Genomic DNA, 122,461 nt, shown 5'->3' with positions numbered 1-122,461 from the left:
GAGGGGGGAGGGGTGAAATGGAGGGAGCGGGGGAGAGGGGCTGGTAGGGTGGACAACAAGTAAACTGTGTTGTTCTTCCTCTGTCTGCTTCCCATACTGACTCATCTTCCGTTTAGCATATTTAGAGCGATCGAGCTACCCCCTGGTTACCAACCAACAGCACCCGTTTCCGTCTTCATCATTCTACAAGAAACCAATAATAGCCACGTGCCTCCTCCAAACTTCATTTTCAACTAGTAGATTCCCTTTGAGATGTGTACAAACAATTGCTATCCCGCACGATCAAATTAAGTCAAGTTTAGTTCATATCAAAGATTGCACTTTCCAGCCCTCCTTCATGTTACTGTGGTTAGCATCTGATGCGTCGTTACCCCCTCTTCATCCTCAGTTACGTAAATGATTGACGTTCACTGCAAAAAGATGATTTATTTTTATCAAAATATGAAGGGAACTACATGTATGAACAACAATTCCTGCTCAAAATAGTAATTCTTACAATACCCCCTTACTTAATGCCTTGATTTGAAAAGGGTAACAAATTCTTGCACCCTCCTTCGATCCTCTAACATCTGTCTCAACCCCTTATTTTCATTTTGCTTGCTCTGAAGTAAGCACCCTTTGGGTAAGCATACACATGTCAGGTGTTTGGCAGAATGGCACAGTTCTTGTCTTTTTATATGATTTAATTCAATTTTTCATTCGTTTTTCAAGATTAAAAGTTCACCTATGTTCAAAATGTCCTTTTTCGATAACATAATCTAGATAAATTCCTCAACTTTTTGGGGAATAATATACTCTCTGACTTACTTCCTCCTCATTTTCATTTCGATTGATTTCACTTTCTTTCAATTCTACTACTTTTCTTTCTTCACGATCTTCACAAAATTTATGTAGCAGCCAATACTTGTTCTCATCTTCTTCTTTTTTACCAGCTATCTGAAAAGTTTATGTATCCTTATACCTAAATTAACTTACTGTTAAAAAAAAATCCCCTTCATATTTTTGTTGTTGTTGGGGGTCTCATTCTCTTTTCTATTCTCTCCTTCTCTCTCTCTACTTCGTATTTGTCTATCTGCCGAATATTCCCCTCTCCTTGCTCCAGATTATTCCTTTAATCTCTTTTCTCTACCCTTCCTTCCCGCTCTTCTCCACCACACCTCAGATATCCCCGAAGGTCTTTACCCTGAATGTAAGTTCAAGTACGAACATCCTTCATCGCACCCAAACCAGACATATCACATGCTATTATTACGATCATTATCAAGGGGCGTAGACAATATCCCTCCCGCTATTTCAACCAGGGGCGAGCTAAACCCCCACCTATTCTATTTATGTTGCCTCATCATGGGCGAACCAATCTTAACCATTTCTGTTTCTTAAACATTTCATACTAGAAAGGAATATATATCTTTAATGACAAGATTCAATTTGTAAGATTCAAATGTTATTGTCCATGTAATGTACGAAATTTGTTTTCCATTGGTGTTACGTACAATGTAAACGTAGACAAAGCAACGTCATGACATTGTATGCTGAGCGCCAGAAGGGCGTTAATACTACAAGATTTTATGGGTAAACAAGATTAACAATAAAATAATGATTCTGAGTCACATAATGGATGCATTCGTAAAACAAAATAAAACAGTGAACTGGAACAGATAACAGACCACGATTCCGTAAAGCCGAAAGTAGATTGAACAATATTATTATCAACACATTGCAAAAAGGCTAATCAGTATTTAATAACGTATGATAAAAGTGATCTTATGATGTGGTTTTGTTTAAGTCTTTGCTGTTTATTTCTTTCTCATTTGACAATAATTTGTAACGAAAATGATGCTTCAAAGCCGATTTAGAACTAACAAATATTCTTTGTTAATTTCAACTTTCAGGAAATGAGCGATTATGTTGATTTAGATGAAGTAAAGTCTGGAACGTGAGCTTGTCATGTTAATTAAACCAAAGAGATACACGTCACCCAGCACCCCTGTAAGGAGTCTATTAAAAATGTTTAACTTAAAACATGCCAGCTATTTCCTACAAAGTTAATTTTTTAAAGAAACATTTGCTTAGCAATTACTTTGAAGGTAATATAGTCGCTTCGATGTCCATTTCCAAGACTCTCGGGGGGGGGGGGGGGGGGGGGAGAAAGGCAACAAGTTTGAGTTTTTGACAAGTAAAACAGAAAGAAAAACAAAAAAGAAAGAAACAAGTTCTTCCCATTTTCAGGTACCTTTTGGTGGCTTAAGTACCTCTCGAGAGATGGGGGCGGTGTATAAATGGGGGCACATTTTCTTTTAACGGGATATTCCAAACTAGATTTGATTAGATTTGGCAGGGCACGTGCCCCTTCTCTGAAACCCCTGGATCCACCACTAATTATCATCATCAAAATGGAAAGTAACTTTATATTTTTTCATTTTATTTTTCTTTGAACAGTGATCACATGCTGAGCTGATCACGTCATTTGGAGGTTACATCAGTAGTACAAGTTGACAAGTTCATCTCATCAAGATATCCGAGGGGGGGGGGGGGCACAACAAGTTTAAGTTTTTGACAAGTAAAACAGAAGGAAAAACAAAAAAGAAAGAGAATGAGGTCTTCCCATTTTCAGGTGCCTTTTGGTGGCTGAAGTAGCTCTCGAGAGGGGGCACATTTTCGTTTAAACGTGATATTCCAAACTAGATTTGACCGGGGGGGGGGCAGGGCACGTGCCCCTTCTCTGAAACCCCTGGATCCGCCACTAATTATCATAATCACAAATGGAAAGTAACTTTATATTTGTTTCATTTTGTTTTCTTGGAACAGCGATCACATGCTGAGCTGATCACGTCATCTGGAGGTTACATCAGTAGTACAAGTTGGCAAGTTCATCTCATCAAGATATCCCGTGCTCTTTGTTTAATACAAAGTCCATGATACGAGACCACAATCATTATAACTATGGTTTGGCAGATTACATAAGGCTACATAACCATAGGCTTACCACTCCTTTCATGACATGGATCGGGTCCAGTTATAGATTTGCCAACTCAATCGTATTCTCAGGTTATATATCAGCTTATGGTACGGTATAGGTATACACTTAGACTGTCCAAACAACTGTTGCTGACTCTTTTCTGGGTTTGCCAATCAACTCTATTCGATGTTAAGAATGTATTGGTTTTAGTTCAATAGTTTGTCATTATTATGACAAATTCCCCGTATAATTCAAACTTTATATTGCAAAACTATTTTAAGGACAGCGGATATACCAAGTAACAAAAAAGTCCTGTTTTTTTTAATTCTTTGATTAATTAATTTTAATTTTAACTAATTTCATGAGTGATTTATATGGTGTTTCAGTGCTGGGGCAAAAGGGGGATATTTTCCATTGTATTTTTTTCTTAGATATATACCGCTAAGGCATCCAGAATACGTGATAATTTGTGTGTATTTCTCGTAGTCAATGATGGTAAAACCTAATTTTTGTATTTTTTAAAATCTCCAAACAGCTTCTTTTTGTTTATGAAAATATTGCGAGAATATGGGGGAAAACAGAAAATGAAGCATATAGTTGACAATTTATCACATTTCCTGTCATTGTTAATTCAACGTTTGCCCCCCTCCCACCCCCCCCCCCCCCCGTTCTAAATTCATTTTCTTAGCTTATATCAGTGATCTAGACAATATAAATCCTTAGGCGCTGTATTAACTGATTACACGACGTCTGACGACTGCGTATCAGACATTTAGATTTCATTAATGTTCCATTTGATTAAAAGGATGACAAAACTCTTCTATTTGTACTGCAGTATAGTGTGCTCGTTATTTGAGATTCTAGACCACTCAATAAGACAAACTTAATCGGTAGAGAGCTTAGAGGCCTAATAGATTTAATATAATCACAGACAAACATAAACACACAGAAAATAGAAGAAACAAAGAAAGAGAGAAGAACAAGAAGACATAAAGATAACGGAAACAAAGAAAGAGGTATTTAAATAAACGCATCCTTCGTTGAGTTAACAATACATGTCAATGCAATGCAGAGATTAACAAACTTAGATCAAGGAAATTTGATGTTGATTAATATAAAAGGATGGTTTACTTCCTGTTTTAAATCTTTAAAACCTAAATACTGCGGGTAGGGAAAGGAGAGCATCAAGAAGAGTAAAATGTCATAAATATGATTATGAATATTTAATTCAACCAAATATTAAGCGCACGATTTCCTTTCTTAAAATGAGAATGAAGAGTGAAACTTAAAAAAGAGTGAAGTTGATAAGTGTTTTAACTTGACATAAAGTTAGGAAGATATTGTAACAATGATTTAAGATATCATTCAGAAATTAATATGACAGGAAGTTAGAGATTATGAGCACGTGATCAATGTATTAAACATTATTGCTACTAGCAGGATGTCATAACCGAAACAGCTGTCTGTCGTGTCGGGAGTGTCAAGGACTTCATTATTGTTATCGAAGAAGAGATTTTAAGATGACAATATGAAGGAGGAAGAGACAATGCTGATTAAGTCGTTGCGAATTAACTGTGGCTTAATGCCCCCCTCTTCATCATAAAGAAGAGCAGGGTATATTAGGTTTGGGCCCCAGATCTACACATTTCTGACACAAAAAGTCAAAATATATCTATTCGCTGAACCTTTACTCGTTTACATGTGTCGAGAATCTATGTGAAGCAAGTAAACAAATGAATCTGAATGTTACAAAATATATATTTTACGTATTTATTATGGAGGGTGGTAGGAGGGGTGCTTATTTCGTAAACCACGAGGGCAATTGCCTCAAGCGCCACCTACCTTCACCCCTGAGAAAGAAGCACGGTAATTTCCTGCCAGTTATTTCAAAATCAAATCATTTGTGACCTCTTACATTCATAATTTGAATTTTTGTGAATTCAGTTCACAATATTTGCAGAGTCTACTAATAGATGTAGGCTTTATAGAAAGAAAAAACTATATAATAGAATACACAGTCCTTATTACTCAAAATATTTGAATCGTCAACATCATCATAACCGCTACCACCACCAACACCATCACCATAATCATCACGATCACCGCCATCATCATCATCATCAACAACATCATCATCACCCCCACCTCCAAAACCATAATTATCATCACCATCATCACCACCACCACCGCCACCATCATTATTATTATCATCATCACCACAACCACCAACATCATTATCATCATCTTCACCCCACCTCCAACACCATTATTATCATCACTATCATCACCACCATCACCATCACCACCATTATCACGATCATCATCACCACAACCAGCAACATCATTATCATCATAATCATTACCATCACCACAACCATCATCATCACCAGACACCATCATCATTACCAGACACCATCATCATCACCATCATCATCATCATCATCACCACCACCACCGCCACCACCACCACCACCACCACCACCACCACCATCATCATCATCATCATCACCATCATCATTATCATCACCGTCACCATCATCATCATCATCATCATCATCATTTTCATCATCATCATCATCATCATTACCATCGTCATTATCATCATCAGAACCATCAAAAAAATAATCTCTCCATCGTTATATATCCGCTAATGTATAACTATATCTACACATAATATTCTCTCCCTCAATTTATCTATATCTAAACTTCTTTTTCTCCCTCTCTCCCTATCTCTCAACCTTTATATCTATATCAATATATGAACAATGTATTTATCTATTAATCTATAATTAATCTTCAGAAATGTCGACAGTCAATATTACAGGACCCATGTTTCTGCGCACAATGACGACGTATTTAATCAGCAATTCTTAATGAAGTGGTCAAGAGGAGCTGTTATCAGTTTCCTCGCATCAAAGTCTACTTATTTCCCTCTTCCCATTGAAGTTTCCTTGATAACCACTACACTTTGGAATCAGTTCTAAAACGGTTCGCGGTAATATCGCAATTAAGTCGTTTAATCTAATTAGATGAGTTCATTTCGCTTTTAGTGAAGTTAAACGATGTAACGTTTAGACATCATTTCCTGGAGAATAAGGTAACTTACTTTTGAATACACAGATATTGTATATTTAACTATGTGTATCATTATTCCAAGTTGTATATAACACGCTAATATGCTGGCTGATTTGGAATCTAAGTACCCGGACAGCCAATAAAATCAGGTTAATGCAGAAATTAATAATGTCCATATAATTATACAGCGCAAAATACACGCTTGATAATTATGAGCGCTATAAACTTGTTAAACGAATTGTTAAGAACATAAATGATTAACATAATCAGAATATGGACGAGTGATGTTATTTACAAAGACAGAAGCACATGAGTGACATATGAGTGAAGAGCTGATATTGTGCCATGAATGAAATGAAATGCTGATATTGTGCCACTGAGTTTAGTTAACAATTATTTTCATAAGTAGATAGATTTGATGTGCGCTCTTGAGAGTATCGAGAGGTTGAGGATCATAGATGATGATGATGATGGCGTGATTGTTTTAAAGAGTAATTGTTTCCTTATTATTCTCTAGTAAACGTTAATGATTCATTAATTTCTGCGTTATGACGATTTGAGGTCCTTCAGTCAAGCGCGTAGCCAGGATTTCATTTTAGGGGGGGGGGGCGGTAGTGAGCAAACGAAGCGTGCGAATCACTTACAGAGCGCGCATAGCGCGCTCCCTAGGGGGGTGGGTGCAGGAAGGGGGGACTCCTCCCCCCCCTCCCGCGCGAAGCGCGAAAGCTTTGACGTTTCATTGCATTATTAGAGACAGAAGACGATTCGTTGGACCGTTCTCGACTCTTAATCCTTATCTAATTCAGTTTCTTTTGACGTTTCATTAGAGAAAGAAGACGATTCGTTGTACCGTCCTCGACTCTTAATCCTTGTTTAAAACAAGTTCCCCTTCCTTTCTTCTTTTTTTTTCTCTCTTTTTTTTTTGGCCGGCGTTTTTTTTTTTTTTTAGGGGGGGGGGGGCGACCGCCCCCACCGCCTCCCTGGCTACGCGCCTGCCTTCAGTTAATACCACCAATCTGTGTCTTAGGGTTATCCCTTAAAGAACATGACTTTATGTGTTAAATATTGTTTCCCTGGGACCATCCTCTACGTGGTGTAAATAATTATGAGTGGCATGGGAAAAACACCAAATTACACAACGCTAACAAAAACAAACAAAATAAATGACCTTGTGCGAATGAGAAGAATGAGCCTGTATGCTTCTCATTAACCCGACTTTGCTATAAAATGAAGTAGTTTCTAGATGTCATTAAAACATGAAACCAGGAGAATCTCTATTACTCTTAAGGGAGATATAATAGCTAAAAGACTGATCAAGTTTACTATCGCCAGGGAGATGGGAGGGCATTCATTAAAATAATGTTCGGCACAGATAATTGAATTAGTGAGCATTGTTTCAGTTATGAAATCTCAACACTCAAAGAAGACGTTGGTAAATGAGACCACAATTACTTACCTATTACAATTATTGTGTTAGTGGCTTTATGTGTTTTGTATATTAGTTGATTTGGAACCGAGACGACATCAATTAATTATCGCCAAGGCCTGACTGATTATAGTTATAATCATTCAAACGACCCCCGACTAAACTTAGGACGGGTGCATGTAGGTATGTTATCATAGTCAGATTAAAGAAGACGGTAGTGTTGTTATTATAAAGAATGTTTAAAAAGTGTAGGTCGAAAGAATCGTTATAATTGAATAAATCGTCATTATAGTTTATCTAGCCCGCCAATGCAAGCAACGAAGTACAGCTTCCTGGTCGAGGAGAAACCTCTTTTTACAGCTACATCTCAAATTCAGTCAATAATAATTGTCGAGTGCTTTTAAAAGGGCCATCGAATCGGTTAACAGGGCGGATTGTAAGCCTGACATAATTATCTCATTCAATAATTTCTGAGTAAAATGAAGCTCACAGATTACTTTAGAGTGGAGCCCGGTACAGTATGGAAGACTACAGTATCACAAAGTTTGCGGAAGAGGAAGTAGAGAAATAGCCTAGCGATTCTACACACTGTGCATACATGCATGCAGTAACGTCACTTGAGTGGGTTTATGACAGCCTGTATCATGATCTTCGTGCACCAGATCAGAATGACTTCGCAAGATGTTCCTCTTACGAAATTTCCAACAAATTACCTATAAAAAGGTAATGAACTTTACTTCGAAAGTTGGTAGCTCCAAATGTGCTTCATCAGGGAGATGACTATGTATTCTGGATATATAATCTGTATTAGAAGCTTGATATTTGTTCGATACGTAGAAGCCGGGAGGTGAGCTGAAATCCAGCGATGTATATGTATATCCGTGGCCGAGGCTCCGGCTGTGCCCTGGGTCTGCAACTGCCCTGCTCCCGTAGCTCTTCGGGCATCAGTGATGGGCAAGGTGGTTGTGAAAGATGGAAGATTTTTGGAAAGATTTCTCTTCGAGATGGAAGTGTACCTCAAGTGGATATGGAACGTACCACTGTTAGGAATGGGAGGAAGGTGAAGGATGTCGTAGAAGCTTCAATCACGGGTCTAGAGTCTGCTGTCTGGTTCAAGGTAAATCATGGCCGTTAAAAAACAAACAAACACCTGTTGTGCCCTTTCTAGGTTAACCAGTAGAGATTGTAGTGTTGTGTATTTTGGGGATCAAGTGCATATGCATGACAATGATAGCTGTTACAAAACTTGTCTTTCAAATCAAACTTTGGTTAAAGTAAAATGAAATATTGAAGGTAAAAATGGTGATGACACTGATGAAGTGATCATGACCATGATAGGGTTGGGTGGGGGAGGGTAGTCCCCCAATTGAATGTACATGGAGGGAGAGAGAAATAGAGATAAAAGAGAGAGAGAGAGAGAGATAGAAGAGAGAGAGAGAGAGAGAAAGAGAGAGAGAGAGAGAGAGAGAGAGAGAGAGAGAGAGAGAGAGAGAGAGAGAGAGAGAGAGAGAGAGAGGGGGGGGGGGGGGGGAGGGAGGAAGGAAAAATAGAAAAAATAGATACTTCAACTCTCTCTCCCACCACCTGCCCCCAACCGATGACCTTGTTAGTGCACATTTCTTCCAACTAGTAAGACCAGTGCCCTCCCTCGCCTTGATCATGTGCCCCCTCTCATGATACCAGTGTCCTTTCAGTGGCTGAGCCTTATCAACGCCTAGCCACACCAAGACACTAGTAAAAGTGGCAAATTACATTGATGTTGAAGTTGGTGATAAATGTGATATAGAAACTAGAAAGCAGATTATCTTTTCAAAGCAATCATTACTTACTGTATACAATAATCATAAAGTATTTAGGCATGAAGTATACAGTCTAATGTTAACTAAACAGCTTGATCCAAAAATCTATTATAAAACAATACAATATGTATAAAACAGATCTACAATGTAAGTGTCATTCTGGCTTCACTAAATGCTTAAAAGGCCTATTTTAGGCCTATTGTTGTACACAGTGTTGTACACAACCAGACAGAACTGTCACAATCTGATAAGATATACTTTTGCTTGCTCTAGCCTCCTGTTAGCTGACATGAAATATTTGATCTAACCCAAAATAGTTATTGTGTATGAAGCTAAATTGCATTAATGCATAGCATTAATAAATAACCTGAGAAACTTTTAACAGAAATTGTGATTCTTTAAATTTTTTTTAAACATGTCATTAGAGTACTTTTTGCATATTCTCAAGTAAAATCTTAGATTTATTATTTTCCTAATTTGCAAGTTATATTTTCGCATATGATTTTTCTTTGCCACTCTTTATCTGTCTTGCAGTATGTATTTGTCCTCTTTTTCTATCATCTTATTTTAGGGCAACTATTACAATGAAATACTATCAAAGTATTTATGCACAATTTACTATACCCTCAACATACCCGTGTTAAAGCCAAAATACCCATGTAGAGCCATGGACCTATTACTAAAGTGGACATTAAGTGTGTGATGTTGATGATATCAAACATTGTTGTAGCATAGAATCCTAAATGTTCAACCTTAAACCTTCTGAAGTACAAACTCATTGTTTGAATGCAGCTGCTTTGAATAAGCTACAGAAGTGCAGTGACTCATTGATCAAATAAAAATGAGTTAATTCTTTTTAGAACCCCTCAAAGGCTTCATTGTAACATTATTTAGATTTATAGCCTAGTTTTCAGACTTTAAAATAGTGGTATTCACGTAATCATCTCCTTTTTCTTCTTTTTGAACTGACATCAAAAGTACTTTTTTCCAGAGCATACCAGTTACATTCTAACTGGTTGATTTGTGAATTTTGTCAAAGCATGTGTACTACTGAGTATGACTCTACTAAAATGTAATTATATCATGATACTGAAAATCCATCTGAAAAGAACTTTTTTTTCACACTCATACATATATAATGGGTTATGATCCATATTGCCTCCAAACTTCAGTTACTAAAAATACTTATTTTGTCTCGAGTTACTTTTGACCTCCCTGCTTTTCCCCTGTCAGTCTCAGACTGTTTTCTCTGCACCAAGAAGATAAGCATTTACCCCTGTCTTAAGACACAGATACATGTAGCAAAGTATAATTAGAAGGAGTCAGGAAAGGAGTTATACAACCTTTAGGTTCAAGCCAGTTTAAAGAGCAAAAGCTCTGTAAGGGTGTCAATTATCTTACCTCGCTGCTTTGTTAGACAATCCTCAAATAAGAGTTGGTCACTATGTGTAAATATGAGAGTTGTGGTTTTTATTGAAGTTGATTTCCAGCAAGTTTGTGTGAGTTTGTTTTTATTTTACTGGTTTAAACAATCAATCTACTGCAGGATTGCCATGTTCTCTCGACATCTGATTCACATACCAGAGCTCAAGATTAGCCTTAATGTGCAAGCCTATAAGTATATTTTGGGTCTTCAACAATTCAAATTATTTTGAAATTATTGTCTACTTCTGAGTAAACAGTTACATTTTTAAAAAATCTATAAAAATTTAATTAGTTCTGCTCATTATCACAAAGCCATGCTAAATGAACCAATGAGATGAATGATATAAAAAAGGTGTTTGTTCACATAGAGCTCTTAATACGCTACATCTAGCATAGATTAATTAGTGGGGGAGTCCCATTTACAAATGTGTTAGAATGAGTGTGGGAGAACACATGTATGTAGTCTACTCCTATAGGTTCGATAAAACACATGTTGAAAACATACGCCCTAGGTAAAACAAATCAGTAAACATTGATGAATACACTTGAAGCATTGGCAAAGGAATTATCATTTCAAGTATTTTTGATTAAATGAAACAATTTTTACAGCATATTCAGTTCAATTTGATTGTAGTCGTATTTACATATTTATCTGAATCATTCATCTTGAAGTCTCTAAAGCCACTGTCCTGATGAACATTTGGAAGAACATGTCAAAAATAGTGTAAAGGGCATATATTATTAGCAATTATCACTTGAGGTTTAATATTGATTGTCATGTACAACTTCAGGTGATCCAACAGTTAAAATTTACCCCAAGCTTTATTTTGTCCTTGAAGCCCAAAGGTAAAAGGGTTTGAACATGGCCTATGAAACGTTAAGGTTAGGTTTAGGGCTACATGTAGGACTCTTGGTCCAGGATTGGATTTAGAAATTTATGTGACTAGTGTTCAAACTTTGACGTAGGAGCATTTTTGCTGACCTCATGATGATTAACTGTCTATACATGGGAAAGGGAATCATTCAAAATCTTTCTTCAGCATTGTGTAATCTTTCTCCAGCATTGTGTAATATCCTTGTGATCAGAATATATGACTTTCTACTAGTAGAGCTCACGTACATGTAGTACCAAATCTATTGATCAGTTGGATTAAGGCATTGTTCACAAATGACGTGTTTTAACGCTGCTGGTGAACCAAATCTGTTAAATCTGATAATGATTAAGACTGTGTGCATGGTTAAACCTATGAAGCTCACATACATGTAGATTAGAGCAGTGTTCACATATAGTTAACAGCTAAATTACCGGTAATCATCATACCCTTACCAAGTTTTGTAAGTTTTAAGCATGTGTGAAATTGATTTGTCCCAATTTATGATTCATGAGAATGTGACATTAAAACTTACATCTTAAAGTATTTAATAAAGGCCCTTATTCTACCAGTTCACCTTTCATTCTTGAGTTACAAAACACACACAAAACCCCCCACATCAAATCTAAAATGGGTTTGAATAGATTAGTTGTTGTATGTTTGATATAACTTATGATTTTGATTTAGTTAGTGCTATGTACTCCAAATTCCCTAGTCCCTACCTCTGAATATTTAAATGAATTGATGAGTTGTAATTGATATGGTGCCATTTTTGCTGTCCTCTCGCACTTCAAGTGTCAAAGTATTGAGGACATAAATTGGGATCCTGTTTTAGAGTAGACCTACCTGCACGTGTCAAAAATCCCTTTATAATTTATCCACATTATTAAAATCCCCCAAATTTGACATGATTCTAAATATAAAGGGAAGGAATAGTCACCAAGATCATCTTAGATGGTGAGGAGTTATCTGAATTAAGTTGTCTTTTGCAAAGAAACACACTTTATACTGCTGTGGATAATGATACATATCACTTCTGTTTTATATTCTGTATGAATGAGTGAAATGGGAGATTTTTTGTTAAAGATACAAACTTGATTTAGTTACATTGTATGACTTGGTTTATATTGTCCATCTACCGTATAGGTTACTTTAGCTACCAGATTGTTTAATTAAAACAAATTAAAAAAATAGAATTTATTTTGGAATATATTTCTTACCATTTCGATTTCTTTTAGAGAAGTGTTAGGAAACTTGTACTTCCAGATAATAGCACATGAAATGAAAGAATTAATGAAGCCTCTCTATTTTCACAAGTTTAATCAACAATTAGATGAACCTTACTTATTTAACTTTGGATTCCTGAATTCTCTCATTTTCATAGGTGTAACCCACTTCCAATAAGCAATGGGTTCTATACAAACAGTACCAGTAGTACATGGTGAAAGAGAAGAGTATAAGGAAATAAGTTGATCATGATTTTGACAGTTCTCTGTTAATAGGACATTAAAGTGATTAAACCCACGAGGTGCTAATTAAGTCAGCCCCCAGATTCAATTAAGTGCCAGCCGTGCTTGGGACATTTACAATCAGAGAGCAACGATTGCAGTTGCCTCTAATGGATTCCAATCCACAGGAAGTTTTAACTGCTAAAATCTGGCTCGTATTTGGTTGAATGATTGAACATTTAATGACATAACGAGGGGCACAATGGGGATAAGTCAGGCCTGCTGTAATTGATGAACAATGAAGGTCAAGTCAGGCAAATGGAAAGACACAGTAATCTTGGCATGGTAGACGTTTTGGCAGCGTAATTTCCAATGTGTGGGGTCAGTCAATTGTAAGTGCTCTAGAGATTGCTGTAAATTACATGATGTGTTCCTGAATGTAATTTACAGCAATGGAAAGTATGGAATCAATATCATGATGACTACACAGTGGCAGTTTCAGATTCTTTAGCTGGGGGGGGGGGGGGGTGCACATTTTGCAGAAATAAAATAACAATAATAATGAAAAAAAATAAGAACAAGAACAAACAAAAAACAGTAACAACAATGTTGCCAGTAAGGGAGGGGTACATACATGTCATTTTATTCAAATGTGAAGTTGGGTTTATTAAATGCATGATATAGTTTTGCCAATGGAGATGGGCTGGGGCACATACCCCCTCTTCCCCCTGAGTCTTTCATTTTTATTCAAAAGTCAAAACTAGTTTATAATATCTGTCACAAGTCATGGTCACAGTTGGTCCTCTTAAAATCTTTTACCGCTCAATTATAATCTGAGAGGGTCATTTATTTGAATATTTATTGCCTATAATTACAATTTAAAGTACAACACAGGCCATAAAACTTGTCCAATGTGTAGTTTCAGTTTGTAATAACTGTAGGAATGAACTTTGAGATATGTCATAAGCGTACACTTTAAATATTTGTATTCTTTCAGGACAATAGATTTCTTATGGATGTAAAAAGGGGTTTTATGGCAATTTATGTCAAAAGATCAAAAATTAGTGCAATGTTATTTGTCATATGGGGCCAGTCACCACGAAATGAGTCCAGTGTCGCATTAGGCTCAATCGTAGTAATAGCGATGTATAGTGTGTATGTACTGAAAATTGACCCACCTACCACATTTAAGATTTTTCCAAAAATCGACTTATTATTTCTTTGTTTGTTGAAAGTTTCATTGAAATCAAATGATGGGAAGTGTGTTGTTGCTATGTTGTTGTTGACCAGACTATAATATGTTACGCATCATTAACTTTACACCTAATTATCTCAAAACTGGGTAATCCCATTGTTATAAAGTCCAATTAGGTTTTTGTTCATATTTCTGGATATAATTTATCAATTTTAATGTGTGACCCCTTAATTTAAAGCTTACTTAATGTAGATTCATATAATACTTAAAAACAGGAATAAAATTTTTGACCAACTGGACTCATTTCGTGGTGACAGGCCCCATATGCTGCCCTGTGAACTTGATATTTCGAAAATATCTTCTGAAATGCAAATACTCAAAATTCTTTTCAAACCTTACTGACTGATATAAAACGTTGCCAAACCCTAGCTTCAAAATTCCCCCTAACATTGCTTTTACAAGCTTTGAAGATATTCTCATTTTGAAGATGTTGATGAACCAAGCAGTTGTTTACACTATTTTCACTATTGTTGAGGAAGTAATGTGGCCTGCAAAGGGGAAGTCCCAGCTGGAGAGAGTAAACACTTATCATGTGATTCTATACATTTGATTCCTATACACCCAATGTTACCGTATAAAACTTGTAGACCTGTTTGATTTTCCGCTGCAAAGGGTGTCATTTCCAAAGTTGGCAATGTATATTTTGCAAATAATGATTCTACCTTTTTACAGGATATTTTTGCATTCTGGCCCCTGTTCAATCATGGATCCTAGACTACTAGTACCCTCATTTGATTTAGGGTTTTTATTTAGATTGCTCATGATGATAAACTCTGACATCACCCTTCGACGGCCTGTCAGAGCTACTTTTAAACCATTCTAATCTATTTTAAGTTGTATGTTTCATATATTGGAGTTGCTTTCACCTGATTTTCTTGAGGGACCAGGATATTAGAATTACACTTCCCTAGATCGGAAAGGGGCTGCAGTGGATCGCTCTAAGCTTCCGTCGAGCCCTGTGTTTCAGAAACAGGAATTTGGCACAGATTTAGGTTTAAAGGGGATTTGAAGAGGTAGTTAATTCCAGGAAAATGAGCATTTTAGAGGCTGTATTAAATTCAGTTCGATGGAAGAAGACCTTTTCTGATATCAATTTCCCGTTTTAAAGATGGATCTCTAAATAAACACAGTCATTGTATTGATTACTAGGGTGATTCTAATTTCCATACTTTGTGTATATACATTTTTATTAAAAAAAAGAAAGAATAACAAAGAAATAAAAGAGAGATATTAAGAAGTTCTTTAATAGTTTTGGGTGGTTTGTCTTTGCATTCTATACATCATATAAATAGATATAAAACATGTGAGCTTGCCTAGCTTTGTGTAACCTGTTTCTAATCACATTTATAAATAGGCCTTTCTGTATTGGTTTCACTACATTTTTAAACTCTGCTACACCTTTTCTCCCTCCACAGAGGCAGTATAGTTTGTATCCTTGTTGATATACATGTAAGGCATGGCAAACTGTGAAATATAGTTTGAAATAAATTTTCAGTCAGTAAAATATAATGAAATTGACTCTTAACCTTTCATTGCCTTTGCATGTTTGATATTCATTCTAGTATTCCAGTACCAAGAAGAAACTCATTTTCGTCTCAAAATCCAAAAGAGGCACATGAATAATAGGAAGTTTAATGTAATATATCACTCATTAGATAAAGATAGAAAGTAGAAACTAACTACAAGTTTAAACATGTCTTATGTTCATGATTCTATTTAGGCCTTTCACAAGCTGCATTTACAAGCAAAAATCATTTAGTTTTTCTCACATTCAGGTGTTTTTTTAAAATCTGCTAGGCAACTGCCGGTATAAATTCTGCCTCTGGGGTTGGTTTTTTTAAAACACCGGCGGAAGTTTCACAGATTTTTGCAGTGTAAATGCTCCCTCTCAAAACATAGAAGTATGATTCGGGTTTTTGGTCACTTGACATTTCTTGCTTTTCTGCAATCGCATGCAGAGCAGCGTCAAGTCGCCCGCCCCGCCCCCAGAATGAGCAAACACCAACAGTTTTTATGGGTTTATTTTATTCAGATGTGTAACGGCAGTAAAAAAAGAAGAAGATGGTTTTGGGGCTGTGTACTTGGCCCTAACAGTACATGAGATAATGAAAATTATCTCTCATTTATTAGATTCTTACTACATAATTGAAAGTGCACCTTTCACTGTATGAACACGTGGTTGACCACATTACTGGTTGATTCAGGATTTACTTGAATAATATCAATTCTATTGTCATTGATGACTTCCTGCTTGTATGGGATCAAAGTGCATGATTCTTATTCACTATTATGGTCATCAATCACTACTACTAACGTACGATTGTAATAATGGCTGTTAATTTGTTTAAAGTAAAGTGTATTTACTGTTTTATAATAAAATTTACTCGATGCATTTGATGTGAAATCTTATAGGATAAGGGCTAAGAAAGCCCAGATTCGTAAGGCCTACGTAAGTTATGACAAGTTGGTTTACCAAGCCACTGATTTGACTCAGAATGAATGAGGCGATAGCTTGCGTGATATTCTTGAATCTAGCGCTGTGATACATTTGGATTTGGAATGATACCTCTTATGTTATTATGGACAGAATACTGTGTTAAGTCAAAGCTAAGACTTGGTATGCACATGTTTAGATTAAAGTGATCATGTTTAAGCGCTGGTGTATGAGCATTCTGAAATCAGAGCTTAAACCCAGCTGCCTTCTTACACACTGATCATACCAAGCTCCGATTTAAGCCCAAGATTAGTTCTCAAATGATCTTTACGTTTATGTCATTCATTTTACAGCTTGACCTGAAAAAAATATGACAATTTTTTTTTCTGGCCCCAAAACTCTCAAATGGAACTAGACCCCCCCCCCCCCCCAGTTCAAAATTTAAAGAGACACTACATATATGTACCTGCATTTGAGTTCTACTCAGGCTTGAGTTATTCACTGTAGACTAGTAGTAAACCAGCGTGCATGCACAAAACAAATATTACCTTCTAAATCTACTATCTACATACATTCATATATACCAAAGAAAAACAAACAAGAAGTGACTCAGTGCTTAGTATTTTGTTTAGTTGATATTTTCAGGTAAAACCAAATCCTTGGGAATATTCATTTTCACACCTCTCTCTCTCAATTTTTACTAGAAGGAGACATATGAGAAGTTGATTTTCTTGAGAGAAAAAATATTCACCCCTTTGCCAGATTCTATCTTTCTGCAATTTCACCCAATTTGAATGAGTGTCTGTCTGGTCTAGACTGAAGATAAGGACCATGTCCCTAGATATCATCCTGATGGAGGGGAGCTAGAGCTTCCTCATGCTGAGTGAAAGAGTTATTTTGAGATGTATGAACAGATCAGATATAAACCATGCACACTGTGCTGACCTTGTATGGAAAATATTCTAAAGGTTGTTATAAAGCCAAGACATTCTTTCCTATGTCTGTATTGTATGAAAGAATTGGTTTCTAGAATGTAGGATTTAATTTGTTTGCTTTTTAAAGTTGAAGAAAGTTCCCTTTTGTTGGCATGTATGTGATGGCACCTGATGGGGTGAGAGGGGGGGGGGGGGGTGTTGTGAAAAAGAGGAGCATATGATATATGGTGAAAGAATGAGATGATCTGTACATTAACTCCTTAGAATACCCTTAAGGTGCAAAAATGAAAGATTTCTAGATATTTTGTTTGTTTCAAAAAACACAAAGTTTAGTGAAGCATTTATATTTGGTAAATTGACAGCATATTGTATGTGAATAGCCAGTGATAGAGTATGTCTTGATTAACTACAACTGTTGTGGTTAAAGAGATACTCAAATCCATGTCATGTCGATAATGAATGGTGTGAGTCAGTCATGTTACCCTCATTCACCTGTTCTTTTCTAAGGCCATGCCATGGCAATAAGATTAAATCCATTGTCAGTTATAGTACTTGTAATAGGTAGTGAATACAAACACATGGTACTCTAGCCAGATATGTAACAAGTTGATTGTGTAGTGACTTTTGAGGTAATCCTCCTGTCTGACAACAAGCTCAAAATGAAAATATGAATTTAATTAAAAATGGTAAATTGTTGCAATATTTGCAAGCAGCTCAAATGCATGAGGTTGCAATCACAAACTTCTGGGTCCACACTAGCACCCCTATGTAATTCTATACCCCCATAATTTTGAAATCCATACATATGAGGCACATGCATAGAGACCTCCTGTGGGCTTGGCTTCATTGATCTTGGAAAAATCTTTTGAAAAAATCCAAAGTAGAATAATAATTAGTTTTTGCAAAAATCCAGACAAAGCAATCACTAATACATGTACCTCATAAAGATGAAATTTATTTGACTTTTAACAGTCCCTTTTTGGATATAGCTGCAATGTAGGTTTGAGGAAAAAAATGTATAAGTTTGTTTCACCCATAAAGTGAATGCAGGGATTTCCCCTTTTCGTTTTATGCAATATTTTGTAACCCATTTCAAATCTCTATTTATGATAGTATTAATTTTTCTAGTAAAGTGCTTTAAGAATCTTTGTATCCTGAATTTCAACGAGATCAATTTTGTTTTACTTCCCCATTCTGTGGATACATGTAATAATTTCATGATTAATATTTGATGAAAATGCACTCTGGTCACTCGCTAATTTCAAACAAAGTTCACATTTCTCTTCCTATATAAATTCAATGCCTTTTCACAGTTTGAGGAATTACTTAGTTTACATTACTGCCACATAATCCATATATTGTTGGCCTATCAAGTATCAACTGTATTTGTAGCAAGAATAGAAAAAGGATGTATTTCACATTTTGTAGGATATTTTCTACATAGCCTACCATATTAATAAAATAAACAATAATAAATCAGGAACTCTATACACCCCTGTAGGAATACCCCTCCAAAATACAAAAAACAGAAAATATCTCTTTAATAATAACCCCTGTACTTGTCACTTTTTTGTATAGTGTTCTTCCCTTACCACTATTCGACTACGGTACCCTTTTTAAAAATTATTTACTAGAAATTTATTTTGGACTATAATGCAGTATTGTCAAATACCTATCTTGTGATTCTGTGTAATTACTGCTAATGACTTTGTTTGTGTGACATATTTATATAATAATTAGTACAGTCACACAGATGTGCATGAGCAGACTCATGTTTGTCTTTGTATTTCTGAATGATTCATACCATGTTGCCTGTGAGTGACTGCCAAACACAATAGGAACGTATTAAAGGTATAGGTTACAATATGCATTTTCAACTCAAAAATTAAAGTGATGCACTGACAGTTTGTCTTTGTATTTCTGAATGATTCATACCATGTTGCCTGTGAGTGACTGCCAAACACAATAGGAACGTATTAAAGGTATAGGTTACAATATGCATTTTCAACTCAAAAATTAAAGTGATGCACTGACAGCTGTAATAAGTACGAAGGAAAAGGTGAAGAGGCACAACAGCATAGGTCTGCATGAAGAAATAAGACATATTTAGGATTTAAGTCAGTATATTTTCTCGAGCTGTGATTTTGTCAAATCATGTATAACATGAAACTATCTTGAGATACTCTTGTTATTGTGAAAGTATTATAGAATGTTACAAGCAAAAAGATTGTATTCTAACATATCAAAGAGCAATATTTATATTTTTCTTATTGCCCAATTCACTTTGATATACACTTTTGGGGGAATTTACGGAAGTTTATTATTTTACTGGCAGGTCCAATCTATTTTGTCCCATACATGTACATGTAAGTTTCGATATATTGGATAGTGCTGATAGCCCCACTAATGCTTGAATCAGACAGAACATGATTAAAATTATATGAGAATATCTCACTTGTTCTTTTGGATGTTTGTATGTAGGCCTATATCTTGAAAACCCTCTCATCATCAAATGCGTACTGGGAAATTCTAGAAAAAATACGTATTGTTCAGTTTCTATGAACTTTTACAAACCACAAGAGAATATACCTGTACCAATATGATAAAAATCATGATTTGAAATTCACAAATGCAAAGTCCAGTCTGCTTCTGAACGTTGTACCCTAAATAAAAACACAATAGCTGACAGCCTTGTCATTGTTTCAAGTGAAACAATTAAATTGTTTATAAAAGTGAAACTATCAGTTTTATGATATGCCCAAACACAGTAAGCATGATCATTTTTGTATTAAAGCCAGAAGATGAGTTTTATACAGTAGACCTACAGGGTATTACAAAATACTGTGGTCTTTACAGTACATACAAATACCTTATTAAGTTGAGAAGGAGTATTTTATTTCATGAAGTATTGGCTCTTACATGTACCTTCCATGTATTTGACAAAGGTCTAATTCATTTCAACATTCTATTCAGACAAGCTACAAAATCATCACGAGATCATCAGATTCAGAATTATCTTCCTTTTAAGGTTATTGATGAGTCAATGGCTATGTGTCCATTGTTTACATGCAGGTGAAGTTACTTAGACTTTGTACTATACTGTCCCAATATTATATTTTCAGTGTCGCTCCCTCTCAGTATCTCACATGCACTTGTAAGTTTGTGCTTCAGTGTATACATGTATTTGGGAGGTCATAATTTGTTGATGGACATGATTTAAGGCAACAGGTGATCAGGAACTAGATCTAGAATCCTCCAGAGGGACGATCCCGGTCTGACCCATACCGGTTACTATGGTAACTGATAGCACAGGAAGTCACTTCAACAATTTCTGGTCATTGGACCTTCCATGTGCATCCTGGGAACGTGACAATTGAGTCGTCTTTCTTCTTATTAATCTCATTAATCTCTCTTTAATCTTCATTTCTCTGTAAGCGTGACTGTCCCATCAACGTGTGTATGATGTACTAGTAGTTTAAATTTCAAAGTGAGTTACAAACTTGTGTTCTAAAATATTTATAGAATAGGGGCCATTTGGTTGTGGGGAACGTCAAGTCTCTATGTTTTTGTGTGTTTGGATGAAATGAGATCACTTTGATTAAGTTAGACAATTTTATTTTTTATCTTTTTAATAGAAAGGTATGTGCACTGTTGGGTGGGGGGGGGGGGGGAGTGACCCTCGCTGCTCTTACTAAGACAGCACAAACACAAGGACAAATGTGCTCCCTGTAATTTTGTTTTTACAACTCTTTACAAAAATGTGACAACAGGTACTAACCCATGCACAAAATTGTGCCCCCTTTTAGGATTTCCTTGGTCCATCACTGATTACATAATTGCTAATTTTTATTACTTATCAATTAAAAGTAAAGAAATAAATTTAATCGCTGTTAATAAAATTGAAAACAGTCATATGGTGTAAGTGAAATGTACTTTTAATCCAAATTGACAGATCTGCATCAATATGTCTTCAAATCCCAACATTCTCATTCAAATCCCATGCCTGCTGAATATTATGACATAAATCTAATTAGATTTATCCATCAAAATGTCTCTGTACAACCCTGCAGTAGATGAATATGTGCATTATAAAACCAAATTCAAATATGATTTGTTGGATGAAGCAAGACAAGAGAGGTCTCTCTTTCACTACACCATAAATCCAACATGAAGCCGTTGGATTGTAGCCCAAGAGAAACCCCCTCCCCTTCCCCTTCCTCAGCGCTCGCTCAGTGTATGACATCATGCTGTTGTGAGTGTGAGCTCAACATCTCTACTTATTGGCCTACATGTAATACCCTAGCTTATGTGCATGAGCTGTATGTGAGTGTGTCATAATGTAATACCGAGTCACACTACCATGCCAACTGCAAACTGACCAATAAGACTACATCTTAAGGTATTGTGGATTCATTGTTTGTCTCAACACCCCCTCAAACAAAATAGATAAACACAACTTAAAGAGGTAAAATGTTAGCGAGAATTCTTTTTTCTTCTTCTTAAAGAGAGTTGTTTCAATGGATGGAGTTAAATCATCAACCCAAAGAAGAAGAAGAAAAATACTGAAAGAAACTTATGATGCAGACGGATGAAGATAGAATTTAGATTAGTTAATTTTATCGAACAGGACTGACAATAGCTCATGTTCAACTCATAAACAGTTTACCTCATGACAGTTAACCTGCTGACTTCTAAATTCTCTCATGCCCATATAGGCTTTATACAGAAGCCAACCGGTTCCAGCAGGGAATGGGTTAACAACATCCTTCTGACTCTCAAAAAGTCACCATCCTTACTCACTTGTCTCAAAAGGAAGATGTGATTCCACTCTTTCATAAATCAGAATACATTGGAATGGTTGACATGTAATACTTCCTGTCAATTAATTATGTAATTGGCATGGAGCTATAGAGGATTGAAGTCAATAGATATGTAATATAATTGTCTCTATGTTGATTCTGTAATGATATTTTTAAGATTAAGCCAAAGATATATCTGGATTAAAGCCATGGTCAATGCATGTTGAATTCAAATGAAATAAAACGTTGACTGAAAATAAAATATTTATACATCATTTAATTTTGCAGACAAGAAATCTGAAGATGGATATATCCTTATGAATGAAACTATCAAAAACTGTCATAGGTATTTCACATGTATAGTATGTACATGCACAGTAAATTGTCAATATTTTCCAGTCCATTACCAGGCAGAAATACTGCTTTAACCCTGTTTCTTATTGCTGTGAATGGAGAACACAGACAAAGGCCAGTTTCACATAAAGCTCCATCAAAAGCAGTAGAGGGCAGTATTGAACTAAGTTTTAGAGTTTGTAAACCTTGTAAGAATGACTCAACGTTTGACGCCTTCTTTCCCAAGTGTTTTCTACCCCCTTATTTTGTGTGCGTAGGAGTTATGACACTGTTTTACCCCTTCACTCAGTCAGTGCCGATTGTATTATTTTAAACAACCAAATGGCTCCCATATACTTTTGTCAGGAAATAAGATTTAAAAATTTGAAATAGATCTTACTGAGATGTGAACTTATTTATAGCTCTTTTATATTTACAAGATTTATTTATGTGTTTACATTCCTTGATAACATTTATATGTAAGGAATTATTTATGCTCTGAAATCATGAAGCACAACTAACTTCTGGATTACAACTTGGCAGAGTCTGTAGTGCCAAACTAGAAACCAGAAGGTAGCTGATTTTTGAAAGTTGTTATTTCAATGATCTCTGAAATGCTAATTACATTTTAAGAAGAAAATTACTTATTTAACAAAGCGGACCTGAGTCAGGTCCATATTACACTGTACTTTATTGCATTTTTATAAAAACTTAATCATTCAAAATAGATTGAATGAACCCTAAGCTGAAACCTTCATTTAAAAAAGAAATTCATTAAGGGTGAATGAATGTATGATCTGTTTCATTGAAACCTGCTTATAGCAACCACCTGTAAAGAAACTAAGAAAGACAACTTTTTTATAGACCACATGTTTATTTCACTTGAGCAGTTTTTATACAAAGTTCACTGTGTAAGAAATGTTTGTATTTGGAATTATGTGCTATTTAGGAAATGTACCTTGAAACATGTGGCTCCTCATGTTAAACGTAATACAAGTAAATTCATTAACAGAATGAGAGTGATAACACACCTGATCATATAAGAGTGTTTCCTAATAATTTAAGCCGGTGTGAGCCTCTTTCTGGCTTTTCTTGACCAGAGGGTAAAAGACTGGTCATCAATGACCACTGGCCACAAGATGTACCACAGAACATTGGTTAGCATAAGAATGAACGTGTCTGTATGAGGAAATGAATCATTGACATGGTAATTGGGATCAAGTAAAGCGTGATCTATAATCTGCTGACTGACCGTGGTGCCCCCGCTGACCATTTATCCCATTTACCGGTCAAACTGGGGCGATTTGTTGATAATGTTAAGACACATTTTGACCTTATATTTGTTATTATTTGTAAGTAACAGTAAGTTCTATAATATTAGTATTTTGTGAACTGTACTCCATGAAATACTTGAGGAGAGTAATTTTTACACTGTTTGTTTATAAAAAAAAAAATTGTTAGGGTGAAGATACATTTATTAAACAGGCAAAATTGTTTGAAGAATGCTTGCTCATGTTCTCTAGAATTCAAAGACTTTGTCTTTCAGAAAATTGATTGATGAAACAAAACAAATAAAAGAAATCCTTTCCTGCTACATAGTGTACACCAATCAATAGAGCTAAGTAAAATTGACATGAACAGGTAGAAAGTGGAACAGATGTCAACATTTTGACAAGAAAAGGAAATGATTTCATACCAATTGTCTGAGTGAATGACATAGCATGTGATTGAATCTGATCTGCGTTTCTTTAAGTTCTTTTTCCTAGAATGCCAGGTGTGTGCATGACATACATGTACTTTAATCTTGATGTTTAATGGCACTCGTTGTACACTTCCTCAGTTCACATTTAGGGGTTATTATTATTATTATTATTTTTTTTATATTTTTTTGTTAGGGGGGGGGGGGGGATACAGTGATTGGAGATAGACATTGCATGTTACAAGCCTATATCAGTTAATTTAAAATATTTGTCAGAGTGGCTGTCCCCTGTACAACAGGTTGCTGCAACTGTTATTAAATCATTTTTCTTTGTTATTAATTCAACATTTCCTTGGATTTTTTCTTTTTTGTTATTAATAGAATGATAATGATTATTAGACCCCAATAGAGGCCTATCTCAAAACCATGTCACTGTTTAGACAACTTGTCATTGATTTAGTTCCGTTGGTTTGGACAAGATGTAAGGAAGTGGTTTGTTATTTATTTCTAGCAAATAAAAGTGCTCCATGACAGGTGCAGGCGATTTTTCTACAGTGATAATTTTTCTGACATTATACTGTATGTATAATTAACTTCATATACATTTTTGTTTGTTTGAAAATCTAATTTCCATAATCCCACAAAAAGGAACAAAGGAGAGGCAATATTATATGGGCAAGCTCTTCAATGATTTTAACAAATTACATTATGCAAATGATTCATTGTCATGGGAATGCAGGACTCTCTCAACATGGCGTTTAGCAGTTCCAAATTGAATGATATGCTAGATTGTTTTCAGTGTGACATTATTATGCAAGTGCCTTTATATGTATCACTAGTTTTTATTTTCATTAAGACCATTATGGATGCTTTTAATTTCATAGTCGACAAAATAATTAGTCTTTCATTTCTTTTAATAATGATGGAATGTACTATTTATATCTTCTTTAGTAGTTGAAAAACAAAATTATCACTAAGAAGTAATGGTTCCAGATGCTTGTATCCTTATTTTATTTTTTATAATTTTGTATCCATATTCTATTTTTCATTATCCCTCAAATTATGTAAGCTTTTGGGAAAATGAAAGTAAGGAAATTAGGAAACCTTCATGTACATTGAATTCTGATGACGATGATAGTGATGAGATTCTCATGGGAATGTTAAGTTGGATAGTGTAGGTCCATTGCATTTTATTTTGAAAACATCCTTATTTGTGTGTGATTGGAAACCGGTATCATCTTTGAAGGTTAATGGATTTAATTGCGCATGAACTAGATCATAATGTCATCAGACAAGGATTAGGGATACAAATTTTTGTTGAGGAACATTTCATGAACTTCAGAAGTTGGAAGTGGTCGTAATTGTCCCTCGATCTTACCAAGAAACTTAGAAAGGGGAATCTGTTAACACCTCATGATATCCATGATCCTATTTGATCCACAAAAACCGCACTGTTGTCAGTGAGTAGATGATGGTATCATCTCTGTGTTAGAACTAGATCATGGATTGATAGAGAGGAATTCATCCACCCCTCCCTCCCTCCTAAAGGATGATATGGCACTTCTGATGCTGTGAAAGAATGACAAGTTTTGTCTTTCAATTTTCATATTAGTGTAATTACATTTCCGTCATAAATAATTCATGTTTCTGTGAAATGGCAAATTGGTAAAAAGTGTTCTTGTCCAAAAGCTGTGTTTCTGAAGAGATTATGCATTTCTGAATAGAGGTAAAGAGGACAAAGACAGAGACAGACAGAGAGAGAGAGAGAGAGAGAGAGAGAGAGAGAGAGAGAGAGATAGAGAGAGAGAGAGAGAGAAGGAGAGACAGACGAGGAGAGAGAGTTGAGAAAAAAATTGATCACAGAATTCAAAAACAGATCCTCAGTCATTTTGTTTACAACATTTATTTCAATTCAGTAATTTTGTTGTTCATGAAAATAATATTTGCATACATCTGATTTATTCAAAGTCACATTTAAGTCACATTAGTAAATTCAAAACTTGCTTGTGAAAGTTTCTCTAAACTTTTGCCCCCTCATATCTGTCACTTAAGTTAACCAAAGTCCCTTGAAATCAGGGCTCATACTGTGGTCACACAAAGGTAGCCAAGGGGACAATGCTTGATCTAAATGAGGGTCTCACCTTTCATGCCTGTGGTGTCCTATCTTGATGGGAGCAGACAAAGAAGTGTCATACTTGTCATGGAACAGACATCTAAAGACTTGTGTGAAATGTCAAGTAAGGTGTGTTTCCACTATCCCCAAATAAGCCAGTACAACTCATCTTTGACGAATCCTGCTCCCTCGTACAAAACTGCAGAGCTTAGGTTGTCACTTGTCTGAAAAAGCTCTGATCACAAACAGATTTCTTCTGTAGATATTGATAATGTTTTTCAGTTCAATACTTACTTCATGTTTGATTCAAATATAAGCAGTGAAATTCAATAAAAAGGTTCCTAATCATTTGAGAAAAAAAATATGAAGGATCGTTCTTGAGGATTATTAGACAAATCGGCAACACTATGTTTCCCTGTGCATGTTGCCTTCCACTTTTTGTAATAATAATAATAATCCGTTTTTTTTATATAGCGCTCAATACACCCATCCAACGATGTGCCTTAGCGCTTTACAGATATATTATTACCCCGGTCATCGGATTCAGGCTTACCTGCACACAATGTGTGCACATTTCCCACTCCCAGGGGAGCATTCCAGCCTGTCGCCATTTTACAAGCGCACGCTTGCTCGTCCAACCACATGAACGTTCGCATCCTACCGGTTACCCATTTAACACCTGGGTGGAGAGTAGCAAATGCAGGTAAATATCTTGCCAAAGGATATTAGTGCCATGTCGGGATTCGAACCCTCGACCTTCGCATCTACAGTCAAGCGCCTTAAACCACTCGACCACGACACTCCCACTTTTGTACCCCAAAAGTTACAAAATATTTCTCGAAGATTGAATCTTTATGTTATTAAGAACATGATACAGACTCTCTTCTATTTGAAGAATCTATACACCCCTCTTCAGCATCAAAGTACCAAAAATGTAGATGATCATAGAAATCATAGAATTTTCTAATGTGTTTGATGATGTTCAAGAGTTAGAAAATGTATAAATGTCTTGTTCTTTAGATAATTTCTTGTGGAAATTTTTGAAACATTTAAAACTTCTCATAGATCAACCCATCTAGACTCGTACTTGTCTTCATGAGAGTGATAATGAGAATACACCCAAAGAGCGTCTGCTAAGAGTCCTTCATTGCCATTAAGATAATTATCAACCTGCGTAAGAGACCCATCCTAATCATCTCGTGGGACAAAGGAGTGGGTGGGGCCGGAGTAAAGCAGAGGTGGTTGGACTCAAATTAGCTGTCGATATTCTCTGTGAAATGATGGAAATTTGGGTCTTATTGTTCTCCTTGGTGAGGCATAGGTTGTGGTCAGACTCGGTAATCAGGTCCCTGGGTGTAGGTCTAGCAGAAGAACAGTATCGGTCAGAAAGATGCCGATGCATTCAACACTACAAATCTGCTTCAGGAAGACAGTCGATATCTCCTTGTAGTAGATTATCTATATTCATGTTTAAATGATATGAATTTACATTTACTTATTAAGTTAATTGTGCTCAATAGATCCTTTGACTTCAGTAACCAGGGGGCTCATATCTGAAGCCTAAAGGAATAAAACATGTATGTAGTCAGTAGGTTAATCTGCTATTAGTATATCCCAGCAATTCGTAAGTCTACAGACCTTGATCAACTGTAGCCCAGGGAGGTGGTTAAGACAGTTTCATAACTTTGAAATCCCAACTGAAAAAAAAAATTGATTACGCAGATTGCTTTCAGAAAGGTCTATTTTAAGATCATAACTGACGTAGATACACGACTTACCTTGGGTTTGTTCCAGCCCAATAAAAAAAAAAACTCTCAAATTTCTATGATAACTGAGAGTAATTGTCAAAGGAACATCTTTCCTTTTGGCCTGGGATTCTCTCTGTCGTCAATGGCATTACTGAAGTACGTAAGACCTAGGGCTGTAGAAGGCCCAGTCATCTGGATGCGAGGCTGAATCAGTAATTTGAACAAAATGGGAGTCATTGTCAATTAACCTGCTTAAATCGCTTTCATTACTACGTTGATTGCAATCTCTCTCTTCCTACGTCATTGGCAGCCATCTTGATTTGGACCAGGTCGTTATAGGCTTAGTTCATAAACTCTTTTGTCCTCATCAGGTAGATCGAGTGTGGTGTAGGTAACCCCTTCCACTCAGGTGAGCTATTCCCCAACGGCTCTCCATTGTAGCCTAGGAGACGGGATGTGACTACCGGTAGTAGGGAATTGATTAACGATAGAACAAAGGTGCTCAAAATGATGTTATAAATAGTTTTATCATGTGTAACATAATTTGAAACATTTATAGAGATTCCCAAATCACAATCATGAGGTAATTGCAAATTCCCCATGGAACATTTGTAAACAATTACAAGACTGCAATGTCCATACATTAATTTAAATCATACCTTTGGAGTAGAGTTGCAATTTATGCATAATCAGCGGATTGTTAATAGTGACACAAATTTTCTTGCAATAAATCCTATTATTGTTCAAGAACAAAAGGACTATCGACAAGATTTGTTTTGCTTTGAGTTCAATAATTTGAATCCTGTCACCTCAATCAATTTCTATCCTGAAGTTGAATATTTAGAATAAAAAATATAGTACTTGTCTTGAACATGTCCTTGGTTAAGGATAAGATTCTACACTTTGATTACCTTGATAGAGACTAATTCAGTGCAACCTGTCAGCCTGCCTGCGTGGTTGCTAGGAAGATGCGAGTAATGACGATTTCCCCTTGGCAACGAGCCTCAGCTCCAAGACCTGTGATGACTCACAAAGACTAGGGGGTCCTAACGCAAGTTGGAAACATCAATTACGTTGCGTTGTCATGGACATGGCTCCTAGAATAGCTTGTCAGACCGGGTCTCTCCCTCCGCGGCAATGGTTCAACAGCAGCGAGTCCTGTTAATCGCTGATCCTTTGTCATTATCCCTTCCAGTAGCTGCACAGTAGCTGGCTACGTCTGAAGTTAAAGAGGTTCCCTCACTCTCTACCTAGCCGTTATCACAGTCCCAAACGGGAAGTGATACGTACTGTGCACACAGACGGGGATCGGTCCAACAATAAACTCACATCTTTCTATTCTTAACTTCTTAAAAGTTCATCGGACAACTGTACATGTTGTGGAATAACAACAATCTGGATTTCACTGTTTATGTCTCATCATTTCAATACTCGGGTTTGAAGACGAGAAATACATGCCTTTGAAGGAATATTGCCCAACCTTCTCTGAGGCTGTATGTGATTAAATCTTCAGATCCTCCTCGTGCTACCATCGTGTTGTTGTTTACGTCGATTTGTTTTGGATACATTGGATATCTGACCATGTGCAGGAGTGGTATACCTTACAAGGAGTGTCAGCAGGCCCTCAAATTTTCATCTTCATGATCAGTAAGTTTAATAGAGAGTTATGTTGTACTTAGAAAACAATCTTGAAGAAGTCTTCAACTATATTATTGTTACTGATCAAAACTAATTAAATGATTCTCTTTTCGCTCATTGAGCCTTGTATACATTCAGTTTCATATGGAATTGTAAGATGTAAGTGGACAATTCCTTGAATTGAAAAATGTCACAAAGGGATCTATGGATATACTGAACATTTGAAAATGTATAGAATTTCTTAAATGAAACAATGGACATTTTTAAGGTATAAGTCTGCTTTTTATACCTAGAAAGTATTAATCCCTATATCTTACAACACAATTTATGCAAAATTTGACCACTAAAGATTAGTTTTGTTTATCATTTAGGAAATGAATGTTAGTCTAAAGGTAAAGAGCTACTTACATCAAGTATATCTCTGTCAATCATAACAAAACATGAGGGACCATTGTTTCCGGAAATGAAGATAAATGAAGCAATTAATCCTCTTCAATTATTTTACTACCAACAATGTACATGTACATGTTCATACAGAAAGTACCTGTATGAAAGGGATGGCATGACAGAAAACAATTGTCAGGGGTTGATGACAGTTGCCAGCTGTTTGAGATCCTCTCCTCTACCTCGTTTCCACCCTACATGCCCCATGAATATGTCTGTCATAGAACAGAGGATTATTCTGCTTCTAGAGTTGTTATACCCTGTGTCTGAGGCTGTGATTGGATATTGTTTTATTTTAATATTAAAATGAGTTGTAAAAATTAAATTCCCAAGGTAATGATCATATTGGCTTCTTGTATACTGCTCATATCCATTTTACATAGCCATTTAGGTGCACATTGGCTTGATCTCATCTATCGATTATGTGCCTATACTTTAATATGATAACTTGTATCCTAATGTGTATAGGAACAAATCCTTGCCAGTGCCACGCATGCAAGAACTAAGCTATTTTGGTTGTATTATAGTCCCGGAATATATATCTATGCCTGTCTGTCATATTTCACACAATACTTGTCAATCCTGCATACTTCATAAAATGCCCTTGGAAGCTATTGATAGTCTCTATTCCTGACTTCCTGTCACTCAATACATGGGGGCTCGAATCGAAGTAGCCCCCGAAATGCCAAAAGAACCCCTAAAAGTCATAAAAGAGCCCCCAAATATTTGCATGAAGTTCAATGCAAAACAAAATAAAGAGTGTTATTTTTATGCAAGCAAGTTTGAAAAGTAGCCCAAAAAATCTTTTAAATACTTTTTTCCCTGCTAGTATAGCTTGCACTAAACTTTCTTTATTTGTGTTAATTCATCATAGCCAAAGGTCTCATCTCTAGACTAGTAAGGAGTAGACATGGCACCATTCAGCAGTGAAACAATTAGATTTGATATCTTGAGCACAATGTGTGAAGCACATTGTAGTCAGTATTGAGTAAATTAGCCAGGGTAGTTCGCACAGGAAATTTAATCCCTAGATAGCACCGTAGAGGTATGATGAACCCAATTAGTATTCAGTCATTGCCGGGTGACCTGGTACTTCACGCTCAACCGCCCCTCTCTTCTTTACCCCCTCCCTTCCTGTCCCAGTAGAGTAAGAAGAAGTTTGAAATGCATCTTGTGTTTCAGAACAGAATTGTACAAAGCATTTGGGTATTTTCATTTCAATTACTGTTAAAGTTTTACTTGCTTAGACTTGATCAGAGTTATTTCTGGCACTGCTTTGTAAGAGGTTAAAGAAATCAAATGATACCTTTCAATAATTGTTGGGATGTACTACGTATATGTAGATCTTACATACTTAAATAATAAATTAGAGACCTAACTTTATATTATTGTTGGTATTCCTTTAAAATTATTACTTTCTAAGTCATAAGACATTACATGGCAATTGGTTACCTTATTAAAGATCTGTAATGTAATACCATAAAAAGATGCATAATCTTGACCCAAATTATTGACAATCTTTCAGCCTTTGTATACTGCTTGACCATCATTGAGACATTTCTTGTATTTAAAGGTATGATGTACAAAAAACAAACTTTTATTTAGTAAAATGTCATATAAAGCTTAAAGGTAAAGACCAGTATTGGAAACGCCCCAATTTCAAAAAATGAAATGGAAGCTCTTATTACCAATCATGTGAAAGAATATGTTTTGACTAATATCTGCTGATAAAATTTTTGCCGGGAAACCGCCTACTAATTGATATATTTGGTAAATTAGTTTATCTACATGGTCTGTGAGAGATAAACGCACGTGTCGCACACGTGTGTGTATAGTCCCATATACATCTTTCTGTGTACAGTGCTTGTAACTTTACGAAGACTGGGCCATATATAATCATTTTGATGATTTCAGAACCTTGCAGTACACACCAATACTTATATGCTAGATGATCAACCTTTTCTGATCGATTTCACAACGTTTCTTTCACAATGCAATCGCATGACCATAACTGGTCTTTACCTTTAACAAGTTGCCTAAAAATATCCATTGCACCCCTTTCCTTAATTTACTTGAACTTCACATCTTCTCGAAGTAACCCATGCAGATGTACAGTTGACACACTGGCATGCTGTGTTGAGCATTTATAAGGTTCTGTCTAAGAGGGATGTGCTAACTGTATTCATGTGATTTATGTTAGAGTATGGTCTTCACAGGAAATATGACTTTACAATTGGTAAGTGATTGAGAATTGGAGCTAATTATTTCACCGTAGGAGGCCAATCACAGTTATTACTTACTGAACGTGTCTTGATTAGGTTCATCAGCACGTACTTTGTAATGGGAATCATATTTCTTTCAGTAAGCCTGATTAATCATGAGAACTTGATACAGCTACATTGACCTTGTATTACGGTGAATAAAAAGTTTGTATTTCCGAGGTATTGCTCAGTCACTACATATGTTTAGGTTTCTTAGAGTATTTCCCATACACTTTGCTGCATTATTACTGGAATACAAGAACTGAAATATGAAACTCATTACACTGGATAATTATGAATCAACATTTGTCTGTGCCATAGGCTGAAAAGCCATTTATAAAATGTCAAACCCATAAACTTGCCTTTACGGCCAAAATGAGAATGTTCCAAACTTCTAACATGCTATAATGCAGAGAGTAAATAATGTGCCAATATGTTTTAGTGTTGAAACGTGCCAACCTGCTGCAATTAATGAGATATGATTGTATTTCTTTCAATTGAATTCTGTTAGAGAAATTAAAATTGTTTCTGTATGACTCGTGTTGATATTATAGGACTTTAATTTACTAGTTTTTGTCTGTGTGATTAGTAATAAATTATCTAATAATGTTGTGTTACTTGTATTCACTATTCAGTATTTTCTTCTCATTATTACATTTCTTCAGTTTAGTTTGTATGCACTAATTTCCTCTGATTTATTTGTATTCATTATTTTTTTATTTATTATATATTTATTTGTTGTTGTTGTTGGCAAGGGGGGGGGGGGTGTAATTGCATAAATGATGCTTATTGATTACTACTACAAACATGAAGAATAATTGTATGATAAATACATTTTGAATCTGAAATCATAATGCAAAATATCACAGTTTTATTTGCAACTTTTAAAATAAGTAGTTTTTTCTGTTTGATTTATATTTAGTAATTTTGTCTATGTTTGATTTGTATTCATTATTTTGTGTAACTTTTATTATATTTTTCTAGGCCTTGTTGATCGATACAGTGTGCTTAAATCTTGAGACAAAATGCATCCAATGGACCAATTGTAACATCACAGAGTGTAAAGAGAGGAGACAGAGTCATACACCTTATCACCCATGTAAACATTCTCATGAATGTAAGTATCATATTTATTTATTTATTTATTCATTTATTTCTAATCTTTTGTCAGGGTAGCCCATTCACCAATAAGTAGTGGTCTTCCATGGGGCCCTGAATAAATATGAACATACCGTATTTACATCAAAAAGCAAAACGTTTATACAGAACAGTTAAAATAAAATTCCATATCATTTATTGAGAGCCGCAAAGACATTTGCATATACTGTTGTACAGAGTTAACATCATTCTGAATAAAAAAATTCTTTGGAAAACAAAACAAAAACAACAACATCATTCTGGCTCTAAACATGTAAATATATTTTAAGGATTTGAAGGTACACGTTACCATCTCAAATCTCACAATGAAAGTGCTTGGAATAGGCTATAAACCTCCCCTATGCTTAAAAAGTGATGCAGATTAACAGTCCTTGAGTTAAAAGCAAAAGTAATCTTCTTGAATTTTGTGAAAGCATATATGAAATGAAACAACCAAAATGGCAGTACTTATGTATATAGTTTGTTCTGTAAAAGAGATGTTTGTTTTTCATGCCATTTGATAGACTTTGGGTTTATTTGCTACTCATATTAATGTGGTCTGGAAAAATAAATTTAAAAATGGCGAATGAGGACACAATCTCTCTTACAAGCTACTCCTGGAGGGGAAAAAAAAAGAAATATTGTGAGAAAGGTGTTTATTCAAAACCCTTTGAAAACAATATGCACATTGTGGAAAACAAGTACAATATATTAGTAAATATTAAAGCTCTTTGTCTTAATCACTGAAAAAAAAACAATTGGAGCAAATCCCTTTGACACCTTACATACTGTGTAGCCTTAGTCTGGCTCATTACATAGGAACAAACCACCAGATCCTCTATTTCATTTGCCAATTAAGTCTTTAATCTCATCATGATGATTGACGATGGTAGGTTTTTTCTTTGATTAAAACTAATTACCTACCGCCCATAGCAGGTGCTGTAAGATGGTGGATGTACAGTAAGCTGGGTTCTCACTTCTCCCTATAGCTAATTAAGTTCAAGAAAAGGAAGTTCCAGAATATAAACTTGTTTTAGAAGACATTCAATTCGATCAGAGTGCTCCTGTTGATATCTCAGTGAAAGTATTAATTTTCCTGGGGACTGTTTAAAGATAAATTATTGTAGAATGAAGACAAAATTCAGGAAATTTGATCAAGAATTATGTATTTAAACCTTTTTATTCCAGGTCAGCGTTTATTCTATGGATATACTACTGTCTAACACTGCCATTAGCATATCCATGTCTATACTAAGTAATTTAAATCTCAGCTATGTCAATGTAAATAGCTATTCTTTGGTTTGGCATATTTCAACTTGTTGTAGATCAATAGGAATCACAATTTTTTTGCATTTATCTTTCAGGGGAAATATAGATACTGTAACTATAAATTGTAGAATGTGAGTAAAGCTGGTGTTAGCAAGCATGCTTAGAATGATGCAAGAAACATGAACTTAATCGCTAGTGTAGAATCTATCACTGCGGTCTCAAAGAATTTGATTAGTATAGTGGGAGTGGTTTCTTAGTAGAAGTCATTGCTTTGGTACTTTGGTGGTTGGACACAAACCAATATTGACAAATGTGTGATGTGACAGAAATTAGTAGGGTAATTGATCAAAGTGACCACCAACACTCCAAATAATTAAGGGTTTACTTTCTGATTTTTTAAGGCTGACCTTAATCATTAAATGATGCTTATCAGAGCAATTAAATTAACACTATTTGCATCATCTATTTGGCAACCTTTTAGTATCCAATTCTTTGTTGGGGTCTGACAGTTATAACTGGCATCCGCTATTTATGCTCAACTCGATTTGTGCTCTACTTTTCTTTGGAGCAGTATAAAAGGAGAGATTGAGAAATAAAATCTGGGGGGGGGGGGGGGGTATACAATGGTTCATAGACCCTAGAGTATAGAGTGAGAAACCTGTCCAAATAAGCATTGACAAAATGGACATGGGATTGTTCCATTTTCTGTGCTTTGCATCGTATCATTTGTCACAATATTGCTCAGTGTCACATGCTTCCTGTCTGGCTGACTTTCCTATAGATCTGGAGGCTGATAGTACACCTGTACAGGTCGACTTTATAGACCTCTCGCTATACCCTCTTCTCTATACCCATAAAGCTAATGTAGATAAAATGCATGATTAACTTTGTGCAGGTAGGCTAGGACCATGTTGCTTCAATAGAGATTCCTATGGACAAGTTGATTTTGGACCGGGTTCTTGATGAAGGATTGGAGATAACATGGGGTATGATATGTATGTTTTTAATTGATGTTTATAAATTATAGACCAAGGCTTACCTAATAGCTCATACAGACTTGGTGAAATGGCTTCATTCATTGAGGGTAATGAGCACTATATGTGTAGTAGATGCATCAAGATTGTTTTTATTCTCAGGGTATTTGCACCAACAGAAGGTCAATGTGGCTACTTGATTTTTTGATAACTGGAGAGCATTTGAAGAGATTCTGGAGAGTGGAGATGGTTTTGATTTGGATTTTGGAGGCTTCTAGCTCGATCTTCTCTGTATCTTAATCACATAGAAAATACCTTGTTCTGTTATTTCCCATTGCAGGGTGTTTGCAAGGGTCAACACTCTTGCCAGACAGATGGACAGTTTTCAAGAGACTCTGAAGATTGGTGTTGTGCTGGAAGTTCCTTGAATCCTCATGCTTCTTGCTGTCTTTATCCAAAATAAAAGAGAATTAAGAGACAGTTCTGTTTTTCAATTTACAGGGTATTTGGAACAACAGAAGGACAACATGACTGCCGGGAGAGACCTTGAGAAAGGTCTAGAGATAGCCAGGAGTATCCTCAACGGAAGCAACGATAACGAGCATCAGAATGTGCTGCTTCTGCTTCATGTCTACATACTACCTATCATCAGACTTCATGCCAGTGATAGGAAACATGTCAGTTCAGCCTTGGTGGACCAGGTAAGAAACGCCTTCTGAGCTTGTTAGAAGATTAGTGGAAGATATCTGGGGGTGTTGCATAAAGACTAAGATCGACTTTAAGTTGGACTTAACTATGACAGTCCCTTTATGCCACTGTTTGCTCTCACCATTAACTGGCATTGGTCTCTCAAAGGACGTACAAATCATGGTCACAAATCTACAGAATTTACATTTTTTGATAATTCATTATTGAAGAAAAATATGATATCTAAAGATTATAATGGTGAGAACAAACAGTGGCATGAACGGCCTGTCATATAGTTAAGTCCAACTTAGAGTCAATCTTAGTCTTTGTGAAACACCCCCAGGTTTCTGTTTATTTCAGTCTTGGTTTTATACTCAGACGCTATCTTTCATTTCTGTTATACAAAACCATTATATATAGTCACGAACCAGTCTAATACCATACACAAAGCAAGTATGAAAATGTATTAGCTTGTGATTTAATGTAAAGTGATCTAAGTAATATTTGTGTTTTGCTAATAAAGCTTCATATCCTTCTTGGCACTGATTATATAAACCTCAGTAAAAACATGTACCGGTATATATTTTTTTTACCACAAAAAGATTTAGCTGGAATAACTTTCTTTTGTCAAACTTGTATCCGGGAAGTGATCAAGGATGTGTTAGTGCAAGTTGATGTACATACTGAATGTACTAAAGTGTGTTGACATCGATTTAGATGAACGACTACAGAGAATACAGACTTGGCTTTTCATAATATTATTATAATTATGCTACAGGTGGAATATATGTATTGTCAGTAGCCTCTGGTCATCCTATCCTAGTCATTGATGTACATATCAATGACAGATATGAAGACAGGTCAAGACTGCTATACAGTGTTAATTAACTTTAATTATCACCAGCTGGTTTGATCAAGTCTGTGTGTGAATCATATCTATATGAAGCTACGGGACAAGTCACGTGTAGAATCATATTGGCAGAGTAAATGCCCTTGCTGCCCAAACAAAGGATATTTTGTATTGTTGACTAATAAAGGGTTGCACACTTCATTGTCTATATGCCTTAATTAGAGATCAGTTTTATTCTATACATTATCATAATTAGTGTTTAAATCATATAGTAGAAATTAAAAAGATTTAGCTTTAAAAATGTGATAATAGTTGGTCAATTGTTTCTCTTGACAAGCTGTCATACTTTAGCAACATCCTGTATTATACATCTGAAGAAACTTTTGTCTATTGGAGCCAGAAGGATGCTATACTGCATGTAAAATTGCATGATTTAATATCTTTCAGGCTCCAAACAAGAGTTTAGTGATTTACATTTGTGATAGTTGGGTGAAATATCATTGAGGAATACTGCCTTTAAGCTTCATTGTAAGTATTTATTACAAAGTGAAGTTTAAAGAGGGGACGAATTGCCATGACCTAATGCTTGCATTATTTTAAGTAAAACTGCATTATTCTTACCTGGTTTAATCCCTCTAAAAACCCAGGGACATATGATGACTGATCTGGTGCCAAATCAATGTCAAAATATGATAAGTTTAGATTAATACTATTTTTAGTTTGTGTGAAAAGGGGGCTTCAAGGTTCATTTACAACTTTCATGAAAGAAATAGAACCTTTTTAAAAACAGTTTGATACCTTTTAAAAAAAACCTGTATAGGTGAGCTGCCATATAACATGCGGCCATATAACATGCGGTTTATATTGAAATTATGCAAACTGTACCGGTATAGAGATTGTTCAAGGAAACAAGATAAATAGTCATAGCCAGGTGGTCTTTATTTTATGAGTTCCTTTCATAGATGAATATCAAGAAACACTACTCAGAAATGAGATTTTTGTAATGGATAAGTGGTCTATATATAGAAGGTATGTTTATATGTACAGGTTCCAACATTACATTGTTCAACGAAAAAATGTTTGAAAAATTTAGTCTCTATATTCAGGAAGTTCTTTTTTTATTCAGGTTAAAACAGGTTTCACTATAATTAAATTGCTCTGAAGTACCTTCAATGTTTATTTCTTGCTTTTTTAAAAAAATACCAGATTCAAGTTCTTTCAGACCTGGATATTGCTATAGACAAGATGACAAATGAAAGACACGACATCAAAAAGACTATGAAGGACTGGAGACAAGATATCTGCAGTGAGCTGAAAGATGTAAGAACATTTGTTCCTTTTAATAATCAGGATCTATTGAATATATGGGTGAAGAGGTGATAGCAACATGGTCTAATTCCTTAGACTCTAAAACTATCACTAACTCTAAACCTAATCCTAAACATAACCTGAAACCTTGATACAGTCCTATCTCTGACTCTAGACTTTTGTTGAAATGTAGCCTGTTGCAAATGCTCTGGAAAAAATATGTTGAATCACGGATGAAACAATTGCTCCATCAACATTAGCTGTTTTTCTTGTTAAAGCTAATTAAGAGCCTTAGTAATACTTCAAGTTAGTTTTAGGGTCAATGTTTGGGATTGTTAAGATGTTTTGTAAGTTCCGGAGTTACAGGGTTGAAGTTAGGAATTTGAAAAATATTTCCTTTGAGCATAATGTTATACAAACCCTCTAAGATATTAAGATTGATAGAGTTATCACTTTGAATGAAAATCTACTTCGTGTATCCCATTTTTGTTTGTTTACTTTTGCTTATTTCTAATTTAAATCTATTCTTCACCAGAATAAAAATAGCCTATACCCATACTTTAATCTACTTTCACGTGAATGCTATTTATAGGTGTTATCACAGAATGATAGTAATCACGTCCCCTCAACTTTGGTGTACCATTACCCCTGTATCCCCTCCTGTGGTTATGGGCTGCTTAGCCACAGCTAAAAGTACAGTTGGAACACGATCATCATCACTGTCAGGATATATATTCTCTACAAAATATATTCGATGCAATGCGTAGCCCCTTTTTGTGAAGGACTATAGGGCTCGTCTACATTAGAGTTAATGTAACAAGTTTCAATTTGCAAGAAACAGTATTATGTCTATGTTGTAATGGTAATGTGAACACCCCCACAGCTCAATAGTGAAGTAGAGTATGTTCACACTTGTAGAAAATGTAGCTTGTATCAATCTACTAAGAATGGCATATAATGCTGTATTGATGGTTATGTGAACAGAGCTCTGCAATATAAGCTTCCAAACCCTCGCTGATCCTCTGACTATATACACCCAACTTTCTTAGAGAGTGTATTACTCAAAGTATAGACAAACAGAGAGAAAATAATTTACTCTGAAATATTAATTACTTAATCCTGATATGACCCCCTACTTCCTTTCCTATTAATTGGTGGGGCATGCATTCACTACCCATATAAGGATTCATTTTGACAGTATACAAAGTGGGATACATACATAGGATATGCAGCTGCTTTGTTGTTATCGTGTGTTTGAATTGCAAGTTTGACACTCACAATTTGGGATGTGAATTCTGCCTGTCACATGGGAAGCATTTGGAATGATTGATATTGGAATACACTATATTTGGTTTACACTTTGGTTTATTGTATTGGTATGTAATCTAGACAAGTTTTTCCTTATTAAAAAAAAAGTTATATGCATTGGATAGTACCTTTTCACAAACTTTTTAGTAGAAGTCTTTCTTATGACCTTTAATCTTTGTGTTTAAGGTTCAAGGTTTCCTTAAAATATTATTTACATAATACTATTTTGTCTTCAAAAGGGACACTTTTTTGGTGGGGGCGCCACACCCACCACTTAGAACATGCCAGATGGTCAATTTTTTATGTGGAGCTATGCAATCTTTACATCTGTGCACATTAAAATTGGTTTCTCTCCCAGCTAGGTTAACCCCCACTGGCTCCCGGTCTAGGACCCCCCAGGAAATGAAGGAGGGGTCTGAAAATTTGGACCCCATCATTTTTGGTCAATTGGGACCCTTTTGAAGCCAAAACAGCAAAAAAAATTAACTTTGGCACAAAAATCCTACGGGAGCTGTTTCAGTGACATACTGTACCACACTATGAAGGTATATAGGGCAGTTCCATAATGTTTGTGGCTCGCTTCACAAATGTACTTCATAAAAACACTCTTGCTGATGTGGGCCCCATCTTAGTAATAGTTGTGATTATCGTAACTTATTTGTGATTGGTATCGATCAAAAGGGATAGGGGACTGCAAACTTGCGATTGATTGGAGAACTTGTGATTGATTTGGATCAGTTGAAACTCTTTATAAGACAGGGCCCACATACATGTCTCTACTATAGGATTTTAACATAACTTAACATTGTAGTTTTGTATATTACACACACACAAAAAAAAAACAAAAGAAATAATCAGAAATAGACCTTGATTCAGCGTGACTGTAATAGTACTTTTTGTGGTTCAATAGGATATTAGTTGTTGTTTAGCCTCCCTTGAGTAGACACAAACAAATAGAGCATAAAATATATAGGCTAACTTTAGCAAAATAAAAACTGAAAACAGTAGGTCAGTATAATGTCTGCTGTTCAATATATTGGAGTGTATATTGGAGGAGTCATTGTGAAATTGGAATATATACTGTAGCTGCCTTTTAGATATTCTCTGATGAATTATGAAGGGATTCTAGTAGTGGCAAATATCAAAGTACCAAAGTAGATAATGTATTGCTGATGTGATCTCTTCTGCAGGAAAAGGCCATAGCAAACTGCAATGTACAATTCTTGAAGCTTTTGACCCAACATCTTCATGACGATCTCAGGAATGCTTATGTAGAGGTGAGTCATTTCTTTCTGTTTTTAAAAAAAATAATCACTAATAGAAGTTAATTATTGTAGTGCTATTTTTATTTCTAAATATCAATTTGATTATTGCTTAATGAAAGATTTAAAAATTTTATGTTTTTATTTCTTTAATGACCATTGGCATAATCTGATAATTAAAGCCTGTGGCCAAAGTAAACAAATTCACCGGAAAACAGTTCCATTTATTACAAGAAAAGATCATATAAAACCACAATAGTTTTGCTTCAATAAAGTTGTGATCTATTTTTGTATCACAACTTTATCAAAAATAATATGAACCAACAACATAAAAGTAAAAGAGAAACGGAGGGATAGTGAAAGATGGATAGAAGGATAAAAAATAAAGAGAAGAGGAGAATTTAAGAGAGGGAAAGAAGAGAAAAGATAGAGAGAGAAGAAAATGTAAAGAGGGGGAAGAAAATAAAGAGGGAGAGAAGGGAAGAAGAGAAAAGAGAAATGAAGGGAAAGGAAGAGAGAAAGACAGAATAATATAGTATGTGTTAGAGAGAAAGAGAGAGAGAGGGACAGAAAGAGAGAGAAAGAGAGAGAGAGGGAGAGAAAGAGAGAGAGAGAGAGAGAGAGAGAGAGGAGCAGATAAAATAAGAAGGAAGAAAGAGAGACAGAGTGGGAAGAGATGGTTGTGAAACAAAGCTCAATGCAGCTGCCCATGTTGTCGAGTCATGTTGGCAGTAAACAGAAAGGAAATGAATAGTAGACGAGATCTTATTAATCATAAAACCACAAATATCTCTAGTCCTAGCTAGCCTTCTCCTCCATGCATGGCGAGTTGGCGACAATATGCTTTGAATTAATGATCAAACACTGACCTAATCAATTACATCATGTCTAGTATATCGTCCCTATTTTCACGAAGTGACGGTAGTGAGGAAAATCGTAACGCAAAGTGAATGCAATTTTTTTTCACTACCGTCACTTCGTGAAAACGGCGACGATATGTGTCATCTTTGATTAGACAAGGATAATGAAGAAGGGGAAAGAGAAAGAATTGATCAAATAGTTTTATGCCTTGTAAAACCAATAACTAGTAACTAAAGGATACCTTAGGGAGGAACGAAAAGAGAAATGGTATATTAACGTAGAAGGAAAAATTGTTACAAAAAGATGTACTGTATTGAAGAATGAGTTAAAAACAGTGTGTTATGTCCAAATGTATGAAATTATTTCTCATATATTCTCAAGAATAATAAAATCTTATTAAAACTTAATATAGATGTACGGTACAATGTAGTTCTTTTTTCTTTTTTCAAATTTATTTTTCAAATTTATTTTTCAAATTTGATTGTTTTTACAAATATCAATTTATCATTTAAAAAAGAAATGACAACAATATCTATATTGTGCAAACATGCTCTTTGCAACCAATTGATATGCTGTACTTGTACACATATTTCTAAACATCTGAACTGCTTTGCATGAAAATAGGTGCATAAGGGTAGAAGAGATCCATGAATTCCATCAATCAAAGTGCAAACATCTGTCATGTGAGCAGGCCTGATAAAGTCTACCTTGATGAATACCTCCATCCTCATTGGCTGTGTTTATCACTTACGTTGCCGTGGAAATGACACAAAACATTCTACGATACGCTGGTTGGCAGATTAACAAGATGGCTGGGTTTTTTTTTCTGCACGATCTCGCCCATGGGTGATAGGTCTACAGTGTTTCGGACATGAATTTACCCCTCCATTCCTGACCATAAGAGCCGACTCAGTTATCCCCAAAGTTCCTTATATTGTTATCTTGGGTTCCTCAAATTTACATAAATGTAGTATGGTTGAAGGCAATTTATTGACTGGGGGGGGGGGGGCATCAGTTGGTTCTAGCCCTTCATGGAACTTTAAAAAAGTATAGACCAGTCAGAGAATATATGGAGCAATTTTTTTTTTTTTCAGGGGGGGGGGGGGGTGCTTGATCCCCAAAGCTCTTTTCAAATGGTTCTTGTCTTTTAGGAATTATAATAAGGTTGTATAAAGATTGTTTTTTCTTTCTGTTCTTTGTTTTAGTTGGATAGTTGTCAGGAGACAGTAGACCAATGCAAGGGAAGTCTTACCAAGAAGAGAGGGAGTCAATATATCAGTGATCTTGTGGAGTAAGTAGAATATTTACTTCTTACTTCTTACCAATCTATCATGATCATAATATATCTCATGTACAATTCATAATTTTGCCTTCAATATTTTGTTTCTCCACAAATAAGGCCACTTACTCAATTTCCATATCATTCTATGTCGTTGAATGGAAAATACATGTACACAATACATGCCTCACCCTTTGTAAGTCATCTTAAAAGCATGCACATAATTAATAATGCAAATATATATATTGAAATGTTTCAAATTTGTAAATACTTGAAGAGTCCTTGATTGTATGACGTGTTATTATGTGAAACTGATATGAAATGATGACTAAATCAGATGTTTAGAGTCAGAGACAGATATATGATAGGAAACATTTGTCAGATGTTCAAGCAGAGCGATCCTTCTATACCTCTTAGGAAAACCACAAAATATAGGATGTTTGTAGGGTTGAGCTAGGGGCAGTCTGATGGAAAGGGGAAACAAATCTTCTCATCCTGTCTGTAAATCAAAACCTAAATTTCTCTTTCTATTTTCAAGATGAATATGGGTCATCAGCTATCAAACGTGGTCTCAGAATATTATCCCATGAATATAAACGAGGCAATTTCATCGTCGTAAATTTAATTTCAGTATCTGTCTTTTAATGTCAGATTGATGGAAGACATTTATTTTTGTTTGATATATTAGGTACACACCCTAAGCAATATAGTATTCAATAAATAGCAGTTTCTCTTTCTAATAGTCATGACATTGTGTGATGTTAGATACATGTTAGATAGAATCGATGCTTTGATGCTAATTAAACTATTGCCTATTGCTCAGTGCTCATCTGGATGTCTTGAACCAGAAATGTTAAAATCAAAAGTCTTATGTTATGTATTGCAATTCTAGTTTTCTGATTTTAGTTTGTACTTCCAATGTGTGGGGGATGTTTTTAAAAATTTAAATTTCATCCCTTTGGAGCACTGTGCATAACTTCCACTCCTACTTCTTCTTTTTTCTGTCTCCTTTTCTATGCTGTCTATTATTGGAATGATGGTATTAATGAACATGAATTATTGATTATCCATCTCCAATAATGACCTAAAATAGAAAGAGGGACAGCTTATAGCCTTTCAACAGAGAGACCTAGCCGAGTTTGATGAAAAACATGTTGTTTTTAATATAGTTGAAGTATCATGTGACGTCTAATATTAGTATATGATGTAATAAGTTTCTCATATCATCATGTATTAGTATTAGTTTGACGATTGGTCGATGAGACGTGTTAGGGGCAGGAAGTTGTGGATTGGTTCCAAATATCATTAATAATATCCTGGACTGATTTCCGGTGACATAGTTTGTCCAGACACAGGATAGGAATGTTGAGCTTGAATAAAATCTATGAAAATTGTACACTCTGACTCCATCTCTTACATCGATTACTCTTTATTATTAATTCTTTATAAAAATCTTTTTTTCTCTCTTGTTTTAATACATTCATTGAGCTCTGGCTTTGATAGAATCAGTGCTTTTAAAATGATCAATATTTTCATTTATCAAAGTTTCCAAAGTTTCTGCTTGTCCAAAGTCAGATTTGTTGCCCGAAATGAGATAGTATACTTTTCGATCTTTTTGGTGTGGTTCTTATCTTTGTCTCTTGGTCAGTGTCAACACATACATGTCTATCTCCTCAGTCTCTTCTTCATTTTATTGAATTCACACTAGCCGAGGTTTTCAGAGACTCTGTCTGTCTGTACTCTATCTTCTCGTTCTTTCTTTCCTGGTCAAAAAAATATATCAAACATACTTTATCCTTTTCATGTCTTCCTTTGACCATAATTCTCTCTTTGAACTTTCCTTTGTTTGTAGATTTACAATAAACTACTGCAAAAGCTGATTGGCATGCACACACTATACTCCTTGCCAAGACTATCTTAGTTCATTAGTTCAATCACTTGATACAATGCCAGAGAAATAGCTGATGAGGATTTCCTGTGACAAAATATAAATGTCTGAAAGAAGATAATTCAGGTTAAATAAGAAATGGAAGTTGATAATTCAAATTAGATCCCCCCTTTATGTTCAACATCATCCATTGTGAAGTATTGGCTTGAAAGACATTGTGTTGGGTCTGTATATAAATCTAATGGTATTTCACATGTTTGGGAGTTCAGAGGATTGTAATACAATGTCATGAATGATATGTATTCTATTGTTAAGGATGATTTAATAGGCATATATCATTCGCACATCATCATTCTTTCTTATATATCACATTCCATCTGAGAAGAATGTACATTATTAATGTGCATCCTTACAAGCTCATACTGCAGTTCTCATAACATTTATGAAAGCACTATCCTGTCTTTGGGATGTATTAATAGCATCTCTTGAAACGGACGTAGCTTCCGCGCTGGGACCTGATGAACGATAAGCCAGCTTTTCACCCGTTTTCTTTTGCTTAATGCTGTGAGGTATGTCTCGGGGAGCAGGAAGGCCGATAATTTGATCCAGGGCAAGAGGAATAAGAGCGTTGTATGGAATGCGAGTTCAGGGAGGAATGCAAGGCCTTGCAGAAGTCTTTTGTTTCTATCAGGAAACTTGAATTATTTGAATAATTGATACTATCATCATCGTGATAATTCCATAAAGAAGGCTCTGGCTGAGATAGGATTAGGTATGGGTATCATTCTAATCCAACATAAACTTCAATCTGTCATTTTGATAATCATATAGATCAGTTAGATAGGTCATTCACTCAATGACAATGAACCCACAAAGTTATAAATAGAAACCAATAAGATCATATTTCTGACCTGTTGCCTAAAAATAGAGGTGCTAGTGAATTGATAGCAAAAATTTATCATTAACTTCAGAGGAAGTTAGCCATAATCAAACCAAACTTTTCAGAGCAGTTACAAGCTGAAGAATGGATTTACATTATATGTTCTCTCCTTCACCTTTTCTCAGGAGATATAGAAGAGAAAGCCCGTGAGTATGATTCCATTCTGCTCTCTTGCACAAATCACAGAGCACCGTCTATTACTTAATTCACCCCCACCCCAGCACATGCTGTAGGAAATATAAATGGGAGGGGGCAGTGGGAGGGGGCAGTGGGGGTGGGGTATTCTCCATCCAGGAACTTATACAGATATAGTAAATTTAAGTAAATCACTTCAAGCACATCCAGCGACCGAATACAAGATTATAAGCTGCACAGTCAATATCATATTGCCTCCCTTGAGCTTCGTATAAGTACCCACCTATGTCAAAACCACCCAAATATCTTTTAGCAAGTATGCTCCATTACAATGTACGCCCAAATACACAATGTCAGTTTTTCATCCAAAACGCACACAAAAACTGATCAATTTTTCTTTCTGTATTGGTCTTGAATCCTTTCTTAAGCAAAATAAATGATAACAAAATAGGTTTGAACCATTTTGATAAGAAAATGATTTGGCTTATGTAGTTTGCATATTTCAACTCATGCCCTTGCAATCTTGAAAAAATGACATTTTTTCAGCATTGAAAAAAATAATTTAATTTGTTTTTTAATCATTAGGTCAAAATTACAAGCATTCTATCATGCAATACACAATGCAATCCTATTCTAAAGGACAAGCTCAGTAGAGCTTTCCTAAAAATAGCCAACAATAACAGAAGCAAAATCTTGTTTCAAATCATGTTTCGATACGTGTGTAAACGGTACAAGTATGATGCAGTAATCTCACATAACTGCTCTTCCTTTCCTAAACTACAGTGAAACAGATTTCTTTCTACATTTGATACCTGATATCTCTTTGTGAGATCTAGTAGCTATTTTTAGTGAAGTAAAATTAAGCACGATGCTCTTTCTTTTACACAAATCAACATTTATTGAATCTGTAGCTCATAGCAGAATCTTTTTGTTTTTCACTGATTGAGAATGTACCTGAGCTTGTACTTCCTGTTTTGAAATTCAATACAGATACATTTTTCAAATGAAACATAAATGTGTTGTTTGGAATGGTTTCAAGAAATATCTCACAATGTTTCCAGTTTTTTCTGGCTTATAAAATAGTTTTATCCTTTGTATATCTTTACTTTTTAGCTGGTTGATTTATCTTCTTTTGATTGTATATTTTGATTGATACTTTGGAACCAAAATATGTTTCTTTTTAATTATCTTATGTTTCATTGAAAATAAAATGATTAAATATTGGATTTCCTTTCTGTATGGGATTTCAAGGACATTCTCCAAAGGGAGGAATTTCACTTTCGTGACAGCACATCAATTCAACGATGCTTCCTCTATATTTGCTTGGTTTTCTTTCTTAGACAACTTTGATATTGTCTGTTCCAAGTCACATGGGCGTTAATTCTGTGTTAGAGTATATAAGATAATGCCCCTGTAGCTCCAGATAATATGTACATCACTAATCACTATCCACCAAAATGTACGGACCAGAACACTTTAGTGGTAGAACCATGGGCCTACTAGATAGAGATTGATCATATGCCACATTTGGAAGTGTGAAATCAGTGAAATAATTAATTAGATGGATGAAGATGGATTGATGGACAACTAGACCTTTGCTGTTTTTCATGCTGCTTGAGAAATCAAGTGGACCATGTGGCACATTACATTGCAACTGTCAAGGCTTAAAAAAACCTGGTTGGATATAATTATAAAGCCTTTTCATGTATGGTCATATAATTTATTTATCTTTGTATAGCATATATACTGTAGACAGGAATAGGAAAGTGCTCAAAATATGAAGATTTAATTCCAACGACCATAGTCCTAATACTGTGATTTGTATCAAACTTTTGACATTGAAATATGAAATTCCAGCATATTTGCACTCCTACAAATCTCTTTTATTTTTTTTTCAGAGCTCGTAAATCTCGAGACAGGGTGGCAGACTACATCAACAAGTCACTGTTTGTAATGGAGGAAGTGAATCTGATCCTCAGTATTAAAACTATACCAGCGAGTAATGAGGTGGGTTTACATTATAAGCAATATGGAATAGTGGTTTTCATGCCTTCAGGACTCTTAAATCATGAGGTTTAGGGTTCAAATCCAATGACAGTGTTTTATGCCCAGAGGCAAGGTGTTTCATTGATACTTTTATCCCCTGATCCCAGTATAGTAATTTTTTGTAGCATTTTTTTCTCTCATTTCTATGGGAACTGGGTTGAATCATGAAGGTGGTATAGATGTTATTGCAATTTAATTGATATTTTCAAAACTGATGAATCATCTTGATTGTTTTTTTCTTCAAGCCACAATGTTTATTTTGTTGAGTGGGCAGTGTTTTGGTATTTCCCTACATTACATTGACATATTTAGTAAGATGTGTTTTGACTGAGGAAGTAGTCCAATGTTATGTTATAAGCATTGTCAGCCATTTACACGAACTGGAAAAGAAAAATCTGCTAACCTCCTTATGATATGGAATTAAACCACCGATACAGATGTCTTGTGAACTACAAGAGAAATTGTATATTTTGATTTTATAGCTTAGTGTCATACTCAGTCTCTATTACTCTTGGTATTAAAGAAAGTGAGCATATACTGCCCAGAGTTGAGAGTTTTTTTTACCCTATGAAGGGGTTGTGAAATGTTCTTTAAAGATTGAATAGAATACTATATTGTTACCCCATGGAAGGAATACTGATCAAGCCTGACAATACAAAGTGATGCTTTAATGAGAGCCCCACAGCTATCATTATAATTTCTATTTCAGAAATGTTTGATTTGTTATTCATGTGCTTCATTCATACAAATCTGGAAATATACTTGGTGTATCCATAAGCAAATATTAAGTTCACAAGACTTTAAAAAAGTTATATGTGCAATGTATTTGTAACCTGATTGACAATGGAAGTGAAAATAATGAACTCCAATCCAATCTATCTCTTGTGCTTTTCTTTCATGATGTGCAGTTATCCGACCAGCATCGAGCATACATCCGTATCCAAGATGAATGCAAGAGACACAGCAAAGAGCTCCATGATCTACAGAGAAAAAAGGTAAGTCAAAGCTAGATGGCAGTGTTTCTTTTTGTTCACTGAAAACTAGAAATTAGTTGCATATATCCCTTTAATACAAAACTAATCTCTTTCTGGCTCTTAACGTTGTTGAAGTAGAGACTTGATTGAGACTTGATCTGAAGAAAAGGGCGAGAAAAATAGATCAGGAGCAGAAATTAAGGATATAGATATCAACTTAGTTGAAGTAGAGACTTAATTGAGAAGTGGCATGAACTACAATTGTAGACTAGATCTGAAGAAAAGGGCGAGATAAATTGACAAGGAGCAGAAATTAAGGATATACAAAGAATCTCAAATACCTATTTGATTAGTTTGAATTATGTTCAGTAGACAAGTATTTAAGCATTAGAATGAAGGAAAGGGAAACTGCACACCCTAAAGAATGTTATACACACCACCATGCAAATCTTAATCTTTAATAACCTCCAAAGAAAAATGAATTGTCTTTTATAGATAATATGTTAACAAGAGATATCTTATTCAAACAATAATAATAATAATAAAAACGTTACTTATAAAGCGCTTACCACCGAAGTCTCTAAGCGCTATAACAAACAAAAATAGACTGATAAACAATGCTTTCTTGTCAGTAATTTATACATATTTTCAAACCATTCAAATAATCTTTCATAAATTGTTTTCCTTGTGTAGCTTTTAGCAACAAGCGTGCGAGAAGCCCTGGTGTCAACCGAGAGTGAATTGAAGCAGGGAAGAGAGACAACAGGAATAGATATCTCATCAGATGGTCTTATACGATCTACAGATGGTACGAACATGTTCCCATTTATATCATAATCAAATCTATTCCAATGTCTTTTCCCTAACAGGCTTGATTCTAGTCAATCTCCATGACAGCATGCGTGTAATCACCACAATGTATATAGTTAAAACATTGTCTCTTGTCACGTTTAAAAAACTGAGGAAATGCCATATATGTCAACAGATGGTTTTATATGATATATGGATATAACACCTATACTTTTTTAAACGATCCTCCTACAACATCTGTTAGCTGATTTTTGCTTCCATCATTATGCAAGTAATACAATTATCTTGTTTCTTTTCTTTTTAGTTCTTGGACCAAGCAAGCTCCCAGAGGCTTGGCAGACACTCCCTAGTAAAGTATCTGAGGTATGTATGGACTAGAGATTATGATTTTTTTAAATGATGTCGCAGATTAAGATATAAGAATGAATGAAATTAATGGGTGTTGTTGCTATTTAAATTTGTTTATGAAAGTTTCCTTACTCTCCCGGCAGTATATCTATTAAGTGGCATCCTATTACAAACAATTTGTATGATCTGGTTGTGGTTGTGGTGTCATTCATTCATTCATTCATATGAATATCCTGTTCAAATGAAGCAAAGTTGCCAAGTAAAGCAAAGCAATGTTTTGATTGCAATGAATTACAAGTACTGTACTTAAGGAAATCCTGTACCTTCAGAATTGGCAAACAGGCTGGCTCTCCTGTTTCGCATGAACTTTAAAATTTTTATTTTTATTTTAGCATGCACCATGGAAGTGATATGAGTCAGTAGAGACTTCTGGATTTATTGGAAAATGATGTTAAAGCCCCTCCTATTTTGTGCACTATTCATGAAGGTTTCCTTTACATTTAGAAAATTACATTTTTATAGATTATCCCTCTTCTTAACACTTTTTTCAAATTGTGATTTAAGAAAAACATGAGATTTCTTGTAATTAATGCCAGTTTTCATGTATTTGTTTTATTTTTGTTTAGGCTTTGGAGAAGAACAAGACATTGAATGATCTCCATCATGATTTCAGTAAAGAAATAGTGAATCAGTGTCGTGAAGAGATCAAAGGTCAACCAACCATCAAGAGATTCAGACAGAAACTTGATGTCAGTAACTCATGGAAGGTAATTTATAACTTTCTTGACTTTTTAAAGTGAATGTATATTCTCTGAATTTCATTATTAGGATGGTCATTAATTTAGATAAATTTCTGGTATCATAACCAGCACTATATGAATTTGGACATCAGTAATGAAGATGATAATGATGTGTTGTTGTTGATGAAGATGATAATGATTGATAATGTGATCGTTGTTGATGGTAATATTGATAATAAGGATGTTGGTAAAGACTTTGTAGTTACAATCTTTAGCTATAACTATCATACTAATTTGCTCATATATCACTCTAGAAGCTAGCCAAGAAGCACAGTGGAGTTAGCATCAATCATGAAAGTGATAAGATGAGGAGGAATACACGACATAGTCTCATTGAGAAGAGACCAACGGCTCACTACCAAGCTGTTACTCAGAGACTCAAGACAGATGTCAATATGCATTTCCAAGAGGTGAGTTTTTCAAATGCCATCCCACAAAATATATAGATTTGCATTGTCCTTTTTATTCTTTCTGTGCACAGTTTGTGAATAAAATGAGTTTGAGCTTGATTTTGAAGTTGCGTAAACAACAAGTGTTAGGCAAGGAATGGAATGGTTTGATATTGATATTTTGGGACCATTTTATGTCAAATAGGCCGTTTTCAGGAGTGCGGAAAACAAAAATTGATGTTGACTCTACTTCTTAGGAGAGGTTAAGTGTGACCTATTGAGGTATAAATTTAGGCTGTACTTCATCAAAATTAAATGTTTGAGCAAGAACTGTAACTGTTTCATTTATGTGATATGAATATAAGTAGTTTGATTTGTTATGCATTTCATTTTTACATGTAAATCATGATTTTTGTTTACCTTGACTACATGTAGGTAACAACAAGGTTAGCAAGTCATCTGAATCTACCATTTTACTACAGCCGAGCTGATCTTTGGACATGCTATGAGAGGGCCTTCTTTCCTGGCAAGATCTCAGAGTTCCTGAAGATCTATGTGGTAAGTGATAATGAGTTTGATTAGACAGAGCATTTAGGCTGCAGCATACATAATTGTTGTGGTGTGATGTTTAGTCTAATCTTTATCAATATCATCTTTATCATCATCATCATCAATATCATCATCATCATCATCATCATCATCATCATCATCAATATCATCATTATCGTCATCATCATCATCATCATCATCATCATCTTCACCTTCATCATCGTCATCATCATCATCATCAATATCATCATTATCATCATCAATATCATCATCATCATCATCAATATCATCATTATCGTTATCATCATCATCATCATCATCATCATCATCATCATCATCAATATCATCATTATCATCATCATCATCATCATCATCATCATCATCATCAATATCATCATCATTATCATCATCATCATCATCATCATCATCATCATCATCATCATCATCATCAATATCATCATTATCGTCATCATCATCATCATCATCATCATCATCATCATCATCATCATCATCAATATCATCATTATCGTTATCATCATCATCATCATCATCATCATCATCATCATCATTATTGCCATCATCATCATCATCATCATCATCATCATCATCATCATCATTGCGATCATTATCATCATTATCATCATCTTCACATTGATATTATGACACTGACTATCGTCATACTCAAACTGCACCTCGTCTTTCTCATGAATTTGAACCCAAAATGCAATTCATTCCACACCTTTTATCTCGCCCTTAATTACGCCATCTTCTTTTCATTTTTCTGCAGTATGCCTATCAGGCTGAGATAGCAGATCTTCAGAAGATCCTGCCTACCTCCAACCTTCAAGACATGCAACTAGACGATGAATGGATTCTCAACATCCTCGGACTCTATGCTCCTATTTTCAACATCCATGATGACATTGAGATCGGTGAGGATGTCACAGAACAGGTCATAGAACCTGAGAAGCAGTCTGAGAAGCAGGATCATGATGACAGACTAACAGACATTGCATCAGTGTCAGGGTTGGGTGACTTTGTCAAACACAGACTTCATATAGACGAAGACATTCGAGGGAGGTTAGAATCGGGGGTGGATGTTGATCTCCCCGAGGAGAGATTACGACGCCATGCAAGCCCTCATAGGCAAGGTGAATCGAGGCAATCATGGCGTAACACACAGATCATAGACTGTAAGTGGGTGACGGTGCCGATCAACATTGAAAGTGCGCAGTCGGAACCCTGTATCGTCCAGAAGCAGTTGAGGCAAAAGAGTGTGAAGCTCAGAGACCATGAGATAGCAGCAAGACATGCCTCGCTACCTGAAATCAAGCAATTGAAACATATAGCCGTTGAACAGTACTCCCCGCATAGCCTATTCCTAAATAAGGTATTGGACAAACCACATCCTCTGCTCAAGAAAGAGTCTAGCCACTTAGACGATCACATTGGTGATGATTCGGGTGTATTCAATGATCACCATGACGATGACAGACACAGTCAGAAAGGTGATCATAATTCCAATCTCAATAGAACAGATAGCTCAAGGACTGCTATGAGCGTGGAATCCAATGTATCACAACCTCTCAGTGCATCTGATCTATGTAGCTCCAACCCATCAATGGACGCATCCACCTTCCCGCAGGTAGTAATATCCTCAGACGCTGCGTCAGACGTTGAGAAGATGTCAATCACATCTAGCAGCCATGATCCTGTCAATGACATGGATGTGAACATCATGATCCAAGGAGTGGATGGAGAGATCAAACTAGACAGAGAGCTCTCAAGACGATGCAGGGAGAAGCCAGCTATCTCAGAGTTCTTGAAACGCTTCAGCCAGGCCTATCACTACTTCAGAGTGGTCTTAGAGGAGAGTGTTCCATGCTCCAAGCTTCAATGGTTGCTTCGATGTCTCAAGGAAGTCAACTCTGTGGCTGAGAAACAAGCATCTCTTATATCATGTAAGTATCTCACAGCATGCAAAACTAGTATTAGAATCATTTGCTTATTATGCAAATGTATCGACTAATTCTTAAACAGCACCTTGTGATTCTGTTATTGTAATGTTAACATAATCACAAATTGACAATAGAAATGGGCGATGGTCTTTCAGATATCCGACTGTTTTGCCAATTAAAAGTAAAGGATATTCCACTTACTCCTGCAGTATCCTGTATGAAATTATATGATTATGTTTATCTGTATTATGTGCATTAAATGAATCCAATGTGAAAATATCATTGTTTTGATTGCATCAACAACTAGTCTTGCATTGAATTGAGCAGAGTGGTGATCATTTCTCATATCTCTCTCTCCATACATCCAGGTGGTAAGCAGCGCATGTTGAGTGGTGATGACCTGCTTACATCTCTGATTCTCTTCCTGATACATGGTGACCCTGGAGAGGTCACGGCTTTCTACCCACAACTCCGATTCTTAGAGGATTTCCTTCCTGACTTCCTGGACAAAGGAGAGATTGGATTTGCCGTCATACAGTTTGAATCTGCATACTCCTACATTCTGAGAGTGGAGAGGAAAAAGAGAGAGAGTGCTCAGTAAACATAACTCTCTAATGAGTAGTGCCGTTTCCAAGCCTCGCTCAATGAAAAGTTATTCAACATTGTATCACAGCAGTTTATCATCATACTCGGCAAAGCGCAGTGTAAAGGAAGAAGAGGAAAGCAGAGGATTCGTTGGATGTAAGGTTTGACCAAAGAAACAGACAAGTCCTTAAAGGCCCCCTGCACTACTTGTAGCTACTTGCGCCCTCTATATAACAAACAATGCCTAATCAGTGACCATTGGTCCCCCATTATCCTCTCAGATAAGCTTTAAGAGAGCTGTGCAAAGTTGCCTTTAATAGGCAGAATAGCCCGGAGAAAATTTGTTGATGGGGTTTCTCATGAGTCAGGGACTTCCCTCTGTCAGTGGATTCAATTACATAACTGCATACTTTCAGTGCACACAGTAAAATGAGAACCTTATGTAACTTATGAAACTTTGCAATTTGCAATTACAAGAACTATTATGAATTGCAAATATTGTGTTTCAGTAATTTTCAGCATGAAGCGCTTGAAATTTAGACTATTTATAAACTTGACATGTGGCTCCATTCATGAGTAAGTTTCTGTTTGTACAGTAGTCGCTATTTTACAGGTATAACAAATTTAACTAGTCATTTTATCTTACTGGATAATCATTTATTTGGCGTGGTATAGTGACAAAATATATACATGATGGATTGGTTATGAGGAAATCATTTTATGGCAAACTTTTCAACTAAAGGACTTCTACCATATTGATCATTTACATTGAACAATGGGCCCTGTTCACTTTCACTTTCAATTTACTCTTTTTATCAATAGGCAATTGAGGCAAATATTATGAAGTCCCTCAACCACTGACCATAAAAACAAGATCGTAAATCATTGTATTATTACAGAAACGGTAGTGAAATATCATTGTTATATTTTCTTTTTCATTATCTATCAACTTCTGTATGGTAAAATTAGTGAGTTTACCAAGTTGTGTATTGCTTTATAATGTTGAATGCTGTTTGAACCTCCATAAGTTTTATACAGTGACCAACTGGTTCATGTAGGCAGCGGGTAAATTTTCGTTTTGATTTTGATTTTTGATCATTTGCAATTATATGAACCAAAGAATGCTCCTTCTAGGATATCATCCCAGTGCCTTTAGATGAAATTGGTAGAACACAGTATCACTTTTAAGTGCCACCTGAAGAAGGTTATTGCAGTTGCATTATGAACTCCCATTATTGATACATTTGCTGCTTCTCATAGCAAAAAAGGGAAATATTTGACATAACTTGCTGCTACATGTGCATGAATATCTTGTGCAATGTAGTTAGTAATATCATAGTACAGTATTTTGTATGAATATATTTTTGCAGTATATTTTAATATTTTATTGATAAAAAGTACATGTGTGCCTACCTGAAGTTCTATATTTGGGCTGTTTAGTGACCATACTCAAGAATAGGCACTATGTTTGTACATTTGGAATATTTCATGGAAAATTGGAAGTTGTAAATTATTTGTATGGCAGGACTAAACTGAGATGATTACTAGTGGTCTATCTATATTCATGAAAGTGGTATAACCAGGTTACAACCTGGGGTCCCATTGCATAAAACTTACCATTGATGGTAACATTGCTATCATTAATAAATACCATGGCGATATCACGCAACAGCCAATCAAATGAAGGCTTCCATGGCAGTTACTATAGATGCCAAAGGTATCATCAATGGTATGTTTTGTGCAACATGGTCCAGATTGAGATAAAAACTAAGTCAATACTTTTGCCAGTCATGAATACAAATTATGAATTAAACTTCGAACAATATCACAAACGAAATGCCCAAAATTAGTTTATTCTAAGACTTTTGCTGTATGCCTTTGGAAATTATGGTTCAGTGAGTTTTATGGGCATGGTGGTTAGTTCATATTCACTTGTGTGTGATGCTATGTAAATTTCTTGTAAACTCTGATATGTATATCAGTATATATGTATATACATGTAGGTCTAAGTAGCATGCACTCTATTAGAATACGATTCTTGTACAAATTGAGCCTACGTTTTGTATGCCATGTGCTCAGAGCTATTTTTTGTATATACTTGAAATCTGCAAAATATTTTTATATAAAACACCCCATATTTTATGCAATGAAAAAGAAAGGTTTGCATGATTTAGTGTCATCTCATTGATAGCCTATACACAGCTTGAAGTATCTTTATTTTGATACAAATAATGTACATCTCATATACCCAGTATGTTAAGGAATTTGCTACTTTTAAAAATAATGTGCCTTCAGTTATAGATAAACTGTACAGGTAAAATGAACATGTAAGGGTTTTATGTGACATTAACTGCTTTTATCATGCTCTTGTTAAATACTAATATAGTAGTAGGTGATGTTTGAACAACTCTTTGAATCTGCTCTAAATACTGAATTGATGTTTTCAAATATGTGGACTTTAAACTTGAAAGTTATGAGGTGAGTTAAAGCACTTAATACAGGTCCTAATACAGATTTGGTGAAGAGAATCATTTCAAGTTATTGTAGACATGAGGACATTTCATGATGTGGCAATTAAAAACAAAAATCTTTCTTTTAATGTCTTTCAAAGAAGCAGTATTCTTACTCAACATATGATATACTTTTTAATAAGATTTAGAGCCGGTACTCTTTACCACAATGTGGAAATATCTTGTAATGGCTTTAGATTGTTATGATAACTCTAGAGCATACATAAAAACTCAATGCATTTGGTAATGGACTTTTTAAATTATTGATTGCAACATTAACTCACAAAGATGTATTTAATAGAAGTGTCTTTATCATGAGAGATTTATGTAAACTGTTTGATATCTCAAAATGAAATGGTGATAATGATAATTTTTAAACTGTGTCAAAAAGGGAAAGCTGTAAATACACTGGCTGATTCATCTGATTTTGTTTTCTTTTGAGCAATGTTTTTAGATTACTTAGACAAAGGGGAAAAACAACTGATTCCATGGACTTTCAAAAATTGGCTCATGTTTACTGATTGCTAAGCTTAGAATCCGCAGAAAATGGCTAAGGTTTTTGGTATGTGAACTCCCTATTATTGCATTACAAGATATTGTATGCTTAAACTATTTCATGGAATGCTGTATGAACTACATAGAGTATGTTGCAGCATAGAAATCACGAGTTTCATGATAAAACCAAAGACATTTTTACACTTCTTATTGGCTACTCAGTAATGGACAAGTATCTGTCTTGTTAAAATGTAATATCAACTCTTTCTACACAGATCTGTAAAACATGTATGATTAATCCATTTCCTTAGGAGTTATATGTGCGTTTTCTGCAATAAAAAATGGTTAAAACTATCTTTCAAGCCCTCATGGCTTTCAGCGCATAATCTTCACTCTTATTCACTCTGTATGCTACGTGAGAATGTGTAGCTTGAAAGTCGCTTTATATTTTTATCATATCAAAACAATATTTTTAGGTATGCTTTTTTAAATAAAATGGAGTACTGCCATGAAAAGCAGTGAGATGCAAAGATTCAATCTGGTAGTGTCATTGTAATTTCTAGATTTGAGAACTCAGCATGGGAATTTCTTGAGAAAATGATGGTTCGCCTTTTATAAGGAGTTGGGGTATATGTATATGATTCTCATAACATGTACCTCACAACTCTAGTACATTGGTGTATATTGTCTTTTTTTGTGAAATTTCTTTGAAAAACTGAAGAGACACCGGTGTAGAGAGGGGCAATAGAGAATGAAACAAGACAGGTAATAAAATAGAGACAGAAGCTAACATAATTTGGAGATAATTCAGAAAGCGATATATAGAAGCAGAAAATATTAAAGAAAGAGAGAGAGGGAGAGACTCAGAGGGAGGGAGGGGAAAAGAAAGAGGGCGGGAGGAAGGGAGAGAGAGAGAGAGAGAGAGAGAGAGAGAGAAAAAGAGAGCGATGGAAAATCATTTTTGATAAAAAATTGCCATGACATTTGAAAGGATGGAAAGAGATCAAAGAAATGTTATAACACTAAAAAACATGTAAAAAATAATAGCATAGAACTACTGTCGGGAAAAGAAGCAGGGGTTATATATGACAAGGTCTTTAATCCGTGCTTATACATTGGAAAAAGTAAAATATCCCATTCCTGTTTGAAACGCATAAATGGAAAGAAATTGGCTTTCTATTGACCTTTCAAAAGAAGCGCTACATCATCATCAGATACCTCACAGTCCTCACCTTCTTCCATAGGGCATGATTCCTCGGCCTTGTTAGTGAAGATAAACCATCTCTCCTATCCTTTCATTGGGAAGTCGTCAATTATCTTGTGGTTAATCACGTGTGAGACATGATGGCTTTGTGGTTTACATGATACTCATAGCCTTCAGTTCATCTTATAGATCCTCTTCAAAAACCTTTCATTCCTTCCTCTTACACCCCTTCCTCATCGCATCCTCCATCCATCCAACTCTACTGAAAACGTTAAAGCCTTAAGAATATGTCGCCGTCGTACATACATTTTGTAGTTCAAATCATGGATACAGTTAAGGACGTGAATAGTCATGAAAACCCAGAGCATAACTACTTGAAGAGAATGAGACTTTTCGGGGAAAACATAATCTTAATAATCTTATTGAAACCTTATCATTCTCTATGCCCCTTCCATCTTTTATGTTTCATTCATCTTACTTTCTTGAAATGTTTTAAAGGTAAGAAGTATGTTGCACCCGTACATGGCGTTTCTATACTTTATTCATGCCTGCAATTATAACCTCAATTGTCACATAAACTGATAGGGTATATTCTATGTGAAGAAAGAATGTGACCCCCCCCCCCCCCCCAAAAAAAAAAAAAAAAAAAAAAAAAAATGTGTACTGTATATCATCTGCCGAAACCCAGAGGGGCATTTAGTGAACAAATCTTTCATCCTAAAGTCAACACCCTTTTGGCTTAATATATCTCAGCAGATGATGATATCTGAAAAGAAAACCTATTTTGATACAATTACCTCAGTCTCTATATAGTCACGTAATTCAGTATGTTTTAGATGGCCACTTTTTCAATGTTCCTGTCGGTTAAGTGAACATTAAGGAGTTAATAGTAGATGCATGCTTGCCAGATCTTCCCTAAAAAACTGTTTTGCGATCACATTACAAAATATTTCCCATCGCTGTCCTCTCTCCCACCTATACGTATACATACATCCTCTTCATCTCCCCTTCCCCTCTTTAAATCATCTATCGTCTATCCTTTTCTCTCTTCTTCCTCTCTTCTGTTCTAGCTTTTTCCTCTCTTTAGTGTTATAGGTCTCCAACTCTCAGTCAATATTTTTCTTTCTCAATCTCTTTTCCTCTACATCCCTCCTTTCTTTGGTCAGGAATATCTGTCATGAAGAGGACTGCCACTTCACTCAACCTCTTTACAGGCCCTAAATGATCTAACTATGACACAATTTCAATTTTGGGAGAAACACAAATTAGCATGTGGTTTGCAAGATGACCATGGTCAAATCTAATATTGAGGTTGACTGGTCAAGTGAGTCAATGCATATTTTGATTTTAAAAAATTAAAAAATTGCCAAATCAATTCCAAATTTGGTAATTTAACAGACCAAACCCATGTGTCCCTGATATGTCTAATCAGGTCCTTACTCTCTCTGGGAAGGCTTACAATATCCCACTATTTCAGATTTGATTTTAGAATTTACATGTGGAAGGTGGAAGGAAAATTTCTAATATTTTATACCCTAAATGCAACTCTCTTCTCCAAAATGTGGTCACAGTTGATTTATAGATATGGGACAACAATAAACTGGTACATATACATGTACTGTAGCATCTATTGTACCAGCCCAGGAATCTAGTACGTGTACATCCATATACAAAATCATATCCCATTTATACAACAAGTATGAGATGGACAATGGGTTACTTTCCTTTTTTAAATTCTTTTATTATTTTGTATTGCTTTCTTCATATATAAAATACAGTTCTCAGACAATGTTAATATATAAACATAAAATAAATCTTCAGTATTTTGAATAGCTTTAAATGGAAAGGACGGAAATTTGAGTAAAGACATATCGGTAATGTGATGATAAATTTCTGAACTGCTGATAAAGTTAAAACAGTTTTCATTTTAATATATTTAGAGCTATTACACTGACTTGTGCTTCCATATGATCTACATATGTACTAAACAGCAAGCCATGTGTATTCATTTCAAGAGAGCTCATTGGTGATAGAATCATATGATTTTTTTAAAAATATCATATTATTGTATCAATCGTTTGAATATTATGTCCTGCACAATAGTACTGTAATTCTTAAAGTGGGTGGAGAGTATAATTCATGAAATGATGAGGAAAAATACTTCAAACTGCAGCAGAAAAGGAATGTTTAAGAATCTTCCCTTAATATAGCCTTCTCATTCAAGACTTTCTTACATTCCAAGCTCCTGCTTCCATGCTCCAAAGCATGTACTAAACAGGAAACTCAGAATTCTCTTTTCTTCATCATGGAATCAGCATTATTGCTCAAGTGATGACATGAAGAGCAGTAAACTTTGTCTTGAATGAGAGTAAGTTGTATTAAAACAGTACAGAAACGGCTTTTCTAAATATTGTTACTTACATAACAATTGTACTTTGCAAATATGAAATCCTACTCACAATCAACCAAGAGTATGGAAGAAGGTATTTATAACACTCAATTTGCTTTGATCTTACTTAGATCATATTTGTACTGAGAAGAAAATGAAACAAGAAACACTTATATACACATTATTACTAGATGAATACTCTTCTATAATTTGACCTCCACACCTCAAAAGTTAACCATAACTTGTCTTTTCTTCACTTTGTTACAATGTTGGAATCCTCCAGCAGAAATGCTTCGGTTGGTTTGTAGAGCTTTCAATTCAGGCAACATGCACTTCATTACAATACACGTACACCGATCTCAAGTAAATCATATCCTTGTCCAGTTTTGATAAGATGAGTTCTGTGTATGGTTTTTGAAACCCTGCGCTTACAACCAGATAGCCAGGGTACAAATAAAAATTGCCAGGAAAATGGGATGAGTGTTTTTGTGATTGATGGATTTCTTTATGATGCAGTCTCTTCTGGCTTAGCATCCCCTTCCCCTTCTGCAGCAGCCAGGGCTTCCCCTCCTTCAGTGACGGGGACTTCCCCCTCCATAGCTCCTGCCTCTCCACCTTCCGCTGCAGGTGCATCTGGGAAACAGGTTAAGGGCGATTATTTGTATGTAGTTTGCAATATATCACACATGTATAAACATTTGTAACAATATGCAACAATAATAATACACATATGTCTTGTTTACCCAGGGTAGCCTCATCTGTATTAATACTGTTTATTCCCCGAGGGGCCTGCAGTCGTATTATTATCCTGGCTTTAGCCGAGCTTTTATTAAGAACGTCTTCAATTTGAACTTGGATTCAATTAGTGTATACATGATTCATGTACGTTTACATCACACAAGTAAATTACAAATTGCCGATTCTGTCATTAATGATAAATATTGGACATGTCACCTGCTTGGAGCCAAAAGGACATTATCTCAGCGATATAGGTTTCTGGTTCTGAACAGATGAAGTGCAACTTTACATCCAATATCAGTGAGTAATATGTAGACAGTCAGCAATATATCAATTCTTATTCAATTTATACATCATTCTTTTGATCTATCCCTCTATCCATAATATTTAACCACACCTTCCTTTCCACTTTCCTCCATTCCTGTCTACCATCTTACCTTGTGTCTGTTCTTCTTTCTTCTCCTCTCCTTCCTGAGTCTCCTCTGCAGCAGGTGCTTGCTCCGCTGCTGCTTCTAAAATAAAATAATAGAATATACCATCAATATACCATCAATGTACCATCAATATACCATCAATACCATTAAGATGAAGCCTGCTCCAAACATACTCTAATCATTGCCAGTTCAAATATTAATTCTTACCTCATTTTATTAAAAAAATAATTTAAAAAAAAATGAATTTTTCATGAATATAATTCCATTTTACTTCTTCATTTTCATCTAAACTACATTTCATGACATCTAAGTGTTTAATCTAACAGGTTTTTTTTTTACTACCAAAAGTCCCAACATTTTTTTCAATTTTGCCTTGACATACAGCTCCCCAAAATGCCATGTGATTAATACAGTCCATGACAATAAAAAGCAATGTGCTTATAGGCCTAAGTGACGACTCATAGTCGAAATGCTTTGAATGCAAATTCTGAGCTTATGGATGAGAAACGCAATAGTAATTCAGATGGTTTAGAATCCGAGGACTGACTTCAATATTTTAAAAGAAGTATGGTTTCATAACATGTAGGTCACATCTTCAATGTATGCAATTGAATAAATGAAATGCATATGGTATGATGCAAACTGAAACATATGATTGGATAAGTGAGTCGATTAAACTAGTCATGAAATTTAAATGAATGGACTCTGTGAGAGACCAATGGCAGTTAGTTTGTATGCTCGGTTAGTATGGATGGAAGGAATGAGAAGACAAAGGATTAATTAGGATTATGAGTGATTTCTACTCCCAAGTCCTTCAAAATGACCTTCATTATGATGAAGGGTACTTATGATGAAAATAAAAGTTATGATGAATTTTAAATTCTGTCATTCAATGATTACTCCACCTGAATTAGAAAGATGTCCATTATCAAACTAAAACAACAGGCATGATATTCATTGCATAATGTTGCTCTTACTAGTATGAAGTTAAATATGTGTTAGCAATGAAAAGTAGCTAGAGAGGGGGAAAAAGGTGGGGGAACTTCTATTATAGAGGAGAAAATTAAAGGTATGGAACAAAGTTGAACCTGAGTGGGAACAAGAAAAAAATGGTTAAACAAAAAATGGAATGAAATGAAATGATTCTGAGATGAAGTTAATATGATGCATAAGCTCTTGTTTTGTTCACGGTAGTTGAAAAACAGACCATGAATTAATCATTGAGGACAGATGAAATGGGCTCAGTATCTGGTGAAGATAAATGCAGACATTCATGCTATAAGTGATGCATTACATTTCGTCCCTACTTTCATGAAGTGACGGTAGTGAATGATAATCCCATACAATTTGCGGGCGGATTTTCCTCACTACCGTCACTTCGTGAAAACAGGAACGATTTGATGAATAGACATTAAACCAATGAATAATCATTAGTCTGATGAATATAAATTAGAACGGATAAATAATCAGTATTAGTTGATGGCATTTAAGATGATGAATAAGCCTTAGTTGATGAAAAATTAGTAAGTCTGATGAACAACAGGTAGGGCTGATGAATAAACATGGACCTGCTGAATACAAATTAATCTGATGAATAAAAATTAGGGTTTATGAATAAACATTAGTGTGATGAATAAATATTAGGGTTAATGAATAAACATTAGTATGATGAATAAACATGATGTCTATTCTCACCCTCTGAGGCAGGAGCAGCTTCTTCAGCAGGCTTCTCTTCTTCACCTAAACATAATCCATAAGATTAGAAATACTTATAATCAACTATTCAGAATCATACTTTACATATTGATATATAGTATACAGTGAATTTACACATCCTCACTGATCTACAATCAGCATCTGTTTACATATAGGCCTAACACTGTTTTTGACATTTTCACTCATAGACAACATTTCTGTGCTTTATATATTCTGAACGTTGTGATACACAACTGGAAGTATGTGAGTTAAGTGTGTAAGATTTCTGAATAACTAATTTATGTAAAGTATACAAACTATCTAAGGTGGTAATGTGGATAAATATGTGATTGCCATTATAAGTTATATCCAACAAGTAACTACAAAAAGGGTAACTATGTGTGTGTGAGTGCAATCATATATGAATGTGTTCTGCTGTATGGTATACACTTTCTAAGCATCTAGATAGATAAGATACAATATAATGCAGTTATTTAACTTCTTTAGAGAGCGTTTTACATAAAATGTAGAAAATGTTGTTCTTTTATTGTTGATATTTCATATTACTTCAAAATATGACCCACAATCCAAAATAAACTAAATGATAATTTTTCTTTCTCCAAAATTCCCCCCATCTAAAGAAATGTGTTAAATATAATAAAAATATAAGAATTCTGTTTTGCTTTTTATTGGAATAATTTTAAAGATATAGAGAAGGGGCTTACAATGAAATAAAGTGTCTCAAGCAGATAGATGCATACTTATTATATGAAATAATCAGACTGGAAGTAAAAAAACCATGGTAATGACCACTTTGCAGTAAATTAATGATTACATTATGCATCACATACCCTCTTGTGTCTGTTCAGTTTGTTCAGCTGCGGGTGCCTCGCCTATAGATAATCAATATAATATCTCATTATCTGAATTACATCATTCAGGCTTTTACCATCCTATGAAAATAGAGAACCCTCTTTAATGCAATTTAGCACGATGTCTTTTGATATACCGGTAACATTGTGCCGACCCCAAATTACACAGCATCTTTTGAGCACAATTGCAGAATGACAACTGTTGCATAAGTCCTTTATTTCTATTTGTGATGTAAAGTACAGGTCACACTGTAATATGGGGATATTTACTGAAATACATGAATTAAAATCCAATCTGTCAATACATACCTATATTGTACCAGACATGCAAAGTAAGATCTCCCCCGTAAGTCAGCTTGTTATATATTGCTCCAAAGATCGATATTAATTCATTCAACTATCTTCCAGATACTTTAGACATTTAGTCAGAAGAATGTAGCAATCATCCTACTCTACCAAGAAAACAACTTCATTGAGGATAAAAAGGAAGGTGGACATGAAGAAGAACTGTTAATTTCTGGCTTTATCAGAAGAAATGACATCACATAAAACTATTTACTAAAAGTTGATAATAGTAGCATTCTTAGATAGTTTTTGAAAAAAATCAAGTGTGCCAGAACTACTAAACTTGAAAAAAATACTTGAGTCAAGAACAGAAGGAAAAAATATCAGCAAACAAAGAAAGATCTGATGTTTGCTGGTGCTAGTCTCTAGAGAGAATGAGTGATTAAATGTAGATCAGCGGAACATACCCTCTTGTGTTTGTTGAGTTTCACCTTCTTCAGCTGGTTTCTCACCTGTTTGCAAGGAATCATCAGGAAATACATCACTCACAACAAATAGCAATCAAACTTCTAGATTAGGATGAAGTTTACTTGATGTTGACCTTTTATATTGTTCAGTAAATTTTTGAGGTATTTCTAAGGCCCAAATCCTAAATGAAACCGACAATTAGTGACATTTTGAACCATGAACAAAGACCTGCAAAGTAAATTAATTGACTAGAAGGTTTTCAAAAGGTATTTCAGGGTACGGCTGATAGAAAGATGGCTAAAAAGGAGACCAATTATAGGGTTTATGTAGCTTGTGTAATCTTTTCATGAAAGAAAATCATTTTAAGGAACAAATTATGAATCTAAAGACAAAGATATATTAAGAACACTTTGTTGAAGAAAATAAAAATGATATAGAAACAAGAGTATGAAAGAAGCAGAAAAAAGATGAAAAAAAAAAAATTATGATTGTCAAAGAATCCCACCCCCCATAGAACAAAGGGATAAAATGATCGCTGAAATGGAATACATTAGATTATGAAACATCCTAAAAAATGAAACAATTCAAACCAATTATTACAATTGAATTGAAATTATACAGAAGAAAGCTGAATAATACAAACAAATTGTCACAAAATACTTTCAACAGGAGTATTATGTAATTCAAAGATGACTGAATGAAGGATATATGAATGTAGCTGGATGCAATGAAAGATTGTCAAGACTCAATCAAAGAGAAATAATGATTATCTTGTTAAAAAGTAACACAGATGCAAATGTCATGTTAGTAATAATGGAACAAAAAGCAAAACAGAAAGGAGGAAAGTATCATGAATGCTATATTGAAGCTGGAGAGAGAATGCATGCAGAAGACTTCCTGGACACCAAGCTTGGCTAGGTACCTTCATCGCCCCCTTCTTTCTGCTCCTTCTCCTCCCCACCTCCCTGGGGTTGATCCCCATCAGCCTGTCCCTCTTGGGCATCAGTGGGTGGGGCCTCCTCATCCACTGCCTTCTCCTCCTCTGCAGCCTCTTCTCCAGTCTTCCCATCTTCCACTTGCTGCTCAGCCTGCGCTTCCTGGGTTTGACCATCCTCCTGGGTTTGACCATCTTCCGTTGGACCATCCTCCTTAGGACCATCCTCCACCTGCTGGGTCTCACTACCATCTCCTTCTCTGACCTCTGCTTGTTGCTCTGTCTCTCCACCCTCTTCTCTTTGTTGTGCCGCTTCTTCTTTATATTCAGTGCAAGTTAGAGTGACACAAAGGGTGCAATACAGAGACACATGCATTTGGTTACAAAACAAAACAAAAAAAACATGCACATGTGTTTCACACACATAACTTATGTAGAGATTTGGAAACAAGCAATGTTTACTGTCTTCTGAAGTACTGTCATAATAGAATATTACATGCATCATGCACATTTCTTGAACATGCCTTGCAATCGCAATTATTGAGAAATAATTAATTATTCATTAAAAATCATGGTTATCAAGTGTCTGTTGCACTTGTTAGACAGAATGTAAACTTGTCTGAGGTGGCCAACATATACTTCATAACAACTACAAACAAACATACAAAACAAAAACAGAACAAAACTAAAAACACTTGATGAAGTAAAACAAACAAATAAACAAAGAATTTTCATTGGAGCAGAGACATTACCTCCTTCAGCAGGTGGCTGTTCTGCTTGCTGCTCAGCCCCCTCTGTAGCTGCCTCTCCTCCCTCTGCTTGTTGTTCACCTGATTCACCTGCAGGCTGTTCCGCTTGTTGCTCTTCACCTTCTCCTGCTGGCTGCTCTGTCTGTTGCTCTCCTCCCTCTGTAAGTGTTTGGGAAATAAAACAAGCAACATAACCACATCATAAGGAAGAGTGAATCATCATCCTTCATATAAATCAATGTTCATTTCTTCTCTTTTCTTTAATGAATTTTAAATGACAACTAACTTTCCCTTTACATTATTTTGAATTGAATTGAAATTCTGATTTACAATTCAACCATTGTGTGTTCCTTCTGCTGTAAATCTGAGACTTGTTTAAGTGTGCTTTTGTTGCATGTTGAACGTACCTTACTGCATTTAAAGAAAATAGTACATATTCCTTATAAATATCAACACCAGTGCCCTCCCCATTCCTATCATCACAATCATCCTTGAAGCAGTACAAAATGAGTGCCTTGCTATTGAATGCCATGCTAGATATTGAACAAGAACAAATAATCTCTAGTCCATGGAACACTTTTCTCCACAAAACAATTACAATTTTACAGAATAACATGATCTTTACATTCTGCTGTACTCTAAGTATGAATAAAAAATGGCAGGTTCACAAAATTGTTAAGTAATTTGTTAAGTAATTTGAAAACACAACGAAAATCACCTTCTCCTTCTTCTCCTTTCACTAGAAGTTTGAAAAATGAAAGAAAAAGTAGAAAAATGATCAGTATCTATTAATGAACGTTTCAAAAATAAATATTATAAACCTAATAAATAAATATATATAAGCCATTATCAGCCATGAAGCAGTAATAACAAAATAAATGCTCAATTTAAACTTCAAAGAACTTTAAAGTTGTGCAAAGCAACAAAATAGGTTTATTCTTGTATTAATACTAACAATTGGTTAAAACAACAAAAAAGAATGACAGTACCTAGTACACTGATTCAAAAATATGTATATCTATGTATCCAACTCCTTGATTTGGTGTAAGTGAAGATCACTAATTACATATAAATTACTCTAAATCTTGAAATTATGAGAATTTATAAGAAATGTTGATTCCGTTGGCTACAATGAATTTGACATTTACACAACAAGTTCTTTTTCGTGATACGATCAAGAGATAGAAAAGTAATATGATGAAGAAAAAGAAGAAGAAAAAAAAGAAGAAAAAAGAAAACAGAAAGAAAGCACAAGCTTATACTGGTATTGGGGTTCAGCATGCACATCAGAAGAGTAATAATATATGAATTAAAAAAAACAAGATGAGCTGAAGAATCTCTCTGTACTTTAGCAACAAATAGAGAAAGAGTGGGAGGAAGGGAGGGAGGAAGAAAGGGATGGAGAGAGAGAGAGAGAGAGAGAGAGAGAGAGACAGATCGACAAAAAACAATAATTTCGAAGGGAAAATGTAATACTTGTGGCATTATCACACAGGTTAACAAAAATGACAAACATCCAAAAGAATCAAACAGCCAAAATAATCAGCTAAACATATAGGAGAATGTTCAAGAAGACTAAAAAATAAAGCTTTAAATTCAGCATGCAAACTAACACAAAAAGCTAATGAAAAATTTCTAAGCAAAAAAGATGGCATAGAAAATGGAAAGTCTGTGAAGGCAATGAACACTGAATTTGACTGAATATAGTGTCGTATGGAAGTATATGTATCTCACCGTGAGATTGCTCCATTGAGATACTTGTTAAGGAGTCTAGTACAAGTATAAGAAAAATGTTGCTTACAATGTATACCAACTCAGGGGAACTAACTGTAAATCTACTCCAGCATGCATTTATATGTACTATATTTGCTCCCATTTTGATCTATATTTAAGTCATTTTAAAAAGAGCATTTGTACCATTGCTTCTATATTCCAATGGAGAAAAAAAAGGATTGATATAATGATAGTTCCCTGAAAATGAACGGACAGCAATCATCATGTTAAATCAATTCTAGATAATCTCATCTCAAAGATAATCATATGAATGAAGTAAACAACTTAACCATCATCCCTCAAAAAGCATGGCCCCCCCCCCCCCAAAAAAAAATAGAAGAAGATCTGATTAGCAGCTGCAATTGTTTTTATTCAGTCAGCAAATGATTTATTCAGCAGATCCAATAGAGAACTGCTACTGATACATGTAACTTGTAAGGCACATATATATACTGTCACTGTCTCCTTCTGTAGAGAAAGGGAAACAAAGGGAAAGCAATTCACTGATATCAATGAGAAAGGTGCATGTTTCCAGGTTTCTTAAACATATCTGAGATGCATTTTGCAAAGCCTAAAATTGAGGGCACTGCATCAAAATAGATAATGATGTCTAGATGACAACCTTTGACCTCATGCACTCACCTTTGACCTCTCCCCCAGGTAGTACTTCCACATCAGGGAAGAGTCTCTCAATCCTCGTCTTGGCTTCCTCTGGGTTAGAGCTGCCATGGACAGCGTTCTGCATGACGTCCTTACCCAACAGTGCCCTCAATGACTCCGGAGCATGCTCCCTGGCGTAGTCAGGGTCTGTAGGTCCCATCAGGGTTCTCCAGCCGTCAACAGCATCCTCGCGGGATAACACCATCACCATTGATAGACCACTGCATCATCACAGCAGTAAGTGAAAAAGAAATCAGCTATGACATTTGGGAATTACTTCCTTCTCAGATATGTGTAGAATGGAATTTCTCAGTTAAAATCACCAACAGGTAGTCTGATTATTTTCAATATATGTATACTGAAAATGAATACATGCCATTGCCTATTAAAAAGTACTCAGTGGGCAACAGGCACAGAACTAGGACAATTTAAAAAATACCAAATATTAAAATACAGCTGTGATTGAGGTAAACACTCTATTAGAATAAACTATCCATAAGTGATGTGTCTACATACAAATTGAGGAAGATGAATATATGGTTGCACAAGACCTAGAACAAGAACCATTAATAATAATACTAATAGGCATTTCTGTAGCGCAGTCTATCTAGATAATTCTATTCCGAGGCGCATTTATCATTACCCCGGCTTTAGCCTAGCTGCCGTTTATACAGCACTCCAGCATTTCAAGGAATTAATTCCTACCAGGTACCCATTTACATCACCTGGGTTGAGTGTGGCAAATGTAGATCAATGTCTTGCCAAAGGACATTAGTGCCGCAAACAAAAGGTTCTCTGGATGTCTTCAGGAAGCGTTTGCATGAGTTCAAAGTCAAAAATCAAATAAGCTAGGTAAATTTTGATGTTTTCATGCTTTAAAGCAGAGAACTTCTTCAAGAAATCTTCAGAAATCACTGGATGTACCTTGACATGTGTTCAATGAGGTTCTCATAGAATTCCTTGCCCTCATGCTCCATGTAGAGCTTAGATGCCAGCTCCTTGTTCAGCTCAACATCTCGCTGAAGACTGATGTTAAATCCTGCCTCTTTGATCTTCTCAATGATGGCCTCTGTAAGGTGTAACAAAAATGTGATACCGGTCAAAACTGAATGCAGCATATACACCACACAACAAAACAAATTTAAACAGATTCACTTACAACTTTAAATGTTTGACTAGAAAATATGGAAACAACTACAATATCTGTCAAGATTTGACTATTGCAAGTACAAAATATTCCAGGGAGAATTCAAAATTTGTTACTTGTCATGTAGCTACAGCCTTGCTACATAACAATTATACACAAACAGCTCCCATCTTGTTGTCAGTACATAGTCATACTTAAAGAATATTAAGTTGACAATTAAGGGAAAAGTAATTATACATCTCTGTCTGAGATACAGACATATTCCTCCTGATACAGTATGGGTTAATAAGTCTTCATTGCTAGCTAACACTACGAAAAATATGTCTGCTCAAGATAAACAAATTCTTTATTTTAAAAAAGTGAGAGAAAGGACAAATTTGTTAACAAAAAGACAATCTCACCTTTATGTTCTCCAGCTGCATCAGGTTTAATGACAGCTAATGTGCTCTGTTTGGGGAAGAAGAACCCGAGTTCTTTCTCTGCATTATCTACAGAGTCACTACCATGGACTACATTCACTTGAGTATCTGGGACTGAGTACTGAGCTCGTAAACTGCAATAAAAAACACAGACACCATTTATTAGCATCAATATCACTCTCATTATCATAATAGACTTTGTTATGTTTGTATTCAATTATCATTTGAACAATGCTATATGTGGCTACCGACCTAGCTACACGGAATGTCTTGTACACTGTAATCATGAGGGCACCATATTATTATTGACATTAAAGGGGGTGTAGCATGGCAAATACTGGTTAACGCCATCTAAGACTTCTTTTGGACAACTGCACGAAAACGAATGGACTTGATTAACGGTCGGCGCGCTATAGCGTTTCCGAAACAGGCCAAAGTTCTCCTCCCACATTAGTTTCACGTATGTGGCACGCACATAAATATATACTGCGGTCCGTAGTCGTATTATACCCAGAGCTGCCAACCTCCAGAACCGAAAATCAGTAATCACAAGGCTCAAAATCAGTAATTTTGGGTATAAATCAGTAATTTCCTATGCGGCGCTATGACTCTAATAAAAACGGCACGCCAACATTGCACAGACACATGATTATCTGACATTTTTGGTGATTTTACTCACACAAAGTTGTTAAATAATGAGTTTCATATCATCAAAACACAGTCTTCCAGGAAAAATGGGGGGAAAAAAAATATATATAAAAAAAAAAAAAAAAAAAAAAAATCATTTTTTTTATTTTTTTTTAATTTTTTTTTTAAATCCGTAATTTTAAACAACATTCCGTAATGGTCGTTAATTTCCGTACCAATTACGGGAAATCCGTACTAGTTGGCAGCTCTGTATACCCGATTGGCCCCCAGTCAAGCCACTGGAAAGACACGTAGTCTCATCATGCTACATCAATCTCCTTTAATATCACCCCAATAATATAGACTTTATGTTATTTTTGTATTCAATAATTCTTTGAATAACGCTACATATGGCTGCAGATCTCATATCACAAGTGATATTGATATGGATTATTGTAGAGTAAGTGATTATTTTAGAGTGCATGATTTCACCTTTCAGGAGCCTTCTCCTTGGCCTCATCAATGATGGTAGGTCCAATGAAATCTCTCCAGGATTGAATGGCAGACTCTTTGGCAAGACCTAGAGCAAGAACCTCACCACTGATGACAAACAGAGAGGTATAGAGACATGGAGAAAAGAAACAATAATTAGGTTGCAGAGTGAATCAAACAGGGATGCCATTTGGAATTGATCAGAAGGCCTGAAAATCACCTAGAATGAGCTATTTTGTACACAAAAAAGTTATGGCCTGAAATAAATCGCCACGGCCTGAATTCAGGCTTTTGCCTGAAAACTGGCATCCCTGATCAAAACAACAACTGAAGTAAGAATTTTCCTTCTTTTATGTTCATGAGCCATCAGTCATTTTCAATTAAAATCATCTTCTATTCTCAGATATCTTTCATTGCATTATTACATGTACATGATACTCATCATACTATGTGGATGTAATACGCACCATTCCTTTCCAAATACTCACATCTTCTACAACAAAAGCTCCCCATTAGTACACTCATTTTGAGCTAAATTAATGTCCATATATGGTGAATAAAGCAGTCCTACCTTACATCCAACTGGGTGAACACAATTCCAACATAACAATATCTTACTAAAAGATGTTCTTTCTACAGCTGTGCTCCATGGATTTTCATGTTTGGCAACATATCCACTTGACCATCCAATCTCTTCTCATTCAATACCAACTATTTAATTATTTTTGGATAAATAAAGATACCATATCTCTAAATTATAAGTGAATAAATTTAGATATCTGCAACAGAAGTGGCATACCTTGTCATCTCCCTGATGAGATCTTCAAAGTGTGCGGTACCTTCTTGCTCTTTATAGAAATCTTTAGCTTGTTCCTCTGTTAGCTGAACCATCTTCTGAAGGCATACCTCAAACCCAGCCTCTTGAATCTTCTGCAGCATTTCATCTGTATCATAACAAATGTAATCATCATTATCATTATCATTATCGTCGTCGTCATCATCATTATCATCATAATCATCATCTTCATCATCATCTAACATCATCATCATCATCATCATCATCATCATCATCATCATCATCATCATCATCATCATCATCATCATCATCATCATCATCATCATCATCATCATCATCATCATCATCATCATCATCATCATCATCATCATCATCATCATCATCATCATCATCATCATCTGCTTCCTGTTGTATATAGCACATTGAAACTTCATCTCTATGCACTTCCAAAGTAATTCTGCCTTTATCCGGATACTAATTTTTAAAATTCAAAATCATGAAAGCGGACCAAGATATGATGAATGAGTCATAATTCATTCCGTATGATATTCTGTTAATTTTGAAAAGGACTGAAATAGTGAAGTCAAAATACTTGAAAACTGATATCCTAGCATTTTCTCAATCCCTTATAGCGCATATTGCATTGACTATGTCTTCTTACAAAATTCTGACAAAAGCCATCTACATTGTATATGAAAAATACACAGGTTACATTCTTGTTATTTAAATGAATCCCAAAATACCGCTAAAGAGGATATTTCAAATTAGGTATTCATTTTAAAAGGGAAGAAAGAAAGGAAAGTGTGAAGATGAATAAATTAGAGACTTGATACCTTTATGGTCCTTGAGTGCGCTTGGTCTGATAAGAGCCAAGGTTTTCTCAACGATTGGTGGAGGACCAGTCCCTGGTACGAGGGGAATGCTGAAGTTAGGAAGAAGGAATGCTAGCTCTCTGTAAGGTAACAAATAAATACATTACATAATAAACAGCGAGGTATAATGCAGTGATCATTGATTAGATGATAAATAGTAAGAGAGAAAAAAATGATAAAATAAAACCTTAAGGGGAAAAAAGGCAAAGAGAGGAGGAATGAAAGAGGAGGAAGAGAGAGTGTATCATAAAAAAGTAGTGATACAAATAAGCATGATAATAAATAGATTGATTTAACACCTGCTCCATAAAATATAAGGATATGATGAGGAAAACTAGAAAAAATAGTGTAAAAACTAGAAGCAAGAGAACTTAAACAAAGGGAACATTCAAACATTTCACTTCTTCAAAACCATTTTGATTACAGTATGGGTAAAGTAAAAGCTTTTTAGATTTTGTTGTTGACACACGACATACCTTGCAGCTGTTTCTGACGAGTCTGCTCCATGCATCGCATTCATTTTCTTATCTGTACCAAACTGAGCTCGTAAACTTAAAGAGAAGATAGACAAGAAAGACATTTTGTATTAAGCAAAATTTCAATCTTGAGGAAATCGCAATTATTACATTCAAAAATGAATATTGAAGTCTACTGCTTATTTGAATTTGAACAATTAAATTGCTAGTACAAACTACCGGTACAGGAATAAGATTCTAGTAGCCTTATTCCTCTGATTACTCATGATGCTTCAAACACATTTTACCTATGCAAATGGAATGTATAGTTTGAAATAATCAAACAAGGGACTTACAAGGGACTCGCTAAGGTCACTGGCTGTAGGTCACTGTCGGCCCACTTACAAAAATCAAATGTAAATCATGCTGATTTCCTAACTAATGTATAATTTTTGATGTATAGTTACTCAATGACCCATGACCTCTAAGTGAATTACCCTAATCCAAACCATTCATGTTTGCTGTGAAGGCATCCATGCACATTACTATCAAATTGGGATTTCGTTTATTTTATCAATTGCTGGTCTTGAGATATTGCTGAAAAGAAAAAGTTGTGTTACTCAAACATAACCAGGGGTGATAGTGAGCACCAAAAAAAAAAAAAAAAAAAGGGTTTTTAAAAAGGGATTCGGGGGGGGGGGGGGGGGAATGGTATCTATAACATTCTCCCCCTTTTGAGTAGTAAATAGGAAAAAATCTGGAAAATAGGGGAAAATCAGGAAAATGGGGGAAAATCAGGAAAATGGGGGAAAACTCTGGGTAAAATCCAGGTAAAATCGGGAGGAAAAAAAATGGCATCTAAAACATTCTCCCCTTTTGAGTAAGTAAATAGGGAAAAATCTGAAAAATGAGGGAAAATCAGGAAAAAATAGCTACCTTTCAGGTGCTTGCTCCTTGGCAACTTCAATATCCTTGGGTCCTAGCAGATTCCTGATATCCGACACGACCCCTTCACCCGTGTTACCTCGGGTCAAGACAAGAATTTTGCTAGGACCACTAGCCATGAAGGTGACCAGCTCCTCAAAGTGATCTTCTTCTTGATGCTGTTTGTAGAACTCTCTGGCTTCTTCTTCAGTCAGAGTCTTATCTTCTGTAGCCAGGATCTCAAAACCATGCTCCTCAATCTAGGACAATAGATAATAATAATAATAATAATAGGCATTTCTATAGCGCCGTCTATCTAGAAATTCTATTCCGAGGCGCCATTACAGCGCTCTAGCATTTCAAGGAATTAATTCCTGCCAGGTACCCATTTACCTCACCTGGGTCGAGTGTGGCAAATGAAGATTAATGCCTTGCCAAAGGACATTAGTGCTGTGTCTGGGATCGAACCACGACCTTTGAATTTCAAGTCAAGTGCTTAAACCACTAGACTACGACACTTCTACATAGATATATCAGTGAAGAGTTACCATTATTCTCATCCTTATTACAACCATCACAATTATTATTACAGAAATAAAACTCCCAATTCAACTTCCAAAAGAGTAGTAATTTTGTGTTACATGATGAATTTGAAAAAGCTGATGCTATATCCTCAATAAAAAAAAATGAAATAAAACACAAGCACTTGTAGATCCAGGATTTGAAAAAGAGGGGGTGCCCACATAAAATTATACATTCACTATTTGGAAGATGACCTGGCTCCCTCCCCCAATTTACCACTGTATAATTGAAAAAAGAAAAACAAAATTACAGGGGAAAAGTATTATCGCGCTACTACACGTAGCTACTACCCCGTATAAAATATTTTGGCTAAAATCAGCATGTCTATGTTTGGAATAAAGATCCGTAAATGGAAAATCCTGTCGTTCTGAAATTTGTTGTTGTTGTGGTTTACTTGTTTGAATAGACTCTAGAGAATGAATTCACTTCACATGATACAACCATCCAGTAGAAAATTCTTAAAAAAGCAATTACTAACCTTAGCAATGATATCATCCACGTGGCCACTAGCAACAGCGTCCGGTTTGATGAGAACAACTGTGACTTCTTTAGGAAGAGGCTCTGTAGAATGCATTATCACAACAGTATTAAATATAATTTCATACTCACATTTTCTCAAGATTTACACATAAACTATGCCTTTGTCTTTATATTTGGCTAAATATCTAAACATCTTTATTGATACAAGAATATTTACTTTAAAGATACTATGTCCCTTTTGCAGCCAACATCAAATTTTGTAGAACTTTGCAGGAATTATGAATATGTCATATATGTCCTATCTGTGAAATTTAAACGTTAGCAGTGTCCTAATATTCAAATTATGAAAGGAAACCTGTTTACTTGCTAGACTTCACTGTCAGACACTATTGAGTGACTGACTGGCTTTTTTCTTCTTTGGTAATAACATACATAAAATGAGCTGTAAACGGTACATGAGCATTTGTCTACATCACCCACTTCTTGTAATGGCCAAAATTAAACTGATTGAATCTTTGCGCAGCATGAAACGTATGACCATTCGGTACAATGGTCTGAAAATCAGACTATTACTTACTGGCTCTATAGCTTTAAGTCGAATCAACAACTAATAGTCATTATTTTCCCACTTAAGACATTTTCAAGCCCCCCCCCCCTTTTTTTAGGGAAGTTCTAAATTAGTATTATCTTTCAAATGCCATTGGAATTTAACCTTTTCATTTTTTTGGCCTGCAAATGGGACATAGTACCTTTAATATATTTATCAAATGTGTGGAAAATACCAATCACCATTGAGTGTTTGCAGGAAAAATTTGTGCATAAATTTCATTTTCATAATAACCTTGAAATGAAAAGAAAAACAACATTTTTGCATTTAGTCTGAGAATTTGTTCACTTTGATTCATATATATGAAGATAGTTTGCTTCACAATGACTATTAGGGATTTATTTTTGCTGAATTTTTTGGTAAATTTTTTAAAAGCATAGAGTATATATATAGGTGATATATATGTGCTCACATTTAAATACATGCACATCTATCAGTTACTACAGAACACTTCATCAATGTACGAAACATAAAACTGCCATTGTATATCAAAGAGTTGTTAATTTCTATTCTAATGGCTGTTAATTTACAGTTAATAAAATTAATACTGTTGTTAGGTTTGATAAGTTGAGTGAGATATAAATATTTGTGCTAAATAAAGATATGAAAAATGGCATAGTGATTTTGAAGTGATGAACATTTAAAAGCAGATTGAAAGCATAATTGCAGAATAGAGAAAGAAGGATTGGAAGCATAAAATATGAAGATATTAAGCTGGTTATTTGTTTGGCTTTCCTTGTGCTATTTACATAGAAACACCAGCAAATAAAGTATGAACATTTACAAAAGAGATTGGGTATGGGGTACTTATACAAATAGTATTTCCACTTGCTATAACAGCTATCTAACCATACAGTTCTTAAGTGATGATATCATTAGTTTTCAATAGAGCATAAAGCAAAATATTGGGAATACATGTTTAAATGAACTTCAAAATCATTACTGATTTTACTTTGTATTCTCAACATCAATTACTATCTAAAGATAATATATGTGCTACATACAAGTACATGTATTTGATTCACAAGTTGTATATCAATATTCCATGTAACTGTGTGACTTTGTGCAGAACACAGGCACAGTAGATATTTGACATGAATTTTCTGGTGAAAGTTATATATATAGTCTATTGACATTGTGAATCCATTATTGTCACAACATTCAAACTGTGAATAAACAGCTCTAAATCATTCTGAATGATACTCTATACTAAATACACTGAGCTATAAATAATATACATTAAATGCACTGAGTACATGTTGTTGTTCTTAATATGTGCACTTACTGGATACTGAGTACTGAATTATAAATGAGCCATAATTTGATTGATATATACTGACATGGATGTGTACTTCAATCTTTACATCACACTTAACTATTAACAACTGACATTGCAACCATCACTGTAATTTATTCTATGTACTGTGTGATATATGTGAAGGGCATGAATGCCCTTGTAGTTGTGAGTTATTTGAGTACCTGTCCAGGTACTGAGTGAGTGAGAGAAGGGCATTACACTAATTGATATAATATAATGCCCTTGTAATTGAATACCTGTCTGTGTACTGAGTGAGTGAAAAAAGGGCATTAAACTAATTGATACAATGCCCTTGTAATTGAATACCTGTCTGTGTACTGAGTGAGTGAGAGAAGGACATTACACTAATTGATATGACGCCTTTATAGTTGAATACCTGTCTTTGATCCATCTTGTCTGTCATGCATCAAGGTGTCTACTGTACCCTGACTTACTGGTCTCACGCTAACCTCTCCTTCATCACCTAATTCTTTTATTTCCTTGACTAGAGACGCAGAGAAAGGTCAGGTTAGTAAATTGGAAAGGACAAAAACTACACTATCAGAATACTATTCATTTATGCTCTGACTAACTTATTAGATATCGGACTAAATGAATACTGCTTTGATGCATCTGCTGCATATGGTCCATGTAGCCATAATGGGTCAATGCCAATAAGTACAGAAGAATGAAATAACTCCAGACTTCTAGCATCTGGTCAAAGGAGATGCAAGTGATCTGCAATTGAAAGCTGATGAGAAGTTGAAATGAACTGAAAATGAATGATTGTGAAAAATGAATGATGGCACACAGCAAAATATGAAAGAGATTGAGGTATTAGCAAATACAAAGGGAGATTAGCATAGCACAAAGTTACTGAAAGCAGATTTACTGAAGAAATATGCTAATTAATGAGGGGGAAAAAGTGAAGTGAATTAATGTTGTTATAATAAAGATATCATGACATTATATTCCATGAGTCTACACCAGGAGTGTTTTCATCCATTTAGCTGAATGATCTCTAAGAACTTGATTAATTTCACAGCAAAAGCAATTAATCATTAGAATTATCTTTTTAAAAATAAATATCAGTAAGCAAGAAATTCATTTCAAATGAAAGGCCACCTAATGCTATGAATGTGAGATAACAATCATGTAACAAACAAGATACATTCAACTGATCATGTTCTTTGAAACATTTAGTAGTCTTAGTTGACATTTTGATATTAAGGTTGGCCTATGTGATCATATTTTATGTCAACATTCAGACATAAAAAATGAGCAAATAATGGAAAGAAAGATCAAATGTTAGAAAGCTATGACTCGATCTTCTTTGATCTGAACATGATTGAATGATAGAAGATATGGAGTGAGGTATAATGCCTTGCCTTTCTATCTTCACTCCACAATAGTGAAAGGAATAAGAGATGGAATGATGAATGGAATGAAAGCAGAAATGATACATAGTATGACTTACTCCTTGCATCCTCCTCCTGTTTCTTCTTCTCAACTTCTTCTGCCTGTGCTGCCTGATGTTCTTCAGCCTCAAAGGCTGCTAACAAGGGATCCTTGATCTAAACAAAGATATAGTCACCACATTTAGTTGGACAAATCAAATTGCTATACCAAAGTCACACATGTATACAGACAAAACATTGTAAGTAGCATGGCACCGGATAAACAAAGGGGTAAAAAGTATCATACATTTATTAAACCTATAAGAGGCCAAGGATCCACTCAGACAGACCCTTCCTACAATTGGTCACTAATGTGCCCCCTCAACTCAATACCCTGATTAAAAGGGTTGGAAACCTTCATCTCAAATAATACATTCAACAGCAGCTTTTCACAAATTTTAACCATTAATATTATTGAATACTTACCACTACTCGTTCTACTCCTTCCTCTAGAACCTTGTGTTCCTGTTTCAGCTCTCGTTCTACGTCCTTGAGGAGTTTAGGAGCGTTGGCCCCCCTCACCACGTTGACCAGTTGACCACTCCCATACATAAGGAACGAAGGCTCACATTTTCCACGGTACCTCTCAAGGCTTTCGATGCTATCTGCTTCAGCCTAAGTAATACCCAAAATATACACATGTATATATCATTAGACTATTTGATGAGAATCAAAGTTTATTCTCTCATTTACAAGTACAAAGAAAACTTCCCCCTTTTCAAGAAAATAATCAAGGTACATAGAAGAATGCCTGCAAAGAATCAACTCTAGACAAATAATACTTTTGTGGCCTGAGAAATCAAACAGCTTGCCAAGGCTTACTTGACAAAGCTCAATATACGCAAGTTAGCAGAGGTTCTGGTTTAAGAATCATTAATGGATTTACCACAATCTAAAACTAATCCATAATTATTATTTAAAAAGAAATGTGCACTCACCACAGCAAATCTGAGCAGATCATCTCCGACCTCATTCCTGAGCCTCTTGAAGAGACTTAGTACTGCAGCACACGGTCCACACCATTTCTGATATACATCAATAACTGAACATAACAAGAACAAAAATACACAAATCATCTTTCTTCATGACAGATAATATAACAAAGCATTCATGATTTTCTGTGATCAAATCAAGATGGTAAAAACACATTCCAGACAGTGCAGACCTTTCTCTCAGTAATCTATTTTTGAATACGATGAGGAAATTGCGGGTCTATTACTATTAGTATTAGGCATTTTGTAAACAAAATTCTTTATTCCTTTCTCAAAGTTCTGAGGGTGTTCTTTTATTTCATTGTAAAATCCAAGAATTTAAGGATCACATTCTTTGTTGAGTAAACAAATTACTCCCAGTTTAAATGTAAAAAAGGTCAATACAATTAAACAGAAAAAAGGAGACCTTTAATAAGCTAAGAAAAAATAATTGAGATCAGACATTTTATCACGATAGGATTTACATGTATTTCCATAGATGTCTATTACCTGTCAGTCCTTCAAGACTCAATAATTCATCCCACATCTCCTGGTTCAGAATCTCCTTCTGGAGAGAAATTGTCTCCTTTTTGGCAGGCATGATGATTTAGCTGCACAGAGTCGCTTTCAAGTCATGCAGTCACTCACCACTGAGACTTTTTTCCCTATAGATTGAAAACAAAAATTGTATTAATTGTTATAAGATTAAGAACACCTTTCACTAAAATTGGGAATTATCGTTAGCGATAAGAAAAAATATTATTTCGGCGCTAAAAGTAAAACATTGTGCAAGCAAGAATCCTTGGCTTGGGATGTAAAACTTCAAAGTAGGGAGGCCAATGCCCGGGCGTAAGGCTTCTACACCTACGATTTGTGCGCTCGTCGCCCACTTCAAAAAATTAGCAAAGGGAAAAAAATGATGTAAAAATAAAAATTGAAGAAAATATGAAAAGAAAATACAATTATACATTTCACAACATACCTATAATCACGGATCTGTAACAGTCTTTCACCATTTGTTGACAATCTTGCAGATTTTGACGTTTTTTAATCCAATAACTGTGGTTGCAGACGACCTTGACGCACTCGCACCACCGACTAAGAAAATCCTAGAGGGCGTAGAGGTTTGCTCACTAAAAACCTTCTCATTGGCAGAAGGTAGACCCTAAAAATATGGGATCCGTTTTGAGTAAAGAACTTTTGATAGAGATCAACATTTCAGATGTTCACAATTGCCACTTCTAACAACTAGAAAATATAAAGAAAAAAGATTATATCTTTTTAAATACAGATTTTTACAAACTGAACATTCGAAAGTAGATAGAGTACGATGTTTCTGTCAATCTTGCGTTGGTTTGAGCCCTATAGCTACATCCATCTCAAAATGAGAAGGAAAACAGTGAACAGTGACGTCATTGTTCGCGCCAAAAATAAAGGGTATTGCGACATAATCTGAGCTCCGGTCAGATCGTGCGGAAAGCGTAGTCTTATTTATAGACCCTAGTACCTTATTCTCACAGCACTAGATACGAGTGTCGTGCAGTAATGTATGAGAAGTGTTAAAAAAGATATTTCAGTAAAAAAAAAGTCTACGTGAGCAGTCCATACTCCAATTGAGAATTGAAATGAAAGCCATGATTTGAAGGTGTGTATACATGGTTAGTGAGTGTGTATGTTACGTATAGCGAAAGGGAGAGAGAGAGAGAGAGAGTGAGAGAAATATTAGTACACGTACGTTGCATGCATGCATGGATGTGCGCTATGATTGTGTTCGCTGCAAGATGGATTTTAATTGGACCTCGTAACTTCTCGATCGTTGATAATAAGGAATACTCATGAGGAAATCAAATTATTGGAATACACATCTAAGGTAAATATCAATGAATTATATATATTTCTTTCCTTTTTTGAACCATCGTCTTCGGCTCGTAGTAGTAGAAGATGTAATCGTTCGCACATTGATGGCTGGACTTCAGCCTGCATCGGGGCTTGCCTGTGTCGGTGGAGGGATCAACTAAGAAGAAGAAGGTGTGTACGTGTGCGACCGATTCAAGGCTAGCCGCTGTTGAGTGATTGCACTTTCGCGCGAAGTTTTAAACTTCATCATGAACTTTGTCCCTCGGGCCTGTCTAATTATGAACGTAACTTTGCGACATGAAATATAATTGTTTCAAGGCTCTTACGTACGGAAAGGCGTAGAAGGAAATGGCTACAAACCAGCTGGATATCTCCTATTTGATGGAACCTATGGAGTCGGCAGATGGGTTGATTTTCTTAGTGAAAGTAAATGCTTTCTTTTAATCTTAGTTTTAGTATAAACAAATTAGTAATTAAAAAGTTAGATTTGGGCATTGGCCTCCCTATTCAAACAAAGGATCCACCTAGAAAGAAAAACTAAAGATTCATTTGACTGGATTTTGGGAAGGGTAGACCTAGAGGTCTAGATCTAGTGAGTGTTTTACCAAGTAATATGGCCACTCCCGATCAGACTCAGAGTCAGAAATCAAATTTGAAATGTCAATGAACAGCAACCCTCCAGACAGGCAACAGTTCTAACTTTAGATAGAGTCTAGATCTAGATCTATTTTGACTTTAAATCTAACATCTGACAAACTCTCTCCCTCTTTACAGGTATTTTATTGAGTCACTATATATACACCTGCACAGAACCTACATAAGTAAGAAAACACACCCGACGGTGCAGTGGCTTGTAATTTAATAATAATAGCGAAGAAGAAAAATATACATCATCACACAATACACAAAAAAACATTAGTGGGACTGTAATATATTCACACATCAACTCACACTCTTTGTACGCGCTCTTTTATTCGTCTTTAGTCTACAATATATAAACCTTTGGAGATATGATACAAAACAAATATGATTATTTTCAGAGTTTTAAAAATATGAGTGTCAATACAATCACAGAGAATAATGTAATAACCATAATTGTCTTACGTGAATTTAGGTTTCCGGACAACAGAAATATAACTTAGAAGCGTTCGGTTGCCTAGATGATATCACGTGACCAAACGAAAGATCGATTCGATAATTGGGGTTCGAGAAATGTAATTATCATGGCATTATAACATTGAGAAATTCCAGTTCCAAATTTATATATTAATCATATACGAAATTTGAAAATACATTTTTTTTTTTTCAAATGTCAAAGTCATTTTCGTTTTATTAAATTCCGACAAAATAAGTCTTTTAAATTACATCATAAATTATAGATCTTTCTCCCCTATGTATAATGAACGAATCCAAAGTAAGTTGATCCGTTTCTGATATGGTTCGTATGTATATGCGATGTTGTAGTAGCGACCGACCCAAAAATCTTGAAATCTAGCTAGCTACAGTCGGCTTTTAATTTTTGTTTGTTTTTTTGTTACCGTTTTTTAGATTTAAAAAAATATTAAAGCATCAAACTGAGAAATATCTGCCCAAAGAGGGAGAAAAAAAGAAAAAAAAAGGTTTAAAAAGAAAAAACATTTCCGACCGACCGACCCATGTTTTGGCACCTAAACTAAGCTAGGCAAATACAACATCTTTTTGTTAGGCCTCAGCTGTCAGATCAGCTAGCCTGGGCCCACTGAACTGGAATATGTGGCCCGGTCCTGAAATAACAGTTTTTGATATATTCCCGTCCATCATTATTATAATTTTTTTCTCATTTTGCTTAAATAGTTACCACTTGGAAGGGGGGGGGGGGGCGGTCCGGTTAATTAACTTGAACAAAATAGTGCTTTTGCCCGGAAAAGTTTCTTTTATAAAAATCTCTCTTTCAAATTTTCAATAATCATATCTGATTGATACACGTCTGTAAAAACCCAATACACACACACACACACACACACACACACACACATTGAGAATCTTTTGTACTTAATAAAACAACTATCATTCTCCCAATGACAATGTCTTGGACGGTTGCAATTCACACTGACAATATGTTATTTTGCATTTATTGTGTTTGGAGTTCTCAAGTGCAAGACTAGGCGAACTGTAATAAATATGCAAATTAAGAAACATATTCCATATTTCCCCCCCCCCCCCTTCCCACACACCCTCTCTCTGTCTCTCTCACATCTCTCTCTTTCTTCCAGTGTCTCTTTCAATCCCCCTCTACTTGGTCCGGCTAAAGAACCTACCCCTTCTCTATTCCTTCATAATAGCAATAGCAGTACTTATGTAAGCTCGCTTCTCTGGCTTTGATATAATTAGACTTAACATCCCTGATATAAACCTTGAGCATACAGTTCATTATTGATTACATTTATAGAAAATGAGGCTTTCATATACTTATTACTTCATTGATGTATACTAGTGATACAAAATATAAAAACATGATATGTTAGTATTTTACACACTGATGCTTCCTTGAGATCAAATTTGCCTCCTTTAAAGGCATTTCTGAAATTCCTCCCTTACAATGAAATTGTGAATCAGTCTTTGTCTCGATGCTAAACACAATATTTCAGAAGTGTATCTATAGGGACTTTTTTTGATGAACTAGAAATATTGTATGATTCTACTGAATTACCATAGAAAACTTGTCTACAAGTTAGACCCTATTTTGACACCAAAACAAAATGCAATGGAGACTGGAGTCCCTAGCTTTATCAGTCATTTGTTGTGTCTACCTGTATGTCTTCTTCCAAGAGGGATATATGAAGTTGTTCACTTCTTGAAAAAACAACATATATATTATTGATACAAAATTTAGGATTTTTACCACCGTCTTTAGTTTCCTCCATTTGTTCATATAAAGTCTATAATGGAGGTATGTGAGTGTGTGTGTGTGGGGGGGGGGGGGGGTTGATGATGACTTTTGGTGTATATAGAAGAAAATAGAAGCTGGTTCAACAACAAATTTATGACATTTCAACTTATATTTGATGAGAATATTTAAAATGTAAAAACACAGCATTTCAAGTAGGATGGTTGGTACACACGAATACATGTACATGATTACAGTATCAAACATCATAAAAAGCATACGACCATGCCAGTCACATAGCTCAAATCTCTTGATCATTATTAAAAGAAATATTTGTCACTATTATTGAGGAAAGAATCCTACCTGGGATTTAAAAACCAAGTGTGACTGATAAATATGCATTCACTTTGCACATGTGCATGTGAATGTAGCTTCCTAGGGAGAGGAGATGGTGCACATATTGTGTTCAGACTTGAACTCAAAGTGAACAACATTAAATTCGGATCCAAGCCCGGCACTCATGCCCTTTGGCAAGTTGTTAATCTATACTTACCACTCTCCACCCAGCTATTAAATAGGTACCCGGTAGGATGCGAACGTTAAAGTGACTCGGTAACATTGTTGAAGGTTGATGAAAAAAAATGTGTAATTTTCGCATGAAATGTTACTTATTATATTTCTTCTACTGTACTAACCCTTTAACATGCAAACAATCCTGAAAATAATCTCAAACCACAAAGATATTTATGGTTTTCTTTGAAGGCGTCACTGTGCGACACCCTCTAACAGTAAATTCTCCCAACCATTTTTCCATGAAAATAAGATATAAGACGGGCTTTAAAAAATCTTAACACTTAAATGTCTGGAATGGTATATAGAGCCGATTCATTGCTTTGTGAAGATTTACATTCACCTAAAATGTAATTAAATTGTAATAATATAGTTGGAAGAATTAAGGAATTGATCAGGTCAGTTTTCCCCAATTTGTATCATTAATATGGTCTGTTTTCACTCAAACTTGTACATCCAGCATTAAAGTCACTACCTTATTTGGAATGTGGATACTATTAATAATAATGATGATAACAATAGCAATTAAAAAAACATCTGAGACAACAAAAAAAAAATTATGAGCTTTAAACTGAGATGGGAATATATTTCAGCCCAACAAAAAGCTGGGGATGACATTTGACAATGCACAAGTTTGCACATGGAAATGCTTATTCAGTCTAACAAATAATGCAGGGTCTGATCTACAAAGGCTGTAGACTACCTTGTCGATAAGCCCCGTACTCCAGCCGTTCCGCATCCACTGTCAAGTTGGTTTAAGCTTGGCTCAGGTCACAATCACTTTTGATCAAGTATCAAAATAAAGTCTTTCCTTGCAGAGGTATAGCGTAATATAGAAGGCAGCCACAGACTATTATATTTCACAAAACTGCCGAGTTCCAAATAAGAGTATTCAAGACTCCAATGACAGTGTGACAGCACCAACGTTCAGAGTTTCCACATTTTTTTATGAAGTCACTGAAGATGAACTAATCCTCTCTAGTAAATTTGTTCAAATTTTCCTATCACAAAAGCAATGCACTATCGCCCTCTCCTTCCTCGACTTCTTCCTGAAAAGGCTCCTCTGTTGGAGGGCATATGACCCCTCCCTCCTCGGATAGCTTGGTGGGGGAATCCCCCAGGTGGGGGCGTGGGAGGACGTTGATGTTGTTGATCCATATTTCCAGAAGGAGGAACACCACTGTTCCCCATCCTAACACCTATAAAAAAGAAGAAAAAAAGTAAAATAAGGGAAAAAAGACTTGGCAAGAGGGGCCACTGATAATTGTCTGCTTGTGAATACAGAACAAAATCTTATGCTATGGTCACAAACCCCAAAAGCAGCCTGCTCGGCGGCCGAGCGGCGAGTTTTTAACCAATTCTGCCGGCGGCTGCCCGGCCACCGAGCGGCGGCCGCCCAGGCACCGCTCGTTTTTAGGGCATCGCTCGGTCGCCGCTGAAGTTTTAGCGCAGAGTTAAAATTTGGGCGGCGCCTGCTCACTTTTCACTCACCGCCAAAATACGCTCGGTGCCTGGGCGGTTGCCGCCCGGGCACCGACCTAATCGCTGGGCGATGCCTAATTCCAGCAGCGACCGAGCAGGCTACTGATCGGTCGCTGTTCTGATTTGTGACCATAGCTTTAGTGATACAGTAGGCTAGGCCTACATCCTGTTTTTCACATGAATCAAATAGGGAAACTTAATAAAAAAATGAAATGAAAATGAACTATGGACATTCCTGATTTCTTCTGTAAGGGAGGTAATATTGGTAATAGCAAAACAAAACAAAATTGGAGCATAAAAACAGAACCAGTAAACATACCTACAATTCTTATAAATCTTGTTGAACCTGTGCTCTGTGAACATATAAAGACACTCATGGATATGACTTACCATTACTTGGCTTATTAGGTGCCTGCTGGGCTAGTCCTTGATTATTTCCTGTAGGCGAGTTGCTTCTACCATCTTGCAAATTCTAAAGAAGAAAAAACAACAAAAAACAGTCAATCTGTTAATTCAAGAAATCATATGTCTGGCATTTACTTCTTGTTTTAAAGGAGAAGTAATCATTTTTTTTTGACAACCTATTTTTATTCTCACAAGAGTATCTGTTTTTGTGAATCAAATAAAAGTGATTGTGACCTGAGTCAACTACTGAAACAATGGTTGTATTTAATAGAGTCATAGAGCAGTCTAGAGCCCTTCCCCTCCTCCAAGTCAGAGCATTCATTGTGTGTTATGATTGACACACAACCCTAAACTCTATCCCCTTCCTACTTCCATCCGCTATTCCATACCCCCTCCCAAAATCTTCTCTTATGGTAGGCCAAATCTCAATTTTGATTTATAACACCCCCCCCCCCCCCTACAATTGACAATTCTCCACTAGACATCCTTATAGCCCTCAAATGTTACATCTTGATGATGACTTTGTAGACTAAAAATTGTGACTCCAGATACAAAATATTATCCCTACTATACTGTAGAGAAAGGTACGTTTCAAAAGTTCTTTCCAAGCTACCCTTAATTGCAACTAAGTAGGCTACGTTTTTCACCTTAAAAAAGAAAAAAATCACAATGAAACATGAAGACTCACTATTTTAGATTGAGCAATGAATTCTGGATTCGGTTCACTCAGGTTGGGGGTCTCTGAGAATATCATACAGTACCTGTCACAAGAATAAGAGATAGCAGGGAGAAAATACGAAAATGAACAATCAAAGCTATTATACGTAAAACATGTATTAAAATTTACATTCTATTAATGATATTTGGATATGATGTTGACTATTGTAAGTGATTTATTTTGCTTTTAAATATTACATTTCTAAAAGTATATCTCACTCTTGTTGATTTATAGCTTATTTTGTAAAATCTATATAAAAAAATCTTTTATCTTCAATTTCTTTGAGTCCATAGAAATGTTTGCATAATGAAATTTGTAGAAATAAACTTGAATTGAATTGAAATTGTATAAATGCTAAAGGATATTATCATAATGCTTTTTGGTTATGCCTTTCTGAAATTGCTTAATTTTCATTTCTCAGAGATTTTGTTTTAACACGCCAGCAATAAGGTACTCACTCTCCAACTTTTTGAAGTTTTCCAGCCTGCCCACTATAGAGAGTCAAATGATTCCTGTACATTGAAGAATACCTGTTAAAATACAATGGATCATAATTATGTGTACAACATGATATATATTATGTCATTTTTAAAATATAGTTCCAGTTAATGGACAACATTCTACTTCATTTCCATAAATTTTTACCTCTCTCCTATCTCTGTTTACCCAAAAATTAAACTGACATAAAATAGGCATATCTTTGTATTTGTCCATGTAGTGAATAGGTCTTTTAATAAGTTCTGAAAAGATATCTGCCTTTTGATGAACCGCTGTTTAATGTCCGCATTTATAAATAGTTCAGAAAGGCATCAGCAGAAGTTTAGCAACCCATCCTCAAGTGGACATTTTTTTATTCTGTGAAATTAAAATTCATCATCACAATTAAATTTGAGAATACTACTTCTGTTTGACTACTTACCCTTTAGTCAATCTGATAATATCACCACTCTGAACGATTTCTCCCAGCTCATCCCATAATGACATATTGATGCATCCTGTTTTATCAGCCACTTTACAAGACCTCACCTCGTGCCCATCTTTAGTCTTGGTTGGCTTATCTGAAATTGCAGAATTATATTTAGAAGTGTTTGATCAAAATTCTTTTTCGAATTGAATACCAATAAAATGTAACAGTTACTAAATGAGACAAACTGTAATATAAACAAATACATATTAATAATTGATCTTTTATCAAACAAATCTATTCAAGTGAAATGTGAAATAATATTGTGCATTCACATCATTAAATCTATTTACACTGTCAACAAGATTGTAGCTTAGAAAATTACAGGGCAAATTCTAATCTGATTCATTGCTCATAATTAAAACTGTTTACGGAACATAAATACAAAAATCAATGAAAATATAACAAATTCCTGTTAATCAATTGGCTAACAACAGTGCCTGATATTTCTAAGGATCTGATTTGGAATGAAAATTTGAAGCAAAAGAATACACAAGCCCCCTTACCTATATCAAGGACGATGAATATGATTTGAAGATTCTTCATTCCTGGTCGCAATTCTTTGATTAAAGTCATTTTTTGTTCTCTTTCATTGGCCATTTCATCAGCTCTCTTAATCTGATAAGATGAAGGTAAGATGAAGCCAAGACCACCAACTGATACCAACTTGTTGAAGAAGAAAAAATATTACTCAGATACCCTGACGACTCTACCTAAAAGTCATTAAAAAAAAAAACATTATTCGAGATTACTATAAAATGAATTGAAATTTGAAAATAATATATTTAGGTTGTTGCTCTCTGATGAAGTCTTCTGTAGTATCAAACATGTTCAAACAAAGTGTATATGATTTGTTCATGTAGGAAATTGGATTTATACATGTTTTTCTTATGCAAATGACTTTGTATAATTTGCATAAAACTGCTGTTTAAAAATACGGTGAATGAAATGTAGTTCCTCGATTTATAAGTTTGTTTTGGTATCTTGAGGAAGAATTGACATATTTTAAGTCTATGTAAAAAAGGAATAAGATTGCTTATAATGTGTAATAACTAATTTTTACTTCATTCAAAAGGTGTTTGTACAAAAATAGCAAAAAGAGGAAGGATATTTTGTTTATAGAATTGTGATAGGTCTTTGTATTTGGGCGCGGGAATCTGCCTGACATAGCAGATACATGGGTACACATTGCATCTTGTCATGGGCGAAGGAGGTTATGCGTGTGTCGGGCCGTCTGTTTAACGTGCAACGCCCTTGTTTCTTTTTACACCTTTGAAAGAAGTAAGTTGTTTTCTTAAATGTCACTTTGATAGTAAAGATTGTAAGCTTTGATACGTGTCTATGAAATGTTTTTATGTCCTTCAGGAGAGGAAAATAAGGATTATTTTGGAAGGAGAATGTATTTGATTTTGTACTTGACAACTTCCGTTAGTCAGAATAGCGTGTCTTCATAGGGATATGGTATCTAGTTAATCAAATTACATTGATCGTTTAAATAAATGTTATTACATTTATTCTATATGATGTTTAGATAAATTGTCATTTAAATGGTTAGTGGTTAACGCCTACCTGTATTTAGTGCGTGAATTATTGATTGTAATGATTTCGCCGTTGAGGGCGAATGATGTTAATATTGTGATAAAGATGGCGGCGCCCATGGAATCTTTGTATGATAATTTAATTGATGAGTTACTTTATGTAATATGTTATTAGTATACTATAAGGATGTTTTAATGATTTGTTATAGATGACATGCTAGCGAGGTTTGCTGGAAGCTGTAATATTGTGGTCTGGGACTGTGTTGTCTTTTGGGAGCCGGGAGCTGCTCCTGCTTGTATCTTCAGAGACCTTGGGTAGGAATTATAATACGTTATGATAATAATACATACATTGTTTAATTGGTGTAATGTTGTTTATTAATGCATTTTGAATATGTACTTTCATATAATATGTGTTAATTAAAGACAATGATATTGTCTTAATTATTATATTGTCATTGATGCATGATGCCACAGTTAAAACCAACAGTGTGATAATTTACTGTCTGTTTACCTCGCCCACATTGTTGTATACTATCAGATATATGTTGATAAGAATCTATACTTGTCTTGTATTTATGTTTGGCACATCTCATTGATTTGCAGGGTTTTCTTCATGCTGATGTACATGTGTTACTGATGATCAACAAATAAATGGGCTCATCACCCAACCTACAATCAAGCTGCATATGGTTGAGTTCTTTGTGCCTACCCCCGTATTACGACATTCATAACGTGAATTTTTCATTCTAAAATCAATTTCAAATATTGTTTGTAATTGTATCAGAGAATGACATGTCAAAATCTCTGTGGTGTGACGTAATATTACATATTGACATTGCCATTAAACTTAAGTTGAGCTTAACACAAAGAACTTTGCGCATATTGTTTGTAATTGAGTGCTGTACAGTGAGTTTACACGCTTTCATTGGCCGATCCGCTGGAGTGGCTTCAAATTTAAGTGAGAGAGGGCCTACTTAACTAAAGCGCAAAACAAATGGAAGATTGAACTCACGGAGCAAGATTGGAGACTAAATGAAAGAAGATAGTCAAGTAACCAGTAACAACAAAGAGAAAGAAGATATTCTGAGCAAATATTTTGAAAAAACATTCACAAATGAGGACAAAGAACATATTCCCACTCTAGACAGCAGATACCAAGGAGAACTAGTAGAGACTGGGGAGGTCGAAGAGAGTCATCTGATTTTCTTCCCTGGGCCCCGGGTCCTGACCACAATATAATTCTAACTAACCTCTACCCCCAACAAAGAACTTTGCCCATTGATCGGTGTACAGCGAGTTTACACGCTCCCATTGGCCGTTCCACTCGAGTCGCTTCGAGTTTAAGTGAGAGAGGGCCTACTCAACTTAAGCACATAGAACTTTAGCTTACGTAAGTTGGAATGACTTCGGGCAGGATTCCGAAAGAATGATTCCTGAAATAAACATACATTTTTAAAGTAATAGATTTTACCCTCATAATCACGAGTACCACTCCAGCAAAGCATAGAGAGTCAATGCTAATGCGTATTGACCTCTAGCACTGCACTACCGTACGTGTTAATAGGCAGCATTTGAATACATGAATAGTCAAGACATTACACTCACAACAGACAAATGCACACAATCATGCCGACGCGTGATGCGGCTGATCGGCAAGTTTGACAGTAGCCTCACAATTTGAATATGTATTGTAATTATTCTTTCTATTATATTCTAATATCGGAAAAAAATTGTATTTTATTGCTATTTAGGTGTCATCAATTGTCACTAAAGTACGACTAAACTAAAGTACCGATTTTTAGTGAAATCAGTCAACAGTGGTGTTTGACTTTGAAATGTTGAGAATCAATAGCACAGCTTTTATTAATACCCAGCCAGGATAGTAATGCACCTATGGGTGCACGAGTACCAAATTCCATTGCGTTGCGCCAGCTACAGCAATCAGCGAGTTTATGACCTCTTCAGTCAGGCCGCAGCGCGGCTCGCCCTGATAGAGAAAGCACGCGAACGCCAATGGAACTGCACAAAACATAACACTACGACAAATCAAGTATATGGGCCAGGTGTAAAGTATTCATTGTTTTACTTTTGGTTTTAAACATTGAAAATAAGTCTAAATACAAACAAGCTCCAAAAATTTACATAAAAATCGCCAGAATATCTCGCAAAAAGTATTGTTAACAAAAATATAACTTACAACAGCAAGTAATATGTGTTAGATTTGTGACTCCCGTATCTGTTTCTCAGAATGAAGCGTATGGAACGCTACTTTCGAAAATCTTCAACGACCTCCCTTCTTTAAAACTTATAGTCTCGTTTTGCGTTTCTTTTTCGATATCATTACTGGAATGGTAGTAATAACTATGGCATTTTCAAACATTTTTTAATTGAACAATGTCTGCAGGCACGGATCCGACGGGGGGGGGGGGGCGACGAGCCTGGCAAAAAACAGGTTAGAAAAACGTTAATTTTTACCTTTTTTAGACACAAATTGAAACCCCCCCCCCCCCCCCCCCCCCTCTAGCAAAAAGAAGAAAAAAAAAAGGAGTGTCCGCCCCCCTTTCGAGACAACAAAATAGTGCTCCCCCCTCACTGAGCGAAATATCGGTCGGCGCAATTTTCACATTTCCGGGGACAAACAAATAAGTACTTCCTCCTCCCCCTCGATCCCATGAGCGAAATGCAGATGAGGGGCCCTCCGTTTTGCAAGCTCTGAAATGAAGGCTTCTAAAAAAGCATGTTTTTTTTGCCTGACTGTTAATTTGTGAATTTGCAACAAACTAATATTTTACAAAAGAAATTGAGAAAAAATCCCGGAAAATCAACATTTCGGCAACATTTGTAAATCCCTGGTATCACGTTTGAATTTTATTTAGGGGAAAACTACCCCCCCCCCCCCCACCATGAGTACGCCAGTGTTCAGGGGCTCATATCTTCTCACCCCTATAATAAAAAACACACACGCTTTCCCATTATCTCACAATATTTCCACGATATGCGCGTATCGCTATATAATTAAAACCTCCATTGATAAATATAGGGGAATGCGGAATGTTTAGGAAATTTAATTCCTATTAACTTTCCTTTTCTTTGAATGGAACATAATTCTTTATGTGATTCAATACATGTTCTAATATTTTTTTTTTTTTTTTTTGCGGGGGGGGGGGGGGGGCGAAAATGATTTTTGGCCCCTAGTTTTTTCGGCGCCTATGCTATGGGGCGTATCCTTATCTTTACAGGACGTATGGGTCACCGTGGGATTATAACGCTGAGTTATAACTGTTTTTCATTTCTAGGTTCGCCGTACGCGATTAGACGCCGTAGCCATACCGTAGAGCGGTTCCACTGGCGATCGTACCTCGCTCGGGCGTACGGTGGCCTTGCGTGTTATACTCCAGAGGTGAAGCGGTAGCATCAGTCAGGCCGCGCGGTCGCCGTGTGGTCTCCCTCCGATCACCTTGCGGGCACTTTGCGGCTACCTTGCGTCTGCCTTCGTATTTGTCAAGAAGCTACGGCCGCCGCAGGGACGCCCTAAGGCGACCGTGCGTCATCACTTTAAAGTCCGTACGGCAGCCGCAGATGTTCTGTCTCCACAAATTCAAAATACGCATTGCGGCTACCCTAACATAAGTGACCGCTATCATAATGTGACCGTGTGAATGCTAGCTGCGGCGGTTCTAAAATTGCTTTTGGCCGTTAATATTTTAGACCGCACGACCGCCGCGGCAAATGTGACATAATTATACTCCATATACCTTTCTCAGACTGCATGGAATAGAAAATATTTTTGTCGAGATACTGTCTTCATCTTTAATCGAAAGTAAATGTGGTTTCAGCAGTGTTTATATAGATAAGTGATGTATTGAATCCAGGCGCGTACGCAGGGGGGGGGGGGGGGGGGGGGGGTTAAACCCCCTTTATGTGTATGTTTTGTGTATATTTTTTGGGAAACCCCCCCCCCTTTTGAGTTTTTTTAAAAATTTATTTAAAAAAAAAAAAAAAAAAACGGCTGACCTAATTAAGGTGACCTTAACCCCCCCCCCCAACGGAAGAAAATGTCAATTTTTCAAATTTCGAGACCAAAAAAAAGTGTCCTCTTACCCCCCCCCCCCCCCCCCCCCCCCCGCTTATTCAGCGGCTGGCTGAGTCGTTAAGAAATTTTTTGGCCCGATTTTACCCCCCCCCCCCCCCCCCCTTGAAAAAATCCTGCGTACGCCAGTGATTGAATCTATAACAACCAACATAAAGTAGGCTACTTAGTTGGTGAAAATTTCCCTTACTATAATTGTCGGAAACTAGTTATCAAAGTATTTCTGCTAATCACCACCTGTTTTCCTCACAGAGACATTCCCGTCCACTAGTTCGATTTATAGTTTGATCAAGGGTTGAATTCCAACAGTTTCTGTCGCTTTCAGACAACCTTTTGTGACAATTTTTTGAAAAAAAAATTAATACTCCTCACTGGATTTGGAATAGGGTCGAGTTGTGGGGATCATCTCGTGAGGAGGGGTTGGTAATCATAATACATGTATATTGTCTTACTATCATGTGTATTTTGTCCCTTTTTAATTTGAAAAGAAAAGGGGAAAAGATTGTATAAAGTATTACGAATAATATAATTTATTTTCATCCCTGTATTATATTTCAGGTGTGACATGCAGTGACATTCCTGATGGAATCCTGGTTATTGTTACACTCATTTATCTATGCTGCACTATAACTTTGAAATTTGTTATCCAACGCATACACAAATTGAGAATGATCCTAATGACCCTATACATTTGGATTGAAATCAATAAAAGTTTGAATTTGAATTTAAAAAAAAAAAAAAAAAAAAAAAGAAGTATCAATCAGATATGATTATTGACGTCTGGGACCGCGACTGCGACCTTTATCGTCACCATCCTAACTACTCGACGCGACTCAGTTTCGAGCCGGAGCCGTCTGAGCCAGTTTGTAGGCATATATAGAGAGCTGACCAAGTGAACGTGACGCTAGTCTTATGCTACGTTTACACTATGTTCCCGGCGGCCACGGCAACCACGTTTCAGGCCACCGTGGACGAAACGGGATGAACGTGAGACAACGTGGGGGACCGTATGGGCAAACGTGACAAGCCGTGATTGCCGTGGATGCCGGGCCATATTTAGGAATGAGAAACCTAGTAGGCCGTAGGTAAACGGGGTGAGCGCAACAAAACGTGACAGAACGTAACAGGCCGTAACAAAACTTTGAGGTGGTCCGTAGTGGGACGGTTTAAGCGCCCGGCACGTTACGGCGCGTTGCGTTCTACTACGGTCTGACACAACACGAGGTCTCAGGATACCATGATTGCTATTGCTTGGGAGACCTTCTTTTTATACCGCCGGCACAAACGTGCTCCAAAGCTGCCCTGCCTCCACGTTTCATCCGTACAAAGCCTTGACAGAACGTGAAAAACGTGTCAGACCTTGATCAGAACGTGAGAAACGTGAGGGACCCCAACAGAACGTGACGGACCGGGAGGGAACGTACGTACTGGCGTCCGTGTTAGACCGCGGGCCGAACCGTAGTGCGCCTTGCAGCCTCCGGGACAGCAGCCCCTTTCCCTTTCACGGCCCGTCACGGAAACCGTGATAGACCGTGAGGAAACTTGGCAAGACGTAACTAAACTTGAATACAGAAAAGAAAATGGCCAAAATACCACGGCGCACTACGTTTCGGTCAAACGGGGCTGCCGTGGCCGCCGGGAACATAGTGTAAACGTAGCATTATTATGACCATGACAGACAAGGAAAGCGGACAAAATATACAGTTCCTCAGATAGACAAAGGAACTTCCCTTCACTGCTATTATGTAAAAAGGTGAATATGCATGTGACACCTGTTCTACACGTTTTTAAATAAAAGCAGTGAAGGGATGTTCCTTTGTCTACCTGAGGAACTGTTTATTTTGTCCGCTTTCTTTGTCAGTCATATTCATAGTGTCTAGACCAACCTACATGTACATCTCCTTCCATGTTATCCTTTTAGTTTTAAGCTTTTAATTGTTAGTTTTTGTTTTTGTTATTGTTGTTGTTCTTGCCGCTGTTCTTGTTGTTGGACACTTGATACATCCGAAAGTATAATTTCAAATAGGCAGTGAAAGAAAGGGCAGAGCCAAAGACAGATCTTCAAATGAAAACTAAAATAAGCTTTTAAACGTCATACACCATACAAGGATTCTACTCATAACAATTTAGGAATAAATTACGATATGTCGGCCCTAATTTGCCGACAAGTGTAAAATTGATTGGTAGATTTTCAAATTTGCTGATGAAGGTTACAAGCTTTCAAACAAGCAAATTGAAAAAAATAAACAAGTACAAACAAAAAGTATAACAGTTCAAGATTGGCCGTCAACGGTCTTTAAATTATAAATTTGTTGACAAAATTTATGAAAGGGGTGATTTTTGTCATAGCGAACAATGTTTTAAAAAATCATGAGTATGTGATTAAGATAATGTAATGTGAACATTGAGTCCATGACACGTCCAACCAGTGAAAACACGGAACAAACCATCCTTATAGCCCCACGTCTCTGGAACAAACTCCACTAGTTCTTAAGAAACAGTATATACTAGATTTCTTCAAAAAAACAACTGAAAACTTACTTGTACAACTCCACTTAAATTGTTGATAGTCTAAGAGACAGCGCCTTGTATCCTTTGGAAAAGGCGCTATATAAATCAAATTATTATTATTATTATAATGACGTCGACTTGACACCCACACACAGTATTCTCACTCACAGATCTTTAAGAAATATGCGGAGTGGATTTATCTGCAGAAGATAGTTTTCCTGTATTTATTGAGTGACAAAGATCAGGATTTTTTTCTTCTCTTAATCGAGTTTTGCGAAAAGACGAAGTATCATCTCATCAAACGTCTCAATGAAAGAAAAAAAAATCAACTCTCATCTTCCTATAAATTATATAATATATGAAATACGAAGAAACCAGACATTTTCCAATTATATTGTTAGGATTTTTTGTCTTTATTAATGGAATTTATTTATCAGAACTCCACTTCTTATTCGTATATAACATAGAAACAAAGCATTTTCCATAGTCCTAGTTTATACAAACTGAAACATAATTATAACAAACATTTTATCATTTGATAAACGAATTCATTGTTCATAATTTCACAATGCATATGACTAACATATAGCACAATTACTTAACAGGGAAATCATTACCGCGCTTCGCAGTTATTTCATTCCCCCAAGCTAGAACAAGCAGTGCTTATTTATTTTTCAGAATAAACTGAATACTCTTAAATGTTTGATTCTCATATTATTTTCTCAACATAAAATCATTTAAATTATGAGTTTTTCCTTTATTAAAACACACAATCTACCTCTAAGGCCTCTCTCTCCCTTACCACTTCTCTAAATCTCTAAATTCTTATAAATCCTTGAACCTAACCCGCTTTCCCTTCTCCTCACTTCTACTTGTGTGGATAGAAAATGCATTTTGGGACAGGTTTTTTTTACCATATCGAAATGACATACGTTGTTGCCTTCGTTCCACCTCACCTCGCTCTCTCTAAAAATTTGAAGTTTTTCCCATTTTCTCAGATGCAGGGGAAATTTATTTGTTATAAATGCCAAATTAATTTCCTCCAATTCATCTTAATCTTTGGAAACTGCGTTTAATTTCCTCCACAGTTATAGATGAAGTACATTCTCTTCCCATGCAAATCAAATACTTTACGAGAATTACATTTTGTTTCATTGCTCCTTTCCTTGATCAATTATTGTTATTCCAAAAATATCTCTTGTTATATTATTCGCAATGACCAATAAGATTTAAATTTATGGATCGATTATATCACACATCAGATGTAGTGTAGTGTTATGTGGAACAACGTTTCATAAAACTTGTTATCAATAATAAGTTACAATAGTTCTTACAATCTACTTAAATCGTTGCATTTGATAGATGAAATCAAATTTATCATAGAATTTTAGCATTCGTTGTTGATATCAAGCTTTATGAAACAAGGCTTGTGTTAGAACACAAATGTTAACCTGGAAAAGTACAAAAATATATGATGCACTATATATAAGAAAATGAATACAAGTTTCGCTCGCAGAAAACAGGCTTCGGTAAAAACTTGTCTATTGAAAAGGAAGAAATGCCATGCTTGGTCTTTAACAGGGAGTTTGTTATGAGTAGATTGCATGAACTGTGACTTTATCATACCAAAGCCATTCTAAGTCATAATGTAGATTTCACAAACTAAGACTTGAAGAGGTATAGTATCAGTCGGTACTTCAGTCTCTGGTTTCAGTCTCTTTATATTGGGAAGGACGGTAAGTTTCGGTCTTGTTTTGTTACTAACTTGATGATGGGAAGGAAGTTGTATTTTGGTCTTTTTATGTAACGAACTTGATGATGGGAAAAAATTTAAACTTGAATAATCTTGGCAGGGAAGAAAAGATGGTTTCGGCATTTACTGAAAGTTTATTATATGTATGTGTTAAGATCTGGATGCTGGTACGACAGATACCTGGATGTAAGCAAAACTGTGGATTGTTCTAAGTATTCATCAGTTCTGAAATTATTTTCATAAGTAGAGGTAGCATCTTTTGGAGTAACCTTATTTCATGATTCATCGCTGATTATGTAAGTACTTTGATTATTTGTCTGCCTTCTTTCTTTTTAGTAATAATTAATACCGTATAAAAATTCTCTTGTTCTGTCTTTAAAATTGGAAAGATTTGTTTATGTTCATTATGAGTTTTAAGGGCAATATGTTAAACAATTAATTTTTTACTTCTAATCTTAATTATTTGTTCCCTGTCAATTTGTGCAAATGTATAGGATTATTTTATATGATTTTGAAAAGTGCAGCGACATGTATGTAATCTATGTACCTGTCGCTCATAAAGGTGGAATATTTTAGTTTTACCACAATTTATGGAATTATTTTAAAAATAATTTAAAAATAATAGATGTAGATAATAGTATACATTCTCAGATTTTATTGAATAATAATTTGCCAATGTGTGTTTTGCGGGACTGCTAAAGCATGTGTATGCTACTATGCTCATTAACTAGGGGACCTACGCCCTCAAGTCATAAATGACAGTAATGAGGATTAATGCCCCACAAAAGGGCCCTAATATAGCACATCGACACGGTTTTGATCCTGGGGCCTCACAGTTACGAGGCCATTGTTTTGTCACTGAACCATGACTGTACGCAGCGGGGGCTAGGGTTGGGGGCAGTTTCCATAAATTAAAAAAAAAACAGGAAATGCAATAAATTTTCAATAATTTATTGCATTTTACCCCGGTCCCCAACATTAAAAAATCCTCTGGACGGCCATGCATTATAGCTCAAGGCATGGGCAGCCCCCGCTGCGTACAGTCATGGTTCAGTGACAAAGCAATGGCCTCGTAACTGTGAGGCCCCAGGATCAAAACCGTGTCGATGTGCTATATTAGTGCCCTTTTGTGGGGCATTAATCCTCATTACTGTCATTTATGACTTAAGGACGTAGGTCTCCTAGTTGATGAGCATAGTATCATACACATGCTTTAGCAGTCACGCAAAAAACACATTGGCAAATTATTATTCAATAAAATCTGAGAATGTATACTATTATCTAGATCTGTTATTTTTAAATAATTTTTAAAATAATTCCATAAATTGGGGTAAAAAAAAAATAATTCCACCTTTATGAGCGACAGTGTACGTATATCAGTCTGTGAATTATTTGTTTTACAAGGAATTTTCTTTCTAAACCGAAATGAATGATAAATGAATGAATGTGCATTAGCTAATTGTGTTAGAAATATGCACAAACTTGCTTAAAGAAGAAAATGAATGTATGACTCGGGAAGAAAGCTATTACGGAACGCCATAGATTATTTTGTAGATGTCACACATAATTATTATTCATAAAAACGTGTTATTTGGTATAGGAATAACAGTTCTCGGAAGAAATAAATATTCAAGACTTTTTTTTGTTGGTAATTTATTAACAAAATATAAAATGAAACCAATAATAGCTGGGGTAATACAATTTATACAATTTGTTCAAATATATTCAAGATTCGAGACGCCAGTATAATTTTTTTTGTTTGTTTTAAGATTTTAAAAAAAAAAATCAAAAAAAAAAATCAATAAATAATATTAAAAAAATACATATATATCACATTTTAACTATATCCAATTGCGTTAGCTTGTACAGCCCAAACCGATAATGATATGGGTAAGAGCTATCAAGTAGTCCCAAAAACGAATAGCATCAAATAGCATCAAAAATATTTGTCATACCTTTTGCCTTCCAATTGATATTTAAAGTTTTTTTAAATCAATCAACTTTATTTTGAAATTCGTTTTTGTTTACAACTATTCCAAATCATTACGAGGAATGAACGTGGAGAAGCTGTATCCATTACAGGTAGTGAAAGGGGGCGGGGTGTGGATGGGGGGGGGGGGGGGCACATGTCCCGGGTAGAGGTTAAAGAACCACCCAAGTATGTACATGATAATGACTGTCGAACTGACAGCGATCATCCTTGCCTTACGTTGGATAAAGGACTATTTTTCAGTATCTGTAGTAATATTATCAGATTCGATGTCAGCCCTGCAGACTTATTAAAAAAATGGACAGATCTAGTATAATTGTAGAAATATCGGATAAATTGACACAATCAAGCGCTTTTGGTATAGACAGTTTGAGTGGAAGCCCGCACATTGTAAACTACAGGGAAAAGTTAGAGCCGACAGTTTAGCTCAACAAGTGACACAAAAAGAACATATTAAACACTCTAAGAAAAAAGGGTGCAAAAAGGGTGCAAAATAAGAGTTTGCACCTTTTACATAAAAATGAACCCTATAAAGGAAAAGTGGTTCAAAAAAGGATGCAATATAAGATTTTGCACCCTTCCCACAAAAATGAACCCTATCGACCAAAAAAGGGTGCAAAATAAAAGTTTGCATATTGCATGCATATTCATGATTACTTTACACGTGTTCACATAAAAATACATTTATCATGATTTGTTAAGCAAATAATGACAATGCACATTAATTTTGTGATTTGTATTTTCCTTCAGCAATCATAACCAATAGATTATTTTGTCTGATCATGTTACAATTACATTCACGTTTTAGCAATAGATATATTGATTACTAACCAAGACGGGCTCGGATCCAGGATTTAGGGGAGGGGGCCCAATTTTTTTTTTTTTTTAAAGGGTGCAGGATTTAACCGCTAAAGGTGCTGCCTGTGTTGCATTGGTTTGCACCCCTAAAGGTGCATACTTGCACCATGTAACTGTACCACGGAATAGATCTGAATTAACTAATCACGTGCGTCATTATTATCAGCAATTATTGAAAAATCATTGGGAAACAATAGATAAAGGGAGATTCCTAATTCAGATCCATTCTGATATATCGAAACTTATTAACTTATCTGGATTAAGGATTAGTACATCAAAATGAGGATGGGAAGATGCATATTAAACTTTTATAAATTCAGTATATTAATAAACATGAAAATAGCCTATGTGATTTTTGTTATAATTGAACATTATTTAATGGTCTGTAAGAAATATATACGAGAGAGGAAAAACTTGTTGCTGGCTAGTTATAACTAACTTTGCCAAGGTGATGTAAAGAGCAAATTGTATTTATTTATTGTTTATATTTTGTTTGTTAATTATTTACAGGCCTTAATGTCAATGTTTATTGTGTATTTACATCATTTCATGTTTTTTAGAGTCCCAATTAGTCCATGAATTTACCTCTTTTGATAAAAGTGAGTCATTTTGGAGAAAAAAATCTTTGTGAACAATTACAGCCGGATAAGAACCCACGGACTATTACTCATATAGCCAACTTTCCCTAGACAACTTTCCTCTGAAAACTACCCTTAGGACAATTACACCCGGAGAGCTAATCCCGAACGAAAACTATCACCTAATTCAATTCCAATTCTGTCCATTTTTATGTATTTTCTATTCTTCAGTCATCTTTGTCCTCCTAGGATAGTTATCCGGGAGTATATTGTCCTGGTGGTTACTTGTCCTATTATAGAGGTAGTTGCCCGGGTGATAGTCCCTTTTTCGGTGGTGGGGGTAGGCAGTGATATTATCCTGAAACTGATGCCGACAGGTATGGATAGAATCAGCGTGCTGATAAGTAATTATGGGCGTTTCCGAAAACTCCAACAATGATTATTAAATGATCACTTTCCTACATTTTACGTCAAACAAAAATCTGATTTTAGTGAGTTTTCTTCATTAAATCACTGTCCCTTTTGGCCTCTCTGTCTTATTAATTTGTATTAGTATTGTACTTGCAAAACAGAAAGCAACTGATACTATCTTCATGATCTTACTTACTTACTTACTTGGGTATACTAGGGTATCTTGAAAATAGAAAGTTATCTACTGCACATATAGCTGTGACGATGAACTAATTTTGAATGGCAAAATTATGCTACAACACTCAAGATATAAACAATAATGTATTTACTTGCATTTAAATTGCGTATTCCAATATACATGGCTCCAGTTTATGTTGGATAAGGAATAAAGAAATCTTTATAAATGTAAACAATTCGCAACGCAAGGGGGGGGGGGGGGGGGTGGTTAGAGCATTTTTTTTGTCCCGAAAATTGGAAATTAGGCCTACCGATATTTCGCTTAGTGGGGGGGGGGGGGGGGGTAACCCCCCCCCCCCCCCCCCCCCCCCCCCCCGTCTGCTTACGCGCCTTCTTGTTCCTATTCAACGCTACCAAGTGCCCCCTCCACTTTTTTATGCAATTTGTCCATTTAAACTACCGACGCGTGTCAAGTCAAAATAAAATAGTTTGATGAGAGATATTTCATAAAAAATTGAATTCACTAAATCCCTGAAGAGGTTCAGCTGATTAGTGATGTAACCTTAAACAAACAAAAGATCTTCACAATTATCCTAGGAAAAATTACCTGTTTTGGGTAAGCTTTCACTTGCTGTGCTGCAAGCTTCTTGTCGTAGCTGGAGCTGTTGCTGATGCAGCACGATGATATGGTAGAAGAAAACTCATGTAGTGACGAATATATACATGCATACATACTCACATACTAACATAGACTATAATAAAGGACAATATATTTTTTCTTCGACGTACCATACGATCCCATTCTAATACCTCGTCGTACTGCACATAGCCATTTATGCACAGAGTTTGGCCAACCCGATTCGAGTAGGTCACAGTATGGCGGCTACTGCTTTGTTGGGCAAGCACAAAACAAAAGAATATACGCCATGTTGTGGCCCAAGTTGGCCAAACTCTCCTAATCAATGGCACTGGTACTGCATTAACAGCAGCGTCATCTACGACATAGGTTTGAAGAAACTTGCTACACAGTGAAAGCGTTGAAACATGTAATTTTCCACTGATTGTGATTTTTTTTTCCTTCTTTGTATTCACTATTTATGGGTGCTTTTTTGCCCTCCAAAGGGACCTCTTTGATAAGTGTTCCTTACCTCTTTTTATAAATCGCCTCTTGTTAATTTATTTTATTACTGATGAATTCTGCTCTCATTATATAGATGAGATAATCGTTGATGAAACATAATGTCCTATACTATTTCAGCCAAACAATGGCAACCTACCGACATCAAGTGAGAGATACTTCATCCCGTAACAGTGGCAATGGTGACAGCGAACGGAGATACAAGGTAAGCAATGAAGGGATTTTAAAAATGTGAAGGATTGGAGAGCAGGAGGCTGAAATAATCCTACCAGCTACAAGCATTAAGAATAGCCTTCAGTCCTTCGACCCTCACTTTGGGCAAGCCGTCGAGGGTTGGATTTAGGGGGGGGGGGGGGGCAGAGAAGAAATCATTTAATTCGGGAACATTTGGGCATCCCCTCTGCATCTCAGACTCGTTGAGTTATGGGGGTGAGTTCGGGTGGGTTCGCCAGCACTTTGAGGGAATCGGTTTCTGGGAGAAAAAAAAATTGGGTGTGTGTCTCTTATTGCCATTGAAAGGCTTTCGTACTGTGGAAAAAAAAGCTTGTCTAATATTTATTAATTCTGTTATATTTGGCAGGTGTCCGTGAGAGGTCCACACTCGAGTTTCCAGGTTGAGTTCACGCTCAATCCACTCAATCAATCCTCGGATCAACGAGGAATAAAGATAGAAATTATGTTGGATGTAAAGGTAAGATGACTAGAGAAAAGGGTATTTGAATGAGTGTAAACACTAGAAAATGATTTCATGCAATAATACTAGTCTAAAAATTTCCTGGAAATGACAGATAAAACGACTTGCTTGCTGAGCCAACAAAATGTTTACATTTAAAACAGCAAAAGGAACGAATTATACGAGGGGCAGAAATTTAAAGTTGATATTGTAGTACTGTCAATATATATAGCGTCATATCCAATCGTCACCATGTTAAATCTGAACATTGCCATAATCATTTAAGGAATCATCTATCCATAGTCATGAATAATTGTTATCGAATCAATAAATATTATTTTGTGATTTTTTTTTTACCGTGACAGACAATTGTTTTAGTCATTAGATTATTTGAGAGATCACGTGCCCATCCCTAAATAGTAATGGAAGCTTTGAAATATTCTAATGATATGCATCGACCTCGATGATAATGTCATGTCGTTATGATTTCATATGGGATCTTGTCCTAAAATATCCGCTCGCATAATTAAGGCACAAAATGTTACCCGTAAGCTTTGACCCCTCAAAGTTACTTAAGACCATTTAACTCATTGACAAAAAGGTTGTCAGTCTGAACGTAGGTGTCGGGTTTAGCCCCCGGCAAGCGCGGATTCAGGGGGAGGGGGGGGGGGGGCAGCGGGCCCTGACCCCCACCCCCCCCCCCGCAAAAAAAGAGAGAGAGAAGGAAAAGGGAATGAGAAGAGAAAGGGAAAGAAAGAAGAGGAAGAAAAAAAAAGAAAAGGGGGAAAAGAAGGAGATCGGGAGGGGGGGGGGGGGCCGAAATGGCCTTGCCTCCCAGCTGTTACCTACCCCCTTCCCCCGTTAACAAATAAGAGAGAAGGAAGGAAAGGGAAAAAACGAAAAGGAGGAGATAAAGGGAAGGAAAAAGGAGGAAGAAGAAAAGAAAAGAAGGGGGATATCAGTTGTAATTTTTCCACCAACAAGTTGCCCTTGCCCCCCCCCCCCCAAAGGGGAGGGGGGGGGGAGAAGGGAAATGGAAAGAGGAGAGCTAAAAGACAACAAAAACAGGAAGAAGAAAAGAAAAGGGTGAAAAGAAGGGGGAACAGTTGCGATTAATCCCGCCCAAAACGTGTGGATCGGAGGGGGGGGGGGTCGAAAGGCCCTTGCCTTCCCCCATCAAACTTAAAACAGAGAGAAGGAAGGGAAGGGAAAGGAAAATAGGAGAGAAAGGGAAAGAAAAAAGGTAGGGGGATCAGTTGCGATTTTCCCCGCCAGCAAGGTGTAGATCGGGGGGGGGGGGGGGGGGAGCACTGGTGTACTGATGGGGTAGGTGGTTTTGGGGGAGACAGATGCCCCCAAATATAATTCAATTGTGGTTTATTTCTCATTCGATACCGGTGATTTACAAATGTTGCTGAAATGACATAATTTTCCGAAATTTTTCCTCAATCTTTAGTAAATTATACTTTTGTATGCGTTTGTTGGAAAAGAAAGAAAGAAAGAAAAAATAGTAACCTGTCTTTTTCACAAAATAATGAGGTATCAAAATTTGCTCATCTGACCGTGAATAAAATAATGCATAAAACCCCTGAGCTTCCGGGGGCTCTGCCCCATGGATTTCACCTAGGGCCCTAAGGCGAGCACCTGGATGCTCATCTGACGGTAATCCAATGCTTAAAACCCCTGAGCTTCTGGGATCTCCGCCCCCTGGACCTCACGCCAATTAGTGTCCTGCCAGGGTCACAAATAAGGTATCAAAATATGTTCATCTGACCGTAATCAAATGCCTAAACCCCTGAGCTTCCGGGGCTCCGTCCCCTCGAACCCGCCAGGGGCCCTAAGGCGGGCCCCTTAATGCTCATCTGACCGTAATTAAATACCTAAACCCCCGAGCTTCTGGGGGCTCCGCCCCGTAGACCCCATGCCAATTAGTGACCTGCCAGTGTCACAAATAAGGTATACAAATATGCTCATCTGACGGTTATTTAATGTATAAAACCCCTGAGCTTCTGGGGGCTCCGCTCCTGGACCCCACACCAATTTTTGTCCCGCCATTGTCACAAATAACGTATTAACATATGCTTGGATTGAGTGGGTAATCTTTCTTTCTTTTCATTTCACATATTTTTCTTTATTCATCATTGTATTTTGTTTCCATCATGGCCATGTCTAAAGCTCAACTCTACCGCTGTCCAGGATCTGTGTATAAGTATATAGCTTGTTCTTACAAGAAGAAGAGAAGTCACAAATTGTGGGCCTTCTCTGGGGACAGTTATCTGTGTAATGACAGATATCTGCTAACAAATATGCATAATCATTCCTACAAGTAAACTTAGCATTAAATTATTCAAACAGAAGTATATTAAGTGACAAATTAACATCAAATGAAAAGCAATGCACAAATGTCACATATGGATGCCTAATCACGAAATTGAATGCTCGAATACATACCACCGTCTGTCCGGCGCGAATTTGCTCTTTGCACGCTTTTCTAAATTGAACGCTCGTTTTGCACTTCTCCGTGACAAGAGTATGAAATCGCATGCTACTAAATCAAATTGAACGACGCAATTAGCTTTTTGAATGTTGATCTACATAGTCATTCAATTTCGCACGAACTTGAATGAACGTAACGTTAATTCGGATGCTAAGTTTACGAAGTTGGGCGGGAAAACCTATAATATATAGAACAATGGCTGGTTGGTATATTTCAACATTTGAAATACCTGTATACCTTCTCTATTACAGAGGACGTGTATTCTCCTTATCATAGAGGATATCAACGTGATGATTTCATATTTATATCAAATTTCATATTTATATTCTATATTGTAATAGGCAATTGAACACGAAATTAAGCCTGGTGTTGTTGCCATAGGCCCACTGGCGTACCTATGGGGGGGGGGGGGGCAGGGGGGCAGAGTGCCCCCCTGACGGGCTCCAGGGGAAAAAAAGAAAAAGGGGAAAGAAAAGAAAAGAAAGGAAAGGAAAGGAAAAAAAGGAAAAGGGAAGAAAAAAGGAAAGAAAGAGAAAAAAGGGAAAAAAGGAAAGAAAGAGAAGAAAGGAAAAAAAAAAGGAAAGAAAAAAGGAAGAAGAAGAGAAAAGGAAGAAAAAGGGAAAAGAAAAGGAAAGGAATAAAAAGTGGGGAAATTTAAAAAAAAAAAAAAAAAAAAAACCATGGCCGTACGCACCAAGGGGGGGGGGGCAGTTGACCCCAGATATTTTGAAAACGTACAGTTTTTTTCCTGAAAATGTAGTGTACGCTTTTAATTACCAAATCCTTCAATTCTACTTTTGAAAATGCAAAAGTACCCTCATGACCAGTTCGGTCGCTCGAACTCCCTTCACTCCTTTTGCTTTTCAGATTCTTCGAAAACTTTTAACGCATCTTCCCCCTCCCCCACCAGAAAAATATTCCGCATACGGCCCTGAAAAATTAAAACAAATGAAAATGGGAAAATATAAGTGATATAACAAATTCGAAACTCTTCGCTGGCGCGAACTGCTTGCTAGCCTATTTTGTATTAAATGTTTTCACTTGCTCGTCCCCCTGAAAAAAGAAAAGGATTAGTATTGCCTAGAATACAATTGTGCCTGCCCCGACGGGCCCCAACCTGCAACCATGGCAACAATAACACACAATATATGTACCAAATGTTACTTAAAGAGACTAATTCATTTTTCCCGCTCGCTACACTCGCTCGCGAATAAAATGAATAGACATTGCTTTGGAAACAATTGTGCCCACCCTTGACCTGCAACAATATCATTAAAAATGGGAGAGTTTTTTCGCCCTCTCGCCAAAAAGGAATTGAATCGCGTTAAACGCGATTGCGTCCATCCTGACCTGCACCAATAAAAACAAGTTTATTTATTAATTTTTATTAAAAGAGAATTTTTTTTTTTGCTTGCTCGATATGTTCGCTCGCCAAAATGGAATTGACACCGCTAACGTTTCCGCCCCAACCTGCAACAACCAGTTAATAATTATGTACTAAACGTTATTCAAAGAAGTTTTGGCGTGCTCGTGCCAAAATGGAATTAACATCACCTTAGACATGATTGTGTAAGCCCTGCCCTGCAACAAAAAAATCTGAAATTTATGAACCAATTATCATTACAAAAATTTTGCTCGCTCGCTACGCTCGCTCGCCAAAATAGAAATAACACCGCTTTTAATAATCACGTCCCTGACATGGAACAATGAACCCAAGTTTATATACCATATTTTCCCTATAAAAGAGAAGTGATTTTTTTTGCTCGCTCGCTACGCTCGCTCGAAAAAGTAGAAATAACACCGCTTTTAATAATCACGTCCCTGACATGGAACAATGAACCCAAGTTTTATGTACCATATTTTCCCTATAAAAGAGAAGTGATTTTTTTTTCGCTCGCTACGCTCGCTAGCTCGTGGAATTATGTGCCCACCACTAACCTGCTACAATATCATTAAAAAGAGAAATGTAGGGGGTTGCCTGCCCGCCAAAATGGGATTGACATTGCCTTAAACACGATTGTGCCCGCCCCCTACCTGCAACAATGAAACAAATTTTATATAGCAATTCATCGAGAGAAAGATGTATTTTCGCTCGCTAGCTAAAATGGGTATAAAATCACCCTAAACACAATATTGTTCCCGCGCCCTGCATGGGACAATTGAACCAAGTTTAAGTGGCAATTCTTAAAAAAGAAGTGATTTTTTTCTTGCTCGCTACACTCGTTTGCAAAAAAAATAAATTAACGTCGCTAACAAGTAAATGTTCCCACCCCCAACTTGCAACAATACCAGTTTATATACCAAACGTTACTTAAAGATTTTGTTTTGCTCGCTCGCTCGCCAGAAGTGAAAATTAGCATCGCCTTTTTTGTTTGTTTCGGTCGCTTGCCCCCCCTGACGGAGTATCCCAGGTACGCCACTGCATAGGCCATGAGATATATTTTAAAACCTAATGTTCATGATGAATCGCCCGATTTAAAAACATGTCTTAAATGATTTATCTGCCTAAGGATCTTTATCATATACCTTACTACGCAGTATGATTATAGAAAAATCTTTATTCGAAATGTTCATATTCCAATATTCTATTGTTTATGTTATATTGTTTTGTATACCCTGCCAAAGGCGCACTCGTATTTCATATTACACTGGTTCATGGACCTGGGTTTGAAATATTTATTTCTTTGTCCATGTTGCTTCCACAATTCGTTGTAATAAAGATGACACGTTTTAAATAAGTTGTCGGTCATAGAATTTAAATTCCGTGTTATTTTCATGCACACAAAATAGTTACGACTGTGTATACTGTTTTTTAATTAAAGTGGTACAGCAATACGATGACATTGTGATCTCCCCTCTCCTCTCCACTACTTGAAATGTATTAAATTAATTTAAACAAAATAGGGAAGAGAGAGATGGAGAGAGAGAGAGAGAGAGAGAGAGAGAAAGAGAGAGAGAAAGAGAGAGGGGGGAGATGGAGAGGGAGAGAGAGAGAGGGAGAGAGAGAACGAGAAGGTGCTAACAACGCTGAGTAGGGCCATCTCTCCATCTTCCTTTTATAAGTTTGTCTTTACGATTATTTTGTTTCATGTTTTTTTAAATGACGGAAAATAAATACAATACAATACAATACAGGGAACGAAGGGGGGGGGGGGCTATGTGATCTTAACTTTTTCACTGTTTTACCCGAATCTGGAACAAATGGATTTTGACATGAAGCGAGTGTGAATGGAGTATATAATATTATATCTGATGCAAAGCGCATGGTTCGCTCATAGTATAAATCATTTATTTTCGGGGTTTGTTCTTTTCTATAGGACGCACTGAAGCGAGTGTGAATCTAATGCAAAGCGCATGGTTCGCTCATAGTACAAATCATTTATTTTCGGGGTTTTGTTGTTTTCTAGGACGCACTGTATATTTCAAGAGTAAGTTTTTTGTTCAGCCAATAGTTAAATACATCAGAATGGCTTGAATGGCGTTTGTTTAAAAGGGTTCCATTCAAGCTGTAAGGGAAAAGCATGCATGGAAGGTTTGTGACACAGATGTCACCATGCTACAATTGACACAAGAGATTTAGAGCCTAAAAGATTTATAATGATTTGATAAAATACAATAATGATGATGTATGGACACCAATGAAGATTCTTAGTGATCGATTTGACCGGAATCTCACAGGATTCGAACCTGTCCCATGACATCAACAAATTGTGTACATTTAATCACATGACAGAGAATAGAATATATTCTTCTTGTTATACTGTGGAGTTTTTTAAAATTTCAACTAACATTATTCTTTGTAAGCAGTTTAATAAACCTTTGTACATAATTTTGTTTTAAGGTATTTTCGGCAGCGATACTATGAAAATATTTTGATTAGACTGCACGATATTTGATTTTAGGCCTCTGTTATCGTCTTTAATCATAATGTCATGAATATTATTTAATATGGTAAATTGGTTCAATCCTCAGAGAGAATTCTTTACATGTATTCAAATTTGATTGTTACCATATTTCTCTTCCTTTCAACAGACTTTTCTCTCTCCCTCCCCTTTTAACCTCTGTCTCTGCAGGCTGGCAGTATTCCTGTTAAATCTTGTTAACATGATTGTCTATAACTATTATTACCAGCAAGCATGTCATATCTTTGTAATTGATAATAACGGCCAATGAGCTAGTGGTTACAACACCTAATTTATCCAGTAATTTACTTGGAATGCATTATTCTTGCAATGGCGAAATGGATCAAATTTGAGTGTGGGTATAACTGACTCTGAGTTGACAATATCTCCAATCATTTTATAAGCATGTAGGCATTTATACTGAGATGATAATCATCAATAGCACAGAGTATGGCTAAAGTATAGCTCATGTATGCCCGGCCCCGAATGGCAAAAAGAGGGAAGAAAGAAGGGAATTAAGAGGGAAACGCAACGTGAAAAGAATATATTAAAAAAAAATGATACCTAAATTGAATTCCTTCACCACTGTCATAATCTGAAAAAATCCCACACCCTTCCATTCTCAATAATTACTTATAGCTTGTTCTCAATCCACCAAGGAAGAACGATGCACCTGTCCCCCCTCCCCTCCCTCAATTTGTGTCTGTCTGTCACCGAATACTAGTGCCCCCTCGAAATAAAGGCATCGAACAGTAGTACATCTGAAATACCCTTGTTAACCCGTGTGAACGATTTTCTGTGTTCTTTCATTGAATGACAACATTTCCTCTAAGATATTCAAAATGAAATGATATACTTACTTTTTATCATGTTGTCATGTGAAATGTCTTTATCAAAAATCCATGGCAATCCAAATCCATAACAGTCAACTACAACCCCATCTACAACCCCATTGGTCTACACCCAGCCCGTCTCATGTCCTTATAGTGTTTTTTGTTATTGTTGTTTAGTAACTCCATGCTGTTAGGCAGAAAACTTCATGTACAACCCAATTTTTTTTTCTCCATATGGTCTACACCCAGCCCGTCTCATGGTCTAATAATCATTCAATCATAAATAATAACAATCATCAAATGATTATTATATCTTATGGATAGACAAAATGGGCATTAGACAAACTGGGTATTAGACAGACTAGAAATACTAAATGAGCAATAGAACAAATGTTTAGTAGACTTATAGGAGATAGACCAGATAGCTACAGGCGCGTAGCCAGGGGGGGGCGGTGGGGGCGGTCGCCCCCCCCAAAACGCCGGCCAAAAAAAAAAAAAGAGAGAGAAGAGAAAAAAGTAAGAGGACGTAGAAAGAAAAAGGAGCAGACAAAGAAACATGACAAAGACAAATTATGGAAAGACTGTGTTAAAAGATTATAAAAGAAACAACAGATATGCATAAGCTTTGAATTCTACAGCATGATATAGGCCTACAAGCTGATATGATGATATCAGCCCATCGCCTTTCGTCCAGCTCGACATAACATATCAAGCGTATTTACTACCTACAAAATAATAGGACTACCGAGCTCTACGTATATTTTGTGTACAGCGGGTCGGTTCTCTACGTGCTACTTGTGTATTCTTAGTGTGTGTCTAATACGCAGGGCAAGACTCGTCCCAGCGATATAACTTCTGGCCAATCATAATGCTGAATAGCAATGACGTAGCGTTGCATCATGAATAATGTTCTCTGGGGAAAGACGACTCTCGTGGTCACTTGAGACTTGTGTTAGCAAATTTACGATGTGGCCACAACCTGTGTGGCCAATGGCTCACATTAAGAAATTGGCGCTATATGTAAATCATTATGGACCCATCCTCCTAGCTCCGCCAGCTACGGCAAGACGCTATGGCAAGCAAGGCCAGACTGCAAGGTACTTATGCAATATGCATTAAAGAAAGAAACGTGGCTTCAAGAGGAGAGTGGGTGGTAATACTGATTACTCGGATGCGCATGCGATGATTCAGTATGTATCATGTTATTATAGTAACATTGCAACAAGTCTAATGTCACTCTAATACATCTGTAACTATACTATATTAAGTCCCTATATCAGCATAAGTATTGGCATAATCCAGGGTAATGAATGAATAAAAACTTATCTCCACTGAAAAAGGGGATTTTTACGTTACAAATGAAATTTAGCAGGGAACATTACTTTAAAAACAGTCATAGCATATTCATGAGCGGAGGGAGACCGGTTTTCAAGTCGTTTTGCATAATGGATGTTGCTCGGCGGCATTCGGTCTTCCAACATTCTATTGGTCACTATGATCTAGCAAAGACGATTCGGATGATGATTGGATAATTTCACGAACCCGACGGACCCATCTGAATCCTGAGAATGCTATATATTCTCACCATCCAAGGCATTTTCCAAGGCATCTTGCTATAGCATCTAGTCTATATCATAACGCAACCACGAAAGCTGTCATCCCGTCGTCACATCAGAATATTGCTTTGGCTCAAATCTGACGTTTCATCATTGAAAGGTAAAGTATGAATGTAAAGAACTTGGTACAGATATCTATACGAAGATCGTGGCTGAAGTCCAACAGTCCTAGTAGTATAGTGTCCAGTCTGTTTCTGAGCAAATAATAACTAGACTATCAACGCTGTCTATCGCTTGGTCGATGTGGTGACAACAGTAGAAATACAAAATCCACGGCCAAGAATACGAGAACACAGTGAATATACTACATTAGGAATAGCTTTAATAGTAATTCGGATAATATTTTGAACTAATTTATGAGTCAGTATACTCCTGGGGAAACTGCCACACATTGGCATTTTTTTAAATATTTGACCTCCTAATTCAAATTTACTTCGACAAATTTATTATCTATAGCATGAGCGTCTCCCGGTCAATTACCGGTAGACTAAAATCTAAATTCTCAACTCCGTAAATATGTAATTTGATATGCGAGCTCCTATTATTCCATTTGCTCTAAAATTAAAATGATATAGATCATTTTGTTTAGACTTGATACAGTAACATTTCTTATCGAGATTCAATTAACATTTGTCTGATTATGCTCGTGTCATATATTAATATGGTTGTCTTTCCCTAAAAATTATCGTTAAATAAGATGACACAGATAATAATACAAATGTACATGTTTTAATCGAACAGTAGATTTATCCTATAACCGTTCACTATTTTCTCCAAATAGGGCATTCACACATACGATGGAGCGAAAGAGGAATGCACCTGCACCACGCAGTCAAACACTCGACAAGTTCTTTACTTCAAAAAAGAAAAAGAGTGGTAGGTCCCCTCACCTTTTACTTGTCCTTGGCTTCAAACTGTACCTAACGAGAGCGAATTTGTATTTGATTTGATTATTTTGATAGTAAATCAAGTTTGGCTTCCCCTTACTCTAAATTTTTGAACACTAATGATCGGTATAGATTACGGCAAAAGAAAGATGATACATTGCCGCGATAACTGGATTAGATAAAATCACAAAGAGTTCACTTAGTCAAGTGATCAAATCCCCTCAATTAATACTATGAGCACCAAAATAGGTAGCCTAGCAGATTGGGATAATAATATACATGTGAAATCATAAATATTATATTTTATTATTGAGGGCCGCTGTTGAGATGTAATTAAGTATGGTAAATGTAACTATCATTCTTTTTATCACATCAAAATATTAGCATTTTAAAAATTATTTCTTTTCATATCTGCTTTTGCAGAACAACCTGAACACATGGATGTGGCACCCGAACCCCAGTCTGACATAGCCTCCACTTCTTCAACTCATGAAGTACAGTCCCAAACACTTCCTGAAGACCGAGGGTGTAAATCATCAAAATGCCATGTTGCTCAAAGTCAAAGTAAAATTGACGACATAGACATCGGAGAGTTATTGGCTAGAGGGAAGGATAAATTGAACCACACTGATCTAATGAGTGCCCTAAAAGGTTGCCGTGTTCCCCACAAGGATCATCTACCATACTCGATGCACAAAAAGGGTGGTAAAATGGAGAAAAGGTACCTTGGGAGGCATTACTATGATACCTTTCCATGGCTCACGTCGAGTGAGATGGATGGCTATGAGGGTGCTTGGTGTATCTGGTGTGCATTATTCAAGTCTTCCAGCACCTGTGGGGGCCACTGGGATATGGGGACACAAACTGTGGGTGCGTTAGTGAAGAAGCCCCTGAAATCATTTGCAAAACTTACAGGGAAGGACGGCGCTCTCACAAACCATGCAGACACCAACTACCACAAGTCTGTCGCCAGCATGGTAACGGAATTCCTTGCCCGAGCCCAGGTAGATTCCAAAAATGACATAGGAAGTCTGATCGACAAAAATAGAGAAGAGAAGAGACAGGAAAATAGATCTGTATTAAAAATAATAACTGATACAGTCATAGCATGCGCACGTCAAAACATAGCTCTGAGGGGCCATCGGGATAGTGGCAAACTTGGTCTAGATGAGCCGGAGGAGAATGATGGCAATTTGAGATCGCTACTAAGGATGAGGATTCGTGCTGGCGATACGAAGCTGAAGCACCATGTCACACACGGTCTTGGAAATGCCCAGTACATCAGCCCCGAGATCCAGAACGAAATACTTGACTGTACATCGGCATTAGTCAAGGAGAAGATTCTCTATAAAGCCAAGCAGGCAGGAGTGTGGAGCGTCATCGCAGATGAGACAACGGACAGAAAGAAAAGAGAGCAATTGACAATAGCTTTAAGATACGTAGAATTCATTGAAGTAGGGAATGGTGAGAAACAAAAGCCAACCATTGTAGAGGCCCCCATCTGCCTAATAGATGTCCTGCGAGAGATGGTAGAGAAGGTTGGGATAGACCCAACCGATGGCCACAGTGAACTGGCGATGAGCGGGCGCAATATCGGCACAGTCATCTTAGCGAAATTGAAGGAACTCAAACTGGACTTGAAGAAACTTGTCGGCCAAGGATATGATGGAGCAAGTAGCATGAGTAGCCAGCAAGTTGGTGTAGCTGCAGTAGTGAAGGATGAAGCCCCTCTTGCCCAATATTTCCATTGTGCCATGCACATGCTGAACCTTTGCGCCACCAAATCAACTCAAGTAGTTTCCATCAGAAACTGTTTAGATATTATCCAGCAAATGACATCCTTCTTCAACAGCAGTGCCAAAAGGGTTATCCATCTAGAAGCAGAAATTGCAAATGCAGGCATAGAGGAGAGTAAGCAACGAAGGCTGAAAACCCTGTGCCAGACGAGATTCCTAGAGAGACACGAGGCTGTTATAAACACCCTCTCTCTACTGCCATATGTCATTCGGGTGGTGGAGAATATGACGGGATGGCAAATGCCAGAAGCGAGAAGCAAAGCTGCAAGTCTTCTCAGAGCCATCGCTTCATTTGACTTCTTGGTGTCTCTCCACATCCTGGCGAAGGTGAGCGGAATCCTCCTCCCAGCGTCAAGAGGTATGCAGGCTGTCGGCCTAGATCTGGTAGAAGCTGTGACACTGGTGAAACATGCTACAGATGTACTAGGGTCATGGAGGAATGATGACACATTTGACCATCTGTTTGACAATGCTGAGAAGATGGCGAGTGATTTGGATGTGACAGTGGAGCGCCCTAGAACTGCATCCCGTAGTGTGTATCGTCCCAATGCCACTTCTGGAGTTCAAGTTCACAATTCGACACACGAGTACTACAAACTGAATGTCTTCCTCCCTCTAATCGACAATATTGTGACACATCTACAAGACCGCTTCAGTCCCACACAAAGAAAGATAATGCATTTGATGCATCTAGTTCCAGCCTACATAAGCACCTACGAAGATGTGCTTCCTGCAGCTGAGACGTATGATAGCTTGATCGACATCAGCTGTCTTGAAGGTGAGTTCGCTATATGGCTAAAGAGATGGGACAATACAGAAGCAGGAGAGAAGAAATCAGTGAACACAGCGCTCCTTGCACTAGAAGAGTGTTCAAAGATAACCCTACCCAACATCCACTTGCTCCTTCAGGTTTTAGCAACCCTGCCAGTCACAACAGCCCAGGCTGAACGAACTTTTTCAAAGTTAGAGAGAACAGCAACAGCAATACGAGCATCAATGGGGGAGGAAAGGTTGGAAGCTTTACTCCTTATTCAGACTTACAGAAAGGAAACACCTTCAAGCGATGAAGTTCTAGATAAGTTCCGTTCGTCACAGAGATCCAGGCGGATTCTACTTTGAGCAGCTGAGGCTGAGGAAAGTGTAGGAAAGTAGGAATTGCTAACTTATGTAGATACAACCCCGCTCTCTGCTCATACGTCATACTAGAAATAAACATGAACTACATTATGTCATAATTATGTGGCAAATAATGACGAAAGCAATTATGAAAATCTTATGATGAAATGCTGTTGTTTGGTGATTAGTTGATGTATACGTCAATATATTTATCACATGCATGATGCTCATTTCTGAAGATATTCTTTAAAAGAAAAATCGAAATCTTGTATAACAATAAATCAAATAGACGGTCTTCTTTCTCTAATAATGTAATGAAACGTCAAAGCTTCCGCACGAGTGGGGTGGACTGAATTCAGACAAGGATTAAGAACCGAGAACGGTACAACGAATCGTCTTCTTTCTCTAATACTTTAATGAAACGTCAAAGCTTTCGCGCTTCGCGCGGGAGGGGGGAAACTCCCCCCTCCCTGCACCCTCCCCCCTAGGGAGCGCGCTTCGCGCGCTCTGTAAGTGATTCGCACGCTTCGCGTGCTCAGGACCGCCCCCCCTAAAATAAAATCCTGGCTACGCGCTTGGATAGCTATTAGCCTAAATGGTCATTAGACCAAATGATAAGTAGACGAAATGGTTATTAGATCATGTGGATAGTAGACCGGCTGTGTGTAGACCATATGGGAATGGACTTCTTGGGTAGTTCATGAGCTGGTTGCAGACCAACCGGCAATTAACCGTTTGTAGACGAAGACAGAGAGCTGACCAAGTGATCGTACAACTAGATCAACTTGTTCTCAAATGAAGAAATATAAACTTCGGACTATCACTTCCTATATCCAACCCGGCTATCCAATCATTGAAGAGTTTAAAATACAAACCTCCACATCATTCATCGTCAGTTTCTACGATGATTTTCATTCTTTTTATTCTGATAAGATATTGACAAAATAAAGTAGAATATAATGTAGGTTAAGTTAGAGAAAATTAAGATTGCCTTATCCCCGATTTAGAAGCCATTTATAAAATAAGATTCGTCTGTAACACTCAGCGCACAATTTATTATTCTGATGCGAAGAAAAATTAAATTCGACTTGTAAAACCATGAAAATCGTATCTTATTGGCTTATTATTTGCCTATTTAGGATTGCTATAATAATCAAGATCAATAAATTTCTGGTTTTAAATCGTGTAGGGCTTACTACGACTTTTTTGCCCGAAAAACTACTTCAGTATATCTTCAAAAATAGCAAGTTATTTGGTAATATATTGCCTAATAACCCGCTATTCTTCATCCTTACGAAGGTTGTGCATACTCAACCAAAACAGTTATCCAGTAGTAGTAGACGAAATGGTTATTAGATCACGTGGATAGTAGACCGGCTGTGTGTAGACCATATGGGAATGGACTTCTTGGGTAGTAGACCATGGGCCAAGCCTCAAAATTCTTCAGTTCCGTGGTCTCCCCCTGGGAAGTACTTTATTTTGTCCTAAATGATCAATGGACATGTATCTAAGAACAATGGTCAAATGTTCCCAACTTTTGGCTGGTACATTTTTTCACAATTTTGATATAAAGTTGCAAATATCACTGTATGTAGCAGACAGCCATTCTGCAATGATGATGTCATAGCTGTTCCTTAATTGGCCAATCACAGCTGGGGTATTAGAGCTCATAGTGCAATTGACCAATCACAGTCCATGTATTCTGAGTCTTGGTTCGCATGCACTGTCTGTATGTCTAGTCTGCTAGTGCACCATGACCATGGAGTGTTGCATGCACATTGTTGATGGCGATTCGACAAATATTATCTCTTTTTCTGAGACAAGCTGGAGGAAATTTGTTATCAGTGTTCACCAGTGGAAGGAATTTGACATTAAAGAAGGTGTTATTGCTACCCATGCCATTGAAAAGTATGATTTGGAGCTTGTTTTGTCTCCAGATATTCTCAATGTGCCTCCTCAAACTTTGGGTTACCATCGCGCATGTTACATGCGATTTACCGACAAAACTAAGATCGAGAGGGTCAGGAAGAAGCAAGAAAGATCAGGACATGAAGGTAATTTATTACTGTCATTTTTTAAATATTTCAAAAGCATTGTTATGATTAAACAGTGAAGGTTTCATCAGGTTTCAGTCATGGATTGTTTGCCCAGTTTTTTCACATTACAGTCCCATGCATTGGTATTCGTGTAAGATCTGGGTTCTCTTGCGTGGGCTTAACGCTTATCTCTGAAATCACTTGATTTTACCCACAAACTAGTTATTCCCTTAATAAGATATACAGCTACAGGCACTATATATATGTAGGTAGGCTATCACCATAATAAATTCAGTTTCACACACACGCAAAAAAGCAAAGTTAGGGTCTTACTCTTACTTCTTAGACTTAATAATACTAGTCTAGAACCATGAGAACTAGTCTACTTCAATTATTTGAACAAAACACGAGCACCTCTAGATCTATATTAATTCTAAAAAATTTCCAACGTCATTGTACAATACTTAAATTCACTCTAAAGCTTTACTTAAGTTACACTTGGTCATGGGTGACATCTGACTGAGCTGAATTAATTGACAGTAAAGTATTTATTGTACAATAAATTTCATCATCGATGTTGGAAAAGAAAAATACTTAAACAAATGAAATCTTGACTGTTGTCACTCCTGGCAACTTATTCATTGTATGCACTAGGCCTTCTATAATACTGCGAGTGCTGAATCTCATTTTTCATACATGTACGACAAGGTGATAATGGTCGTAAGGTCGACACTGTTTATAGTTGACCTCGTATGGTAAATGTGTAATGTCTAATGACATATTCAAGTTCGATCAAACATCATCGGGAAGAAATTACAAATAATGAGCACGTTGATTCAGCTAATAGTAATGCCACTCAGAAAATAGCTTGGGTATTCATTGACCACATTAACAAGCCATCAATATGAAACAGTTATTCAGCTTTCAATCTTGTTAACTAAGATGTTGAAAAATTATTTTGTCCACAATGAAATTTATGTATTCCTTTTTTAGGAAGGGGACTGAACATTTTCAAATGTTCAAATTGTATATATGGGATATTTCATTATTACATGTAAAGCTTGGACCAATAATAATTTTGTTTTCCTGTTTCTCTTTTTGTCTTTAAAAACTTGCTTCAGCCACAAGAACCAACGATGTTCCACTGGAGGCAGAAGATTCAGGGATAAAGCCACCTTCGAAGATCCGACAACTTCGACCGAGGCAGTCGGATCAGCATAGTGTTCAGCCAAGGGTTCGGCATATTCTTCCAGTGCAGTGCATAATATGTAGGAAAGACAAAACAACTTGTGATCATTTTACAAGGAAAAGAAGGAAGGAGAAATTAACTCAATGTGAAACAATTTCAGCAGGTAAGCTTGTACTTGCTGCAGAAATGCGCACCGATGAGAAGATTTTGATGCAGATTCGTGGGAAGGACCCTGTCGCATTGGAAGTGAGATACCACTTGAGCTGTTACCAGAACTATACAAGGTTTCTCACAAAGAAGGACAAAGAAGAAAACTCTGAGAACATTTTGTATAAGAAGTCATATGATCATTTTTGTAGATCAGTTGTTGATGTAAGAGTGGTGAAGGGTCGAGAAGTGTTAAGGTTACAGAAATTGCTTGGATTGTTCAAGAAGTGTGTGAAGGAGGTAGAGGGAAAAGAAATCCCAAGTTACAAGTCATTTAATTTAAAGCGAAGGCTTCAAAAGACCTTTCCATTTCTCAAATTTCTTAGGTCTTCTCACAGTAATGCTAGTGATTTAGTTTTTGTTGAAGATTTATCTATGGATGAAGTTGCAGAGGACGTTGTTCATCCATTTTCATCCGACATAAGCAGTACAGATGAGACTGATGGGG

General features: G+C 36.2%; 5 protein-coding genes across 15 annotated transcripts in view; 3 read left to right on the top strand and 2 right to left on the bottom strand.

The window, feature by feature from the left end:
* The first annotated feature begins 8,048 nt into the window (after positions 1-8,048).
* On the top strand, positions 8,049-56,990 carry LOC100887988. Of its 5 annotated transcripts, none has more exons than XM_003730383.3 (15): positions 8,050-8,577; positions 33,648-33,780; positions 36,545-36,744; positions 38,787-38,900; positions 41,387-41,473; positions 43,525-43,610; positions 48,460-48,568; positions 49,516-49,602; positions 50,275-50,389; positions 50,696-50,754; positions 51,366-51,506; positions 51,794-51,949; positions 52,364-52,486; positions 53,265-54,438; positions 54,804-56,990. In XM_003730383.3, the coding sequence occupies exons 1-15, from the start codon at positions 8,326-8,328 to the stop codon at positions 55,034-55,036; spliced, it is 3,069 nt and encodes a 1,022-aa protein (XP_003730431.2). In that variant the 5' UTR covers positions 8,050-8,325; the 3' UTR covers positions 55,037-56,990. The 5 variants fall into 5 exon arrangements, with proteins under 5 accessions (XP_030832277.1, XP_003730431.2, XP_030832296.1 ...); XM_030976436.1 differs by lacking the exon at positions 8,050-8,577 and adding an exon at positions 29,456-29,967; XM_030976417.1 differs by lacking the exon at positions 38,787-38,900 and having other exon boundaries at positions 8,049-8,577.
* A 3,959-nt stretch (positions 56,991-60,949) lies between these two features.
* LOC581919 (thioredoxin domain-containing protein 3 homolog) lies at positions 60,950-84,400 on the bottom strand. Of its 7 annotated transcripts, none has more exons than XM_030976373.1 (23): positions 84,314-84,400; positions 81,863-82,017; positions 81,320-81,423; positions 80,808-80,996; positions 80,402-80,498; positions 79,322-79,429; positions 77,019-77,101; positions 75,971-76,218; positions 75,056-75,130; positions 74,541-74,659; positions 73,711-73,855; positions 72,912-73,019; positions 71,775-71,926; positions 71,151-71,295; positions 70,209-70,447; positions 68,512-68,532; positions 67,797-67,952; positions 67,033-67,362; positions 66,110-66,154; positions 65,337-65,378; positions 64,486-64,530; positions 62,794-62,868; positions 60,950-62,251 (listed from the first exon to the last, which is right to left on the bottom strand). In XM_030976373.1, exons 2-23 carry the CDS (start codon positions 81,951-81,953, stop codon positions 62,124-62,126), a joined length of 2,745 nt encoding a protein of 914 aa, XP_030832233.1. In that variant the 5' UTR covers positions 81,954-82,017; positions 84,314-84,400; the 3' UTR covers positions 60,950-62,123. The 7 variants fall into 7 exon arrangements, with proteins under 7 accessions (XP_030832233.1, XP_030832239.1, XP_030832251.1 ...); XM_030976379.1 differs by having other exon boundaries at positions 67,033-67,359; XM_030976391.1 differs by lacking the exon at positions 65,337-65,378.
* A 2,659-nt stretch (positions 84,401-87,059) lies between these two features.
* LOC115920518 (SOSS complex subunit B1-A-like) lies at positions 87,060-94,046 on the bottom strand. Its single transcript, XM_030976363.1, has 7 exons — positions 93,953-94,046; positions 90,721-90,927; positions 90,170-90,308; positions 89,709-89,780; positions 89,221-89,293; positions 88,518-88,599; positions 87,060-87,844 (listed from the first exon to the last, which is right to left on the bottom strand). The coding sequence occupies exons 2-7, from the start codon at positions 90,812-90,814 to the stop codon at positions 87,666-87,668; spliced, it is 639 nt and encodes a 212-aa protein (XP_030832223.1). The 5' UTR covers positions 90,815-90,927; positions 93,953-94,046; the 3' UTR covers positions 87,060-87,665.
* A 21,533-nt stretch (positions 94,047-115,579) lies between these two features.
* Positions 115,580-118,584, top strand: LOC105443988 (zinc finger MYM-type protein 1-like). The gene is made up of 2 exons (XM_011677937.2): positions 115,580-115,658; positions 116,093-118,584. The coding sequence occupies exons 1-2, from the start codon at positions 115,580-115,582 to the stop codon at positions 118,582-118,584; spliced, it is 2,571 nt and encodes an 856-aa protein (XP_011676239.2).
* Positions 118,585-119,999: 1,415 nt separating this feature from the next.
* The window catches only part of LOC105437022, a 3,163-nt gene continuing 701 nt past the window's right edge, over positions 120,000-122,461 (top strand). The window contains exons 1-2 of the mRNA XM_011663165.2: positions 120,000-120,635; positions 121,739-122,461. The exon at positions 121,739-122,461 is cut by the window's right edge and continues 701 nt beyond it. Coding sequence (XP_011661467.2) covers positions 120,335-120,635; positions 121,739-122,461 — 1,024 coding nt within the window. The 5' untranslated portion in view covers positions 120,000-120,334. The remainder of the gene's footprint in view (positions 120,636-121,738) is intronic.

The sequence above is a fragment of the Strongylocentrotus purpuratus genome, unplaced genomic scaffold, assembly GCF_000002235.5.
Source record: "Strongylocentrotus purpuratus isolate Spur 01 unplaced genomic scaffold, Spur_5.0 spur5_contig_870, whole genome shotgun sequence".
Lineage (NCBI taxonomy): Eukaryota > Metazoa > Echinodermata > Echinoidea > Camarodonta > Strongylocentrotidae > Strongylocentrotus > Strongylocentrotus purpuratus.
This window is presented reverse-complemented; position numbering and strand designations above follow the sequence as displayed.

Excerpts from the sequence above, each read along its gene's own strand:
- LOC581919 (XM_030976373.1), bottom strand. The coding sequence starts at position 81,953 with ATGCCTGCCAAAAAGGAGACAATTTCTCTCCAGAAGGAGATTCTGAAC. Across the intron at positions 79,430-80,401 it reads ACAGGAGGAGGATGCAAGGA|TCAAGGAAATAAAAGAATTA; the intron begins GTAAGTCATACT and ends CTGCGTCTCTAG. Across the intron at positions 71,296-71,774 it reads TGCAGCTGGAGAACATAAAG|AGGCCATCATTGAGAAGATC; the intron begins GTGAGATTGTCT and ends TACACCTTACAG.
- LOC115920518 (XM_030976363.1), bottom strand. The coding sequence starts at position 90,814 with ATGGCCAATGAAAGAGAACAAAAAATGACTTTAATCAAAGAATTGCGA. Across the intron at positions 89,781-90,169 it reads ATTATCAGATTGACTAAAGG|GTATTCTTCAATGTACAGGA; the intron begins GTAAGTAGTCAA and ends GTATTTTAACAG. Across the intron at positions 89,294-89,708 it reads AAACTTCAAAAAGTTGGAGA|GTACTGTATGATATTCTCAG; the intron begins GTGAGTACCTTA and ends TTCTTGTGACAG.
- LOC100887988 (XM_003730383.3), top strand. The coding sequence starts at position 8,326 with ATGTATATGTATATCCGTGGCCGAGGCTCCGGCTGTGCCCTGGGTCTG. Across the intron at positions 50,390-50,695 it reads TCTTATACGATCTACAGATG|TTCTTGGACCAAGCAAGCTC; the intron begins GTACGAACATGT and ends TTTTCTTTTTAG. Across the intron at positions 54,439-54,803 it reads ACAAGCATCTCTTATATCAT|GTGGTAAGCAGCGCATGTTG; the intron begins GTAAGTATCTCA and ends CCATACATCCAG.
- LOC105443988 (XM_011677937.2), top strand. The coding sequence starts at position 115,580 with ATGGAGCGAAAGAGGAATGCACCTGCACCACGCAGTCAAACACTCGAC. Across the intron at positions 115,659-116,092 it reads TTCAAAAAAGAAAAAGAGTG|AACAACCTGAACACATGGAT; the intron begins GTAGGTCCCCTC and ends CTGCTTTTGCAG.